Consider the following 144,179-nt stretch of genomic DNA (forward strand, 5'->3'; position numbering starts at 1 on the left):
AGCACCGTCTCCATGCCGGGTCATGGTCCTTTATACTAATCGGACAAATTTATTGTTCAGACCAAACGCTTGCAGGGTGATAGAACATCGACTGTACCCTCAGTAAGTCTGTCCGCTCGGTGATGCACACACATTCACTTTAATTTAGCTTCAGATACTGAGAGATAGAGGAATTTCTAGTCACATTTAACCACCCGGTCTCCATATTCCTTTATCGCCTCTTTCTCTAGCCACGGACTCAATCTCCTTTGAATTCTGACAGTTTCTGCCTCAACCTCTATCCATGTAACTGAACTCCACCGCACTCCAATCCCTGCATAAAAAAGCATCTCCCGCTCTCTCTTCTCTCTGTTCCATTGTCTTCTATTTCATCTAGTTTCTACAGCACCTCGTTCTGCAACACACATCTACTGGAATCAGTCTGCTTCTATCTACCTTCTTCCATCCTGTCAATAATTTTAAACACACCTGTCATATCGCCCTGTAATCTGTGTCTGTATTACAATCCTCTATCTCACATTTACAGGTTATGTGGCAGAGCCCAGGGTATCGAACCAGTGTGTTTTATCACCCATTGTACCACTGACTAACTTTCCCCACTTCAGTTGGGAAACTGAAATCTCACATTCTGTCTCCTGAGTTCCCACCACCCTGTACTAATAAATTGCCTTGCATGTTTGTGTTTGAAGAAATATCGTCAGCATTAAAGTCCAATATTACAGCTGTTGTTTTTAACACTCTACAGAGTCTGTTTGAAGAGGTTACTCAATGAGAACAGATTGAAGTGAGTTGTCTCACTATCCCGCTGAGTCTTACAAATCTCAGGATCAATGCAGCCTAACGCTCCAACTGCAAGTTTCGCCCTTGTATTACTAAGAGTATCTCTGACTATATTAGCTCACATGGTCCTTTGAAACATGTGCCTTACCAAGAGTCCCCATCATTTCTCAGAGATCAATAGAGTTTGAGTTATTGTATTACCATTTGCCGTGTTCCAGTTCTCGGCGTGGTAATTGGTGTTCCCGGTAACGTGCTTCGTTTGTGAAGGTAAAGCGCCAAATTGTTATTTCCATTCAATATTGTGTCAGCTGCGGTAATTTTAACAATAAACATGATCAGTACTCGGTGCATTGGAATGTCTGTTCCCATCGTCTCAAATTGTATTACAGTGTCAGTTAAGTCCCTGCTTTGATAATGTTTTTCAGTTATTATTCGTAAACATGGGAACCCACGTAATTAGCGGTAATCTTACGACTTGGATCGATAATTGGTTGCACGGAAGGAACCACAGAATAGGGTTAAATGTTGAACGAATTTTGGCTTTTATCACAAGGGGGAAGATATTTACAACTGAGGAAGTGCTGTTCTCGCTGTACAGAGATTTGGTCAGATCTCATTTGGAATATATACGTTCAGTTTTGGGCAGCTCATCGCAGGATAGATGGATTGGCCTTCGAGGGGTTTCAGTGCAAGTTAACCAGACTGATACCACGGTTTAAAGTATTCAAATATGAGAAAAGGCTGCATAACCTTGCCTTGCATTCCATTGTGGTTAGAAGGGTGAAGCGTGATATAACCGAGCCATTTAAGTAGATAAAGGTGTTCGATAGAGTTGGCACAGAACTGTTTCCGATGGCGGTTTAATCTAAACCAGAAGGCATTAACTTAAAATGGGATCTCGGCCATTTAGGAGTGAAATCAGTAAACACTTTCTCACACAAAGTTTAATCGAAATTTACACTCGTTCTCCCAAATTCCTGTCAATTAATGGTCAATTGTAAATTTACAGACTCTGATCGATAGATTTGTTAAGGTCAGGGTATCAAGGTGTATGGAACCAAGACGGTAATTGGAGTTAGGGTGCCGATCACCCATGGTCTACTGGAATGGTGGAAAAGGCTTGTGGGTCAGAATGATCAAATCCTGCGTTCCTTTTCGTCAAGCACCAGAGTCATCATTTCTGCAATGAGATTTCCGGTAATCGCAGGTCCAATTTCAGTGTATCTGAATGTTCTACACGAAAAAATGTCCGATGATATTATTGCAGACCATAGACGTTCCAGCACTCATTTTAACAGGTTACCGATTGCATAAATCCGTGTCTCCCTGTATTACCTGGAGGGCCTGTTCATTGCTCTGTCGGTCCTGAGGTGATTATTTGTCAGATTTGTGTCACTATCGGAAATTCTGAAAATATCTTTCCTCCATTTCCTCCAAACTTTGCGAGATGTTTATTGATATTACAATGTTTTTGAATCTCCAACTCAAAATCTAACATTGTTTTACGTGGAATGTCTCGGAGCAATGCGGTTCTAAGTGAGAATGAGCGCAGTATTCACACAGTGGGATGTCGCTAGATTGTGAAATTGTTTCAGTTAATCGTTAGCAGCGTCAGGAACCCCTCGCTAATGTTCTCCTCTTTGCATGCTCTGGTTAACTTATCTACCTCGCCTTTAAATGTAAAAGCTGGGGCTCCCATCTGAATCAGAAGTTTATGGGTATGATACTCTGTCGAAAATCTAGGCTCACATTCGTATTCACTGACTTTCCCATGGCAGTGTTTCCGAATAACGCAAACCTGAGCCAACTTTACCAACCAGATGTTGTATTTGTGGATCTTGCTGTAGTATATATATACATTTAGTTACATTACAAGGTATGATACGAAGTTGTAGAAACCATCTTCTGACAAACAGTGAAAGCCCATATTAACTTTGCTGGAGTGTAAAATACACGTGTTTTATTTCACGCCATTTCTGACAAATACGGTTGTGTTTTCAAGCAAATCCTGAAACCACAGTGGTGATGTATTTGTTCAGAGCTGTATTCGTGCACCAAGCACAGTTATGATCCGTGGCCGCAAATTTCATTTTTAAATATTTGCTGTCAGTTATACACACATGTAATGATTATATTTGGGACATTGCACAGGAAGTGGAACCGGAGAATGAAGGGATGGAGAGCTTGGAAAATTGAAACATTACGACACAGTAATAATGATATATTTATTGTAACTGGCAACAGTGGTGGTTGCATTCAGTGAGAGAAGGACATTGTTTCCCTTTTTGTCCTGTCATTATATAGCAGCTGCAATTAGAAACAAGAATAATTGTCAAATCGTTTTGTTACGAGAATATTTATTAATCAGGTATCACCAATATTTAAACTGTGACTGTTTAAACCGAGGAGATAATGAATTAATTGACAATGACATTTCGGCAGCCACCAATCTCCCCAAATATCCCCTCACCATCACCTTTGATGCCCTATTTCCTATTAAAACAATTAATCTCTTTCACTCTGGTCTTTCCGCTGGTACGGCCCTCATTCTCGCTCACTCAAGTACAAGGGCCGCAGACTTGTACGGATGTGTCGGACAACTGATTTAACCAATCTACGCCAGATTTGGCTAGACCACATAAAGTATTATCGGGCCCGACTCGTGTCTGCTAAAACTGCTCACTATTCCAACATCATTCTAGAATGGAAATATAACCCCTGACTACTATTCTCGGCTGTTAACCTTCTTGTTAAACTCCTCTCCCCAGTCTCCACCATACTCACCTTCAACAACAAGTGTGAGTAGCTCATGGAATTATTTGTCTCAAAGATTGAGACCATCCAATCAGCTGCCTCTGCCATTTCTCTTCCTTCCTCTGGCCCAACGGGTCAAACGTCCCCTAAGTTTCCACCCTGCCGAGCCATGAAGTCGCATCTCTCTCTAGTCTCTCCCTGATCGGCCCCTCTTGACCTCTCCATGCTCATCTTATCCATGAGACCCACTTCCTGCTCACTTGACCCTATTCCCACCAAGCTGCTGACCACCCAACTTCCTTTTCTGGCTCCCGTGTTAGCTGACATTGTTAATGGTCCTCTCAGCTCAGGTCCTCTCCTCTCCTTCAAATCTATCGTTATCACCCCTCTCTTCAAAAAACAACCCTTCACCACACTGGGCTTGCAAGCTACCGCCCCCTCTCCGACCTTAATTTGCACACCAAAGTCCTTGAACATGTTGTCGCCTCCCGTAACTCCATGTTTGAATCCCTTCAGTCTGGTATCCACCATGCCACACTACTGAAACTGCTCGTATCAAACTCACAAATGGCATCCTTTGTGACATTGACAAAGATAAACTTTCCCTCCTCATCATTCTCGACCAGTCCGCAGCCTTTGATATGGTTGAGTGCTCCATTTTCCACCAATGCCTCTCCAACTGGGTGGGAGTGCACACGCCTGGTTCCATCCGTATCTTCTTAATCGTAGCCAGAAAATCACTTGCATTCGCTTCTATTCTCACGATAAATCGTTGCATATCGTGTTCCCCAGGAATTTATCATTGGCCCCCTCCTGTTCTCCACTATATGATGCCACTTGCCGGCATCATCCGAAAACACAGCTTCAGTTTCCACATGTAGGCTGCTGATACCTAGCTCTACCTCACCCCCACTTCTCTCGAGGCCTCCAAGGTCTCTAAATTGGCAGACTGCTTGTCTTACATTCAGTACTTGTTGAGCAGAAATGTTGTCCAATTAAATATTGGGAATACCGATGACATTTTCTGTGGGTCCCGCCACAAACTGTGTTCACTAACCAACGACTCGATCCCTCTCCTGTGCTTCTGTCTGTGACTGAACCAGACAGTTCACAATCTAGCTATCCTATTAGAACGGGAAATACACTTCTGGCCATATACCTGCAGCATAACTAAATCCACCTGTTTCCACCTCCATAACATTGCCCGTCTCCGCCCCTGCCTCAGTTCCTCTGCTGCTGAAACCTTCATCCATGCCTTAATTACCTCTAGTTTGTACAGCTCCAACACACTCCTGGCTGACCTCCTACATTCTACCCGATGTAAACTTGAGGTCATTCAAAACTCGCCAGTTCATTTCCAATCTCGCACGAAATCCCACCTGTGCTCGCTGAGCGACATTGATCCCGGTTCAACAATACCTCGATTCCAAAATTCTCCTTCTGTGTACAAATTCCTCCATGACCTCGTACCTCGCTATCTCTATAATCTTCTTTAGCATCGCAACCCCCCAATATGAGTGCGCTCCTCAAATTCAACCCTCTTGTGCATCCCTGATTATAACTGCTGAACCATTGGTGGCAGTGCCTTCAGTTGCCCGAGCACTGAGCTCTGGAACAGCCTCCATAAATCCTTACCGGCTCTATACCTCCCTTTCTTCTTTGAAGACAGTGCTTATAACCTACCTCTGACCAAGCTTTTAGTCATCGGTCGTAATTTATTCTTATGTGGCTCGGTGCCTAATTTATTTGTTATGTCTTGTAACACTCATGTGAAGCGTCTCGGGAAGTTTTATAAAGGCGCTATATAAGTAGCAATTATTGTTGTTGTTGTAATAATGTTACAATTGTTGAATGAATGAAGTTGTTTGACAAATAATGAAAAGGGGACATAATTTTAGCAACTTTTATGAGGTTGTATAGTTCAGATACATAAATTACTGACAGATTTGGCCGTTTGCAAAGCCCAGTCCGAAATATTAGCTCCTCATATCTTCGCCATTATTTCATGTAACTCACCAGCTAACAACTCTGTGCAGCACCGTCACCACACGGACTGCAGCGGTTCAAGAAGGAGGCCCACCTCCGTCTTGTAAACAGCACAGGACGGCTCATTTCTTGTGTTTGATTTAGAGTTACTTTGTCCATTTTTCTCTGTCGATTTCTATTATACTTCTGTATCCATGGTAACCACACGCCGCCCCCACCCCACATAATCACACACTCATACTTAACTATATTAATCTTATATACCAATGTGATTTAATTTCCAGCTACGACTGTATTGTCTAAACACAATTGAACGGGAATGCAGTTAATTATTTCTGCACCGGCCGCCTTATCTTGTTCAGGATATCTTTTCAGTGCCGATGTTTCTTTTGTATATGTAGTGTCTCTCTCGCTCTCTGTCTGTCTCTATTTCTTTACAAATGAACACATGGAGCTCTTTACGTATATCAAGTTGGAACATTTGCTATATGTCACACTATCCTGCACACCAACGGAATCCGAATCAAACACTTCTGAGCATATTTTACATTGTTGATAGATTGCGCTGGAAGCTCAGGTATATATAATGTCCCACATCCGCTGGAATGTGCTTTCCGCCAGTATTTCTCACCAGAGAGACAGATTCTCCATATTGCTATGTGCCGGATTAATATTAAAGATGGATTCTGCCAATTCAGAGCTAAGACCTTACCACGGAGCCTTTCTGAAGCTGAATCTCGGCAGGTATCTCCTGGGCTGGACTGCAGGCTCTATTGTCACTTGTACTGTATCTTTGCTTCGGTCTGGAGATCGCCACCCAGAACTCCCTCTGAAGTTTGCTGCATTATTAGAGGCGTCAAAAGCGAGGAGAAGATTATGCCTCTTGTGCCATTGTGAACTTTGGAATGTATATTTTACCTAGGATTACAGAAGAAGGTGCAAGATAAGGTTGTTTGTTCATGATCAAATCTGAACTTCTCCCCCTTGTGGTTATTGTTGGAGTTTGTCCAGATGGGTGTTGCACTGTCCAAGGCACCAATGTCAAGATCTGCGACTTCTGGCCACTAAGTCAGTTGTGCAGATTAAATGTTCATCTGGTAGATTATAAACGTAACTGTTGCAACTTGGTTGAATTCAAAGATACCAACTCCCCTATTATCGTGGTGTTTGACAGTCGTCTGTCCAAAGGTCTTTACTCATAGCCTCCAGTCTGCGAATATAACATGAGAACTCTGAGCCATTCCGTACCCACACCTTGTATCCGCTCCCCTTTCCTGCCCACGGACCCAAATCCCGCACTTTGTCTCACCCTCGGTTGTTCCCCTTTAGCATTCACTGCATTTCGGTCAGGCTTCATTCTCACCGCTCTCCAAACATCCCCCAATTTAGAATTGACCATTCATGACTTATTTTCAATTTGTTTCCTGTTCATTTCCTCCTCTGTCACTGAACTGCTACTTTTCGCAATTATCCATAACTCATTCTCACACTGTCCGTTTATTCTTACATTTAAATGGCCAGTAGTTTACTCGGATCTCCGGTGGATTTCTACCCCACTTTCTACGAAGTTTCAGTGGCAGAAGGTGACCAGCTACGAGGAAATTTCCAGAGTCAATTTGTATTTTCGATACACTTTGTGAAGTCGTTTACTTTCGCGTTTTTACCCCACAGTCACAGATATTGAACATTGCAATTGTATGTTAAAATCCTGTTCTGCTAGACAATTCTAGCAGCGGTAAAGAGTTCAGTTCCAGTCCCCAGATCCTGCAGTAAAGTACATTTCACACAAAGTCCTGTGTAACTGGCTCCCTTGCTGTAACCTGACGGCTGATTCCCTGTTCCTGAGTGTTTCCCTTTTATAGCTAATGTGGTGACGATTGTGATCCTGTCCCGGGGAAAGTGCGGTCTCTCCAGATGTATCACTCGTTACCTGGTGGCCATGGCAGCGGCGGATCTACTGGTCATTATCACTGATGTGATACTGGTTCGGATTAATGATTATTATTTCCCGACTACCTTCCTGCTCATCACACCTGTGTGTTCTTTCCTCATAGCGCTGAATCATGCAGTCACCGATATTTCTGTCTGGTTAACCATCGCTTTCACTTTCGATCGTTTTGTTACCATTTGTTGCCAGAAGCTGAGGACTAAATATTGCACCGAGAAAACGGCATCCCTGGTTATAGGAACCGTGTGCCTGCTGTTCTGTATAAAGAACATCCCCTGGTTCTTTATATATGAACCCTACTATACAATCGACAATGTACCCTGGGGCTGTCATAAAAAACTCGAGTATTACACTGTAACTGCTTGGGTAACATTTGGCTGGATTAACCGCTGTTTAACCCCACTACTCCCAATATTCCTAATATTGCTGCTCAATGCTCTGACTGTAGGATACATTTTGGCGGCCAGCAGAGTCCGCAGGAGGCTGAGGGGCAGCAAGAATGATGTGAATCACAATGATCCGGAGATGGAGAACAGAAGGAAATCCATCATCTTACTCTTCGCTATATCCGGTAACTTCATACTGCTCTGGACAACCTATGTGATATTTTTCTTATTAATGCGAATTACAAACCAGTATTATTTTCCAAGTTACAATGACCCAATGTATATTGCAGACTATACCAGCTATATGCTGCTGCTTTTGAGCTGCTGTACAAACACGTGTATTTATGCAGTAACCCAGACTAAATTCAGAGTTGAGCTGAAAAATGGATTGAAGTATCCTCTGAGAATAATATTTAATTTAGTTCAGGAAAGAAAAGTTCAGAGCAAGTCCCAACATTAGATCTGCATTACATCACAAATCGTATCCTGAGTTATATTTTACCTGAACCTCAGCAGGCTACAACTCAGGCCCAGGCTTCTTCAGACATAACACTGGGCAATATCTAACAATTGGTTGCACGGAAGGAACCACAGAATAGGGTTAAATGTTGAACGAATTTTGGCTTTTATCACAAGGGGGAAGATATTTACAACTGAGGAAGTGCTGTTCTAGCTGTACAGAGATTTGGTCAGATCTCATTTGGAATATATACGTTTAGTTTTGGGCAACATGTCGCAGGATGGATGGATTGGCCTTCGAGTGGTTTCAGCGCAAGTTAACCAGACTGATACCATGGTTTAAAGTATTCAAATATGAGGAAAGATTACATAACCTTGCCTTGTATTCCATTGTGTTTAAAAGGGTGAAACGTGATATAACCGAGCTATTTAAATAGATAAAGGTGTTCGATAGTGTTGGCACAGAAACTGTTTCCGATGGCGGTTTAATCTAAACCAGAAGGCATTATCCTAAAATTGGAGCTCGGCCATTTAGGAGTGAAATCAGTAAACACTTTCACACACAAAGTTTAGTCGAAATTTACACTCGTTCTCCCAAAATCCTGTCAATTAATGGTCAATTGTAAATTTACAGACTCTGATCGATAGATTTGTTAAGGTCAGGGTATCAAGGGGTATGGAACCAAGACGGTTTTTGGACTTAGGGTGCCGATCACGCATGGTCTACTGGAATGGTGGAAAAGGCTTGTGGGTCAGAATGATCAAATCCTGCGTTCCTATATGTCAAGCACCAGAGTCATCATTTCTGCAATGAGATTTCCGGTAATCGCAGTTCCAATTTCAGTGTATCTGAATGTTCTACACGAAAAAATGTCCGATGATATTATTGCAGCCCATAGAGGTTCCAGCACTCATTTTAACAGGTGGATCTTGCTGTAGTATATATATACATTTAGTTACATTACAAGGTATGATACGAAGTTGTAGAAACTATCTTCTGACAAACAGTGAAAGCCCATATTAACTTTGCTGGAGTGTAAAATACACGTGTTTTATTTCACGCCATTTCTGACAAATATGGTTGTGTTTTCAAGCAAATTCTGAAACCACAGTGGTGATGTATTTATTCAGAGCTGTATTCGTGCACCAAGCACAGTTATGGTCCGTGGCCGCAAATTTCATTTTTAAATATTTGCTGTCAGTTATACACACATGTAATGATTATATTTGGGACATTGCACAGGCAGTGGAACCGGAGACTGAAGGGATGGAGAGCTTGGAAAATAGAAATATTAAGACACAGTAATAATGATATATTGATTTGTAACTGGCAACAGTGGTGGTTGGATTCAGTGAGAGAAGGACATTGTTTCCCTTTTTGTCCTGTCATTATATAGCAGCTGCAATTAGAAACAAGAATAATTGTCAAATCCTTTTGTTACGAGAATATTTGTTAATCAGGTATCACCAATATTTAAACTGTGACCCTGTTTAAGCAGAGGAGATAATGAATTAATTGGCAATGACATTTCGGCAGCCACCAATCTCCCCAAATATCCCCTCACCATCACCTTTGATGCCCTATTTCCTATTAACACTATTAATCTCTCTCACCCTGGCCTTTCCGCTGGTACAGCCCTTATTCTCGCTCACTCAAGTACAAAGGCCGCAGACTTGTACGGATGTTTCGGACAACTGATTTAACCTTTCAACGCCAGATTTGGCTAGACTGCATAAAGTATTATCGGGCCCTACTCCTGTCTGCTAAAACTGCTCACTATTCCAACATCATTCTAGAATGGAAATATAACCCCCGGCTGCTATTCTCGACTGTTAACCATCTTGTTAAGCTCCTCTCCCTGGTCTCCAACACACTCACCTCCAACACAAAGTGTGAGTAGCTCATGGAATTATTTGTCTCAAAGATTGAGACCATCCAATCAGCTGCCTCTGCCACTTCTCTTCCTTCCTCTAGCCCAACGGGTCAAACATCCTCTAACTTTCCACCCTACCCTAGCCATGAAGTCGCATCTCTCTCTAGTCTCTCCCTGATCTGCCCCTCTTGACCTCTCCATGCTCATCTTATCCATGAGACCCGCTTCCAGCTCACTTGATCTTGACCCTATTCCCACCAAGCTCCTCTCCTTCAAATCTACCGTCATCACCCCTTTCTTCAAAAAACAACCCTTCACCACACTGGGCTAGCAAGCTACCACCCTCTCTCCAACCTTAATTTCCACTCCAAAGTCCTTGAATATGTTGTCGCCTCCCGGAACTCCAAGTTTGAAACCCTTCAGTCTGGTATCCACCATGCCACACTACCGAAACAGCTCTTATCAAACTCACAAGTGGCATCCCTTGTGACATTGACAAAGATAAACTTTCCCTCCTCACCAGTCTCGACCAGTCCGCAGCCTTTGATATGGTTGAGTACTCCATTTTCCACCAATGGCTCTCCAACTGGGTGGGAGTGCACATGCCTGGTTCCATCCGTATCTCCCGAATCGTAGCCAGAAAATCACTTGCATTCGCTTCTAGTCTCACGATAAATCGTTGCACATCGTGTTCCCCAGGAATTTATCATTGGCCCCCTCCTGTTCTCCATTATATGATGCCCCTTGCCGACATCATCCGAAAACACAGCTTCAGTTTCCACATGTAGGCTGCTGTTACCTAGCTCTACCTCACCCCCACTTCTCTCGAGGCCTCCAAGGTCTCTAAATTGGCAGACTGCTTATCTGACATTCAGTACTTGTTGAGCAGAAATGTTGTCCAATTAAATATTGGGAATACCGATGGCATTTTCTTTGGGTCCCGCCACAAACTGTGTTCAATAACCAACGACTCAATCCCTCTCCCGTGTTCTGCCTGTGACTGAACCAGACAGTTCGCAAACTATTTATCCTATTAGAACGGGAAATAATTTTCTGGCCATATATCTGCAGCATAACTAAATCCACCTGTTTCCACCTCCATAACATTGCCAGTCAACGCCCCTGCCTAAGTTCCTCTGCTGCTGAAACCTCCATCCATGCCTTAATTACCTCTAGTTTGTACAGCTCCAACACACTCCTGGCTGACCTCCTGCATTCTAACCTATGTAAACTTGAGTTCATTCAAAACTCGCCAGTTCATTTCCAATCTCGCACGAAATCCCACCTGTGCTCGCTGAGCTACATTGATCCCGGTTCAACAATACCTCTATTCCAAAATTCTCCTTCTGTGTACAAATCCCTCCATGGCCTCGTCCCTCGTTATCTCTATAATCTGCTTTAGCATCGCAACCTCCCAAGATGTCTGCGCTCCTCAAATTCTACCCTCTTGTGCATCTCTGATTATAACTGCTCAACCATTGGTGACCGTGCCCTCAGCTGTCCGAGCCCTGAGCTCTCGAACAGCCTCCCTAAATCCTCACCGCCTCTATACCTCCCTTTCTTTCTTGAAGACAGTGCTTATAATCTACCTCTGACCAAACGTTTGGTCATCGGTCGTAATTTATTCTTATGTGGCTCGGTGCCAAATTTATTTGTTTTGTCTTGTAACACTCCTGTGAAGCGCCTCGGGAAATTTTATAAAGGCGCTATATCAGTAGAAATTATTGTTGTTGTTGTAATAATGTTACAATTGTTGAATTAATTAAGTGATTTGACAAATACTGAACAGGGGACATGATTTTACCAACTTTTATGAGGCTCTATAGTTAAGATACATAAATTACTGACAGATTTGGCCGTTTGCAAAGCCCAGTCGGAAATATTATCTCCTCATATCTTCGCCATTATTTCATGCAGCTCACCAGCTAACAACTCTGTTGAGCACCGCCACCACACGGACTGCAGCGGTTCAGGAAGGAGGCCCACCTCCATCTTTTAAAGAGCACAGGACGGCCCATTTCTTGTGTTTGATTCAGAGTTACTTTGTCCATTTTTCTCTGTAGATTTCCATTACACTTCTGTATCCATGGTAACCATACCACCCCCCCCCCCCACATAATCACTCACTCAAACTTAACTATATTAATCTTATATACACATGTGATTTAATTTTCAGCTAAGAGTGTATTGTCTAAACACAGTTGAACGGGAATGCAGTTAATTATTTCTACACCAGCCGCCTTATCTTGTTCAGGATATCTTTTCAGTGCTGATGTTTCTTTTGTATGTGTGGTCTCTCTCTCGCTCTCTGTCTGTCTCTACTTCTTTACAAATGAACACATGGAGCTCTTTAGGGATATCAAGTTTAATAACTGCTATATGTCACACTATCCTACACACCAAGGAATCCGAATCAAACACTCCTGAGCATATCTTACATTGTTGATAGATTGCGCTGGAAGCTCAGGTACAAAAAATGTCCCACATCCGCTGGGGTGTACTTTCCGCATGTCTTTCTCACCAGAGAGACAGATTCTCCATATTGCTATGTGCCAGATTAATATTAAAGATGTATTCTGCCAATTCAGAGCTTAGACCTTACCACGGAGCCTTTCTGAAGCTCAATCTCGTCAGCTATCTCCTGGGCTGGACTGCAGGCTCTATTGTCACTTGTACTGTATCTTTACTTCGGTCTAGAGATCGCCACCCACAACTCCCTCTGAAGTTTGCTGCATTATTAGCGGCGTCAAATGCGAGGAGAATATTATGGCCCTTGTGCCATTGTGTACTTTGGAATGTATATTTTTCCTAGGATCACAGAAGAAGGTGCAAGATACATTTGTTTGTTCATGATCACATCTGAACTTCTCCCCCTTGTGGTTATTGTTAGAGTTTGTCCAGATGAGGGTTGCACTGTCCAAGGCACCAATGTAACGATCTGCGACTTCTGGCCAATAAGTCAGTTGTTCAGATTAAATGTTCATCTGGTGGATTATAAACGAAACTGTTGCAACTTGGTTGAATTCAAACATAACAACTCCCCTATTATCGTGGTGTTTGACAGTAGTTTGTCCAAAGGTCTTTACTCATCGCCTCCAGTCTGCGAATACAACATGAGAACTCTGAGCCATTCCGTACCCACACCTTGTATCCGCTCCCCTTTCCTGCCCACGGACCCAAATCCCGTACTTTGTCTCACCCTCGTTTGTTCCCCTTTAGCATTCAATGCATTTCGGTCAGGCGTCATTTTCACCGCAACCCAAACATCTCCCAATTTAGAATTGACCATTCATGACTTATTTTCAATTTATTTCCTGTTCATTTCCTCCTCTGTCACTGAACTGCTACTTTTTGCAATTATCCATAACTCATTCTCACACTGTCCATTTATTCATACATTTAAATGGCCAGTAGTTTACTCGGATCTCCGGTGAATTTCTACCCCACTTTCGACGAAGTTGCAGTGGCAGAAGGGTAACAGCTACAAGGAAATTTCCAGAGTCTATTTGTATTTTCGATACACTTTGTGAAGTCGTTTACTTTCGCGTTTTTACCCCACACTCACAGATATTTAACATTGCAATTGTATGCTAAAATCCTGTTCTGCTAGACAATTCTAGCAGCGGTAAAGAGTTCAGTTCCAGTCCCCAGATCCTGCAGCAAAGTAGATTTCACACCAAATCCTGTGTTACTGGCTCCCTTGCTGTAACCTGACGGCTGATTCCCTGTTTCTGTGTGTTTCCCTTTTACAGCTAATATGGTGACGATTGTGATCCTGTCCAGGGGAAAGTGCGGTCTCTTCAGATGTATCACTCGCTACCTGGTGGCCATGGCAGCGGCGGATCAACTGGTCAGTATCACTGATGTGATACTGTTTCGGATTAATAATTATTATTTCCCGACTACCTTCCTGTACATCACATCTGTGTGTTCTTTCCTCATAGCGCTAGTTCGTGCAGTCACCGATATTTCTGTCTGGTTAACCATCGCTTTCACTTTCGATCGTTTTGTTACCATTTGTTGACAGAAACTGTGGACTAAATATTGCACCGAGAAAACTGCATCCCTGGTTATAGGAACCGTGTGCCTGCTGTTCTGTATAAAAAACATCCACTGGTTCTTTATATATGAACCCTATTATACAATCGACAATGTACCCTGGTTGTGTAAAGCAAAACTCGAGTATTATACTGTAACTGCTTGGGTAGCATTTGGCTGGATTAACCGCTGTTTTACCCCACTGCTCCCAATATTCCTGATATTGCTGCTCAATGCTCTGACTGTAGGATTCATTTTGGCGGCCAGCAGAGTCCGCTGGAGGCTGAGGGGCAGCAAGAATGATGTGAATCACAATGATCCGGAGATGGAGAACCGAAGGAAATCCATCATCTTACTCTTCACTATATCCGGTAACTTCATACTGCTCTGGGCAACTTATGTGATATTTTTCTTTTTAATGCGAATTACAAACCAGTTTTATTCTACAGGTTACAATGACCCGATGTATATTGCAGACTTTACCAGCTACATGCTGCTGCTTTTGAGCTGCTGTACAAACACGTGTATTTATGCAGTAACCCAGACTAAATTCAGAGATGAGCTGAAAAATGGGTTGAAGTATGCTCTGAGAATAATATTTAACTTAGTTCATGAAAGAAAAGTTCAGAGTTATTCCCAACATTAGTTCTGCATTACATCACATATCGTATCCTGAGTTATATTTTACCTGAACCTCAGAAGGCTGCAACTCAAGCCCAGGCTTCTTCAGACATGACACTGAAGAATATCTGACAAGGCCTGCGGTTTCCTATGTAAGTGTCTGTGAACAAGATAGAAGAGCATTATGTAGACAGTAGGTTGTAACAGCGGTAGCAGTTTAATTGGATTAAATCATGCTCCTGGACACAAAGAGATACAAGTCCCAGCACTGAGGTTTAGGATGTTGTGACCATGGAATGTTTATTGCCGGATGAACATCAGAACACGTGGGTTATCCCCAGCGGAGTGTAAAAGGAGAATACGCCTTTCGATTTAATAGCTGAAGAATATCAGGAAGTGAATGATAACTGTGTTGGTTTTTGTGTGTGGAAATGCCTGTAGAATAATAAACAGATCATTATATCAATCAGCTTGTATTGTCTTTGAAATTTTACATTCTCCAGTTCACGAGCAGCTTCTCCATCACCTGTGGCTCTGTGAAATTTATTAGAACTGAAGTGATGTTGATTGTGGACGTGAGTCCATTGTCCTGGTGTCTGTGAACGGTGGTGTTTCCAGCAGCGAGTCCCCTTTCCCTGTGTCTATGTACAATGGTGTTTGCATATTAAAAACACCACTGGCAATGAGAACCAGTAGCATGGTGTGTGGGCAGCTGCAGACATTTCTCAGGAAGAAATGACCCAGGTGGCCATTGCCTGCAGTCAGATATCTGTGACCACAGGTTAGATTGGGCACCATGACAGCAATGTGATTCTAACCTTGTGACCAGTAAAATAGTGTCGCTTTCATCGAGCTCTCCTTCACCGAAAACATACTGAGGTTCACTTTCTGCAGGAAAACCCCGCCATTGTCCTAACTCATTCGCTGCTTATCCGGTATCAGGGTCCAGTGATCCAAACCCAGCTGAAGTGTGTGTGAATGTGAGGCTCAGTGTATAAGGGACCAGCCTCAGTGTCCAGTGAACCAGACCCAGCTGAAGTGTGTGTGAATGTAAGACTCAGTGTGTGAGAGACTAGCCTCAGGATCCAGTGATCCAGACCCAGCTGAAGTTTGTGTGAATGTAAGGGTTCAGTGTGTGAGGAACCAGCCTCAGGGTCCAGTGATCCAGACCCAGTTGAAGTGTGTGTGAATGTGAGGCTCAGTGTGTGAGGGACCAGTCTCAGGGTCCAGTGATCCAGAGCCAGCTAAAGTGTGTGTGAATGTGTGGCTCAGTGTGTGAGGGACCAGCCTCAGTGTCCAGTGATCCAGACCCAGATGAACAGTGTGTGAATGTGATGGCTCAGTGTGTGAGGAACCTGCAGAATGAGGGTCCATTGATCCAGACCCAGCTGAAGTGTGTGTGAATGTGAGGCTCAGTGTGTGAGGAACCTGCAGAATGAGGGTCCAGTGACCCAGACCCAGCTGAAGTGTGTGTGAATGTGAGGTTCAGTGTGTGAGGGACCAGCCTCAGGGTCCAGTGATCCAGACCCAGCTGAAGTTTGTGTGAATGTGAGGCTCAGTGTGTGAGGGACCAGTCTCAGGGTCCAGTGATCCAGACCCAGCTGAAGTGTGTGTGAATGTGAGGCTCAGTGTGTGAGGGACAAGCCTCAGGGTCCAGTGATATAGACCCAGCTGAAGTGTGTGTGAATGTAAGGCTCAGTGTGTGAGAGACCAGTCTCAGGGTCCAGTGATCCAGACCCAGCTGAAGTGTGTGTGAATGTGAGGCTCAGTGTGTGAGGGACCAGTCTCAGGGTCCAGTGATCCAGACCCAGCTGAAGTGTGTGTGAATGTGAGGCTCTGTGTGTGAGGGACCAGCCTCAGGGTCCCGTGATCCAGACCCAGCTGTGGGCAACGCAGTTTAGGAAGAATATGAAGGCATTAGAGAGGGTGCAGGAAAGATTTACGAGAATGATTCCAGGGATGAGGGACTTCCGTTATCTGGATAGATTGGAGAAGCTGGGATTGCAAAGCGGATAGAGTATAAAAGCAGAGAAGTCCTGCTACAACTGTACAGGTTATTGATGAGGCCACACCTGGAGTACTGCATGCAGTTTTGGTCTCTTATTTAAGGAATGATATACTTGCATTGGAGGCAGTTCAGAAAAGGTTCACGAGGTTGATTCCTGAGGTGAGAGGGTTGATTTATGAAGAAAGGTTTGAGTAGATTGGGCCTCTACACATTGGAGTTAAGAAGAATGAGAGGTGATCATATTGAAACATAAAAGATACTGAGGGGGCTTGAGAAGGTGGATGCAGAGAGGATGTACCCACTCATAGGGGAAACTAAAACCAGGGGGCATAGTTTCAGAGTAAGGGGTCGCCCATTTAAAACTGAGATGAGGAGGAATTTCTTCTCAGAGGGTTATAAATCTGTGGAATTCTCTGTCCCAGAGAGCTGTGGAAGCCGGGACATTGAATATATTGAAGGTGGAGATAGACAGATTTTTGAGCGATTATGGGAGTAAAGGGTTATGGGGAGCGGGCAGCGAAGTGGAGCTGAGTCCATGATCAGATCAGCCATGATCTTATTGAATGGTGGAGCAGGCTCGAGGGGCCGTATGGCCTACTCCTGCTCCAATTTCTTATGTTCTAATGTTCTTCTTTCACTTTACTTTACAGAAGTTCACTTTACAGGCTATTAAACGGGGAGGGTTTGTCGACCAAAGGCTCGAGTCAAACATCACATTCAGATCTGATAGAGTCACTCGATTCATCGGGACCTGAATATCTTCCGCCTTTGACCATGGAAGCAAAAAACACTGTTCACAGAGGGTAGAAACTCTACACGTGTTGTGTGTGTGGGCAAGGATTCAGCCGATCATCCAATCTGGAGAGACACAAGCGCAGTCGCACTGGAGAAAAACTGTCTAAATGTGGCGACTGTGGGAAACGTTTCCACAACCCGTCCCAGCCGGAAACACATCGGCGAGTTCACACTGGGGAAAGGCCGTTCACCTCTCTGAGTGTGTGAAGGGATTCACTCAGTTATCCCACCTGCTGATACACCAGCGAGTTCACACTGGGAAGAGGCTGTTCACCTCTCTGAGTGTGGGAAGGGATTTACTCAGTTATCTCACCTGCTGATACACCAGCGAGTTCACACTCGGGAGAGACCGTTCACCTCTCTGAATGTGGGAAGGGATTCACTCAGTTATCCCACCTGTTGATACACCAGCGAGTTCACACTGGGGAGAGGCTGTTCACCTCTCTGAGTGTGGGAAGGGATTCACTCAGTTATCCCACCTGCTGATACACCAGTGACTTCACACTGGGGAGAGACCATTCACCTCTCTGAGTGTGGGAAGGGATTCACTCAGTTATCCCACCTGCTGATACACCAGTGACTTCACACTGGGGAGAGACCATTCACCTCTCTGAGTGTGGGAAGGGATTCACTCAGTTATCCCACCTGCTCATACACCAGTGACTTCACACTGGGGAGAGACCATTCACCTCTCTGAGTGTGGGAAGGGATTCACTCAGTCATTGGAGTCAGCAGAGAATTCCGCAGGTTCACAATTCTCTGAGTGAGTTATGTACTCAGAAAGGTGAGGGGATTTATTCGCAGCTTTCCAGGCCCCTGTTTATTTCACCTTCTCTCTGATCCAATTATCTCTCAGTTCTGAAGAAAGGCCTTGCTGAATTGTGGAATGAAGCGAATGTTTCTCCAATGTTGGTATGACTGCAGTACTGATGTACACCAGCAGCTGGTGATATTGTACTGTAAAACTTTACTGAACTTTGCCCAGCTCACCATCCCCATCTCCTGGCTGTCAGTGGTCTACAATGGGCTGCAAGGGAAGGTTAAACACTCTGGGGTGAATTCTCACTTTTACCTCCCACAACTCGGGTGTTAGGGGATCGGCTCCAGTTTTACAGCCCGCACGGAGGAAATGTGAACATTAGCCCTTTAAAGCGAAGGTTTACAAACTCCGGGTCTCTGTGAAGAGAGATAGTTTGTGTATTTCCCATCACCAATGGTGCGTGGTGCTGATACCTGAGCAATGTGTTCACTTTCAGAGCACAACTTATTGCTGCTTTTTAATACAAAGGAGCGGGGCAGTGATGAGAAAGGGCGGGGATGGAGCTGCTGTCGGCGTTTAGTTTTTATTAAAGTCTGCTCACATTTTATATTTGTATCGGTTTATTACAGTCTCACTGGGATTTACAATGTGTCATTTGGGATTACATTTTCTAACTCCCGAACTCTGGCCTCTGCTCCTGACCCTATCCACGCGGGGTCAAGTTGTTGTAAGGTCACAGATGATAAAGGCAGAGAGAGAGAGACAGAAAGAGAGACAGAGAAAGAGAGGGAGAGAGAGAGAGAGGGAAAGACAGAGAGAGAGAGAGAGAGACAGAGAGAGAGAGACAGAGACAGACAGAAAGATGGAAAGAGAGAGAGAGGGAGAAGGAAAGGCAGAGAGAGAGAGAGAGAGGGGGGGGAAAGACAGAGAAAGAAAGAGAGAGTTGAAAAACAGAGAGATAGACAGAGAGGGAGAGGAAGAGAGAGAGAGAGACAGATATAGAGAGAGAGACAGAGAGAGAGAGAGAGAGAGAGAGAGAGAGAGAGAGAGAGAGAGAGAGAGAGAGAGAGAGATAGAGAGAGAGATAGAGGGAGAGAGAGACAGAGACAGAGAGGGAAAGAGAGATAGAGAGTGAGAAAAACAGAGACGCAGATAGACATAGCACGAGAGAGACAGACAGAGAGAGAGAGTGAGCGAGAGAGAGAGAGAGACAGCGAGGGAGATAGACATACAAAAGGACAGAGACAGAGAGAGAGAGAGAGAGAGAGAGAGAGAGAGACACAGAGAGAGAGAAATAGAGAAAGAGAAAGACAGAGACAGAGAGAGGGAGACAGAGAGAGAGAATGAAAGACAGACAGATAGAGGGAAAAACAGAGAGACAGATAGACAAAGCGAGAGAGAGAGAATGAGCGAGAGAGAGAGAGAGAGACAGCGAGGGAGACAGACGTACAGAGGGACAGTGAGATAGTGAGAGAGAGAGAGACAGAGAGAGAGAAACAGAGTGAGAGAGAGAGAAAGAGAGAGGTGAGTGTGCGTGTCTCTCTATCTGTCTCCCTGTATAGATTCTGGGATTGACACAGGACTATGGGGTGAGGGCGGGGCAGTGGGATTAGTTTGGAGATTGATACAGGGCTATGAGGAGAGAGCGGGGCAGTGTGATTAGTTTTGGGATTGATACAAGGCTATGAGGAGAGAGCGGGGCAGTGGGATTAGTTTGGGGATTGATACAGGGCTATGGGGAGAGAGCAGGGAAGTGGGATTAGTTTGTGGATTGATACAAGGCTATGAGGAGAGAGCGGGGCAGTGGGATTAGTTTTGGGGATTGATACAGGGCTATGGGGCGAGAGCGGGGCAGTGGGATTCGTTTGGGGATTGATACACGGCTATGGGGAGAGAGCGGGGCAGTGGGATTAGTTTGGGGATTGATACAGGGCTATGGGGAGAGAGCGGGGCAGTGGGATTAGTTTGGGGATTGTAACAGGACTATGGAGAGAGAGCGGGGCAGTTAGATTAGTTTGGGCTTGATACAGGACTATGGGGAGAGAGCGGGGCAGTGGGATTAGTTTGTGGATTGATACAGGACTATGGGGAGAGAGCGGGACAGTGGGATTAGTTTGGCGATTGATACAGGACTATGAGGAGAGAGCAGGGCTGTGGAATTAGTTTGGGGATTGAAAAGGGCTATGGGGAGAGAGCGGGGCAGTGGGATTAGATTGCAGATTGATAAAGAGCTATGGGGAGAGAGCGGGGCTGTAGGATTAGTTTGTGTGAGATTAAGCAGCCATTTTACATGAAATACGTCATGACCATTATACACCAGGACTCTTGTTACAGAGTCTGAGAGACTGGGGGAGAGCTAGAGAGACAGAGAGAGAGAGAGAGAGAGAGAGAGAGAGAGAGAGAGAGGAGAGAGAGAGAGGAGGGAGAGAGAGACAGAGATATATAGGGAGAGAGAGACAGGGACAGAGCGAGAAAGAGAGAGAGACAGGTAGTGAGTGAGAGAGAGATAGAGGGAGAGAGAGACAGAGACAGAGAGGGAAAGAGAGATAGAGAGTGAGAAAAACAGAGACACAGATAGACATAGCACGAGAGAGACAGACAGAGAGAGAGAGTGAGCGAGAGAGAGAGAGGAGGGAGAGAGAGACAGAGATATATAGGGAGAGAGAGACAGGGACAGAGCGAGAAAGAGAGAGAGACAGGTAGTGAGTGAGAGAGAGATAGAGAGAGATACAGATAGAGAGAGAGTGAGAGACAAAGAGAGAGAAAGACAGAGAGAGATAGAGAGAGAGACAAAACGTGAGAGCGCGAGAGAGAGAGAAAGAGATACAGAGACAGAGAGATAGAGAGAGAGAGAGAGAGCGGGAGAGTAGAGAGAGAGAGACAGAGAGAGATAGAATGAGAGAGTGAGAGAGACAGGGAGAGAGTGCGAGAGCGAGACAGAATTTGAGAGAGAGAGGGAGGAACAGAGAGAGAGAGGGAGAAAGAGGGAGATAAAGCGTATGAGAGAGAGAGCGAGACAGGGAGAGACGGAGAGAGACAGAGAGAACAATAGAGAGAGAGAGGGAGAGAGAGAGGTAGAGGCGAGGCAGAGAAAGAGAGAGAGATAGAGTGAGAGGGAGTGAGAGTGAGCGATGAAGCGATACAGAGTTGGTGAGAGGGAGAGAGACAGAGACAGAGGGAGAGAGAGGAAACGAGACAGAATGGGAGAGACAGAGAGAGAGGGGGAGAGAGAGGTAGGGAGATAGAGGGAGTGAGACAGAGAGACAAACAGAGAGGTGCTCTCTCCAAATGTAAATAATTATAAGACCGCAGGTAATTAACTGACGAAACGTATCAGATTATGAGGGGGCTCGACAAGGTGGATGCAGAGAGGATGTTTCCACTGATGGGGGAGACTAGAACTGGGGGGCATGGTCTTAGAATAAGGGGCCGCCCATTTAAAACTGAGATGAGGAGAAATTTCTTCTCTCAGAGGGTTGTAAATCTGTGGAATTTGCTGCCTCAGAGAGCTGTGGAAGCAGGGATATTGAATATATTTAAGAGAGAGATAGCAAGTTCCTTAACTGATAAGGGATAAGGGTTTATGGTGAGCGGGCAGGGAAGTGGACCTGAGTCCATGATCGGATCAGCCATGATCGTATTAAATGGTGGTGAAGGCTGGAGGGGCCAAATGACCAATTCCTGTTTCTATTTCTTATGTTCGTATCTCCGTATCTAACCGAGTGCTGTACCTGCACTGGGAGTGTTTGATGGGACAGTGTAGAGGGAGCTTTACTCTGTAGTTAACCCCGTGCTGTAAATGCCCTAGGAGTGTTTGATGGGACAGTGTTGAGGGAGCTTTAATCTGTATCTAACCCCGTGCTGTACCTGCCCTGGGATTGTTTGATGCGACAGTGTAGAGGGAGCTTTACTCTGTATCGAACCACGTGCTGTACCTTACCCTGGAGTATTTGATGGGACAGTGTAGAGGGAGCTTTACTCTGTATCTAACTCTCTGTACCTGCCCTGGGAGTTTTTGATGGAAGTGTTAAGAGAGCTTTACTCTGTATCTAACCCCCTGCCTGTACCTGCCCTGGGAGTGTTTGATGGGACAGTGTAGAGGGAGCTTAATTCGGTATTAATCCCCCTGTACCTGCACTGGGATTGTATGATGCGACAGTGTGGAGGGAGCTTTACTCTGTATCTAAACATTTGCTGTACCTGCCCTGGGAGTGTTTGATGGGACATTGTAGTGGGAGCTTTAATCTGTATCTAACTTCCTGTACCTGTCCTGGGAATGTGTGATGGGACAGAGCTTTACTCTCTATCTAACCCCATGCTGTACCTGCCATGAGAGTGTTTGATGGGACATTGTAGAGAGAGCTTTACTCTGCATCTAACACCATGCTGTACCTGCCCTGGGAGTGTTTGATGGGACAGTGTAGAGGGAGCTTTACTCTGTATCTAACCCCGTGCTGTACCTGCCCTGGGAGTGTTTGATGGGACAGTGTAGAGGGAACTTTATTCTGTATCTAACCCCTTGTACCTGCCGTGGGAGTGTTTGATGGGACAGTGTAGAGGTAGCTTTACTCTGTAACTAACCCCGTGCTGTACCTGCCCTAGGAGTGTTTGATGGGACAGTGTAGAGGAAGCTTTACTCTGTATCTAACCCCATGCTGTACCTGCCCTGGGAGTGTATGTTGGGACAGTGTAGAGGGAGCTTTACTCTGTATCTAACCCCCTGTACCAGACCTGGTAGTGTTTGATGGAGCAGTGTTAAGAGAGCTTTACTCTGTATCTAACCCCCTGCCTGTACCTGACCTGGGAGTGTTTGATGGGACAGTGTGGAGGGAGCTTTACTCTGTATCTAAACATTTGCTGTACCTGCCCTGGGAGTGTTTGATGGGACAGTGTAGTGGGAGCTTTATTCGGTATCTCACCCCCTGTACCTGCCCTGGGAGTGTTTGATGGGACAGTGTAGAGGAAGCTTTACTCTGAATCTAACCCGGTGCTGTACCTACCCTGGGAGTATTTGATGGGACAGTGTAGAGGGGACGTTACTCTGTATCTAACCCGTGCTGTACCTGCCCTGGGAGTGTTTGATGGGACAGTGTAGAGGGAGCTTTACTATGAATCTAACTCCCTGTATCTGCCCTGGGAGTGTGTGATGGGACAGAGCTTTACTCTGTATCTAACCCTATGCTGTACCTGCCGTGAGAGTGTTTGATGGGACAGTGTAGAGAGAGCTTTACTCTGTATCTAACCCCATGCTGTACCTGCCCTGGGAGTGTTTGATGTGACAGTGTAGAGGGAGCTTTACTCTGTATCTAACCCCGTGCTGTACCTGCCCTGGGAATGTTTGATTTGACAGTGTAGAGGGAGCTTTACTCTGTATCTAACCCATGCATTACCTGCCTTGGGAGTGTTTGTTGGGACAGTGTCCAGGAAGTTTTACTCTGTATCTAAACATTTGCTGTACCAGCCCTGGGACTGTTTGTTGGGACAGTGCAGTGGGAGCTTTAATCGGTATCTAACCCCCTGTACCTGCCCTGGGAGTTTTTGATTGGACAGTGTAGAGGGAGCTTTAGTCTGAATCTAACCCCGTGCTGTACCTACTCTGGGAGTATTTGATGGGACAGTGTAGAGGGAGCTTTACTCTGTATCGAACCACGTGCTGTATCTTACCTGGGAGTGTTTGATGGGACAGTGTAGAGGGAGCTTTACTCTGTATCTAACCCTCTGTACTTGCACTGGGAGTTTTTAATGGAAGTGTTAAGAGAGCTTTACTCTGTATCTAACCCCCTGCCTGTACCTGCCCTGGGAGTGTTTGATGGGACAGTGTAGAGGGAGCTGAATTCGGTATTAATCCCCCTGTACCTGCCCTGGGATTGTATGATGGGACAGTGTGGAGGGAGCTTTACTCTGTATCTAAACATTTGCTGTACCTGCCCTGGGAGTGTTTGATGGGACATTGTAGTGGGAGCTTTATTCGGTATCTAACACCCTGCACCTGCCCTGGGAGTGTTTGATGGGACAGTGTAGAGGTAGCTTTACTCTGTAACTAACCCCGTGCTGTACCTGCCCTAGGAGTGTTTGATGGGACAGTGTAGAGGAAGCTTTACTCTGTATCTAAACCCATGCTGTACCTGCCCTGGGAGTGTATGTTGGGACAGTGTAGAGGGAGCTTTACTCTGTATCTAACCCCCTGTACCAGACCTGGTAGTGTTTGATGGAGCAGTGTTAACAGAGCTTTACTCTGTATCTAACCCCCTGCCTGTACCTGCCCTGGGAGTGTTTGATGGGACAGTGTGGAGGGAGCTTTACTCTGTATCTAAACATTTGCTGTACCTGCCCTGGGAGTGTTTGATGGGACAGTGTAGTGGGAGCTTTATTCGGTATCTAACCCCCTGTACCTGCCCTGGGAGTGTTTGATGGGACAGTGTAGAGGAAGCTTTACTCTGAATCTAACCCCGTGCTGTACCTACCCTGGGAGTATTTGATGGGACAGTGTAGAGGGGACTTTACTCTGTATCTAACACGTGCTGTACCTGCCCTGGGAGTGTTTGATGGGACAGTGTAGAGGGAGCTTTACTATGAATCTAACTCCCTGTACCTGCCCTGGGAGTGTGTGATGGGAGAGAGCTTTACTCTGTATCTAACCCCATGCTGTACCTGCCGTGAGAGTGTTTGATGGGACAGTGTAGAGAGAGCTTTACTCTGTATCTAACCCCATGCTGTACCTGCCCTGGGAGTGTTTGATGTGACAGTGTAGAGTGAGCTTTACTCTGTATCTAACCCCGTGCTGTACCTGCCCTGGGAATGTTTGACGGGACAGTGTAGAGGGAGCTTTACTCTGTATCTAACCCCTTGTACCTGCCCTGGGAGTGTTTGATGGGACAGTGTAGAGGGAGCTTTACTCTGTATCTAACCCCGTGCTGTACCTGCCCTAGGAGTGTTTGATGGGACAGTGTAGAGGAAGCTTTACTCTGTATCTAACCCCAAGCTGTACCGGCTCTGAGAGTGTTTGATGGTACAGTATAGAGGGAGCTTTACTCTGTATCTAACCCATGCTGTACCTGCCTTGGGAGTGTTTGTTGGGACAGTGTCCAGGAAGTTTTACTCTGTATCTAAACATTTGCTGTACCAGCCCTGGGAGTGTGTGTTGGGACAGTGCAGTGGTAGCTTTAATCGGTATCTAACCCCCTGTACCTGCCCTGGGAGTTTTTGATTGGACAGTGTAGAGGGAGCTTTACTCTGTATCGAACCACTTCCTGTATCTTACCTGGGAGTGTTTGATGGGACAGTGTAGAGGGAGCTTGACTCTGTATCTAACCCTCTGTACCTGCCCTGGGAGTTTTTGATGGAAGTGTTAAGAGAGCTTTACTCTGTATCTAACCCCCTGCCTGTACCTGCCCTGTGAGTGTTTGATGGGACAGTGTAGAGGGAGCTTAATTCGGTATTAATCCCCCTGTACCTGCCCTGGGATTGTATGATGGGACAGTGTGGAGAGAGCTTTACTCTGAATCTTACTCCGTGCTGTACCTACCCTGCGAGTATTTGATGGGACAGTGTAGAGGGGGCTTTACTCTGTATCTAACCCGTACTGTACCTGCCCTGGGAGTGTTTGATGGGACAGTGTAGAGGGAGCTTTACTCTGAATCTAACTCCCTGTACCTGCCCTGGGAGTGATTGATGGAACATTGCAAAGAGCGCTTTACTCTATAGCTACCCGTGCTGTAATTGCCCTGGGAGTGTTTGATGGGAAAGTACAGAGGGAGCTTTACTCTGTATCTAAACGCCTGTACCTGCCCTGCGTGTGTTTGATGGGACAGTGCAGAGGGAGCTTTACTCTGTATCTAACTTCCTGTACCTGTCCTGGGAATGTGTGATGGGACAGAGCGTTACTCTGTATCTAACCCCATGCTGTACCTGCCATGAGAGTGTTTGATGGGACAGTGTAGAGAGAGCTTTACTCTGTATCTAACCCCATGCTGTACCTGCCCTAGGAGTGTTTGATGGGACAGTGTAGAGGGAGCTTAATTCGGTATTAATCCCCCTGTACCTGCCCTGGGATTGTATGATGGGACAGTGTGGAGGTAGCTTTACTCTGTATCTAAACATTTGCTGTACCTGCCCTGGGAGTGTTTGATGGGACATTGTCGAGGGAGCTTTACTCTGTATCTAACCCTCTGTACCTGCCCTGGGAGTTTTTGATGGGACAGTGTAGAGGGAGCTTTACTCTGTATCGAACCACGTGCTGTACCTTACCTGGGAGTGTTTGATGGGACAGTGTAGAGGGAGCTTTACTCTGTATCTAACCCTCTGTACCTGCCCTGGGAGTGTTTGATGGAAGTGTTAAGAGAGCTTTACTCTGTATCTAACCCACTGCCTGTACCTGCCCTGGGAGTGTTTGATGGGACAGTGTAGAGGGAGCTTTATTCGATATCTATACCATTGTACCTGCCCTGGGAATGTATGATGGGACAGTGTAAAGGGAGCTTTACTCTGTATCTAAACACGTGCTGTACCTGCCCTGGGAGTGTATGATGGGACAGTGTAGAGGGAGCTTTACTCTGTATCTTACCCCCTGTACCTGCCCTGGTAGTGTTTGATGGAACAGTGTTAACAGAGCTTTATTCTGTATCTAACCCCCTGCCTGTACCTGCCCTGGGAGTGTTTCATGGGCCAGTGTGGAGGGAGCTTTACTCTGTATCTAAACATTTGCTGTACCTGCCCTGGGAATGTTTGATTGGACAGTGTAGTGGGAGCTTTATTCGGAATCTAACCCCCTGTACCTGCCCTGGGAGTGTTTGATGGGACAGTGTAGAGGGAGCTTTACTCTGAATCTAACCCCGTGCTGTACCTGCCCTGGGAGTGTTTGATGGGACAGGGTAGAGGGAGCTTTACTCTGAATCTAACTCCCTGTACCTGCCCTGGGAGTGATTGATGGAACATTGCAAAGAGAGCTTTACTCTATATCTATCCATGCTGTAATTGCCCTGGGAGTGTTTGATGGGACAGTGCAGAGGGAGCTTTACTCTGTATCTAAGCCCATGCTGTACCTGCCATGAGAGTGTTTGATGGGACAGTGTAGAGAGAGCTTTACTCTGTATCTAACCCCATGCTGTACCTGCCCTGGGAGTGTTTGATGGGACAGTGTAGAGCGAGCTTTACTCTGTATCTAACCCCGTGCTGTACCTGCCCTGGGAGTGTTTGATGGGACAGTGTAGAGGGAGCTTTACACTGTATCTAACCCCGTGCTGTACCTGCCCTGGAAGTGTTTGATGAGACAGGGTAGGGGGACCTTTAATCAGTATCTAACCCCCTGTACCTGCCCTGGGAGTGTTTGATGGGACAGTGTAGAGGGAGCTTTACTCTATATCTAACCCCGTGCTGTACCTGCCCTGGGATTGTTTGATGGGACAGTGTAGAGGGAGCTTTACTCTGTATCGAACCACGTGCTGTAACTTACCTGGGAGTGTTTGTTGGGACAGTGTAGAGTGAGCTTTACTCTCTATCTAACCCCCTGTACCTGCCCTGGGAGTGTTTCATGGAACAGTGTTAAGGGCGCTTTACTCTGTATCTAACCCCCTGCCTGTACCTGCCCTGGGAGTGTTTGATGGGACAGTGTGGAGGGAGCTTTACTCTGTATGTAACCCTCTGTACCTGCCCTGGGAGTGTTTGATGGAAGTGTTAAGAGATCTTTACTCTGTTTCTAAACCCCTGTTCCTGCCCTGGGAGTGTTTGATGGGACTGTGTAGAGGGAGCTTTACTCGGTATCTATCCCCCTGTACCTGACCTGGGATTGTATGATGGGACAGTGTAGGGGGAGCTTTACTCTATATCTAAACACGTGCTTTACATGCCCTGGGAGTGTTTGATGGGTCAGTGTAGAGGGAGCTTTACTCTGTATCTAACCCCCTGTACCTGCCCTGGGAGTGTTTGATGGAACAGTGTTAAGATAGCTTTACTCTGTATCTAACCCCCTGCCTGTACCTGCCCTGGGAGTGTATGATGGGACAGTGTGGAGGGAGCTTTACTCTGTATCTAAACATTTGCAGTACCTGCCCTGGGAGTGTTTGATGGGACAGTGTAGTGGGAGCTTTATTCGGTATCTAACCCCTGTACGTGCCCTGGGAGTGTTTCATAAGACAGTGTAGAGGGAGCTTTACTCTGAATCTAACCCCGTGCTGTACCTGCCCTGGGAGATTTTGATGGGACAGTGTAGAGGGGGCTTTACTCTGTATCTAACCCCCCAAGAGACAGGAGAGAGAGAGACCGCGAGAGAAACTCAGAGACACAGAGAGAGAGAAAGGCAGAGAGAGAGAGAAAGAGACAGGGAGACAGGCAGACAGACAGAGAGATGGTGAGAGAGAGACAGAGAGAGAGACAGAGAGCGAGACACAGAGAGAGAGAGAGAGACAGAGAGACAGAGAATGAGAGACAGAGAATGGGAGACAGAGAGAGAAAGACAGAGAGATAGTGAGACAGAAATGCAGAGAGAGAGAGAGAAACACAGAAATAAAGACAGAGAGAGAGAAACAAAGATTGACAGAGATAGTCAGAGAGAGACAGAGATTGATAGAGAGAGGAAAAGACATAGATAAAGATAGGGAGAGATACAGAGACCGATTAGCAGAGCAAGACGGAGAGGGAGACAGAGAGAGAGGGAAAGATAGAACGAGAGAGAAACATAGATGGGGAGAGAGAGCGATAGGGAGAAAGACAGAGAACGACAGAGAGAGACAGAAAGACAGAGAGAGAGACACAGAGAGGGAGGGAGCGAGAGACAGGCACACAGAGAGATAGAGTGAGGGAGAGCTAGAAACAGATCGAAAGAGATGGAGATATATCGAGAGGGAAAGAGATACAGACAAAGAGAGCCAGAGAACGAACGAGGGAGCGAGAGAGACAGAGAACAAGAGAGAGTGAGAGAGAGAGAGAAAGGGAGAAAGAAAGAGAGAGTGACAGAGATAATCAGACAGACAAAGCGAGAGAGAGATAGAGAGAGATAGAGAGAGCCAGAGAGTGACAGAGCGCGAGAGAGAGAGAGAGAGAGAGAGAGAGAGAGAGAGATCGGCAGACAGAGAGAGAGTGAGAGACAATCAGACAGACAAAGCGAGAGACGGAGAGAGAGAGAGCGAGAGACAGAGACAGAGAGACAGAGAGAGACAGAGACAGAGAAAGCGAGAGTGAGAGAGTGAGACTGAGAGAGAGAGAGAGAGAGAGAGAGAGAGAGAGAGAGATAGAGATAGAGAGATAGAGAGATAGAGAGAGAGACAGAGAGAGACAGAGAGAGCGCAAAAAACAGATGGAGAAAAGTAGAGGTATATAGAGAGGGAAAGAGATACAGAGAGAGAGAGAGCGAGAGACAGATAGAGAGAGAGAGACAGAGAGGGAAAGATAGAGAGAGAGAGAAAAACAGACAGAGAGAGTGAGAGAGAGAGAGCGAGACAGAGGAGAAGACAAAGACAGAGAGATAGGGAGAAAGACAGAGAGAGCGAGAGGAAGAGAGAAAGACAGAGCGAGCGAGAGAGAGAAGAGAGAGAGCTAGAAACCGATAGTAAAATAGAGATATATAGAGAGGGAAAGAGATACAGAGAGAGAGAGACCAAGAGAGACAGAGAGAGAGCTAGTTTGGGATTGATACAGGACTATGGGGAGAGAGCGGGGCGGTGGGATTAGTTTGTGGATTGAGACAGGATTATGGGGAGAGAGCGGGACAGTGGGATTAGTTTGGGGATTGATACAGGACTATGAGGAGAGAGCAGGGCTGTGGGATTAGTTTGGGGATTGAAAAGGGCTATGGGGAGAGAGCGGGGCAGTGGGATTAGTTTGCGGATTGATACAGAGCTATGGGGAGAGAGCGGGGCTGTAGAATTAGTTTGTGTGAGATTGAACAGCCATTTTACATGAAATGCGTCGTGACCATTTTACACCAGGACTCTTGTTACAGAGTCTGAGAGACTGGGGGAGACCTAGAGAGACAGAGAGAGAGAGAGAGAGAGAGAGAGAGAGAGAGAGAGAGAGAGAGAGAGAGAGAGAGAGAGAGAGAGAGAGAGAGTGAGTGAGAGAGAGAAGAGAGAGAGGGACAGAGATAGATAGGGAGAGAGAGACAGGGACAGAGCGAGAAAGAGAGAGAGACAGGTAGTGAGTGAGAGAGATACAGATAGAGAGAAAGTGAGAGACAAAGAGAGAGAAAGACAGAGAGAGATAGAGTGAGAGACAGAACGTGAGAGCGCGAGAGAGAGAGACAGAGATCCAGAGACAGAGAGATAGAGAGAGAGGGAGAGAGAGAGCGGGAGAGTAGAGAGAGAGAGACAGAGAGAGATAGAGTGAGAGAGTGAGAGAGACAGAGAGAGAGTGCGAAATCGAGACAGAAATTGAGAGAGAGAGGGAGAAACAGAGAGAGAGAGGGTGAAAGAGGGAGATAAAGAGTATGAGAGAGAGAGCGAGACAGAGAGAGACGGAGAGAGAGAGAGAACAATAGAGAGAGAGGGAGAGAGAGAGGTAGAGAGCGTGGCAGAGAAAGAGAGAGAGATAGAGTGAGAGGGAGTAAGAGTGAGCGATGAAGCGATACAGAGTGGGTGAGAGGGAGAGAGACAGAGACAGAGGGAGAGAGAGAAAGCGACACAGAATGGGAGAGACAGAGAGAGAGAGGGAGAGAGAGGTAGGGAGATAGAGGGAGTGAGACAGAGAGACAAACAGAGCTGTGCTCTCTCCAAATGTAATTAACTATAAGACCGCAGGTAACTAACTGACGAAACGTATCAGATGATGAGGGGGCTCGACAAGGTGGATGCAGAGAGGATGTTTCCACTGATGGGGGAGACTAGAACTGGGGGGCATGGTCTTAGAATAAGGGGACGCCCATTTAAAACTGAGATGAGGAGACATTTCTTCTCTCAGAGGGTTGTAAATCTGTGAAATTTGCTGCCTCAGAGAGCTGTGGAAGCAGGGACATTGAATATATTTCAGAGAGAGATAGAAAGTTCCTTAACTGATAAGCGATAAGGGTTTATGGTGAGCGGGCAGGGAAGTGGACCGGAGTCCATAATCGGATCAGCCATGATCGTATTAAATGGTGGTGCAGGCTGGAGGGGGCAGATGGCCAATTCCTGTTTCTATTTCTTATGTTCTTATCTCCGTATCTAACAGAGTGCTGTACCTGCACTGGGAGTGTTTGATGGGACAGTGTAGAGGGAGCTTTACTCTGTATCTAACCCGGTGCTGTATTTGCTCTAGGAGTGTTTGATGGGACAGTGTAGAGGGAGCTTTATTCTGTATTTAATTCTACCCCTGAACCACCAATGCTCACATTATGAACACATTCGAGTTTAAAGATAGTGTAATTAGTGTTTAATTTTTGTTAATAAAAGGCGAAGAACAACAAAGCACCTCATATTCTGAAGATAGAAACATAGAAACTTAGAAAGTAGGTGCAGGAGTAGGCCATTCGTCACTTCCAGCCAGCACCACCATTCAATATGATCATGGCTGAGCATGCAACTTCACTTCCCCTTCCTGATTTCTCTCCATACCCCTAGATCACTTTAGCCGTAAGGGCCATATCTCACTCTCTTTAGAGTATATCTATCCAACTGGCTTCCACATCTTTCTGTGGTACAGAATTCCACAGGTTCACAATGATCTGATTGAAAAGGTTTCTAAATGGTTTACAATTTATCCTTCGACAGTGACCGCTGGTACTGGGCTTCCTGCATTCGGACTGCGGGAACCTTTTTACGCCATCAAACCTGTCCATTCCCGACCAAATTTTAAATGTTTCTATGAGCTCCCCTCTCATTCTTCTAAATTCCAGCGAGCATAAGCCTAGTCGATCCAGTCTTTCTTCATGTCAGTCCTGTCATCCCTGTAATCAGTCTGGTGATTATTCGCGACACTCCCTCAAAAGCATGAATGTCCTTCCTCAGATTAGATGATCAGAACTGCACACAATACTCAAGGTCTAGTCTCACCAAGGTCCTGTACAAGTCTCCATGCTCCGATACCCTAATCTCCTCGCTATGAAGGCCAGCATGACATTTGCTTCCTTTACTGCATGCTGTACCTGTATGTATGAATGACTTCAACGACTGATGTACCAAAATACGCAGGTCTCAATACCGCTCCGCTTTTACAAATCGGTCAACATTCAGATAACATTCTACCTTCAAGGTTTTGCCACCAATGTGGATAAACTCACACTTATCTTCATTATATGGCATCTGCCATCGACCTAATCTGTCCAATTCCTCTGCAGCCTCCTAGCAGCTCGCACTGCAACCCAGCTTGGTGTGATTTGCAAAGTTGGAGATGTTACATTGATGGAATTATTGAAAATCGCCACAGCTCGAGGAAACGGTACCACCCCTTCACTTCCCCTTCCTGATTTCTCTCCATACCCCTTGATCACTTTAGCCGTAAGGGCCATATCTCACTCTCTTCAGAGTATATCTATCCAACTGGCTTCCACATCTTTCTGTGGTACAGTATTCCATAGGTTCACAATGATCTGAGTGAAGAAGTTTCTCCTCGTGTCGGTCCTAAATGCTTTACACTTTATCCTTAGACAGTGACCGCTGGTACTGGTCTTCCTGTATTCGGACTGCGGGAACCTTTTTACGCCATCAAACCTGTCCATTCCCGACCAAATTTTAAATGTTTCTATGAGCTCCCCACTCATTATTCTAAATTCCAGCGAGTATAAGCCTAGTCGATCCAGTCTTTCTTCATGTCAGTCCTGCCATCCCTGGAATTAATCTGGTGAATATTCGCCACACTCCCTCAAAAGCAAGAATGTCCTTCCTCAGATTAGATGATCATAACTGCACACAATACTCAAGGTCTGGTCTCACCAAGGTGCTGTACAAGTCTCCATGCTCCGATACCCTAATCTCCTCGCTATGAAGGCCAGCATGACATTTGCTTCCTTTACTGCATGCTGTACCTGTATGTATGAATGAATTGATACAGCCCCCTCTCTCACCACCGACCCCCGGGGGGACAGGCCCCTCTCTCACCACCGACCCCCGGGGGACAGCCACCTCTCACCACCGACCCCCGGGGGGATAGCCCCCTCTCTCACCACCGACCCCCGGGGGACAGCCCCCTCTCTCACCACCGACCCCCGGGGGACAGCCCCCCTCTCACCACTGACCCCCGGGGGACAGCCCCCCTCTCACCACCGACCCCCGGGGGACAGCCCCCCTCTCACCACCGACCCCCGGGGGACAGCCCCCTCTCTCACCACTGACCACTGACCCCCGGGGGACAGCCCCCTCTTCCACCACCGACCTCCGGGGGACAGCCCCCTCTTCCACCACCGACCCCCGGGGGACAGCCCCCCTCTCACCACTGACCCCCGGGGGACAGCCCCCTCTCTCACCACTGAACACTGACCCCCGGGGGACAGCCCCCTCTCTCACCACTGACCACTGACCCCCGGGGGACAGCCCCCTCTCTCACCACCGACCCCCGGGGGAAAGCCCCCTCTCTCACCACCGACCCCCGGGGGACAGCCCCCTCTCTCACCACTGACCCCCGGGGGACAGCCCCCTCTCTCACCACCGACCCCCGGGGGACAGCCCCCCTCTCACCACCGACCCCCGGGGGACAGCCCCCCTCTCACCACCGACTCCCGGGGGACAGCCCCCTCTCTCACCACCGACCCACGTGGGACAGCCCCCTCTCTCACCACCGACCCACGGGGACAGCCCCCTCTCTCACCACCGACCCCCGGGGGAAAGCCCCCTCTCTCACCACCGACCCCCGGGGGACTGACCCCTCTCTCACCACCGACCCCCGGGGGACAGCCCCCTCTCACCACCAACGCCCGGGGGACAGCCTCACTCTCACCACCGACCCCCGGGGGACAGCCCCCCCTTCCACCACTGACCCCCGGGGGACAGCCCCCTCTCTCACCACTGACCACTGACCGCCGGGGGACAGCCCCCTCTCTCACCACCGACCCCCGGGGGACAGCCCCCTCTCTCACCATCGACCCCCGGGGGACAGCCCCCTCTCTCACCACCGACCCCCGGGGGACAGACCCCCTCTCTCACCACCGACCCCCGGGGCACAGCCCCCCTCTCACCACCGACCCCCGGGGGACAGCCCCCTCTCTCACCACCGACCCCCGGGGGGACAGCCCCCCCCTCTCACCACTGACCCCCGGGGGGACAGCCCCCCCTCTCACCACCGACCACCGGGGGACAGCCCCCTCTCTCACCACCGACCACCGGGGGACAGACCCCCCTCTCACCACTGACCCCCGGGGGACAGCCCCCCTCTCACCACCGACCCCCGGGGGACAGCCCCCCTCTCACCACCGACCCCCGGGGGACAGCCCCCCTCTCACCACCGACCCCCGGGGGACAGCCCCCTCTCTCACCACCGACCCCCGGGGGACAGCCCCCCTCTCACCACTGACCCCCGGGGGACAGCCACCTCTCTCACCACTGACCACTGACCCCCGGGGACAGCACCCTCTCTCACCACTGACCACTGACCCCCGGGGGACAGCCCCCTCTCTCACCACTGACCACTGACTCCCGGGGGACAGCCCACTCTCTCACCACCGACCCCCGGGGACAGCCCCCTCTCTCACTACCGACCCCCGGGGGACAGCCCCCTCTCTCACCACCGACCCCCGGGGGACAGCTCCCTCTCTCACCACCGACCCCCGGGGGACAGCCCCCTCTCTCACCACCGACCCCCGGGGGACAGCCCCCTCTCTCACCACCGACCCCCGGGGGACAGCCCCCCTCTCACCACTGACCCCCGGGGGGCAGCCCCCTCTCTCACCACCGACCCCCGGAGGACAGCCCGCCCTCTCACCACTGACCCCCGGGGGACAGCCCCCTCTCTCACCACCGACCCCCGGGGGACAGCCCCCTCTCACCACCAACCCCCGGGGGACAGCCCCCCCTCTCACCACTGACACCCGGGGGACAGCCCCCTCTCTCACCACTGACCACTGACCCCCGGGGGACAGCCCTCTCTCTCACCACCGACCCCCGGGGGACAGCCCCCTCTCTCACCACTGACCCCCGGGGGACAGCCCCCTCTCTCACCACTGACCTCCGGGGGACAGCCCCCTCTCTCACCAGCGACCCCCGGGGGACAGCCCCCTCTCTCACCACTGACCCCCGGGGGACAGCCCCCTCTCTCACCACTGACCCCCGGGGGACAGCCCCCTCTCTCACCACTGACCACTGACCCCCGGGGGACAGCCCTCTCTCTCACCAGCGACCCCCGGGGGACAGCCCCCTCTCTCACCAGCGACCCCCGGGGGACAGCCCCCTCTCTCACCACTGACCCCCGGGGGACAGCCCCCTCTCTCACCACTGACCCCCGGGGGACAGCCCCCTCTCTCACCACTGACCCCCGGGGGACAGCCCCCTCCCTCACCACTGACCTCCGGGGGACAGCCCCCCCCCCTCCCCTCTCACTCACCCTCAGAAGCTTCCATCTCCCGCCGCTGACTTTCCGCCATTTGCTTTTCTTTCAACAACGGTCAACATCCGGGGATTTATGACATGCGCAGTGGGGTCTCAGAGCGCGCTCGGGGATCGATGTACTCAGTCGCTGCTATTGGGTGAAGGCAGCGGATTGACAGCAGGCTGACCAATCGCGGCCGGGCACAGCTCCAGAACCGCCCCGCCCACTCCCACAGCGGGAGGCGGGACCGGTGCCAGTCACGTGGTTCCGGTAAATGCCCCAGAGCGTGTGGCGTGTGACTCCGTAACCTAGCAACCCGAGCTGTGTGACGTTTAAACCTGGCAACGCAGTGTGTGTGACGTCTTGTTAGCTGGCATCAGGAGCGGGCTGTGTGTGTGATACATGTTTGTGTACAGGCTGTGTGTGTGTGTGATACATGTCTGTGTACAGGCTGTGTGTGTGTTATATGTCTGTGTACAGGCTGTGTGTGTGTGTGATACATGTCTGTGTACAGGCTGTGTGTGTGTGTGATACATGTCTGTGTACGGGCTGTGTGTGTGATACATGTCTCTGTACAGGCTGTCTGTGATATATGTCTGTGTACGGGCTGTGTGTGTGATACATGTCTGTGTACAGGCTGTGTGTGTGATGCATGTCTGTGTACAGGCTGTGTGTGTGTGTGTGATATATGTCTGTGTACAGACTGTGTGTGTGATATATGTCTGTGTACGGGCTGTGTGTGTGATATATGTCTGTCTACGGTCTGTGTGTGTGATACATGTCTGTCTACGGTCTGTGTGTGTGATACATGTCTGTGTACGGTCTGTGTGTGTGATACATGTCTGTGTACGGTCTGTGTGTGTGATACATGTCTGTGTACGGGCTGTGTGTGATATATGTCTGTGTACGGGCTGTGTGTGTGATATATGTCTGTGTAGGGGCTGTGTGTGTGTGATACATGTCTGTGTACGTGCTGTGTGTGTGTGATATATGTCTGTGTACGGGCTGTGTGTGTGATACATGTCTCTGTACAGGCTGTGTGTGTGATATATGTCTGTGTACGGGCTGTGTGTGTGATACATGTCTGTGTACGGGCTGTGTGTGTGTGATACATGTCTGTGTACGGGCTGTGTGTGATATATGTCTGTGTACGGGCTGTGTGTGTGATATATGTCTGTGTACGGGCTGTGTGTGATACATGTCTGTGTACGGGCTGCGTGTGTGATACATGTCTGTCTACGGTCTGTGTGTGTGATATATGTCTGTCTACGGGCTGTGTGTGTGATATATGTCTGTGTACGGGCTGTGTGTGTGTGATATATGTCTGTGTACGGGCTGTGTGTGTGATATATGTCTGTGTATGGGCTGTGTCTGTGATATATGTCTGTCTATGGGCTGTGTGTGTGATATATGTCTGTCTACGGTCTGTGTGTGATACATGTCTGTACGGGCTGTGTGTGTGATACATGTCTGTCTACGGTCTGTGTGAGTGATACATGTATGTACGGGCTGTGTGTGTGATATATGTCTGTCTACGGTCTGTGTGTGTGATACATGTCTGTGTACGGGCTGTGTGTGTGATATATGTCTGTCTAAGGTCTGTGTGTGTGATATATGTCTGTCTACGGGCTGTGTGTGTGATATATGTCTGTCTACGATCTGTGTGTGTGATACATGTCTGTGTATGGGCTGTGTGTGTGTGATACATGTCTGTGTACGGGCTGTGTGTGTGCGATATATGTCTGTGTACGGGCTGTGTGTGTGTGATATATGTCTGTGTACGGGCTGTGTGTGTGATATATGTCTGTGTACGGGCTGTGTGTGTGATATATGTCTGTCTACGGTCTGTGTGTGTGATACATGTCCGTACGGGCTGTGTGTGTGATACATGTCTGTCTACGGTCTGTGTGTGTGATACATGTCTGTACGGGCTGTGTGTGTGATACATGTCTGTTTACGGGCTGTGTGTGTGATACATGTCTGTGTACGGGCTGTGTGTGTGATACATGTCTGTGTACAGGCTGTGTGTGTGATATATGTCTGTGTACGGGCTGTGTGTGTGATACATGTCTGTGTACAGGCTGTGTGTGAGATATATGTCTGTGTACGGGCTGTGTGTGTGATACATGTCTGTGTACAGGCTGTGTGTGTGATACATGTCTGTGTACAGGCTGTGTGTGTGTGTGATATATGTCTGTGTGCAGACTGTGTGTGTGATATATGTCTGTGTACGGGATGTGTGTGTGATATATGTCTGTCTACGGTCTGTGTGTGTGATACATGTCTGTCTACGGTCTGTGTGTGTGATACATGTCTGTGTACGGGCTGTGTGTGTGATACATGTCTGTGTAAGGGCTGTGTGTGTGATATATGTCTGTGTACTTGCTGTGTGTGTGATACATGTCTGTGTACGGGCTGTGTGTGTGATACATGTCTGTGTACGGGCTGTGTGTGTGATATATGTCTGTACGGGCTGTGTGTGATATATGTCTGTGAACGGGCTGTGTATGTGATATATATCTGTGTACGGTCTGTGTGTGTGATATATGTCTGTGTACGGGCTGTGTGTGTGTGATATATGTCTGTGTACGGGCTGTGTGTGCGATACATGTCTGTGTACGGGCTGTGTGTGTGATATATGTCTGTGTACGGGCTGTGTGTGTGATATATGTCTGTGTACGGGCTGTGTGATATATGTCTGTCTACAATCTGTGTGTGTGATACATGTCTGTGTATGGGCTGTGTGTGTGATACATGTATGTGTACGGGCTGTGTGTGTGTGATATATGTCTGTGTACGGGCTGTGTGTGTGATACATGTCTGTCTACGGTCTGTGTGTGTGATACATGTCTGTACGGGCTGTGTGTGTGATACATGTCTGTTTACGGGCTGTGTGTGTGATACATGTCTGTGTACGGGCTGTGTGTGTGATACATGTTTGTGTACGGGCTGTGTGTGTGATATATGTCTGTGTACGGGCTGTGTGTGTGATACATGTCTGTGTACAGGCTGTGTGTGTGATATATGTTTGTGTACGGGCTGTGTGTGTGATACATGTCTGTGTACAGGCTGTGTGTGTGATACATGTCTGTGTACAGGCTGTGTGTGTGTGTGTGTGATATATGTCTGTGTACGGGCTGTATGTGTGATATATGTCTGTCTACGGGCTGTGTGTGTGATATATGTCTGTGTACGGGCTGTGTGTGTGATACATGTCTGTGTACGGGCTGTGTGTGTGATACATGTCTGTGTACAGGCGGTGTGTGTGTGTGTGATATATGTCTGTGTACAGACTGTGTGTGTGATATATGTCTGTGTACGGGCTGTGTGTGTGATATATGTCTGTGTATGGGCTGTGTGTGTGATACATGTCTGTGTACAGGCTGTGTGTGTGATATATGTCTGTGTACGGGCTGTGTGTGTGAACATGGCTGTGTACGGGCTGTGTGTGTGATATATGTCTGTCTACGATCTGTGTGTGTGATACATGTCTGTATACGGGCTGTGTGTGTGAGACATGTCTGTGTACGGGCTGTGTGTGTGATATATGTCTGTACGGGCTGTGTATGTGATATATGTCTGTGTACGGGCTGTGTATGTGATATATGTCTGTGTACGGTCTGTGTGTGTGATATATGTCTGTGTACGGGCTGTGTGTGTGTGATATATGTCTGTGTACGGGCTGTGTGTGCGATACATGTCTGTGTACAGGCTGTGTGTGTGATATATGTCTGTGTACGGGCTGTGTGTGTGATATATGTCTGTGTACAGGCTGTGTGTGTGATATATGTCTGTGTACGGGCTGTGTGTGTGATACATGTCTGAGTACAGGCTGTGTGTGTGATACATGTCTGAGTACAGGCTGTGTGTGTGATATATGTCTATGTACGGGCTGTGTGTGTGATACATGTCTGTGTACAGGCTGTGTGTGTGATACATGTCTGTGTACAGGCTGTGTGTGTGATACATGTCTGTGTACAGGCTGTGTGTGTGTGTGATATATGCCTGTGTACAGGCTGTGTGTGTGTGATACATGTCTGTGTACGGGCTGTGTGTGTGTGATACAAGTCTGTGTACGGGCTGTGGGTGTGATATATGTCTGTGTACGGGCTGTGTGTGTGATATATGTCTGTGTACGGGCTGTGTGTGTGTGATACATGTTTGTGTACAGGCTGTGTGTGTGATACATGTCTGTGTACAGGCTGTGTATGTGTGTGTGATATATGTCTGTGTACGGGCTGTGTGTGTGTGATACATGTCTGTGTACGGGCTGTGTGTGTGTGATCCGTGTCTGTGTACGGGCTGTGTGTGTGATATATGTCTGTGTACGGGCTGTGTGTGTGATACATGTCTGTGTACGGGCTGTGTGTGTGATATATGTCTGTCTACGATCTGTGTGTGTGATACATGTCTGTGTACGGGCTGTGTGTGTGTGATACATGTCTGTGTACGGGCTGTGTGTGTGTGATATATGTCTGTGTACGGGCTGTGTGTGTGATACATGTCTGTGTACGGGCTGTGTGTGTGATATATGTCTGTCTACGGTCTGTGTGTGTGATATATGTCTGTCTACGGTCTGTGTGTGATACAGGTCTGTGTACGGGCTGTGTGTGTGATACATGTCTGTGTACGGGCTGTGTGTGTGATACATGTCTGTGTACAGGCTGTGTGTGATATATGTCTGTGTACTGGCTGTGTGTGTGATACATGTCTCTGTACAGGCTGTGTGTGTGATATATGTCTGTGTACGGGCTGTGTGTGTGATACATGTCTGTGTACAGGCTGTGTGTGTGATACATGTCTGTGTACAGGCTGTGTGTGTGTGTGTGATATATGTCTGTGTACAGACTGTGTGTGTGATATATGTCTGTGTACGGGCTGTGTGTGTGATATATGTCTGTGTACGGGCTGTGTGTGTGATATATGTCTGTCTACGGTCTGTGTGTGTGATACATGTCTGTGTACGGTCTGTGTGTGTGATACATGTCTGTGTACGGGCTGTGTGTGATATATGTCTGTGTACTTGCTGTGTGTGTGATACATGTCTGTGTACGGGCTGTGTGTGTGATACATGTCTGTGTACGGGCTGTGTGTGTAATACATGTCTGTGTACGGGCTGTGTGTGTGATACATGTCTGTGTACAGGCTGTGTGTGTGATACATGTCTGTGTACAGACTGTGTGTGTGATATATGTCTGTGTACGGGCTGTGTGTGATATATGTCTGTGTACGGGCTGTGTGTGTGATACATGTCTGTGTACGGTCTGTGTGTGTGATACATGTCTGTGTACGGGCTGTGTGTGTGATACATGTCTGTGTACGGGCTGTGTGTGTGATACATGTCTGTGTACGGGCTGTGTGTGTGATACATGTCTGTGTACGGGCTGTGTGTGTAATACATGTCTGTGTACGGGCTGTGTGTGTGAGATATATGCCTGTATACGGGCTGTGTGTGTGTGATACATGTCTGTGTACGGGCTGTGTGTGTGTGATACATGTCTGTGTACGGGCTGTGTGTGTGATATATGTCTGTGTACGGGCTGTGTGTGTGATATATGTCTGTGTACGGGCTGTGTGTGTGATATATGTCTGTCTATGGGCTGTGTGTGTGATATATGTCTGTCTACGGTCTGTGTGTGTGATAAATGTCTGCACGGGCTGTGTGTGTGATACATGTCTGTCTACGGTCTGTGTGTGTGATACATGTCGGTACGGGCTGTGTGTGTGATATTTGTCTGTCTACGGTCTGTGTGTGTGATACATGTCTGTGTACGGGCTGTGTGTGTGATATATGTCTGAGTACGGGCTGTCTGTGTGATATATGTCTGTCTACGGTCTGTGTGTGTGATATATGTCTATCTACGGGCTGTGTGTGATACATGTCTGTGTACGGGCTGTGTGTGTGATATATGTCTGTGTACGGGCTGTGTGTGTGATACATGTCTGTGTACGGGCTGTGTGTGTGATATATGTCTGGCTACGATCTGTGTGTGTGATACATGGCTGTGTACGGGCTGTGTGTGTGATACATGTCTGTGTACGGGCTGTGTGTGTGATATATGTCTGTACGGGCTGTGTATGTGATATATGTCTGTGTACGGTCTGTGTGTGTGATATATGTCTGTGTACGGCTGTGTGTGTGTTATATATGTCTGTGTACGGGCTGTGTGTGCGATACATGTCTGTGTACAGTCTGTGTGTGTGATATATGTCTGTGTACGGGCTGTGTGTGAGATATATGTCTGTGTACGTGCTGTGTGTGTGTGATATATGTCTGTGTACGGGCTGCGTGTGTGATACATGTCTGTGTACGGGCTGTGTGTGTGATACATGTCTGTGTACGGGCTGTGTGTGTGATACATGTCTGTGTACAAGCTGTGTGTGATATATGTCTGTGTACGGGCTGTGTGTGTGATACATGTCTGTGTACGGGCTGTGTGTGTGATATATGTCTGTCTACGATCTGTGTGTGTGATACATGTCTGTATACGGGCTGTGTGTGTGATACATGTCTGTGTACGGGCTTTGTGTGTGATATATGTCTGTACGGGCTGTGTATGTGATATATGTCTGTGTACGGGCTGTGTATGTGATATATGTCTGTGTACGGTCTGTGCGTGTGATATATGTCTGTGTACGGACTGTGTGTGTGTGATATATGTCTGTGTACGGTCTGTGTGTGTGATATATGTCTGTGTACATGCTGTGTGTGTGATACATGTCTGTGTACGGGCTGTGTGTGTGATACATGTCTGTGTACGGGCTGTGTGTGTGATATATGTCTGTGCGGGCTGTGTATATGATATATGTCTGTGTACGGGCTGTGTATGTGATATATGTATGTGTACGGTCTGTGTGTGTGATATATGTCTGTGTACGGGCTGTGTGTGTGTGATATATGTCTGTGTACGGGCTGTGTGTGCGATACATGTCTGTGTACAGGCTGTGTGTGTGATATATGTCTGTGTACGGGCTGTGTGTGTGATATATGTCTGTGTACGGGCTGTGTGTGTGATACATGTCTGTGTACGGGCTGTGTGTGTGATACATGTCTCTGTACAGGCTGTGTGTGTGATATATGTCTGTGTACGGGCTGTGTGTGTGATACATGTCTGTGTACAGGCTGTGTGTGTGATACATGTCTGTGTACAGGCTGTGTGTGTGTGTGTGATATATGTCTGTGTACAGACTGTGTGTGTGATATATGTCTGTGTACGGGCTGTGTGTGTGATATATGTCTGTCTACGGTCTGTGTGTGTGATACATGTCTGTCTACGGTCTGTGTGTGTGATACATGTCTGTGTACGGTCTGTGTGTGTGATACATGTCTGTGTACGGGCTGTGTGTGATACATGTCTGTGTACGGGCTGTGTGTGTAATACATGTCTGTGTACGGGCTGTGTGTGTGTGATATATGCCTGTATACGGGCTGTGTGTGTGTGATACATGTCTGTGTACGGGCTGTGTGTGTGTGATACATGTCTGTGTACGGGCTGTGTGTGTGATATATGTCTGTGTACGGGCTGTGTGTGTGATATATGTCTGTGTACGGGCTGTGTGTGTGATATATGTCTGTCTATGGGCTGTGTGTGTGATATATGTCTGTCTACGGGCTGTCTGTGTGATATATGTCTGTCTACGGTCTGTGTGTGTGATATATGTCTGTCTACGGGCTGTGTGTGATACATGTCTGTGTACGGGCTGTGTGTGTGATATATGTCTGTGTACGGGCTGTGTGTGTGATACATGTCTGTGTACGGGCTGTGTGTGTGATATATGTCTGTGTACGGGCTGTGTGTGCGATACATGTCTGTGTACAGGCTGTGTGTGTGATATATGTCTGTGTACGGGCTGTGTGTGTGATATATGTCTGTGTACGGGATGTGTGTGTGATACATGTCTGTGTACAGGCTGTGTGTGTGATACATGTCTGTGTACAGGCTGTGTGTGTGTGATATATGTCTGTGTACAGACTGTGTGTGTGATATATGTCTGTGTACGGGCTGTGTGTGTGATATATGTCTGTCTACGGTCTGTGTGTGTGATACATGTCTGTCTACGGTCTGCGTGTGTGATACATGTCTGTGTACGGGCTGTGTGTGTGATACATGTCTGCGTACGGGCTGTGTGTGTGATATATGTCTGTGTACTTGCTGTGTGTGTGATACATGTCTGTGTACGGGCTGTGTGTGTGATACATGTCTGTGTACGTGCTGTGTGATATATATGTCTGTGTACGGGCTGTGTGTGCGTGATACATGTCTGTGTACGGGCTGTGTGTGTGTGATATATGTCTGTGTACGGGCTGTGTGTGTGATATATGTCTGTGTATGGGCTGTGTCTGTGATATATGTCTGTCTATGGGCTGTGTGTGTGATATATGTCTGTCTACGGTCTGTGTGTGTGATACATGTCTGTACGGGCTGTGTGTGTGATACATGTCTGTCTACGGTCTGTGTGTGTGATACATGTCTGTGTATGGGCTGTGTGTGTGTGATACATGTCTGTGTACGGGCTGTGTGTGTGTGATATATGTCTGTGTATGGGCTGTGTGTGTGTGATATATGTCTGTGTACGGGCTTTGTGTGTGATATATGTCTGTGTACGGGCTGTGTGTGAGATATATGTCTGTCTACGGTCTGTGTGTGTGATGCATGTCCGTACGGGCTGTGTGTGTGATACATGTCTGTCTACGGTCTGTGTGTGTGATACATGTCTGTACGGGCTGTGTGTGTGATACATGTCTGTTTACGGGCTGTGTGTGTGATACATGTCTGTGTACGGGCTGTGTGTGTGATACATGTCTGTGTACAGGCTGTGTGTGTGATATATGTCTGTGTACGGGCTGTGTGTGTGATACATGTCTGTGTACAGGCTGTGTGTGTGATATATATCTGTGTACGGGCTGTGTGTGTGATACATGTCTGTGTACAGGCTGTGTGTGTGATACATGTCTGTGTACAGGCTGTGTGTGTGTGTGATATATGTCTGTGTGCAGACTGTGTGTGTGATATATGTCTGTGTACGGGATGTGTGTGTGATATATGTCTGTCTACGGTCTGTGTGTGTGATACATGTCTGTCTACGGTCTGTGTGTGTGATACATGTCTGTGTACGGGCTGTGTGTGTGATACATGTCTGTGTAAGGGCTGTGTGTGTGATATATGTCTGTGTACTTGCTGTGTGTGTGATACATGTCTGTGTACGGGCTGTGTGTGTGATACATGTCTGTGTACGGGCTGTGTGTGTGATATATGTCTGTACGGGCTGTGTATGTGATATATGTCTGTGAACGGGCTGTGTATGTGATATATGTCTGTGTACGGTCTGTGTGTGTGATATATGTCTGTGTACGGGCTGTGTGTGTGTGATATATGTCTGTGTACGGGCTGTGTGTGCGATACATGTCTGTGTACAGGCTGTGTGTGTGATATATGTCTGTGTACGGGCTGTGTGTGTGATATATGTCTGTGTACGGGCTGTGTGTGTGATATATGTCTGTCTACGATCTGTGTGTGTGATACATGTCTGTGTACGGGCTGTGTGTGTGTGATACATGTCTGTGTACGGGCTGTGTGTGTGTGATATATGTCTGTGTACGGGCTGTGTGTGTGATATATGTCTGTGTACGGGCTGTGTGTGTGATATATGTCTGTCTACGGTCTGTGTGTGTGATACATGTCTGTACGGGCTGTGTGTGTGATACATGTCTGTCTACGGTCTGTGTGTGTGATACATGTCTGTACGGGCTGTGTGTGTGATACATGTCTGTTTACGGGCTGTGTGTGTGATACATGTCTGTGTACGGGCTGTGTGTGTGATACATGTCTGTGTACAGGCTGTGTGTGTGATATATGTCTGTGTACGGGCTGTGTGTGTGATACATGTCTGTGTACAGGCTGTGTGTGTGATATATGTTTGTGTACGGGCTGTGTGTGTGATACATGTCTGTGTACAGGCTGTGTGTGTGATACATGTCTGTGTACAGGCTGTGTGTGTGTGTGTGATATATGTCTGTGTACGGGCTGTGTTTGTGATATATGTCTGTCTACGGGCTGTGTGTGTGATATATGTCTGTGTACGGGCTGTGTGTGTGATATATGTCTGTGTAGGGGCTGTGTGTGTGTGATACATGTCTGTGTACAGGCTGTGTGTGTGATATATGTCTGTCTACGGGCTGTGTGTGTGATACATGTCTGTCTACGGTCTGTGTGTGTGATACATGTCTGTCTACGGTCTGTGTGTGTGATACATGTCTGTGTACGGTCTGTGTGTGTGATACATGTCTGTGTACGGGCTGTGTGTGTGATATATGTCTGTGTACTTGCTGTGTGTGTGATACATGTCTGTGTACGGGCTGTGTGTGTGATACATGTCTGTGTACGGGCTGTGTGTGTGATACATGTCTGTGTACGGGCTGTGTGTGTAATACATGTCTGTGTACGGGCTGTGTGTGTGTGTGATATATGCCTGTATACGGGCTGTGTGTGTGTGATACATGTCTGTGTACGGGCTGTGTGTGTGTGATACATGTCTGTGTACGGGCTGTGTGTGTGATATATGTCTGTGTACGGGCTGTGTGTGTAATATATGTCTGTGTACGGGCTGTGTGTGTGATATATGTCTGTGTACGGGCTGTGCGTGTGCGATATATGTCTGTGTACGGGCTGCGTGTGTGATATATGTCTGTCTACGGTCTGTGTGTGTGATATATGTCTGTCTACGGGCTGTGTGTGTGATATATGTCTGTGTACGGGCTGTGTGTGTGATATATGTCTGTGTACGGGCTGTGTGTGTGATATATGTCTGTGTACGGGCTGTGTGTGTGATATATGTCTGTCTATGGGCTGTGTGTGTGATATATGTCTGTCTACGGTCTGTGTGTGATAAATGTCTGTACGGGCTGTGTGTGTGATACATGTCTGTCTACGGTCTGTGTGTGTGATACATGTCGGTACGGGCTGTGTGTGTGATACATGTCTGTCTACGGTCTGTGTATGTGATACATGTCTGTGTACGGGCTGTGTGTGTGATATATGTCTGAGTACGGGCTGTGTGTGTGATATATGTCTGTCTACGGTTGTGTGTGTGATATATGTCTATCTACGGGCTGTGTGTGATACATGTCTGTGTACGGGCTGTGTGTGTGATATATGTCTGTGTACGGGCTGTGTGTGTGATATATGTCTGGCTACGATCTGTGTGTGTGATACATGGCTGTGTACGGGCTGTGTGTGTGATACATGTCTGTGTACGGGCTGTGTGTGTGATATATGTCTGTACGGGCTGTGTATGTGATATATGTCTGTGTACGGTCTGTGTGTGTGATATATGTCTGTTTACGGCTGTGTGTGTGTTATATATGTCTGTGTACGGGCTGTGTGTGCGATACATGTCTGTGTACAGTCTGTGTGTGTGATATATGTCTGTCTACGGTCTGTGTGTGTGATACATGTCTGTCTACGGTCTGTGTGTGTGATACATGTCTGTGTACGGGCTGTGTGTGTGATACATGTCTGCGTACGGGCTGTGTGTGTGATATATGTCTGTGTACTTGCTGTGTGTGTGATACATGTCTTTGTACGGGCTGTGTGTGTGATACATGTCTGTGTACGGGCTGTGTGTGTGATACATGTCTGTGTACGGGCTGTGTGTGTGATACATGTCTGTGTACGGGCTGTGTGTGTGATAAATGTCTGTGTACGGGCTGTGTGTGTAATACATGTCTGTGTACGGGCTGTGTGTGTGTGATATATGCCTGTGTACGGGCTGTGTGTGTGTGATACATGTCTGTGTACGGGCTGTGTGTGTGTGATACATGTCTGTGTACGGGCTGTGTGTGTGATATATGTTTGTGTACGGGCTGTGTGTGTGATATATGTCTGTGTACGGGCTGTGTGTGTGTGATACATGTCTGTGTACGGGCTGCGTGTGTGATATATGTCTGTCTACGGTCTGTGTGTGTGATATATGTCTGTCTACGGGCTGTGTGTGTGATATATGTCTGTGTACGGGCTGTGTGTGTGATACATGTCTGTGTATGGGCTGTGTGTGTGATACATGTCTGTGTACAGGCTGTGTGTGTGATATATGTCTGTGTACGGGCTGTGTGTGTGATACATGTTTGTGTACAGGCTGTGTGTGTGATATATGTCTGTGTACGGGATGTGTGTGTGTGATACATGTCTGTGTACAGGCTGTGTGTGTGATACATGTCTGTGTACAGGCTGTGTGTGTGTGTGTGATATATGTCTGTGTACAGACTGTGTGTGTGATATATGTCTGTGTACGGGCTGTGTGTGTGATATATGTCTGTCTACGGTCTGTGTGTGTGATACATGTCTGTCTACGGTCTGTGTGTGTGATACATGTCTGTGTAGGGGCTGTGTGTGTGATACATGTCTGCGTACGGGCTGTGTGTGAGATATATGTCTGTGTACTTGCTGTGTGTGTGATACATGTCTTTGTACGGGCTGTGTGTGTGATACATGTCTGTGTACGGGCTGTGTGTGTGATACATGTCTGTGTACGGGCTGTGTGTGTGATAAATGTCTGTGTACGGGCTGTGTGTGTAATACATGTCTGTGTACGGGCTGTGTGTGTGTGATATATGCCTGTGTACGGGCTGTGTGTGTGTGATATATGCCTGTGTACGGGCTGTGTGTGTGTGATACATGTCTGTCTACGGGCTGTGTGTGTGTGATACATGTCTGTGTACGGGCTGTGTGTGTGATATATGTTTGTGTACGGGCTGTGTGTGTGTGATACATGTCTGTGTACGGGCTGCGTGTGTGATATATGTCTGCCTACGGTCTGTGTGTGTGATATATGTCTGTCTACGGGCTGTGTGTGTGATATATGTCTGTGTACGGGCTGTGTGTGTGATATATGTCTGTGTAGGGGCTGTGTGTGTGTGATACATGTCTGTGTACGTGCTGTGTGTGTGTGATATATGTCTGTGTACGGGCTGTGTGTGTGTGATACATGTCTGTGTACGGGCTGTGTGTATGTGATACATGTTTGTGTACGGGCTGTGTGTGTGAAACATGTCTGTGTACGGGCTGTGTGTGTGATATATGTCTGTTTACGGGCTGTGTCTGTGATATATGTCTGTCTATGGGCTGTGTGTGTGATATATGTCTGTCTACGGTCTGTGTGTGTGATACATGTCTGTACGGGCTGTGTGTGTGATACATGTCTGTCTACGGTCTGTGTGAGTGATACATGTATGTACGGGCTGTGTGTGTGATATATGTCTGTCTACGGTCTGTGTGTGTGATACATGTCTGTGTACGGGCTGTGTGTGTGATATATGTCTGTCTACGGTCTGTGTGTGTGATATATGTCTGTCTACGGTCTGTGTGTGTGATATATGTCTGTCTACGGGCTGTGTGTGTGATATATGTCTGTCTACGATCTGTGTGTGTGATACATGTCTGTGTACGGGCTGTGTGTGTGTGATACATGTCTGTGTACGGGCTGTGTGTGTGTGATATATGTCTGTGTACGGGCTGTGTGTGTGTGATATATGTCTGTGTACGGGCTTTGTGTGTGATATATGTCTGTGTACGGGCTGTGTGTGTGATATATGTCTGTCTACGGTCTGTGTGTGTGATACATGTCCGTACGGGCTGTGTGTGTGATACATGTCTGTCTACGGTCTGTGTGTGTGATACATGTCTGTACGGGCTGTGTGTGTGATACATGTCTGTTTACGGGCTGTGTGTGTGATACATGTCTGTGTACGGGCTGTGTGTGTGATACATGTCTGTGTACAGGCTGTGTGTGTGATATATGTCTGTGTACGGGCTCTGTGTGTGATACATATCTGTGTACAGGCTGTGTGTGTGATATATGTCTGTGTACGGGCTGTGTGTGTGATACATGTCTGTGTACAGGCTGTGTGTGTGTGTGTGATATGTCTGTGTGCAGACTGTGTGTGTGATATATGTCTGTGTACGGGATGTGTGTGTGATATATGTCTGTCTACGGTCTGTGTGTGTGATACATGTCTGTCTACGGTCTGTGTGTGTGATACATGTCTGTGTACGGGCTGTGTGTGTGATACATGTCTGTGTAAGGGCTGTGTGTGTGATATATGTCTGTGTACTTGCTGTGTGTGTGATACATGTCTGTGTACGGGCTGTGTTTGTGATACATGTCTGTGTACGGGCTGTGTGTGAGATATATGTCTGTACGGACTGTGTATGTGATATATGTCTGTGAACGGGCTGTGTATGTGATATATGTCTGTGTACGGTCTGTGTGTGTGATATATGTCTGTGTACCGGCTGTGTGTGTGTGATATATGTCTGTGTACGGGCTGTGTGTGTGATATATGTCTGTGTACGGGCTGTGTGTGTGATATATGTCTGTCTACGGTCTGTGTGTGTGATACATGTCTGTACGGGCTGTGTGTGTGATACATGTCTGTCTACGGTCTGTGTGTGTGATACATGTCTGTACGGGCTGTGTGTGTGATACATGTCTGTTTACGGGCTGTGTGTGTGTTACATGTCTGTGTACGGGCTGTGTGTGTGATACATGTCTGTGTACAGGCTGTGTGTGTGATATATGTCTGTGTACGGGCTGTGTGTGTGATACATGTCTGTGTACAGGCTGTGTGTGTGATATGTTTGTGTACGGGCTGTGTGTGTGATACATGTCTGTGTACAGGTTGTGTGTGTGATACATGTCTGTGTACAGGCTGTGTGTGTGTGTGATATATGTCTGTGTACGGGCTGTGTTTGTGATATATGTCTGTCTGCGGGCTGTGTGTGTGATATATGTCTGTGTACGGGCTGTGTGTGTGATATATGTCTGTACACGGGCTGTGTGTGTGATACATGTCTGTGTACAGGCTGTGTGTGTGATACATGTCTGTGTACAGGCTGAGTGTGTGTGTGTGATATATGTCTGTGTACGGTCTGTGCGTGTGATATATGTCTGTGTACGGACTGTGTGTGTGTGATATATGTCTGTGTACGGGCTGTGTGTGCGATACATGTCTGTGTACAGGCTGTGTGTGTGATATATGTCTGTGTACGGGCTGTGTGTGTGATATATGTCTGTGTACGGGCTGTGTGTGTGATACATGTCTGTGTATGGGCTGTGTGTGTGATACATGTCTGTGTACGGGCTGTGTGTGTGATACATGTTTGTGTACAGGCTGTGTGTGTGATATATGTCTGTGTACGGGATGTGTGTGTGGTACATGTCTGTGTACAGGCTGTGTGTGTGATACATGTCTGTGTACAGGCTGTGTGTGTGTGTGTGATATATGTCTGTGTACAGACTGTGTGTGTGATATATGTCTGTGTACGGGCTGTGTGTGTGATATATGTCTGTCTACGGTCTGTGTGTGTGATACATGTCTGTCTACGGTCTGTGTGTGTGATACATGTCTGTGTACGGGCTGTGTGTGTGATACATGTCTGCGTATGGGCTGTGTGTGTGATATATGTCTGTGTACTTGCTGTGTGTGTGATACATGTCTTTGTACGGGCTGTGTGTGTGATACATGTCTGTGTACGGGCTGTGTGTGTGATACATGTCTGTGTACGGGCTGTGTGTGTGATAAATGTCTGTGTACGGGCTGTGTGTGTAATACATGTCTGTGTACGGGCTGTGTGTGTGTGATATATGCCTGTGTACGGGCTGTGTGTGTGTGATACATGTCTGTGTACGGGCTGTGTGTGTGTGATACATGTCTGTGTACGGGCTGTGTGTGTGATATATGTCTGTGTACGGGCTGTGTGTGTGATATATGTCTGTACACGGGCTGTGTGTGTGATACATGTCTGTGTACAGGCTGTGTGTGTGATACATGTCTGTGTACAGGCTGAGTGTGTGTGTGATATATGTCTGTGTACGGTCTGTGCGTGTGATATATGTCTGTGTACGGACTGTGTGTGTGTGATATATGTCTGTGTACGGGCTGTGTGTGCGATACATGTCTGTGTACAGGCTGTGTGTGTGATATATGTCTGTGTACGGGCTGTGTGTGTGATATATGTCTGTGTACGGGCTGTGTGTGTGATACATGTCTGTGTATGGGCTGTGTGTGTGATACATGTCTGTGTACGGGCTGTGTGTGTGATACATGTTTGTGTACAGGCTGTGTGTGTGATATATGTCTGTGTACGGGATGTGTGTGTGGTACATGTCTGTGTACAGGCTGTGTGTGTGATACATGTCTGTGTACAGGCTGTGTGTGTGTGTGTGATATATGTCTGTGTACAGACTGTGTGTGTGATATATGTCTGTGTACGGGCTGTGTGTGTGATATATGTCTGTCTACGGTCTGTGTGTGTGATACATGTCTGTCTACGGTCTGTGTGTGTGATACATGTCTGTGTACGGGCTGTGTGTGTGATACATGTCTGCGTATGGGCTGTGTGTGTGATATATGTCTGTGTACTTGCTGTGTGTGTGATACATGTCTTTGTACGGGCTGTGTGTGTGATACATGTCTGTGTACGGGCTGTGTGTGTGATACATGTCTGTGTACGGGCTGTGTGTGTGATAAATGTCTGTGTACGGGCTGTGTGTGTAATACATGTCTGTGTACGGGCTGTGTGTGTGTGATATATGCCTGTGTACGGGCTGTGTGTGTGTGATACATGTCTGTGTACGGGCTGTGTGTGTGTGATACATGTCTGTGTACGGGCTGTGTGTGTGATATATGTTTGTGTACGGGCTGTGTGTGTGATATATGTCTGTGTACGGGCTGTGTGTGTGTGATACATGTCTGCGTACGGGCTGCGTGTGTGATATATGTCTGTCTACGGTCTGTGTGTGTGATATATGTCTGTCTACGGGCTGTGTGTGTGATATATGTCTGTGTACGGGCTGTGTGTGTGATATATGTCTGTGTAGGGGCTGTGTGTGTGTGATACATGTCTGTGTACGTGCTGTGTGTGTGTGATACATGTCTGTGTACGGGATGTGTGTGTGTGATACATGTCTGTGTACGGGCTGTGTGTATGTGATACATGTCTGTGTATGGGCTGTGTCTGTGATATATGTCTGTCTATGGGCTGTGTGTGTGTGATATATGTCTGTCTACGGTCTGTGTGTGTGTGATACATGTCTGTACGGGCTGTGTGTGTGATACATGTCTGTCTACGGTCTGTGTGAGTGATACATGTATGTACGGGCTGTGTGTGTGATATATGTCTGTCTACGGTCTGTGTGTGTGATACATGTCTGTGTAAGGGCTGTGTGTGTGATATATGTCTGTCTACGGTCTGTGTGTGTGATATATGTCTGTCTACGGGCTGTGTGTGTGATACATGTCTGTGTACGGGCTGTGTGTGTGATACATGTCTGTGTACAGGCTGTGTGTGTGATATATGTCTGTGTACGGGTTGTGTGTGTGATACATGTCTGTGTACAGGCTGTGTGTGTGATATATGTCTATGTACGGGCTGTGTGTGTGATACATGTCTGTGTACAGGCTGTGTGTGTGATACATGTCTGTGTACAGGCTGTGTATGTATGTGTGCTATATGTCTGTGTGCAGACTGTGTGTGTGATATATGTCTGTGTACGGGCTGTGTGTGTGATATATGTCTGTCTATGGTCTGTGTGTGTGATACATGTCTGTCTACGGTCTGTGTGTGTGATACATGTCTGTGTACGGGCTGTGTGATATATGTCTGTGTACTTGCTGTGTGTGTGATACATGTCTGTGTACGGGCTGTGTGTGTGATACATGTCTGTGTACGGGCTGTGTGTGTGATATATGTCTGTACGGGCTGTGTATGTGATATATGTCTGTGAACGGGCTGTGTATGTGATATATGTCTGTGTACGGGCTGTGTATGTGATATATGTCTGTGTACGGTCTGTGCGTGTGATATATGTCTGTGTACGGACTGTGTGTGTGTGATATATTTCTGTGTACGGGCTGTGTGTGCGATACATGTCTGTGTACGGGCTGTGTGTGCGATATATTTCTGTGTACGGGCTGTGTGTGCGATACATGTCTGTGTACGGGCTGTGTGTGTGATATATGTCTGTGTACGGGCTGTGTGTGTGATATATGTCTGTGTACGGGCTGTGTGTGTGATACATGTCTGTGTACGGGCTGTGTGTGTGATACATGTCTGTGTACAGGCTGTGTGTGTGATATATGTCTGTGTACGGGCTGTGTGTGTGATACATGTTTGTGTACAGGCTGTGTGTGTGATATATGTCTGTGTACGGGATGTGTGTGTGTGATACATGTCTGTGTACAGGCTGTGTGTGTGATACATGTCTGTGTACAGGCTGTGTGTGTGTGTGATATATGTCTGTGTACAGACTGTGTGTGTGATATATGTCTGTGTACGGGCTGTGTGTGTGATATATGTCTGTCTACGGTCTGTGTGTGTGATACATGTCTGTCTACGGTCTGTGTGTGTGATACATGTCTGTGTACGGGCTGTGTGTGTGATACATGTCTGCGTACGGGCTGTGTGTGTGATATATGTCTGTGTACTTGCTGTGTGTGTGATACATGTCTTTGTACGGGCTGTGTGTGTGATACATGTCTGTGTACGGGCTGTGTGTGTGATACATGTCTGTGTACGGGCTGTGTGTGTGATAAATGTCTGTGTACGGGCTGTGTGTGTAATACATGTCTGTGTACGGGCTGTGTGTGTGTGATATATGCCTGTGTACGGGCTGTGTGTGTGTGATACATGTCTGTCTACGGGCTGTGTGTGTGTGATACATGTCTGTGTACGGGCTGTGTGTGAGATATATGTTTGTGTACGGGCTGTGTGTGTGATATATGTCTGTGTAGGGGCTGTGTGTGTGTGTGATACATATCTGTGTACGTGCTGTGTGTGTGTGATATATGTCTGTGTACGGGCTGTGTGTGTGTGATACATTTCTGTGTACGGGCTGTGTGTATGTGATACATGTCTGTGTACGGGCTGTGTGTGTGTGATATATGTCTGTGTACGGGCTGTGTGTGTGTGATTTATGTCTGTGTACGGGCTGTGTGTGTGATATATGTCTGTGTATGGGCTGTGTCTGTGATATATGTCTGTCTATGGGCTGTGTGTGTGATATATGTCTGTCTACGGTCTGTGTGTGTGATACATGTCTGTACGGGCTGTGTGTGTGATACATGTCTGTCTACGGTCTGTGTGAGTGATACATGTATGTACGGGCTGTGTGTGTGATATATGTCTGTCTACGGTCTGTGTGTGTGATATATGTCTGTGTACGGGCTGTGTGTGTGATATATGTCTGTCTACGGTCTGTGTGTGTGATATATGTCTGTCTACGGGCTGTGTGTGTGTTATATGTCTGTGTACGGGCTGTGTGTGTGATACATGTCTGTGTACAGGCTGTGTGTGTGATATATGTCTGTGTACGGGTTGTGTGTGTGATACATGTCTGTGTACAGGCTGTGTGTGTGATATATGTCTGTGTACGGGCTGTGTGTGTGATACATGTCTGTGTACAGGCTGTGTGTGTGATACATGTCTGTGTACAGGCTGTGTGTGTGTGTGTGATATATGTCTGTGTGCGGACTGTGTGTGTGATATATGTCTGTGTACGGGCTGTGTGTGTGATATATGTCTGTCTACGGTCTGTGTGTGTGATACATGTCTGTCTACGGTCTGTGTGTGTGATACATGTCTGTGTACGGGCTGTGTGTGTGATACATGTCTGTGTACGGGCTGTGTGTGTGATACGTGTCTGTGTACTTGCTGTGTGTGTGATACGTGTCTTTGTACGGGCTGTGTGTGTGATACATGTCTGTGTACGGGCTGTGTGTGTGATATATGTCTGTACGGGCTGTGTATGTGATATATGTCTGTGAACGGGCTGTGTATGTGATATATGTCTGTGTACGGGCTGTGTGTGTGTGATATATGTCTGTGTACGGGCTGTGTGTGCGATACATGTCTGTGTACAGGCTGTGTGTGTGATATATGTCTGTCTACGGTCTGTGTGTGTGATATATGTCTGTGTACGGGCTGTGTGTGTGATATATGTCTGTCTACGGTCTGTGTGTGTGATATATGTCTGTCTACGGGCTGTGTGTGTGTTACATGTCTGTGTACGGGCTGTGTGTGTGATATATGTCTGTCTACGATCTGTGTGTGTGATACATGTCTGTGTATGGGCTGTGTGTGTGTGATACATGTCTGTGTACGGGCTGTGTGTGTGTGATATATGTCTGTGTACGGGCTGTGTGTGTGTGATATATGTCTGTGTACGGGCTGTGTGTGTGATATATGTCTGTGTACGGGCTGTGTGTGTGATATATGTCTGTCTACGGGCTGTGTGTGTGATATATGTCTGTCTACGGTCTGTGTGTGTGATACATGTCTGTACGGGCTGTGTGTGTGATACATGTCTGTCTACGGTCTGTGTGTGTGATACATGTCTGTACGGGCTGTGTGTGTGATACATGTCTGTTTACGGGCTGTGTGTGTGATACATGTCTGTGTACGGGCTGTGTGTGTGATACATGTCTGTGTACAGGCTGTGTGTGTGATATATGTCTGTGTACGGGCTGTGTGTGAGATACATGTCTGTGTACAGGCGGTGTGTGTGATATATGTCTGTGTACGGGCTGTGTGTGTGATACATGTCTGTGTACGGGCTGTGTGTGTGACACATGTCTGTGTACAGGCTGTGTGTGTGTGTGATATATGTCTGTGTACAGACTGTGTGTGTGATATATGTCTGTGTACGGGCTGTGTGTGTGATATATGTCTGTCTACGGTCTGTGTGTGTGATACATGTCTGTGTACGGGCTGTATGTGTGATAAATGTCTGTGTACGGGCTGTCTGTGTGATATATGTCTATGTACTTGCTGTGTGTGTGTTACATGTCTGTGTACGGGCTGTGTGTGTGATATATGTCTATGTACTGGCTGTGTGTGTGATATATGTCTGTCTACGGTCTGTGTGTGTGATACATGTCTGTCTACGGTCTGTGTGTGTGATACATGTCTGTGTACGGGCTGTGTGTGTGATACATGTCTGTGTACGGGCTGTGTGTGTGATACATGTCTGTGTAAGGGCTGTGTGTGTGATATATGCCTGTGTACTTGCTGTGTGTGTGATACATGTCTGTGTACGGGCTGTGTGTGTGATACATGTCTGTGTACGGGCTGTGTGTGTGATACATGTCTGTACGGGCTGTGTATGTGATATATGTCTGTGAACGGGCTGTGTATGTGATATATTTCTGTGTACGGTCTGTGTGTGTGATATATGTCTGTGTACGGGCTGTGTGTGTGCGATATATGTCTGTGTACGGGCTGTGTGTGCGATACATGTCTGTGTACAGGCTGTGTGTGTGATATATGTCTGTGTACGGGCTGTGTGTGTGATATATGTCTGTGTACGGTCTGTGTGTGTGATATATGTCTGTCTACGATCTGTGTGTGTGATACATGTCTGTGTATGGGCTGTGTGTGTGTGATACATGTCTGTGTACGGGCTGTGTGTGTGTGATATATGTCTGTGTACGGGCTGTGTGTGTGTGATATATGTCTGTGTACGGGCTGTGTGTGTGTGATATATGTCTGTGTACGGGCTGTGTGTGTGATATATGTCTGTGTACGGGCTGTGTGTGTGATATATGTCTGCCTACGGTCTGTGTGTGTGATACATGTCTGTACGGGCTGTGTGTGTGATACATGTCTGTCTATGGTCTGTGTGTGTGATGCATGTCTGTACGGGCTGTGTGTTAGATACCTGTCTGTTTACGGGCTGTGTGTGTGATACATGTCTGTGTACGGGCTGTGTGTGTGATACATGTCTGTGTACAGGCTGTGTGTGTGATATATGTCTGTGTACGGGCTGTGTGTGTGATACATGTCTGTGTACAGGCTGTGTGTGTGATATATGTCTGTGTACGGGCTGTGTGTGTGATACATGTCTGTGTACAGGCTGTGTGTGTGATACATGTCTGTGTACAGGCTGTGTGTGTGTGTGTGATATATGTCTGTGTACGGGCTGTGTGTGTGATATATGTCTGTCTACGGGCTGTGTGTGTGATATATGTCTGTGTACAGACTGTGTGTGTGATATATGTCTGTGTACGGGCTGTGTGTGTGATATATGTCTGTCTACGGTCTGTGTGTGTGATACATGTCTGTCTACGGTCTGTGTGTGTGATACATGTCTGTGTACGGTCTGTGTGTGTGATACATGTCTGTGTACGGGCTGTGTGTGTGATATATGTCTGTGTACTTGCTGTGTGTGTGATACATGTCTGTGTACGGGCTGTGTGTGTGATACATGTCTGTGTACGGGCTGTGTGTGTGATACATGTCTGTGTACGGGCTGTGTGTGTAATACATGTCTGTGTACGGGCTGTGTGTGTGTGATATATACCTGTATACGGGCTGTGTGTGTGTGATACATGTCTGTGTACGGGCTGTGTGTGTGTGATACGTGTCTGTGTACGGGCTGTGTGTGTGATATATGTCTGTGTACGGGCTGTGTGTGTGATATATGTCTGTGTACGGGCTGTGTGTGTGATATATGTCTGTCTACTGTCTGTGTGTGTGATATATGTCTGTCTACGGGCTGTGTGTGTGATATATGTCTGTGTACGGGCTGTGTGTGTGATATATGTCTGTGTACGGGCTGTGTGTGCGATATATGTCTGTGTACGGGCTGTGTGTGTGATATATGTCTGTCTATGGGCTGTGTGTGTGATATATGTCTGTCTACGGTCTGTGTGTGTGATAAATGTCTGTACGGGCTGTGTGTGTGATACATGTCTGTCTACGGTCTGTGGGTGTGATACATGTCGGTACGGGCTGTGTGTGTGATATATGTCTGTCTACGGTCTGTGTGTGTGATACATGTCTGTGTACGGGCTGTGTGTGTGATATTTGTCTGAGTACGGGCTGTGTGTGTGATATATGTCTGTCTACGGTCTGTGTGTGTGATATATGTCTATCTACGGGCTGTGTGTGATACATGTCTGTGTACGGGCTGTGTGTGTGATATATGTCTGTGTACGGGCTGTGTGGGTGATACATGCCTGTGTACGGGCTGTGTGTGTGATATATGTCTGGCTACGATCTGTGTGTGTGATACATGGCTGTGTACGGGCTGTGTGTGTGATACATGTCTGTGTACGGGCTGTGTGTGTGATATATGTCTGTACGGGCTGTGTATGTGATATATGTCTGTGTACGGTCTGTGTGTGTGATATATGTCTGTTTACGGCTGTGTGTGTGTTATATATGTCTGTGTACGGGCTGTGTGTGCGATACATGTCTGTGTACAGTCTGTGTGTGTGATATATGTCTGTGTACGGGCTGTGTGTGTGATATATGTCTGTGTACGGGCTGTGTGTGTGTGATATATGTCTGTGTACGGGCTGCGTGTGTGATACATGTCTGTGTACGGGCTGTGTGTGTGATACATGTCTGTGTACAGGCTGTGTGTGTGATATATATCTGTGTACGGGCTGTGTGTGTGATACATGTCTGTGTACAGGCTGTGTGTGTGATATATGTCTGTGTACGGGAAGTGTGTGTGATACATGTCTGTGTACAGGCTGTGTGTGTGATACATGTCTGTGTACAGGCTGTGTGTGTGTGTGTGATATATGTCTGTGTACGGGCTGTGTGTGTGATATATGTCTGTCTACGGTCTGTGTGTGAGATACATGTCTGTCTACGGTCTGTGTGTGTGATACATGTCTGTCTACGGTCTGTGTGTGTGATACATGTCTGTGTACGGGCTGTGTGTGTGATACATGTCTGCGTACGGGCTGTGTGTGTGATATATGTCTGCGTACGGGCTGTGTGTGTGATATATGTCTGTGTACTTGCTGTGTGTGTGATACATGTCTTTGTACGGGCTGTGTGTGTGATACATGTCTGTGTACGGGCTGTGTGTGTGATACATGTCTGTGTACGGGCTGTGTGTGTGATAAATGTCTGTGTACGGGCTGTGTGTGTAATACATGTCTGTGTACGGGCTGTGTGTGTGTGATATATGCCTGTGTACGGGCTGTGTGTGTGTGATACATGTCTGTGTACGGGCTGTGTGTGTGATCTATGTCTGTGTACGGGCTGTGTGTGTGTGATACATGTCTGTGTACGGGCTGTGTGTGTGATACATGTCGGTACGGGCTGTGTGTGTGATATATGTCTGTCTACGGTCTGTGTGTGTGATACATGTCTGTGTACGGGCTGTGTGTGTGAAATATGTCTGAGTACGGGCTGTGTGTGTGATATATGTCTGTCTACGGTCTGTGTGTGTGATATATGTCTATCTACGGGCTGTGTGTGATACATGTCTGTGTACGGGCTGTGTGTGTGATATATGTCTGTGTACGGGCTGTGTGTGTGATACATGTCTGTGTACGGGCTGTGTGTGTGATATATGTCTGGCTACGATCTGTGTGTGTGATACATGGCTGTGTACGGGCTGTGTGTGTGATACATGTCTGTGTACGGGCTGTGTGTGTGATACATGTCTGTGTACAGGCTGTGTGTGTGATATATGTCTGTGTACGGGCTGTGTGTGTGATACATATCTGTGTACGGGCTGTGTGTGTGATACATGTCTGTGTACGGGCTGTGTGTGTGTGATATATGTCTGTGTACGGGCTGTGTGTGTGATACATGTCTGTGTATGGGCTGTGTGTGTGATACATGTCTGTGTACGGGCTGTGTGTGTGATATATGTCTGTGTACGGGCTGTGTGTGTGATACATATCTGTGTACAGGCTGTGTGTGTGATATATGTCTGTGTACGGGATGTGTGTGTGATACATGTCTGTGTACAGGCTGTGTGTGTGATACATGTCTGTGTACAGGCTGTGTGTGTGTGTTTGATATATGTCTGTGTACAGACTGTGTGTGTGATATATGTCTGTGTACGGGCTGTGTGTGTGATATATGTCTGTCTACGGTCTGTGTGTGTGATACATGTCTGTCTACGGTCTGTGTGTGTGATACATGTCTGTGTACGGGCTGTGTGATACATGTCTGCGTACGGGCTGTGTGTGTGATATATGTCTGTGTACTTGCTGTGTGTGTGATACATGTCTTTGTACGGGCTGTGTGTGTGATACATGTCTGTGTACGGGCTGTGTGTGTGATACATGTCTGTGTACGGGCTGTGTGTGTGATAAATGTCTGTGTACGGGCTGTGTGTGTGATAAATGTCTGTGTACGGGCTGTGTGTGTGTGATATATGCCTGTGTACGGGCTGTGTGTGTGTGATGCATGTCTGTGTACGGGCTGTGTGTGTGTGATACATGTCTGTGTACGGGCTGTGTGTGTGATATATGTCTGTGTACGGGCTGTGTGTGTGATATATGTCTGTGTACGGGCTGTGTGTGTGTGATATATGTCTGTGTACGGGCTGTGTGTGTGTGATATATGTCTGTGTACGGGCTGTGTGTGTGATATATGTCTGTGTATGGGCTGTGTCTGTGATATATGTCTGTCTATGGGCTGTGTGTGTGATATATTTCTGTCTACGGTCTGTGTGTGTGATACATGTCTGTACGGGCTGTGTGTGTGATACATGTCTGTCTACGGTCTGTGTGAGTGATACATGTATGTACGGGCTGTGTGTGTGATATATGTCTGTCTACGGTCTGTGTGTGTGATACATGTCTGTGTACGGGCTGTGTGTGTGATATATGTCTGTCTACGGACTGTGTGTGTGATATATGTCTGTCTACGGGCTGTGTGTGTGATATATGTCTGTCTACGATCTGTGTGTGTGATACATGTCTGTGTATGGGCTGTGTGTGTGTGATACATGTCTGTGTACGGGCTGTGTGTGTGTGATATATGTCTGTGTACGGGCTGTGTGTGTTTGATATATGTCTGTGTACGGGCTGTGTGTGTGATATATGTCTGTCTACAGTCTGTGTGTGTGATAAATGTCCGTACGGGCTGTGTGTGTGATACATGTCTGTCTACGGTCTGTGTGTGTGATACATGTCTGTACGGGCTGTGTGTGTGATACATGTCTGTTTACGGGCTGTGTGTGTGATACATGTCTGTGTACGGGCTGTGTGTGTGATACATGTCTGTGTACAGGCTGTGTGTGTGATATATGTCTGTGTACGGGTTGTGTGTGTGTTACATGTCTGTGTACAGGCTGTGTGTGTGATATATGTCTGTGTACGGGCTGTGTGTGTGATACATGTCTGTGTACAGGCTGTGTGTGTGATACATGTCTGTGTACAGGCTGTGTGTGTGTGTGTGATATATGTCTGTGTGCAGACTGTGTGTGTGATATATGTCTGTGTACGGGCTGTGTGTGTGATATATGTCTGTCTACGGTCTGTGTGTGTGATACATGTCTGTCTACGGTCTGTGTGTGTGATACATGTCTGTGTACGGGCTGTGTGTGTGATACATGTCTGTGTACGGGCTGTGTGTGTGATATATGTCTGTGTACTTGCTGTGTGTGTGATACATGTCTGTGTACGGGCTGTGTGTGTGATACATGTCTGTGTACGGGCTGTGTGTGTGATATATGTCTGTACGGGCTGTGTATGTGATATATGTCTGTGTACGGGCTGTGTGTGTGTGATATATGTCTGTGTACGGGCTGTGTGTGTGATATATGTCTGTGTACGGGCTGTGTGTGTGATATATGTCTGTCTACGGTCTGTGTGTGTGATACATGTCTGTACGGGCTGTGTGTGTGATACATGTCTGTCTACGGTCTGTGTGTGTGATACATGTCTGTACGGGCTGTGTGTGTGATACATGTCTGTTTACGGGCTGTGTGTGTGATACATGTCTGTGTACGGGCTGTGTGTGTGATACATGTCTGTGTACAGGCTGTGTGTGTGATATATGTCTGTGTACGGGCTGTGTGTGTGATACATGTCTGTGTACAGGCTGTGTGTGTGATATATGTCTGTGTACGGGCTGTGTGTGTGATACATGTCTGTGTACAGGCTGTGTGTGTGATACATTTCTGTGTACAGGCTGTGTGTGTGTGTGTGATATATGTCTGTGTACAGACTGTGTGTGTGATATATGTCTGTCTACGGTCTGTGTGTGTGATACATGTCTGTGTACGGGCTGTGTGTGTGATAAATGTCTGTGTACGGGCTGTGTGTGTGATATATGTCTATGTACTTGCTGTGTGTGTGTTACATGTCTGTGTACGGGCTGTGTGTGTGATATATGTCTGTACGGGCTGTGTTTGTGATATATGTCTGTGAATTATCCATAACTCATTCTCACACTGTCCGTTTATTCTTACATTTAAATGGCCAGTAGTTTACTCGGATCTCCGGTGGATTTCTACCCCACTTTCTACGAAGTTTCAGTGGCAGAAGGTGACCAGCTACGAGGAAATTTCCAGAGTCAATTTGTATTTTCGATACACTTTGTGAAGTCGTTTACTTTCGCGTTTTTACCCCACACTCACAGATATTTAACATTGCAATTGTATGCTAAAATCCTGTTCTGCTAGACAATTCTAGCAGCGGTAAAGAGTTCAGTTCCAGTCCCCAGATCCTGCAGCAAAGTAGATTTCACACCAAATCCTGTGTTACTGGCTCCCTTGCTGTAACCTGACGGCTGATTCCCTGTTTCTGTGTGTTTCCCTTTTACAGCTAATATGGTGACGATTGTGATCCTGTCCAGGGGAAAGTGCGGTCTCTTCAGATGTATCACTCGCTACCTGGTGGCCATGGCAGCGGCGGATCAACTGGTCAGTATCACTGATGTGATACTGTTTCGGATTAATAATTATTATTTCCCGACTACCTTCCTGTACATCACATCTGTGTGTTCTTTCCTCATAGCGCTAGTTCGTGCAGTCACCGATATTTCTGTCTGGTTAACCATCGCTTTCACTTTCGATCGTTTTGTTACCATTTGTTGACAGAAACTGTGGACTAAATATTGCACCGAGAAAACTGCATCCCTGGTTATAGGAACCGTGTGCCTGCTGTTCTGTATAAAAAACATCCACTGGTTCTTTATATATGAACCCTATTATACAATCGACAATGTACCCTGGTTGTGTAAAGCAAAACTCGAGTATTATACTGTAACTGCTTGGGTAGCATTTGGCTGGATTAACCGCTGTTTTACCCCACTGCTCCCAATATTCCTGATATTGCTGCTCAATGCTCTGACTGTAGGATTCATTTTGGCGGCCAGCAGAGTCCGCTGGAGGCTGAGGGGCAGCAAGAATGATGTGAATCACAATGATCCGGAGATGGAGAACCGAAGGAAATCCATCATCTTACTCTTCACTATATCCGGTAACTTCATACTGCTCTGGGCAACTTATGTGATATTTTTCTTTTTAATGCGAATTACAAACCAGTTTTATTCTACAGGTTACAATGACCCGATGTATATTGCAGACTTTACCAGCTACATGCTGCTGCTTTTGAGCTGCTGTACAAACACGTGTATTTATGCAGTAACCCAGACTAAATTCAGAGATGAGCTGAAAAATGGGTTGAAGTATGCTCTGAGAATAATATTTAACTTAGTTCATGAAAGAAAAGTTCAGAGTTATTCCCAACATTAGTTCTGCATTACATCACATATCGTATCCTGAGTTATATTTTACCTGAACCTCAGAAGGCTGCAACTCAAGCCCAGGCTTCTTCAGACATGACACTGAAGAATATCTGACAAGGCCTGCGGTTTCCTATGTAAGTGTCTGTGAACAAGATAGAAGAGCATTATGTAGACAGTAGGTTGTAACAGCGGTAGCAGTTTAATTGGATTAAATCATGCTCCTGGACACAAAGAGATACAAGTCCCAGCACTGAGGTTTAGGATGTTGTGACCATGGAATGTTTATTGCCGGATGAACATCAGAACACGTGGGTTATCCCCAGCGGAGTGTAAAAGGAGAATACGCCTTTCGATTTAATAGCTGAAGAATATCAGGAAGTGAATGATAACTGTGTTGGTTTTTGTGTGTGGAAATGCCTGTAGAATAATAAACAGATCATTATATCAATCAGCTTGTATTGTCTTTGAAATTTTACATTCTCCAGTTCACGAGCAGCTTCTCCATCACCTGTGGCTCTGTGAAATTTATTAGAACTGAAGTGATGTTGATTGTGGACGTGAGTCCATTGTCCTGGTGTCTGTGAACGGTGGTGTTTCCAGCAGCGAGTCCCCTTTCCCTGTGTCTATGTACAATGGTGTTTGCATATTAAAAACACCACTGGCAATGAGAACCAGTAGCATGGTGTGTGGGCAGCTGCAGACATTTCTCAGGAAGAAATGACCCAGGTGGCCATTGCCTGCAGTCAGATATCTGTGACCACAGGTTAGATTGGGCACCATGACAGCAATGTGATTCTAACCTTGTGACCAGTAAAATAGTGTCGCTTTCATCGAGCTCTCCTTCACCGAAAACATACTGAGGTTCACTTTCTGCAGGAAAACCCCGCCATTGTCCTAACTCATTCGCTGCTTATCCGGTATCAGGGTCCAGTGATCCAAACCCAGCTGAAGTGTGTGTGAATGTGAGGCTCAGTGTATAAGGGACCAGCCTCAGTGTCCAGTGAACCAGACCCAGCTGAAGTGTGTGTGAATGTAAGACTCAGTGTGTGAGAGACTAGCCTCAGGATCCAGTGATCCAGACCCAGCTGAAGTTTGTGTGAATGTAAGGGTTCAGTGTGTGAGGAACCAGCCTCAGGGTCCAGTGATCCAGACCCAGTTGAAGTGTGTGTGAATGTGAGGCTCAGTGTGTGAGGGACCAGTCTCAGGGTCCAGTGATCCAGAGCCAGCTAAAGTGTGTGTGAATGTGTGGCTCAGTGTGTGAGGGACCAGCCTCAGTGTCCAGTGATCCAGACCCAGATGAACAGTGTGTGAATGTGATGGCTCAGTGTGTGAGGAACCTGCAGAATGAGGGTCCATTGATCCAGACCCAGCTGAAGTGTGTGTGAATGTGAGGCTCAGTGTGTGAGGAACCTGCAGAATGAGGGTCCAGTGACCCAGACCCAGCTGAAGTGTGTGTGAATGTGAGGTTCAGTGTGTGAGGGACCAGCCTCAGGGTCCAGTGATCCAGACCCAGCTGAAGTTTGTGTGAATGTGAGGCTCAGTGTGTGAGGGACCAGTCTCAGGGTCCAGTGATCCAGACCCAGCTGAAGTGTGTGTGAATGTGAGGCTCAGTGTGTGAGGGACAAGCCTCAGGGTCCAGTGATATAGACCCAGCTGAAGTGTGTGTGAATGTAAGGCTCAGTGTGTGAGAGACCAGTCTCAGGGTCCAGTGATCCAGACCCAGCTGAAGTGTGTGTGAATGTGAGGCTCAGTGTGTGAGGGACCAGTCTCAGGGTCCAGTGATCCAGACCCAGCTGAAGTGTGTGTGAATGTGAGGCTCTGTGTGTGAGGGACCAGCCTCAGGGTCCCGTGATCCAGACCCAGCTGTGGGCAACGCAGTTTAGGAAGAATATGAAGGCATTAGAGAGGGTGCAGGAAAGATTTACGAGAATGATTCCAGGGATGAGGGACTTCCGTTATCTGGATAGATTGGAGAAGCTGGGATTGCAAAGCGGATAGAGTATAAAAGCAGAGAAGTCCTGCTACAACTGTACAGGTTATTGATGAGGCCACACCTGGAGTACTGCATGCAGTTTTGGTCTCTTATTTAAGGAATGATATACTTGCATTGGAGGCAGTTCAGAAAAGGTTCACGAGGTTGATTCCTGAGGTGAGAGGGTTGATTTATGAAGAAAGGTTTGAGTAGATTGGGCCTCTACACATTGGAGTTAAGAAGAATGAGAGGTGATCATATTGAAACATAAAAGATACTGAGGGGGCTTGAGAAGGTGGATGCAGAGAGGATGTACCCACTCATAGGGGAAACTAAAACCAGGGGGCATAGTTTCAGAGTAAGGGGTCGCCCATTTAAAACTGAGATGAGGAGGAATTTCTTCTCAGAGGGTTATAAATCTGTGGAATTCTCTGTCCCAGAGAGCTGTGGAAGCCGGGACATTGAATATATTGAAGGTGGAGATAGACAGATTTTTGAGCGATTATGGGAGTAAAGGGTTATGGGGAGCGGGCAGCGAAGTGGAGCTGAGTCCATGATCAGATCAGCCATGATCTTATTGAATGGTGGAGCAGGCTCGAGGGGCCGTATGGCCTACTCCTGCTCCAATTTCTTATGTTCTAATGTTCTTCTTTCACTTTACTTTACAGAAGTTCACTTTACAGGCTATTAAACGGGGAGGGTTTGTCGACCAAAGGCTCGAGTCAAACATCACATTCAGATCTGATAGAGTCACTCGATTCATCGGGACCTGAATATCTTCCGCCTTTGACCATGGAAGCAAAAAACACTGTTCACAGAGGGTAGAAACTCTACACGTGTTGTGTGTGTGGGCAAGGATTCAGCCGATCATCCAATCTGGAGAGACACAAGCGCAGTCGCACTGGAGAAAAACTGTCTAAATGTGGCGACTGTGGGAAACGTTTCCACAACCCGTCCCAGCCGGAAACACATCGGCGAGTTCACACTGGGGAAAGGCCGTTCACCTCTCTGAGTGTGTGAAGGGATTCACTCAGTTATCCCACCTGCTGATACACCAGCGAGTTCACACTGGGAAGAGGCTGTTCACCTCTCTGAGTGTGGGAAGGGATTTACTCAGTTATCTCACCTGCTGATACACCAGCGAGTTCACACTCGGGAGAGACCGTTCACCTCTCTGAATGTGGGAAGGGATTCACTCAGTTATCCCACCTGTTGATACACCAGCGAGTTCACACTGGGGAGAGGCTGTTCACCTCTCTGAGTGTGGGAAGGGATTCACTCAGTTATCCCACCTGCTGATACACCAGTGACTTCACACTGGGGAGAGACCATTCACCTCTCTGAGTGTGGGAAGGGATTCACTCAGTTATCCCACCTGCTGATACACCAGTGACTTCACACTGGGGAGAGACCATTCACCTCTCTGAGTGTGGGAAGGGATTCACTCAGTTATCCCACCTGCTCATACACCAGTGACTTCACACTGGGGAGAGACCATTCACCTCTCTGAGTGTGGGAAGGGATTCACTCAGTCATTGGAGTCAGCAGAGAATTCCGCAGGTTCACAATTCTCTGAGTGAGTTATGTACTCAGAAAGGTGAGGGGATTTATTCGCAGCTTTCCAGGCCCCTGTTTATTTCACCTTCTCTCTGATCCAATTATCTCTCAGTTCTGAAGAAAGGCCTTGCTGAATTGTGGAATGAAGCGAATGTTTCTCCAATGTTGGTATGACTGCAGTACTGATGTACACCAGCAGCTGGTGATATTGTACTGTAAAACTTTACTGAACTTTGCCCAGCTCACCATCCCCATCTCCTGGCTGTCAGTGGTCTACAATGGGCTGCAAGGGAAGGTTAAACACTCTGGGGTGAATTCTCACTTTTACCTCCCACAACTCGGGTGTTAGGGGATCGGCTCCAGTTTTACAGCCCGCACGGAGGAAATGTGAACATTAGCCCTTTAAAGCGAAGGTTTACAAACTCCGGGTCTCTGTGAAGAGAGATAGTTTGTGTATTTCCCATCACCAATGGTGCGTGGTGCTGATACCTGAGCAATGTGTTCACTTTCAGAGCACAACTTATTGCTGCTTTTTAATACAAAGGAGCGGGGCAGTGATGAGAAAGGGCGGGGATGGAGCTGCTGTCGGCGTTTAGTTTTTATTAAAGTCTGCTCACATTTTATATTTGTATCGGTTTATTACAGTCTCACTGGGATTTACAATGTGTCATTTGGGATTACATTTTCTAACTCCCGAACTCTGGCCTCTGCTCCTGACCCTATCCACGCGGGGTCAAGTTGTTGTAAGGTCACAGATGATAAAGGCAGAGAGAGAGAGACAGAAAGAGAGACAGAGAAAGAGAGGGAGAGAGAGAGAGAGGGAAAGACAGAGAGAGAGAGAGAGAGACAGAGAGAGAGAGACAGAGACAGACAGAAAGATGGAAAGAGAGAGAGAGGGAGAAGGAAAGGCAGAGAGAGAGAGAGAGAGGGGGGGGAAAGACAGAGAAAGAAAGAGAGAGTTGAAAAACAGAGAGATAGACAGAGAGGGAGAGGAAGAGAGAGAGAGAGACAGATATAGAGAGAGAGACAGAGAGAGAGAGAGAGAGAGAGAGAGAGAGAGAGAGAGAGAGAGAGAGAGAGAGAGAGAGAGAGAGAGAGATAGAGAGAGAGATAGAGGGAGAGAGAGACAGAGACAGAGAGGGAAAGAGAGATAGAGAGTGAGAAAAACAGAGACGCAGATAGACATAGCACGAGAGAGACAGACAGAGAGAGAGAGTGAGCGAGAGAGAGAGAGAGACAGCGAGGGAGATAGACATACAAAAGGACAGAGACAGAGAGAGAGAGAGAGAGAGAGAGAGAGAGAGAGAGAGACACAGAGAGAGAGAAATAGAGAAAGAGAAAGACAGAGACAGAGAGAGGGAGACAGAGAGAGAGAATGAAAGACAGACAGATAGAGGGAAAAACAGAGAGACAGATAGACAAAGCGAGAGAGAGAGAATGAGCGAGAGAGAGAGAGAGAGACAGCGAGGGAGACAGACGTACAGAGGGACAGTGAGATAGTGAGAGAGAGAGAGACAGAGAGAGAGAAACAGAGTGAGAGAGAGAGAAAGAGAGAGGTGAGTGTGCGTGTCTCTCTATCTGTCTCCCTGTATAGATTCTGGGATTGACACAGGACTATGGGGTGAGGGCGGGGCAGTGGGATTAGTTTGGAGATTGATACAGGGCTATGAGGAGAGAGCGGGGCAGTGTGATTAGTTTTGGGATTGATACAAGGCTATGAGGAGAGAGCGGGGCAGTGGGATTAGTTTGGGGATTGATACAGGGCTATGGGGAGAGAGCAGGGAAGTGGGATTAGTTTGTGGATTGATACAAGGCTATGAGGAGAGAGCGGGGCAGTGGGATTAGTTTTGGGGATTGATACAGGGCTATGGGGCGAGAGCGGGGCAGTGGGATTCGTTTGGGGATTGATACACGGCTATGGGGAGAGAGCGGGGCAGTGGGATTAGTTTGGGGATTGATACAGGGCTATGGGGAGAGAGCGGGGCAGTGGGATTAGTTTGGGGATTGTAACAGGACTATGGAGAGAGAGCGGGGCAGTTAGATTAGTTTGGGCTTGATACAGGACTATGGGGAGAGAGCGGGGCAGTGGGATTAGTTTGTGGATTGATACAGGACTATGGGGAGAGAGCGGGACAGTGGGATTAGTTTGGCGATTGATACAGGACTATGAGGAGAGAGCAGGGCTGTGGAATTAGTTTGGGGATTGAAAAGGGCTATGGGGAGAGAGCGGGGCAGTGGGATTAGATTGCAGATTGATAAAGAGCTATGGGGAGAGAGCGGGGCTGTAGGATTAGTTTGTGTGAGATTAAGCAGCCATTTTACATGAAATACGTCATGACCATTATACACCAGGACTCTTGTTACAGAGTCTGAGAGACTGGGGGAGAGCTAGAGAGACAGAGAGAGAGAGAGAGAGAGAGAGAGAGAGAGAGAGAGAGGAGAGAGAGAGAGGAGGGAGAGAGAGACAGAGATATATAGGGAGAGAGAGACAGGGACAGAGCGAGAAAGAGAGAGAGACAGGTAGTGAGTGAGAGAGAGATAGAGGGAGAGAGAGACAGAGACAGAGAGGGAAAGAGAGATAGAGAGTGAGAAAAACAGAGACACAGATAGACATAGCACGAGAGAGACAGACAGAGAGAGAGAGTGAGCGAGAGAGAGAGAGGAGGGAGAGAGAGACAGAGATATATAGGGAGAGAGAGACAGGGACAGAGCGAGAAAGAGAGAGAGACAGGTAGTGAGTGAGAGAGAGATAGAGAGAGATACAGATAGAGAGAGAGTGAGAGACAAAGAGAGAGAAAGACAGAGAGAGATAGAGAGAGAGACAAAACGTGAGAGCGCGAGAGAGAGAGAAAGAGATACAGAGACAGAGAGATAGAGAGAGAGAGAGAGAGCGGGAGAGTAGAGAGAGAGAGACAGAGAGAGATAGAATGAGAGAGTGAGAGAGACAGGGAGAGAGTGCGAGAGCGAGACAGAATTTGAGAGAGAGAGGGAGGAACAGAGAGAGAGAGGGAGAAAGAGGGAGATAAAGCGTATGAGAGAGAGAGCGAGACAGGGAGAGACGGAGAGAGACAGAGAGAACAATAGAGAGAGAGAGGGAGAGAGAGAGGTAGAGGCGAGGCAGAGAAAGAGAGAGAGATAGAGTGAGAGGGAGTGAGAGTGAGCGATGAAGCGATACAGAGTTGGTGAGAGGGAGAGAGACAGAGACAGAGGGAGAGAGAGGAAACGAGACAGAATGGGAGAGACAGAGAGAGAGGGGGAGAGAGAGAGGTAGGGAGATAGAGGGAGTGAGACAGAGAGACAAACAGAGAGGTGCTCTCTCCAAATGTAAATAATTATAAGACCGCAGGTAATTAACTGACGAAACGTATCAGATTATGAGGGGGCTCGACAAGGTGGATGCAGAGAGGATGTTTCCACTGATGGGGGAGACTAGAACTGGGGGGCATGGTCTTAGAATAAGGGGCCGCCCATTTAAAACTGAGATGAGGAGAAATTTCTTCTCTCAGAGGGTTGTAAATCTGTGGAATTTGCTGCCTCAGAGAGCTGTGGAAGCAGGGATATTGAATATATTTAAGAGAGAGATAGCAAGTTCCTTAACTGATAAGGGATAAGGGTTTATGGTGAGCGGGCAGGGAAGTGGACCTGAGTCCATGATCGGATCAGCCATGATCGTATTAAATGGTGGTGAAGGCTGGAGGGGCCAAATGACCAATTCCTGTTTCTATTTCTTATGTTCGTATCTCCGTATCTAACCGAGTGCTGTACCTGCACTGGGAGTGTTTGATGGGACAGTGTAGAGGGAGCTTTACTCTGTAGTTAACCCCGTGCTGTAAATGCCCTAGGAGTGTTTGATGGGACAGTGTTGAGGGAGCTTTAATCTGTATCTAACCCCGTGCTGTACCTGCCCTGGGATTGTTTGATGCGACAGTGTAGCGGGAGCTTTACTCTGTATCGAACCACGTGCTGTACCTTACCCTGGAGTATTTGATGGGACAGTGTAGAGGGAGCTTTACTCTGTATCTAACTCTCTGTACCTGCCCTGGGAGTTTTTGATGGAAGTGTTAAGAGAGCTTTACTCTGTATCTAACCCCCTGCCTGTACCTGCCCTGGGAGTGTTTGATGGGACAGTGTAGAGGGAGCTTAATTCGGTATTAATCCCCCTGTACCTGCACTGGGATTGTATGATGCGACAGTGTGGAGGGAGCTTTACTCTGTATCTAAACATTTGCTGTACCTGCCCTGGGAGTGTTTGATGGGACATTGTAGTGGGAGCTTTAATCTGTATCTAACTTCCTGTACCTGTCCTGGGAATGTGTGATGGGACAGAGCTTTACTCTCTATCTAACCCCATGCTGTACCTGCCATGAGAGTGTTTGATGGGACATTGTAGAGAGAGCTTTACTCTGCATCTAACACCATGCTGTACCTGCCCTGGGAGTGTTTGATGGGACAGTGTAGAGGGAGCTTTACTCTGTATCTAACCCCGTGCTGTACCTGCCCTGGGAGTGTTTGATGGGACAGTGTAGAGGGAACTTTATTCTGTATCTAACCCCTTGTACCTGCCGTGGGAGTGTTTGATGGGACAGTGTAGAGGTAGCTTTACTCTGTAACTAACCCCGTGCTGTACCTGCCCTAGGAGTGTTTGATGGGACAGTGTAGAGGAAGCTTTACTCTGTATCTAACCCCATGCTGTACCTGCCCTGGGAGTGTATGTTGGGACAGTGTAGAGGGAGCTTTACTCTGTATCTAACCCCCTGTACCAGACCTGGTAGTGTTTGATGGAGCAGTGTTAAGAGAGCTTTACTCTGTATCTAACCCCCTGCCTGTACCTGACCTGGGAGTGTTTGATGGGACAGTGTGGAGGGAGCTTTACTCTGTATCTAAACATTTGCTGTACCTGCCCTGGGAGTGTTTGATGGGACAGTGTAGTGGGAGCTTTATTCGGTATCTCACCCCCTGTACCTGCCCTGGGAGTGTTTGATGGGACAGTGTAGAGGAAGCTTTACTCTGAATCTAACCCGGTGCTGTACCTACCCTGGGAGTATTTGATGGGACAGTGTAGAGGGGACGTTACTCTGTATCTAACCCGTGCTGTACCTGCCCTGGGAGTGTTTGATGGGACAGTGTAGAGGGAGCTTTACTATGAATCTAACTCCCTGTATCTGCCCTGGGAGTGTGTGATGGGACAGAGCTTTACTCTGTATCTAACCCTATGCTGTACCTGCCGTGAGAGTGTTTGATGGGACAGTGTAGAGAGAGCTTTACTCTGTATCTAACCCCATGCTGTACCTGCCCTGGGAGTGTTTGATGTGACAGTGTAGAGGGAGCTTTACTCTGTATCTAACCCCGTGCTGTACCTGCCCTGGGAATGTTTGATTTGACAGTGTAGAGGGAGCTTTACTCTGTATCTAACCCATGCATTACCTGCCTTGGGAGTGTTTGTTGGGACAGTGTCCAGGAAGTTTTACTCTGTATCTAAACATTTGCTGTACCAGCCCTGGGACTGTTTGTTGGGACAGTGCAGTGGGAGCTTTAATCGGTATCTAACCCCCTGTACCTGCCCTGGGAGTTTTTGATTGGACAGTGTAGAGGGAGCTTTAGTCTGAATCTAACCCCGTGCTGTACCTACTCTGGGAGTATTTGATGGGACAGTGTAGAGGGAGCTTTACTCTGTATCGAACCACGTGCTGTATCTTACCTGGGAGTGTTTGATGGGACAGTGTAGAGGGAGCTTTACTCTGTATCTAACCCTCTGTACTTGCACTGGGAGTTTTTAATGGAAGTGTTAAGAGAGCTTTACTCTGTATCTAACCCCCTGCCTGTACCTGCCCTGGGAGTGTTTGATGGGACAGTGTAGAGGGAGCTGAATTCGGTATTAATCCCCCTGTACCTGCCCTGGGATTGTATGATGGGACAGTGTGGAGGGAGCTTTACTCTGTATCTAAACATTTGCTGTACCTGCCCTGGGAGTGTTTGATGGGACATTGTAGTGGGAGCTTTATTCGGTATCTAACACCCTGCACCTGCCCTGGGAGTGTTTGATGGGACAGTGTAGAGGTAGCTTTACTCTGTAACTAACCCCGTGCTGTACCTGCCCTAGGAGTGTTTGATGGGACAGTGTAGAGGAAGCTTTACTCTGAATCTAACCCCGTGCTGTACCTACCCTGGGAGTATTTGATGGGACAGTGTAGAGGGGACTTTACTCTGTATCTAACACGTGCTGTACCTGCCCTGGGAATGTTTGATTTGACAGTGTAGAGGGAGCTTTACTCTGTATCTAACCCATGCATTACCTGCCTTGGGAGTGTTTGTTGGGACAGTGTCCAGGAAGTTTTACTCTGTATCTAAACATTTGCTGTACCAGCCCTGGGACTGTTTGTTGGGACAGTGCAGTGGGAGCTTTAATCGGGATCTAACCCCCTGTACCTGCCCTGGGAGTTTTTGATTGGACAGTGTAGAGGGAGCTTTAGTCTGAATCTAACCCCGTGCTGTACCTACTCTGGGAGTATTTGATGGGACAGTGTAGAGGGAGCTTTACTCTGTATCGAACCACGTGCTGTATCTTACCTGGGAGTGTTTGATGGGACAGTGTAGAGGGAGCTTTACTCTGTATCTAACCCTCTGTACTTGCACTGGGAGTTTTTAATGGAAGTGTTAAGAGAGCTTTACTCTGTATCTAACCCCCTGCCTGTACCTGCCCTGGGAGTGTTTGATGGGACAGTGTAGAGGGAGCTGAATTCGGTATTAATCCCCCTGTACCTGCCCTGGGATTGTATGATGGGACAGTGTGGAGGGAGCTTTACTCTGTATCTAAACATTTGCTGTACCTGCCCTGGGAGTGTTTGATGGGACATTGTAGTGGGAGCTTTATTCGGTATCTAACACCCTGCACCTGCCCTGGGAGTGTTTGATGGGACAGTGTAGAGGTAGCTTTACTCTGTAACTAACCCCGTGCTGTACCTGCCCTAGGAGTGTTTGATGGGACAGTGTAGAGGAAGCTTTACTCTGTATCTAAACCCATGCTGTACCTGCCCTGGGAGTGTATGTTGGGACAGTGTAGAGGGAGCTTTACTCTGTATCTAACCCCCTGTACCAGACCTGGTAGTGTTTGATGGAGCAGTGTTAACAGAGCTTTACTCTGTATCTAACCCCCTGCCTGTACCTGCCCTGGGAGTGTTTGATGGGACAGTGTGGAGGGAGCTTTACTCTGTATCTAAACATTTGCTGTACCTGCCCTGGGAGTGTTTGATGGGACAGTGTAGTGGGAGCTTTATTCGGTATCTAACCCCCTGTACCTGCCCTGGGAGTGTTTGATGGGACAGTGTAGAGGAAGCTTTACTCTGAATCTAACCCCGTGCTGTACCTACCCTGGGAGTATTTGATGGGACAGTGTAGAGGGGACTTTACTCTGTATCTAACACGTGCTGTACCTGCCCTGGGAGTGTTTGATGGGACAGTGTAGAGGGAGCTTTACTATGAATCTAACTCCCTGTACCTGCCCTGGGAGTGTGTGATGGGAGAGAGCTTTACTCTGTATCTAACCCCATGCTGTACCTGCCGTGAGAGTGTTTGATGGGACAGTGTAGAGAGAGCTTTACTCTGTATCTAACCCCATGCTGTACCTGCCCTGGGAGTGTTTGATGTGACAGTGTAGAGTGAGCTTTACTCTGTATCTAACCCCGTGCTGTACCTGCCCTGGGAATGTTTGACGGGACAGTGTAGAGGGAGCTTTACTCTGTATCTAACCCCTTGTACCTGCCCTGGGAGTGTTTGATGGGACAGTGTAGAGGGAGCTTTACTCTGTATCTAACCCCGTGCTGTACCTGCCCTAGGAGTGTTTGATGGGACAGTGTAGAGGAAGCTTTACTCTGTATCTAACCCCAAGCTGTACCGGCTCTGAGAGTGTTTGATGGTACAGTATAGAGGGAGCTTTACTCTGTATCTAACCCATGCTGTACCTGCCTTGGGAGTGTTTGTTGGGACAGTGTCCAGGAAGTTTTACTCTGTATCTAAACATTTGCTGTACCAGCCCTGGGAGTGTGTGTTGGGACAGTGCAGTGGTAGCTTTAATCGGTATCTAACCCCCTGTACCTGCCCTGGGAGTTTTTGATTGGACAGTGTAGAGGGAGCTTTACTCTGTATCGAACCACTTCCTGTATCTTACCTGGGAGTGTTTGATGGGACAGTGTAGAGGGAGCTTGACTCTGTATCTAACCCTCTGTACCTGCCCTGGGAGTTTTTGATGGAAGTGTTAAGAGAGCTTTACTCTGTATCTAACCCCCTGCCTGTACCTGCCCTGTGAGTGTTTGATGGGACAGTGTAGAGGGAGCTTAATTCGGTATTAATCCCCCTGTACCTGCCCTGGGATTGTATGATGGGACAGTGTGGAGAGAGCTTTACTCTGAATCTTACTCCGTGCTGTACCTACCCTGCGAGTATTTGATGGGACAGTGTAGAGGGGGCTTTACTCTGTATCTAACCCGTACTGTACCTGCCCTGGGAGTGTTTGATGGGACAGTGTAGAGGGAGCTTTACTCTGAATCTAACTCCCTGTACCTGCCCTGGGAGTGATTGATGGAACATTGCAAAGAGCGCTTTACTCTATAGCTACCCGTGCTGTAATTGCCCTGGGAGTGTTTGATGGGAAAGTACAGAGGGAGCTTTACTCTGTATCTAAACGCCTGTACCTGCCCTGCGTGTGTTTGATGGGACAGTGCAGAGGGAGCTTTACTCTGTATCTAACTTCCTGTACCTGTCCTGGGAATGTGTGATGGGACAGAGCGTTACTCTGTATCTAACCCCATGCTGTACCTGCCATGAGAGTGTTTGATGGGACAGTGTAGAGAGAGCTTTACTCTGTATCGAACCACGTGCTGTACCTTACCTGGGAGTGTTTGATGGGACAGTGTAGAGGGAGCTTTACTCTGTATCTAACCCTCTGTACCTGCCCTGGGAGTGTTTGATGGAAGTGTTAAGAGAGCTTTACTCTGTATCTAACCCACTGCCTGTACCTGCCCTGGGAGTGTTTGATGGGACAGTGTAGAGGGAGCTTTATTCGATATCTATACCATTGTACCTGCCCTGGGAATGTATGATGGGACAGTGTAAAGGGAGCTTTACTCTGTATCTAAACACGTGCTGTACCTGCCCTGGGAGTGTATGATGGGACAGTGTAGAGGGAGCTTTACTCTGTATCTTACCCCCTGTACCTGCCCTGGTAGTGTTTGATGGAACAGTGTTAACAGAGCTTTATTCTGTATCTAACCCCCTGCCTGTACCTGCCCTGGGAGTGTTTCATGGGCCAGTGTGGAGGGAGCTTTACTCTGTATCTAAACATTTGCTGTACCTGCCCTGGGAATGTTTGATTGGACAGTGTAGTGGGAGCTTTATTCGGAATCTAACCCCCTGTACCTGCCCTGGGAGTGTTTGATGGGACAGTGTAGAGGGAGCTTTACTCTGAATCTAACCCCGTGCTGTACCTGCCCTGGGAGTGTTTGATGGGACAGGGTAGAGGGAGCTTTACTCTGAATCTAACTCCCTGTACCTGCCCTGGGAGTGATTGATGGAACATTGCAAAGAGAGCTTTACTCTATATCTATCCATGCTGTAATTGCCCTGGGAGTGTTTGATGGGACAGTGCAGAGGGAGCTTTACTCTGTATCTAAGCCCATGCTGTACCTGCCATGAGAGTGTTTGATGGGACAGTGTAGAGAGAGCTTTACTCTGTATCTAACCCCATGCTGTACCTGCCCTGGGAGTGTTTGATGGGACAGTGTAGAGCGAGCTTTACTCTGTATCTAACCCCGTGCTGTACCTGCCCTGGGAGTGTTTGATGGGACAGTGTAGAGGGAGCTTTACACTGTATCTAACCCCATGCTGTACCTGCCCTGGAAGTGTTTGATGAGACAGGGTAGGGGGACCTTTAATCAGTATCTAACCCCCTGTACCTGCCCTGGGAGTGTTTGATGGGACAGTGTAGAGGGAGCTTTACTCTATATCTAACCCCGTGCTGTACCTGCCCTGGGATTGTTTGATGGGACAGTGTAGAGGGAGCTTTACTCTGTATCGAACCACGTGCTGTAACTTACCTGGGAGTGTTTGTTGGGACAGTGTAGAGTGAGCTTTACTCTCTATCTAACCCCCTGTACCTGCCCTGGGAGTGTTTCATGGAACAGTGTTAAGGGCGCTTTACTCTGTATCTAACCCCCTGCCTGTACCTGCCCTGGGAGTGTTTGATGGGACAGTGTGGAGGGAGCTTTACTCTGTATGTAACCCTCTGTACCTGCCCTGGGAGTGTTTGATGGAAGTGTTAAGAGATCTTTACTCTGTTTCTAAACCCCTGTTCCTGCCCTGGGAGTGTTTGATGGGACTGTGTAGAGGGAGCTTTACTCGGTATCTATCCCCCTGTACCTGACCTGGGATTGTATGATGGGACAGTGTAGGGGGAGCTTTACTCTATATCTAAACACGTGCTTTACATGCCCTGGGAGTGTTTGATGGGTCAGTGTAGAGGGAGCTTTACTCTGTATCTAACCCCCTGTACCTGCCCTGGGAGTGTTTGATGGAACAGTGTTAAGATAGCTTTACTCTGTATCTAACCCCCTGCCTGTACCTGCCCTGGGAGTGTATGATGGGACAGTGTGGAGGGAGCTTTACTCTGTATCTAAACATTTGCAGTACCTGCCCTGGGAGTGTTTGATGGGACAGTGTAGTGGGAGCTTTATTCGGTATCTAACCCCTGTACGTGCCCTGGGAGTGTTTCATAAGACAGTGTAGAGGGAGCTTTACTCTGAATCTAACCCCGTGCTGTACCTGCCCTGGGAGATTTTGATGGGACAGTGTAGAGGGGGCTTTACTCTGTATCTAACCCCCCAAGAGACAGGAGAGAGAGAGACAGAGAGACCGCGAGAGAAACTCAGAGACACAGAGAGAGAGAAAGGCAGAGAGAGAGAGAAAGAGACAGGGAGACAGGCAGACAGACAGAGAGATGGTGAGAGAGAGACAGAGAGAGAGACAGAGAGCGAGACACAGAGAGAGAGAGAGAGACAGAGAGACAGAGAATGAGAGACAGAGAATGAGAGACAGAGAGAGAAAGACAGAGAGATAGTGAGACAGAAATGCAGAGAGAGAGAGAGAAACACAGAAATAAAGACAGAGAGAGAGAAACAAAGATTGACAGAGATAGTCAGAGAGAGACAGAGATTGATAGAGAGAGGAAAAGACATAGATAAAGATAGGGAGAGATACAGAGACCGATTAGCAGAGCAAGACGGAGAGGGAGACAGAGAGAGAGGGAAAGATAGAACGAGAGAGAAACATAGATGGGGAGAGAGAGCGATAGGGAGAAAGACAGAGAACGACAGAGAGAGACAGAAAGACAGAGAGAGAGACACAGAGAGGGAGGGAGCGAGAGACAGGCACACAGAGAGATAGAGTGAGGGAGAGCTAGAAACAGATCGAAAGAGATGGAGATATATCGAGAGGGAAAGAGATACAGACAAAGAGAGCCAGAGAACGAACGAGGGAGCGAGAGAGACAGAGAACAAGAGAGAGTGAGAGAGAGAGAGAAAGGGAGAAAGAAAGAGAGAGTGACAGAGATAATCAGACAGACAAAGCGAGAGAGAGATAGAGAGAGATAGAGAGAGCCAGAGAGTGACAGAGCGCGAGAGAGAGAGAGAGAGAGAGAGAGAGAGAGAGAGAGAGAGAGAGAGAGATCGGCAGACAGAGAGAGAGTGAGAGACAATCAGACAGACAAAGCGAGAGACGGAGAGAGAGAGAGCGAGAGACAGAGACAGAGAGACAGAGAGAGACAGAGACAGAGAAAGCGAGAGTGAGAGAGTGAGAGACTGAGAGAGAGAGAGAGAGAGAGAGAGAGAGAGAGATAGAGAGATAGAGAGATAGAGAGAGAGACAGAGAGAGACAGAGAGAGCGCAAAAAACAGATGGAGAAAAGTAGAGGTATATAGAGAGGGAAAGAGATACAGAGAGAGAGAGAGCGAGAGACAGATAGAGAGAGAGAGACAGAGAGGGAAAGATAGAGAGAGAGAGAAAAACAGACAGAGAGAGTGAGAGAGAGAGAGCGAGACAGAGGAGAAGACAAAGACAGAGAGATAGGGAGAAAGACAGAGAGAGCGAGAGGAAGAGAGAAAGACAGAGCGAGCGAGAGAGAGAAGAGAGAGAGCTAGAAACCGATAGTAAAATAGAGATATATAGAGAGGGAAAGAGATACAGAGAGAGAGAGACCAAGAGAGACAGAGAGAGAGCTAGTTTGGGATTGATACAGGACTATGGGGAGAGAGCGGGGCGGTGGGATTAGTTTGTGGATTGAGACAGGATTATGGGGAGAGAGCGGGACAGTGGGATTAGTTTGGGGATTGATACAGGACTATGAGGAGAGAGCAGGGCTGTGGGATTAGTTTGGGGATTGAAAAGGGCTATGGGGAGAGAGCGGGGCAGTGGGATTAGTTTGCGGATTGATACAGAGCTATGGGGAGAGAGCGGGGCTGTAGAATTAGTTTGTGTGAGATTGAACAGCCATTTTACATGAAATGCGTCGTGACCATTTTACACCAGGACTCTTGTTACAGAGTCTGAGAGACTGGGGGAGACCTAGAGAGACAGAGAGAGAGAGAGAGAGAGAGAGAGAGAGAGAGAGAGAGAGAGAGAGAGAGAGAGAGAGAGAGAGAGAGAGTGAGAGAGAGAAGAGAGAGAGGGACAGAGATAGATAGGGAGAGAGAGACAGGGACAGAGCGAGAAAGAGAGAGAGACAGGTAGTGAGTGAGAGAGATACAGATAGAGAGAAAGTGAGAGACAAAGAGAGAGAAAGACAGAGAGAGATAGAGTGAGAGACAGAACGTGAGAGCGCGAGAGAGAGAGACAGAGATCCAGAGACAGAGAGATAGAGAGAGAGGGAGAGAGAGAGCGGGAGAGTAGAGAGAGAGAGACAGAGAGAGATAGAGTGAGAGAGTGAGAGAGACAGAGAGAGAGTGCGAAATCGAGACAGAAATTGAGAGAGAGAGGGAGAAACAGAGAGAGAGAGGGTGAAAGAGGGAGATAAAGAGTATGAGAGAGAGAGCGAGACAGAGAGAGACGGAGAGAGAGAGAGAACAATAGAGAGAGAGGGAGAGAGAGAGGTAGAGAGCGTGGCAGAGAAAGAGAGAGAGATAGAGTGAGAGGGAGTAAGAGTGAGCGATGAAGCGATACAGAGTGGGTGAGAGGGAGAGAGACAGAGACAGAGGGAGAGAGAGAAAGCGACACAGAATGGGAGAGACAGAGAGAGAGAGGGAGAGAGAGGTAGGGAGATAGAGGGAGTGAGACAGAGAGACAAACAGAGCTGTGCTCTCTCCAAATGTAATTAACTATAAGACCGCAGGTAACTAACTGACGAAACGTATCAGATGATGAGGGGGCTCGACAAGGTGGATGCAGAGAGGATGTTTCCACTGATGGGGGAGACTAGAACTGGGGGGCATGGTCTTAGAATAAGGGGACGCCCATTTAAAACTGAGATGAGGAGACATTTCTTCTCTCAGAGGGTTGTAAATCTGTGAAATTTGCTGCCTCAGAGAGCTGTGGAAGCAGGGACATTGAATATATTTCAGAGAGAGATAGAAAGTTCCTTAACTGATAAGCGATAAGGGTTTATGGTGAGCGGGCAGGGAAGTGGACCGGAGTCCATAATCGGATCAGCCATGATCGTATTAAATGGTGGTGCAGGCTGGAGGGGGCAGATGGCCAATTCCTGTTTCTATTTCTTATGTTCTTATCTCCGTATCTAACAGAGTGCTGTACCTGCACTGGGAGTGTTTGATGGGACAGTGTAGAGGGAGCTTTACTCTGTATCTAACCCGGTGCTGTATTTGCTCTAGGAGTGTTTGATGGGACAGTGTAGAGGGAGCTTTATTCTGTATTTAATTCTACCCCTGAACCACCAATGCTCACATTATGAACACATTCGAGTTTAAAGATAGTGTAATTAGTGTTTAATTTTTGTTAATAAAAGGCGAAGAACAACAAAGCACCTCATATTCTGAAGATAGAAACATAGAAACTTAGAAAGTAGGTGCAGGAGTAGGCCATTCGTCACTTCCAGCCAGCACCACCATTCAATATGATCATGGCTGAGCATGCAACTTCACTTCCCCTTCCTGATTTCTCTCCATACCCCTAGATCACTTTAGCCGTAAGGGCCATATCTCACTCTCTTTAGAGTATATCTATCCAACTGGCTTCCACATCTTTCTGTGGTACAGAATTCCACAGGTTCACAATGATCTGATTGAAAAGGTTTCTAAATGGTTTACAATTTATCCTTCGACAGTGACCGCTGGTACTGGGCTTCCTGCATTCGGACTGCGGGAACCTTTTTACGCCATCAAACCTGTCCATTCCCGACCAAATTTTAAATGTTTCTATGAGCTCCCCTCTCATTCTTCTAAATTCCAGCGAGCATAAGCCTAGTCGATCCAGTCTTTCTTCATGTCAGTCCTGTCATCCCTGTAATCAGTCTGGTGATTATTCGCGACACTCCCTCAAAAGCATGAATGTCCTTCCTCAGATTAGATGATCAGAACTGCACACAATACTCAAGGTCTAGTCTCACCAAGGTCCTGTACAAGTCTCCATGCTCCGATACCCTAATCTCCTCGCTATGAAGGCCAGCATGACATTTGCTTCCTTTACTGCATGCTGTACCTGTATGTATGAATGACTTCAACGACTGATGTACCAAAATACGCAGGTCTCAATACCGCTCCGCTTTTACAAATCGGTCAACATTCAGATAACATTCTACCTTCAAGGTTTTGCCACCAATGTGGATAAACTCACACTTATCTTCATTATATGGCATCTGCCATCGACCTAATCTGTCCAATTCCTCTGCAGCCTCCTAGCAGCTCGCACTGCAACCCAGCTTGGTGTGATTTGCAAAGTTGGAGATGTTACATTGATGGAATTATTGAAAATCGCCACAGCTCGAGGAAACGGTACCACCCCTTCACTTCCCCTTCCTGATTTCTCTCCATACCCCTTGATCACTTTAGCCGTAAGGGCCATATCTCACTCTCTTCAGAGTATATCTATCCAACTGGCTTCCACATCTTTCTGTGGTACAGTATTCCATAGGTTCACAATGATCTGAGTGAAGAAGTTTCTCCTCGTGTCGGTCCTAAATGCTTTACACTTTATCCTTAGACAGTGACCGCTGGTACTGGTCTTCCTGTATTCGGACTGCGGGAACCTTTTTACGCCATCAAACCTGTCCATTCCCGACCAAATTTTAAATGTTTCTATGAGCTCCCCACTCATTATTCTAAATTCCAGCGAGTATAAGCCTAGTCGATCCAGTCTTTCTTCATGTCAGTCCTGCCATCCCTGGAATTAATCTGGTGAATATTCGCCACACTCCCTCAAAAGCAAGAATGTCCTTCCTCAGATTAGATGATCATAACTGCACACAATACTCAAGGTCTGGTCTCACCAAGGTGCTGTACAAGTCTCCATGCTCCGATACCCTAATCTCCTCGCTATGAAGGCCAGCATGACATTTGCTTCCTTTACTGCATGCTGTACCTGTATGTATGAATGAATTGATACAGCCCCCTCTCTCACCACCGACCCCCGGGGGGACAGGCCCCTCTCTCACCACCGACCCCCGGGGGACAGCCACCTCTCACCACCGACCCCCGGGGGGATAGCCCCCTCTCTCACCACCGACCCCCGGGGGACAGCCCCCTCTCTCACCACCGACCCCCGGGGGACAGCCCCCCTCTCACCACTGACCCCCGGGGGACAGCCCCCCTCTCACCACCGACCCCCGGGGGACAGCCCCCCTCTCACCACCGACCCCCGGGGGACAGCCCCCTCTCTCACCACTGACCACTGACCCCCGGGGGACAGCCCCCTCTTCCACCACCGACCCCCGGGGGACAGCCCCCCTCTCACCACTGACCCCCGGGGGACAGCCCCCTCTCTCACCACTGAACACTGACCCCCGGGGGACAGCCCCCTCTCTCACCACTGACCACCGGGGGACAGCCCCCTCTCTCACCACCGACCCCTGGGGGAAAGCCCCCTCTCTCACCACCGACCCCTGGGGGAAAGCCCCCTCTCTCACCACCGACCCCCGGGGGACAGCCCCCTCTCTCACCACTGACCCCCGGGGGACAGCCCCCTCTCTCACCACCGACCCCCGGGGGACAGCCCCCCTCTCACCACCGACCCCCGGGGGACAGCCCCCCTCTCACCACCGACTCCCGGGGGACAGCCCCCTCTCTCACCACCGACCCACGTGGGACAGCCCCCTCTCTCACCACCGACCCACGGGGACAGCCCCCTCTCTCACCACCGACCCCCGGGGGAAAGCCCCCTCTCTCACCACCGACCCCCGGGGGACTGACCCCTCTCTCACCACCGACCCCCGGGGGACAGCCCCCTCTCACCACCAACGCCCGGGGGACAGCCTCACTCTCACCACCGACCCCCGGGGGACAGCCCCCCCTTCCACCACTGACCCCCGGGGGACAGCCCCCTCTCTCACCACTGACCACTGACCGCCGGGGGACAGCCCCCTCTCTCACCACCGACCCCCGGGGGACAGCCCCCTCTCTCACCACCGACCCCCGGGGGACAGACCCCCTCTCTCACCACCGACCCCCGGGGCACAGCCCCCCTCTCACCACCGACCCCCGGGGGACAGCCCCCTCTCTCACCACCGACCCCCGGGGGGACAGCCCCCCCCTCTCACCACTGACCCCCGGGGGGACAGCCCCCCCTCTCACCACCGACCACCGGGGGACAGCCCCCTCTCTCACCACCGACCACCGGGGGACAGACCCCCCTCTCACCACTGACCCCCGGGGGACAGCCCCCCTCTCACCACCGACCCCCGGGGGACAGCCCCCCTCTCACCACCGACCCCCGGGGGACAGCCCCCCTCTCACCACCGACCCCCGGGGGACAGCCCCCTCTCTCACCACCGACCCCCGGGGGACAGCCCCCCTCTCACCACTGACCCCCGGGGGACAGCCACCTCTCTCACCACTGACCACTGACCCCCGGGGACAGCACCCTCTCTCACCACTGACCACTGACCCCCGGGGGACAGCCCCCTCTCTCACCACTGACCACTGACCCCCGGGGGACAGCCCACTCTCTCACCACCGACCCCCGGGGACAGCCCCCTCTCTCACTACCGACCCCCGGGGGACAGCCCCCTCTCTCACCACCGACCCCCGGGGGACAGCTCCCTCTCTCACCACCGACCCCCGGGGGACAGCCCCCTCTCTCACCACCGACCCCCGGGGGACAGCCCCCTCTCTCACCACCGACCCCCGGGGGACAGCCCCCCTCTCACCACTGACCCCCGGGGGGCAGCCCCCTCTCTCACCACCGACCCCCGGAGGACAGCCCGCCCTCTCACCACTGACCCCCGGGGGACAGCCCCCTCTCTCACCACCGACCCCCGGGGGACAGCCCCCTCTCACCACCAACCCCCGGGGGACAGCCCCCCCTCTCACCACTGACACCCGGGGGACAGCCCCCTCTCTCACCACTGACCACTGACCCCCGGGGGACAGCCCTCTCTCTCACCACCGACCCCCGGGGGACAGCCCCCTCTCTCACCACTGACCCCCGGGGGACAGCCCCCTCTCTCACCACTGACCTCCGGGGGACAGCCCCCTCTCTCACCAGCGACCCCCGGGGGACAGCCCCCTCTCTCACCACTGACCCCCGGGGGACAGCCCCCTCTCTCACCACTGACCCCCGGGGGACAGCCCCCTCTCTCACCACTGACCACTGACCCCCGGGGGACAGACCTCTCTCTCACCAGCGACCCCCGGGGGACAGCCCCCTCTCTCACCAGCGACCCCCGGGGGACAGCCCCCTCTCTCACCACTGACCCCCGGGGGACAGCCCCCTCTCTCACCACTGACCCCCGGGGGACAGCCCCCTCTCTCACCACTGACCCCCGGGGGACAGCCCCCTCTCTCACCACTGACCCCCGGGGGACAGCCCCCTCTCTCACCACTGACCCCCGGGGGACAGCCCCCTCTCTCACCAGCGACCCCCGGGGGACAGCCCCCTCTCTCACCACCGACCCCCGGGGGACAGCCCCCTCTCTCACCACTGACCTCCGGGGGACAGCCCCCTCTCTCACCACCGACCCCCGGGGGACAGCCCCCTCTCTCACCACCGACCCCCGGGGGACAGCCCCCTCTCTCACCACTGACCCCCGGGGGACAGCCCCCTCTCTCACCACTGACCTCCGGGGGACAGCCCCCTCTCTCACCACTGACCTCCGGGGGACAGCCCCCTCTCTCACCAGCGACCCCCGGGGGACAGCCCCCTCTCTCACCACCGACCCCCGGGGGACAGCCCCCTCTCTCACCACCGACCCCCGGGGGACAGCCCCCTCTCTCACCACTGACCTCCGGGGGACAGCCCCCTCCCTCACCACTGACCTCCGGGGGACAGCCCCCTCCCTCACCACTGACCTCCGGGGGACAGCCCCCCCCCTCCCCTCTCACTCACCCTCAGAAGCTTCCATCTCCCGCCGCTGACTTTCCGCCATTTGCTTTTCTTTCAACAACGGTCAACATCCGGGGATTTATGACATGCGCAGTGGGGTCTCAGAGCGCGCTCGGGGATCGATGTACTCAGTCGCTGCTATTGGGTGAAGGCAGCGGATTGACAGCAGGCTGACCAATCGCGGCCGGGCACAGCTCCAGAACCGCCCCGCCCACTCCCACAGCGGGAGGCGGGACCGGTGCCAGTCACGTGGTTCCGGTAAATGCCCCAGAGCGTGTGGCGTGTGACTCCGTAACCTAGCAACCCGAGCTGTGTGACGTTTAAACCTGGCAACGCAGTGTGTGTGACGTCTTGTTAGCTGGCATCAGGAGCGGGCTGTGTGTGTGATACATGTTTGTGTACAGGCTGTGTGTGTGTGTGATACATGTCTGTGTACAGGCTGTGTGTGTGTTATATGTCTGTGTACAGGCTGTGTGTGTGTGTGATACATGTCTGTGTACAGGCTGTGTGTGTGTGTGATACATGTCTGTGTACAGGCTGTGTGTGTGTGATACATGTCTGTGTACAGGCTGTGTGTGTGTGATACATGTCTGTGTACAGGCTGTGTGTGTGTTATATGTCTGTGTACAGGCTGTGTATGTGATATATGACTGTGTACGGGCTGTGTGTGTGTGTGATACATGTCTGTGTACAGGCTGTGTGTGTGTGATACATGTCTGTGTACAGGCTGTGTATGTGATATATGACTGTGTACCGGCTGTGTGTGTGTGATACATGTCTGTGTACAGGCTGTGTGTGTGTTATATGTCTGTGTACAGGCTGTGTATGTGATATATGACTTTGTACGGGCTGTGTGTGTGTGTGATACATGTCTGTGTACAGGCTGTGTGTGTGTGATACATGTCTGTGTACAGGCTGTGTATGTGATATATGACTGTGTACGGGCTGTGTGTGTGTGATACATGTCTGTGTACAGGCTGTGTGTGTGTTATATGTCTGTGTACAGGCTGTGTATGTGATATATGTCTGTGTACGGGCTGTGTGTGTGATACATGTCTGTGTACGGGCTGTGTGTGTGATATATGTCTGTGTACGGGCTGTGTATGTGATATATGTCTGTGTACGGGCTGTGTGTGTGATATATTTCAGTGTACGGGCTGTGTGTGCGATACATGTCTGTGTACAGGCTGTGTGTGTGATATATGTCTGTGTACGGGCTGTGTGTGTGATATATGTCTGTGTACGGGCTGTGTGTGTGTGATATATGTCTGTGTACGGGCTGTGTGTGTGATACATGTCTGTGTACGGGCTGTGTGTGTGATATATTTCAGTGTACGGGCTGTGTGTGCGATACATGTCTGTGTACAGGCTGTGTGTGTGATATATGTCTGTGTACGGGCTGTGTGTGTCATATATGTCTGTGTACGGGCTGTGTGTGTGTGATATATGTCTGTGTACGGGCTGTGTGTGTGATACATGTCTGTGTACGGGCTGTGTGTGTGATACATGTCTGTGTACAGGCTGTGTGTGTGATATATGTCTGTGTACAGGCTGTGTGTGTGATATATGTCTGTGTACGGGCTGTGTGTGTGATACATGTCTGTGTACGGGCTGTGTGTGTGATATATGTCTGTGTACGGGCTGTGTGTGTGATATATGTCTGTCTATGGGCTGTGTGTGTGATATATGTCTGTCTACGGTCTGTGTGTGTGATACATGTCTGTACGGGCTGTGTGTGTGATATATGTCTGTCTACGGTCTGTGTGTGTGATACATGTCTGTGTACGGACTGTGTGTGTGATATATGTCTGTCTACGGTCTGTGTGTGTGATATATGTCTGTCTACGGGCTGTGTGTGATACATGTCTGTGTACGGGCTGTGTGTGTGATATATGCCTGTGTACGGGCTGTGTGTGTGATACATGTCTGTGTACGGGCTGTGTGTGTGATATATGTCTGTCTACGATCTGTGTGTGTGATACATGTCTGTGTACGGGCTGTGTGTGTGTGATACATGTCTGTGTACGGGCTGTGTGTGTGTGATATATGTCTGTGTACGGGCTGTGTGTGTGTGATATATGTCTGTGTACGGGCTGTGTGTGTGATATATGTCTGTGTACGGTCTGTGTGTGTGATATATGTCTGTCTATGGGCTGTGTGTGTGATATATGTCTGTCTACGGTCTGTGTGTGTGATACATGTCTGTACGGGCTGTGTGTGTGATACATGTTTGTCTACGGTCTGTGTGTGTGATACATGTCTGTACGGGCTGTGTGTGTGATATATGTCTGTCTACGGTCTGTGTGTGTGTGATACATGTCTGTGTACGGGCTGTGTGTGTGATATATGTCTGTGTACGGGCTGTGTGTGTGATATATGTCTGTCTACGGTCTGTGTGTGTGATATATGTCTGTCTACGGGCTGTGTGTGATACATGTCTGTGTACGGGATGTGTGTGTGATATATGTCTGTGTACGGGCTGTGTGTATGATACATGTCTGTGTACGGGCTGTGTGTGTGATATATGTCTGTCTACGATCTGTGTGTGTGATACATGTCTGTGTACGGGCTGTGTGTGTGATATATGTCTGTGTACAGGCTGTATGTGTGATATATGTCTGTGTACGGCCTGTGTGTGTGATATATGTCTGTGTACGGGCTGTGTGTGTGTGATATATGTCTGTGTACGGTCTGTGTGTGTGATATATGTCTGTGTACGGGCTGTGTGTGTGTGATATATGTCTGTGTACGGGCTGTGTATGTGATATATGTTTGTGAAGAGGCTGTGTGTGTGATATATGTATGGGCTGTGTGTGTGATATATGTATGTGTACGGGCTGTGCATGTGATATATGTCTGTGTACGGTCTGTGTGTGTGATATATGTCTGTGTACGGGCTGTGTGTGTGTGATATATGTCTGTGTACGGGCTGTGTGTGCGATACATGTCTGTGTACAGGCTGTGTGTGTGATATATGTCTGTGTACGGGCTGTGTGTGTGATATATGTCTGTGTACGGGCTGTGTGTGTGTGATATGTGTCTGTGTACGGGCTGTGTGTGTGATACATGTCTGTGTACGGGCTGTGTGTGTGATACATGTCTGTGTACGGGCTGTGTGTGTGATATATGTCTGTGTACGGGCTGTGTGTGTGATACATGTCTGTGTACAGGCTGTGTGTGTGATATATGTCTGTGTACGGGCTCTGTGTGTGATACATGTCTGTGTACAGGCTGTGTGTGTGATACATGTCTGTGTACAGGCTGCGTGTGTGTGTGTGATATATTTCTGTGTACAGACTGTGTGTGTGATATATGTCTGTGTACGGGCTGTGTGTCTGATATATGTCTGTCTACGGTCTGTGTGTGTGATACATGTCTGTCTATGGTCTGTGTGTGTGATACATGTCTATGTACAGGCTGTGTGTGTGATACATGTCTGTGTACGGGCTGTGTGTGTGATATATGTCTGTGTACTTGCTGTGTGTGTGATACATGTCTGTGTACGGGCTGTGTGTGTGATACATGTCTGTGCACGGGCTGTGTGTGTGATACATGTCTGTGTACGGGATGTGTGTGTAATACATCTCTGTGTACGGGCTGTGTGTGTGTGATATATGCCTGTGTACGGGCTGTGTGATTGTGATACATGTCTGTGTACGGGCTATGTGTGTGTGATACATGTCTGTGTACGGGCTGTGTGTGTGATATATGTCTGTGTACGGGCTGTGTGTGTGATATATGTCTGTGTACGGGCTATGTGTGTGTGATACATGTCTGTGTACGGGCTGTGTGTGTGATATATGTCTGTCTACGGTCTGTGTGTGTGATATATGTCTGTCTACGGGCTGTGTGTGTGATATATGTCTGTGTACGGGCTGTGTGTGTGATATATGTCTGTCTACGGGCTGTGTGTGATACATGTCTGTGTACGGGCTGTGTGTGTGATATATGTCTGTGTACGGGCTGTGTGTGTGATACATGTCTGTGTACGGGCTGTGTGTGTGATATATGTCTGTCTACGATCTGTGTGTGTGATACATGTCTGTGTACGGGCTGTGTGTGTGTGTGATACATGTCTGTGTACGGGCTGTGTGTGTGTGATATATGTCTGTGTACGGGCTGTGTGTGTGTGATGTATGTCTGTGTACGGGCTGTGTGTGTGATATATGTCTGTGTACGGGCTGTGTGTGTGATATATGTCTGTACGGGCTGTGTGTGTGATACATGTCTGTCTACGGTCTGTGTGTGTGATACATGTCGGTACGGGCTGTGTGTGTGATATATGTCTGTCTACGGTCTGTGTGTGTGATACATGTCTGTGTACGGGCTGTGTGTGTGATATATGTCTGTGTACCCGCTGTGTGTGTGATATATGTCTGTCTACGGTCTGTGTGTGTGATATATGTCTGTCTACGGGCTGTGTGTGATACATGTCTGTGTACGGGCTGTCTGTGTGATATATGTCTGTGTACGGGCTGTGTGTGTGATACATGTCCTTGTACGGGCTGTGTGTGTGATATATGTCTGGCTACGATCTGTGTGTGTGATACATGGCTGTGTACGGGCTGTGTGTGTGATACATGTCTGTGTACTGGCTGTGTGTGTGATATATGTCTGTACGGGCTGTGTATGTGATATATGTCTGTGTACGGTCTGTGTGTGTGATATATGTCTGTGTACGGGCTGTGTGTGCGATACATGTCTGTGTACGGGCTGTGTGTGTGATATATGTCTGTGTACGGGCTGTGTGTGTGATATATGTCTGTGTACGGGCTGTGTGTGTGTGATATATGCCTGTGTACGGGCTGCGTGTGTGATACATGTCTGTGTACGGGCTGTGTGTGTGATACATGTCTGTGTACGGGCTGTGTGTGTGATACATGTCTGTGTACAGGCTGTGTGTGTGATATATGTCTGTGTATGGGCTGTGTGTGTGATACATGTCTGTGTACAGGCTGTGTGTGTGATATATGTCTGTGTACGGGCTGTGTGTGTGATACATGGCTGTGTACGGGCTGTGTGTGTGATACATGTCTGTCTACGATCTGTGTGTGTGATACATGTCTGTATACGGGCTGTGTGTGTGAGACATGTCTGTGTACGGGCTGTGTGTGTGATATATGTCTGTACGGGCTGTGTATGTGATATATGTCTGTGCACGGGCTGTGTATGTGATATATGTCTGTGTACGGTCTGTGTGTGTGATATATGTCTGTGTACGGGCTGTGTGTGTGTGATATATGTCTGTGTACGGGCTGTGTGTGCGATACATGTCTGTGTACAGGCTGTGTGTGTGTGATATATGTCTGTGTACGGGCTGTGTGTGTGATATATGTCTGTGTACGGGCTGTGTGTGTGATACATGTCTGTGTACGGGCTGTGTGTGTGTGATACATGTCTGTGTACAGGCTGTGTGTGTGATATATGTCTGTGTACGGGCTGTGTGTGTGATACATGTCTGAGTACAGGCTGTGTGTGTGATATATGTCTGTGTACGGGCTGTGTGTGTGATACATGTCTGTGTACAGGCTGTGTGTGTGTGATACATGTCTGTGTACAGGCTGTGTGTGTGTGTGATATATGTCTGTGTACAGACTGTGTGTGTGATATATGTCTGTGTACGGGCTGTGTGTGTGATATATGTCTGTCTACGGTCTGTGTGTGTGATACATGTCTGTCTACGGTCTGTGTGTGTGATACATGTCTGTGTACGGGCTGTGTGTGTGATACATGTCTGTGTACGGGCTGTGTGTGTGATATATGTCTGTGTACTTGCTGTGTGTGTGATACATGTCTGTGTACGGGCTGTGTGTGTGATACATGTCTGTGTACGGGCTGTGTGTGTGATGCATGTCTGTGTACGGGCTGTGTGTGTAATACATGTCTGTGTACGGGCTGTGTGTGTGTGATATATGCCTGTGTACGGGCTGTGTGTGTGTGATACATGTCTGTGTACGGGCTGTGTGTGTGTGATACATGTCTGTGTACGGGCTGTGTGTGTGATATATGTCTGTGTACGGGCTGTGTGTGTGATATATGTCTGTGTACGGGCTGTGTGTGTGTGATACATGTCTGTGTACAGGCTGTGTGTGTGATACATGTCTGTGTACAGGCTGTGTATGTGTGTGTGATATATGTCTGTGTACAGACTGTGTGTGTGATATATGTCTGTGTACGGGCTGTGTGTGTGATACATGTCTGTGCACGGGCTGTGTGTGTGATACATGTCTGTGTACGGGCTGTGTGTGTAATACATCTCTGTGTACGGGCTGTGTGTGTGTGATATATGCCTGTGTACGGGCTGTGTGTGTGTGATACATGTCTGTGTACGGGCTGTGTGTGTGTGATCCATGTCTGTGTACGGGCTGTGTGTGTGATATATGTCTGTGTACGGGCTGTGTGTGTGATACATGTCTGTGTACGGGCTGTGTGTGTGATATATGTCTGTCTACGATCTGTGTGTGTGATACATGTCTGTGTACGGGCTGTGTGTGTGTGATACATGTCTGTGTACGGGCTGTGTGTGTGTGATATATGTCTGTGTACGGGCTGTGTGTGTGATACATGTCTGTGTACGGGCTGTGTGTGTGATATATGTCTGTCTACGGTCTGTGTGTGTGATATATGTCTGTCTACGGTCTGTGTGTGATACATGTCTGTGTACGGGCTGTGTGCGTGATATATGTCTGTGTACGGGCTGTGTGTGTGATACATGTCTGTGTACGGGCTGTGTGTGTGATACATGTCTGTGTATGGGCTGTGTGTGTGATACATGTCTGTCTACGGTCTGTGTGTGTGATACATGTCTGTACGGGCTGTGTGTGTGATACATGTCTGTGTACGGGCTGTCTGTGTGATATATGTCTGTGTACGGGCTGTGTGTGTGATACATGTCCTTGTACGGGCTGTGTGTGTGATATATGTCTGGCTACGATCTGTGTGTGTGATACATGGCTGTGTACGGGCTGTGTGTGTGATACATGTCTGTATACTGGCTGTGTGTGTGATATATGTCTGTACGGGCTGTGTATGTGATATATGTCTGTGTACGGTCTGTGTGTGTGATATATGTCTGTGTACGGGCTGTGTGTGTGATACATGTCTGTGTACGGGCTGTGTGTGTGATATATGTGTGTGTACCCGCTGTGTGTGTGATATATGTCTGTCTACGGTCTGTGTGTGTGATATATGTCTGTCTACGGGCTGTGTGTGATACATGTCTGTGTACGGGCTGTCTGTGTGATATATGTCTGTGTACGGGCTGTGTGTGTGATACATGTCCTTGTACGGTCTGTGTGTGTGATATATGTCTGGCTACGATCTGTGTGTGTGATACATGGCTGTGTACGGGCTGTGTGTGTGATACATGTCTGTGTACTGGCTGTGTGTGTGATATATATCTGTACGGGCTGTGTATGTGATATATGTCTGTGTACGGTCTGTGTGTGTGATATATGTCTGTGTACGGGCTGTGTGTGCGATACATGTCTGTGTACGGGCTGTGTGTGTGATATATGTCTGTGTACGGGCTGTGTGTGTGATATATGTCTGTGTACGGGCTGTGTGTGTGTGATATATGCCTGTGTACGGGCTGCGTGTGTGATACATGTCTGTGTACGGGCTGTGTGTGTGATACATGTCTGTGTACGGGCTGTGTGTGATACATGTCTGTGTACAGGCTGTGTGTGTGATATATGTCTGTGTATGGGCTGTGTGTGTGATACATGTCTGTGTACAGGCTGTGTGTGTGATATATGTCTGTGTACGGGCTGTGTGTGTGATACATGGCTGTGTACGGGCTGTGTGTGTGATATATGTCTGTCTACGATCTGTGTGTGTGATACATGTCTGTATACGGGCTGTGTGTGTGAGACATGTCTGTGTACGGGCTGTGTGTTTGATATATGTCTGTACGGGCTGTGTATGTGATATATGTCTGTGTACGGGCTGTGTATGTGATATATGTCTGTGTACGGTCTGTGTGTGTGATATATGACTGTGTACGGGCTGTGTGTGTGTGATATATGTCTGTGTACGGGCTGTGCGTGCGATACATGTCTGTGTACAGGCTGTGTGTGTGATATATGTCTGTGTACGGGCTGTGTGTGTGATATATGTCTGTGTACGGGCTGTGTGTGTGATACATGTCTGTGTACGGGCTGTGTGTGTGTGATACATGTCTGTGTACAGGCTGTTTGTGTGATATATGTCTGTATACGGGCTGTGTGTGTGATACATGTCTGAGTACAGGCTGTGTGTGTGATATATGTCTGTGTACGGGCTGTGTGTGTGATACATGTCTGTGTACAGGCTGTGTGTGTGATACATGTCTGTGTACAGGCTGTGTGTGTGTGTGATATATGTCTGTGTACAGACTGTGTGTGTGATATATGTCTGTGTACGGGCTGTGTGTGTGATATATGTCTGTCTACGGTCTGTGTGTGTGATACATGTCTGTCTACGATCTGTGTGCGTGATACATGTCTGTGTACGGGCTGTGTGTGTGATACATGTCTGTGTACGGGCTGTGTGTGTGATATATGTCTGTGTACTTGCTGTGTGTGTGATACATGTCTGTGTACGGGCTGTGTGTGTGATACATGTCTGTGTACGTGGTTTTTTGTGTGTGTGATACATGTCTGTGTACGGGCTGTGTGTGTGATACATGTCTGTGTATGGGCTGTGTGTGTAATACATGTCTGTGTACGGGCTGTGTGTGTGTGATATATGCCTGTGTACGGGCTGTGTGTGTGTGATACATGTCTGTGTACGGGCTGTGTGTGAGTGATACATGTCTGTGTACGGGCTGTGTGTGTGATATATGTCTGTGTACGGGCTGTGTGTGTGATATATGTCTGTGTACGGGCTGTGTGTGTGTGATACATGTCTGTGTACAGGCTGTGTGTGTGATACATGTCTGTGTACAGGCTGTGTATGTGTGTGTAATATATGTCTGTGTACAGACTGTGTGTGTGATATATGTCTGTGTACGGGCTGTGTGTGTGATACATGTCTGTGCACGGGCTGTGTGTGTGATACATGTCTGTGTACGGGTTGTGTGTGTAACACATCTCTGTGTACGGGCTGTGTGTGTGTGATATATGCCTGTGTACGGGCTGTGTGTGTGTGATACATGTCTGTGTACGGGCTGTGTGTGTGTGATCCATGTCTGTGTACGGGCTGTGTGTGTGATATATGTCTGTGTACGGGCTGTGTGTGTGATACATGTCTGTGTACGGGCTGTGTGTGTGATATATGTCTGTCTACGATCTGTGTGTGTGATACATGTCTGTGTACGGGCTGGTGTGTGTGATACATGTCTGTGTACGGGCTGTGTGTGTGTGATATATGTCTGTGTACGGGCTGTGTGTGTGATACATGTCTGTGTACGGGCTGTGTGTGTGATATATGTCTGTCTACGGTCTGTGTGTGTGATATATGTCTGTCTACGGTCTGTGTGTGATACATGTCTGTGTACGGGCTGTGTGCGTGATATATGTCTGTGTACGGGCTGTGTGTGTGATACATGTCTGTGTACGGGCTGTGTGTGTGATATATGTCTGTCTACTGATCTGTGTGTGTGATACATGTCTGTGTATGGGCTGTGTGTGTGATACATGTCTGTCTACGGTCTGTGTGTGTGATACATGTCTGTACAGGCTGTGTGTGTGATACATGTCTGTGTACGGGCTGTGTGTGTGATACATGTCTGTGTACGGGCTGTGTGTGTGATACATGTCTGTGTGCAGGCTGTGTGATTGATATATGTTTGTGTACGGGCTGTGTGTGTGATACATGTCTGTGTACAGGCTGTGTGTGTGATATATGTCTGTGTACGGGCTGTGTGTGTGATACATGTCTGTGTACAGGCTGTGTGTGTGATACATGTCTGTGTACAGGCTGTGTGTGTGTGTGTGATATATGTCTGTGTACAGACTGTGTGTGTGATATATGTCTGTGTACGGGCTGTGTGTGTGATATATGTCTGTCTACGGTCTGTGTGTGTGATACATGTCTGTCTACGGTCTGTGTGTGTGATACATGTCTGTGTACGGTCTGTGTGTGTGATACATGTCTGTGTACGGGCTGTGTGTGTGATACATGTCTGTGTACGGGCTGTGTGTGTGATATATGTCTGTGTACATGCTGTGTGTGTGATACATGTCTGTGTACGGGCTGTGTGTGTGATACATGTCTGTGTACAGGCTGTGTGTGTGATACATGTCTGTGTACAGGCTGTGTGTGTGTGTGTGATATATGTCTGTGTACAGACTGTGTGTGTGATATATGTCTGTGTACGGGCTGTGTGTGTGATATATGTCTGTCTACGGTCTGTGTGTGTGATACATGTCTGTCTACGGTCTGTGTGTGTGATACATGTCTGTCTACGGTCTGTGTGTGTGATATATGTCTGTGTACATGCTGTGTGTGTGATACATGTCTGTGTACGGGCTGTGTGTGTGATACATGTCTGTATACGGGCTGTGTGTGTGATATATGTCTGTACGGGCTGTGTATATGATATATGTCTGTGTACGGGCTGTGTATGTGATATATGTATGTGTACGGTCTGTGTGTGTGATATATGTCTGTGTACGGGCTGTGTGTGTGTGATATATGTCTGTGTACGGGCTGTGTGTGCGATACATGTCTGTGTACAGGCTGTGTGTGTGATATATGTCTGTGTACGGGCTGTGTGTGTGATATATGTCTGTGTACGGGCTGTGTGTGTGATACATGTCTGTGTACGGGCTGTGTGTGTGATACATGTCTGTGTACAGGCTGTGTGTGATATATGTCTGTGTACGGGCTGTGTGTGTGATACATGTCTCTGTACAGGCTGTGTGTGTGATATATGTCTGTGTACGGGCTGTGTGTGTGATACATGTCTGTGTACAGGCTGTGTGTGTGATACATGTCTGTGTACAGGCTGTGTGTGTGTGTGTGATATATGTCTGTGTACAGACTGTGTGTGTGATATATGTCTGTGTACGGGCTGTGTGTGTGATATATGTCTGTCTACGGTCTGTGTGTGTGATACATGTCTGTCTACGGTCTGTGTGTGTGATACATGTCTGTGTACGGTCTGTGTGTGTGATACATGTCTGTGTACGGGCTGTGTGTGTGATATATGTCTGTGTACTTGCTGTGTGTGTGATACATGTCTGTGTACGGGCTGCGTGTGTGATACATGTCTGTGTACGGGCTGTGTGTGTGATACATGTCTGTGTACGGGCTGTGTGTGTAATACATGTCTGTGTACGGGCTGTGTGTGTGTGATATATGCCTGTATACGGGCTGTTTGTGTGTGATACATGTCTGTGTACGGGCTGTGTATGTGTGATACATGTCTGTGTACGGGCTGTGTGTGTGATATATGTCTGTGTACGGGCTGTGTGTGTGATATATGTCTGTGTACGGGCTGTGTGTGTGTGATACATGTCTGTGTACGGGCTGCGTGTGTGATATATGCCTGTCTACGGTCTGTGTGTGTGATATATGTCTGTCTACGGGCTGTGTGTGTGATATATGTCTGTGTACGGGCTGTGTGTGTGATATATGTCTGTGTACGGGCTGTGTGTGTGATATATGTCTGTGTACGTGCTGTGTGTGTGATATATGTCTGTCTATGGGCTGTGTGTGTGATATATGTCTGTCTACGGTCTGTGTGTGTGACAAATGTCTGTACGGGCTGTGTGTGTGATACATGTCTGTCTACGGTCTGTGTGTGTGATACATGTCGGTACGGGCTGTGTGTGTGATATTTGTCTGTCTACGGTCTGTGTGTGTGATACATGTCTGTGTACGGGCTGTGTGTGTGATATATGTCTGAGTACGGGCTGTGTGTGTGATATATGTCTGTCTACGGTCTGTGTGTGTGATATATGTCTATCTACGGGCTGTGTGTGATACATGTCTGTGTACGGGCTGTGTGTGTGATATATGTCTGTGTACGGGCTGTGTGTGTGATACATGTCTGTGTACGGGCTGTGTGTGTGATATATGTCTGGCTACGATCTGTGTGTGTGATACATGGCTGTGTACGGGCTGTGTGTGTGATACATGTCTGTGTACGGGCTGTGTGTGTGATATATGTCTGTACGGGCTGTGTATGTGATATATGTCTGTGTACGGTCTGTGTGTGTGATATATGTCTGTGTACGGCTGTGTGTGTGTTATATATGTCTGTGTACGGGCTGTGTGTGCGATACATGTCTGTGTACAGTCTGTGTGTGTGATATATGTCTGTGTATGGGCTGTGTGTGTGATATATGTCTGTGTACGTGCTGTGTGTGTGTGATATATGTCTGTGTACGGGCTGCGTGTGTGATACATGTCTGTGTACGGGCTGTGTGTGTGATACATGTCTGTGTACAGGCTGTGTGTGTGATATATATCTGTGTACGGGCTGTGTGTGTGATACATGTCTGTGTACAAGCTGTGTGTGTGATATATGTCTGTGTACGGGCTGTGTGTGTGATACATGTCTGCGTACGGGCTGTGTGTGTGATATATGTCTGTCTACGATCTGTGTGTGTGATACATGTCTGTATACGGGCTGTGTGTGTGATACATGTCTGTGTACGGGCTTTGTGTGTGATATATGCCTGTACGGGCTGTGTATGTGATATATGTCTGTGTACGGGCTGTGTATGTGATATATGTCTGTGTACGGTCTGTGCGTGTGATATATGTCTGTGTACGGACTGTGTGTGTGTGATATATGTCTGTGTACGGGCTGTGTGTGCGATACATGTCTGTGTACAGGCTGTGTGTGTGATATATGTCTGTGTAAGGGCTGTGTGTGTGATATATGTCTGTGTACGGGCTGTGTGTGTGATACCTGTCTGTGTATGGGCTGTGTGTGTGATACATGTCTGTGTACAGGATGTGTGTGTGATATATGTCTGTGTACGGGCTGTGTGTGTGATACATGTCTGTGTACAGGCTGTGTGTGTGATATATGTCTGTGTACGGGATGTGTGTGTGATACATGTCTGTGTACAGGCTGTGTGTGTGATACATGTCTGTGTACAGGCTGTGTGTGTGTGATATATGTCTGTGTACAGACTGTGTGTGTGATATATGTCTGTGTACGGGCTGTGTGTGTGATATATGTCTGTCTACGGTCTGTGTGTGTGATACATGTCTGTCTACGGTCTGTGTGTGTGATACATGTCTGTGTACGGGCTGTGTGTGTGATACATGTCTGCGTACGGGCTGTGTGTGTGATATATGTCTGTGTACTTGCTGTGTGTGTGATACATGTCTGTGTACGGGCTGTGTGTGTGATACATGTCTGTGTACGGGCTGTGTGTGTGATAAATGTCTGTGTACGGGCTGTGTGTGTGATACATGTCTGTGTACGGGCTGTGTGTGTGTGATATATGCCTGTGTACGGGCTGTGTGTGTGTGATACATGTCTGTGTACGGGCTGTGTGTGTGTGATACATGTCTGTGTACGGGCTGTGTGTGTGATATATTTCTGTGTACGGGCTGTGTGTGTGATATATGTCTGTGTACGGGCTGTGTGTGTGTGATACATGACTGTGTACGGGCTGCGTGTGTGATATATGTCTGTCTACGGTCTGTGTGTGTGATATATGTCTGTCTACGGGCTGTGTGTGTGATATATGTCTGTGTACGGGCTGTGTGTGTGATATATGTCTGTGTAGGTGCTGTGTGTGTGTGATACATGTCTGTGTACGTGCTGTGTGTGTGTGATATATGTCTGTGTACGGGCTGTGTGTGTGTGATACATGTCTGTGTACGGGCTGTGTGTATGTGATACATGTCTGTGTACGGGCTGTGTGTGTGTGATATATGTCTGTCTACGGGCTGTATGTGTGTGATATATGTCTGTGTACGGGCTGTGTGTGTGATATATGTCTGTGTATGGGCTGTGTCTGTGATATATGTCTGTCTATGGGCTGTGTGTGTGATATATGTCTGTCTACGGTCTGTGTGTGTGATACATGTCTGTACGGGCTGTGTGTGTGATACATGTCTGTCTACGGTCTGTGTGAGTGATACATGTATGTACGGGCTGTGTGTGTGATATATGTCTGTCTACAGTCTGTGTGTGTGATACATGTCTGTGTACGGGCTGTGTGTGTGATATATGTCTGTCTACGGTCTGTGTGTGTGATATATGTCTGTCTACGGGCTGTGTGTGTGATATATGTCTGTCTACGATCTGTGTGTGTGATACATGTCTGTGTATGGGCTGTGTGTGTGTGATACATGTCTGTATACGGGCTGTGTGTATGTGATACATGTCTGTGTACGGGCTGTGTGTGTGTGATATATGTCTGTCTACGGGCTGTGTGTGTGTGATATATGTCTGTGTACGGGCTGTGTGTGTGATATATGTCTGTGTATGGGCTGTGTCTGTGATATATGTCTGTGTACGGGCTGTGTGTGTGATATATGTCTGTCTACGGTCTGTGTGTGTGATACATGTCTGTCTACGGTCTGTGTGTGTGATACATGTCTGTGTACGGGCTGTGTGTGTGATACATGTCTGCGTACGGGCTGTGTGTGATATATGTCTGTGTACTTGCTGTGTGTGTGATACATGTCTGTGTACGGGCTGTGTGTGTGATACATGTCTGTGTACGGGCTGTGTGTGTGATAAATGTCTGTGTACGGGCTGTGTGTGTGATACATGTCTGTGTACGGGCTGTGTGTGTGTGATATATGCCTGTGTACGGGCTGTGTGTGTGTGATACATGTCTGTGTACGGGCTGTGTGTGTGTGATACATGTCTGTGTACGGGCTGTGTGTGTGATATATTTCTGTGTACGGGCTGTGTGTGTGATATATGTCTGTGTACGGGATGTGTGTGTGTGATACATGTCTGTGTACGGGCTGTGTGTGTGATATATGTCTGTGTAGGTGCTGTGTGTGTGTGATACATGTCTGTGTACGTGCTGTGTGTGTGTGATATATGTCTGTGTACGGGCTGTGTGTGTGTGATACATGTCTGTGTACGGGCTGTGTGTATGTGATACATGTCTGTGTACGGGCTGTGTGTGTGTGATATATGTCTGTCTACGGGCTGTGTGTGTGTGATATATGTCTGTGTACGGGCTGTGTGTGTGATATATGTCTGTGTATGGGCTGTGTCAGTGATATATGTCTGTCTATGGGCTGTGTGTGTGATATATGTCTGTCTACGGTCTGTGTGTGTGATACATGTCTGTACGGGCTGTGTGTGTGATACATGTCTGTCTACGGTCTGTGTGAGTGATACATGTATGTACGGGCTGTGTGTGTGATATATGTCTGTCTACAGTCTGTGTGTGTGATACATGTCTGTGTACGGGCTGTGTGTGTGATATATGTCTGTCTACGGTCTGTGTGTGTGATATATGTCTGTCTACGGGCTGTGTGTGTGATATATGTCTGTCTACGATCTGTGTGTGTGATACATGTCTGTGTATGGGCTGTGTGTGTGTGATACATGTCTGTGTACGGGCTGTGTGTGTGTGATATATGTCTGTGTACGGGCTGTGTGTGTGTGATATATGTCTGTGTACGGGCTGTGTGTGTGATATATGTCTGTGTACGGGCTGTGTGTGTGATATATGTCTGTCTACGGTCTGTGTGTGTGATACATGTCCGTACGGGCTGTGTGTGTGATACATGTCTGTCTACGGTCTGTGTGTGTGATACATGTCTGTACGGGCTGTGTGTGTGATACATGTCTGTTTACGGGCTGTGTGTGTGATACATGTCTGTGTACGGGCTGTGTGTGTGATACATGTCTGTGTACAGGCTGTGTGTGTGATATATGTCTGTGTACGGGCTGTGTGTGTGATACATGTCTGTGTACAGGCTGTGTGTGTGATATATGTCTGTGTACGGGCTGTGTGTGTGATACATGTCTGTGTACAGGCTGTGTGTGTGATACATGTCTGTGTACAGGCTGTGTGTGTGTGTGATATATGTCTGTGTGCAGACTGTGTGTGTGATATATGTCTGTGTACGGGATGTGTGTGTGATATATGTCTGTCTACGGTCTGTGTGTGTCATACATGTCTGTCTACGGTCTGTGTGTGTGATACATGTCTGTGTACGGGCTGTGTGTGTGATACATGTCTGTGTAAGGGCTGTGTGTGTGATATATGTCTGTGTACTTGCTGTGTGTGTGATACATGTCTGTACGGGCTGTGTGTGTGATACATGTCTGTGTACGGGCTGTGTGTGTGATATATGTCTGTGTACGGGCTGTTTGTGTGTGATACATGTCTGTGTACGGGCTGTGTATGTGTGATACATGTCTGTGTACGGGCTGTGTGTGTGATATATGTCTGTGTACGGGCTGTGTGTGTGATATATGTCTGTGTACGGGCTGTGTGTGTGTGATACATGTCTGTGTACGGGCTGCGTGTGTGATATATGCCTGTCTACGGTCTGTGTGTGTGATATATGTCTGTCTACGGGCTGTGTGTGTGATATATGTCTGTGTACGGGCTGTGTGTGTGATATATGTCTGTGTACGGGCTGTGTGTGTGATATATGTCTGTGTACGTGCTGTGTGTGTGATATATGTCTGTCTATGGGCTGTGTGTGTGATATATGTCTGTCTACGGTCTGTGTGTGTGACAAATGTCTGTACGGGCTGTGTGTGTGATACATGTCTGTCTACGGTCTGTGTGTGTGATACATGTCGGTACGGGCTGTGTGTGTGATATTTGTCTGTCTACGGTCTGTGTGTGTGATACATGTCTGTGTACGGGCTGTGTGTGTGATATATGTCTGAGTACGGGCTGTGTGTGTGATATATGTCTGTCTACGGTCTGTGTGTGTGATATATGTCTATCTACGGGCTGTGTGTGATACATGTCTGTGTACGGGCTGTGTGTGTGATATATGTCTGTGTACGGGCTGTGTGTGTGATACATGTCTGTGTACGGGCTGTGTGTGTGATATATGTCTGGCTACGATCTGTGTGTGTGATACATGGCTGTGTACGGGCTGTGTGTGTGATACATGTCTGTGTACGGGCTGTGTGTGTGATATATGTCTGTACGGGCTGTGTATGTGATATATGTCTGTGTACGGTCTGTGTGTGTGATATATGTCTGTGTACGGCTGTGTGTGTGTTATATATGTCTGTGTACGGGCTGTGTGTGCGATACATGTCTGTGTACAGTCTGTGTGTGTGATATATGTCTGTGTATGGGCTGTGTGTGTGATATATGTCTGTGTACGTGCTGTGTGTGTGTGATATATGTCTGTGTACGGGCTGCGTGTGTGATACATGTCTGTGTACGGGCTGTGTGTGTGATACATGTCTGTGTACAGGCTGTGTGTGTGATATATATCTGTGTACGGGCTGTGTGTGTGATACATGTCTGTGTACAAGCTGTGTGTGTGATATATGTCTGTGTACGGGCTGTGTGTGTGATACATGTCTGCGTACGGGCTGTGTGTGTGATATATGTCTGTCTACGATCTGTGTGTGTGATACATGTCTGTATACGGGCTGTGTGTGTGATACATGTCTGTGTACGGGCTTTGTGTGTGATATATGCCTGTACGGGCTGTGTATGTGATATATGTCTGTGTACGGGCTGTGTATGTGATATATGTCTGTGTACGGTCTGTGCGTGTGATATATGTCTGTGTACGGACTGTGTGTGTGTGATATATGTCTGTGTACGGGCTGTGTGTGCGATACATGTCTGTGTACAGGCTGTGTGTGTGATATATGTCTGTGTAAGGGCTGTGTGTGTGATATATGTCTGTGTACGGGCTGTGTGTGTGATACCTGTCTGTGTATGGGCTGTGTGTGTGATACATGTCTGTGTACAGGATGTGTGTGTGATATATGTCTGTGTACGGGCTGTGTGTGTGATACATGTCTGTGTACAGGCTGTGTGTGTGATATATGTCTGTGTACGGGATGTGTGTGTGATACATGTCTGTGTACAGGCTGTGTGTGTGATACATGTCTGTGTACAGGCTGTGTGTGTGTGATATATGTCTGTGTACAGACTGTGTGTGTGATATATGTCTGTGTACGGGCTGTGTGTGTGATATATGTCTGTCTACGGTCTGTGTGTGTGATACATGTCTGTCTACGGTCTGTGTGTGTGATACATGTCTGTGTACGGGCTGTGTGTGTGATACATGTCTGCGTACGGGCTGTGTGTGTGATATATGTCTGTGTACTTGCTGTGTGTGTGATACATGTCTGTGTACGGGCTGTGTGTGTGATACATGTCTGTGTACGGGCTGTGTGTGTGATAAATGTCTGTGTACGGGCTGTGTGTGTGATACATGTCTGTGTACGGGCTGTGTGTGTGTGATATATGCCTGTGTACGGGCTGTGTGTGTGTGATACATGTCTGTGTACGGGCTGTGTGTGTGTGATACATGTCTGTGTACGGGCTGTGTGTGTGATATATTTCTGTGTACGGGCTGTGTGTGTGATATATGTCTGTGTACGGGCTGTGTGTGTGTGATACATGACTGTGTACGGGCTGCGTGTGTGATATATGTCTGTCTACGGTCTGTGTGTGTGATATATGTCTGTCTACGGGCTGTGTGTGTGATATATGTCTGTGTACGGGCTGTGTGTGTGATATATGTCTGTGTAGGTGCTGTGTGTGTGTGATACATGTCTGTGTACGTGCTGTGTGTGTGTGATATATGTCTGTGTACGGGCTGTGTGTGTGTGATACATGTCTGTGTACGGGCTGTGTGTATGTGATACATGTCTGTGTACGGGCTGTGTGTGTGTGATATATGTCTGTCTACGGGCTGTATGTGTGTGATATATGTCTGTGTACGGGCTGTGTGTGTGATATATGTCTGTGTATGGGCTGTGTCTGTGATATATGTCTGTCTATGGGCTGTGTGTGTGATATATGTCTGTCTACGGTCTGTGTGTGTGATACATGTCTGTACGGGCTGTGTGTGTGATACATGTCTGTCTACGGTCTGTGTGAGTGATACATGTATGTACGGGCTGTGTGTGTGATATATGTCTGTCTACAGTCTGTGTGTGTGATACATGTCTGTGTACGGGCTGTGTGTGTGATATATGTCTGTCTACGGTCTGTGTGTGTGATATATGTCTGTCTACGGGCTGTGTGTGTGATATATGTCTGTCTACGATCTGTGTGTGTGATACATGTCTGTGTATGGGCTGTGTGTGTGTGATACATGTCTGTATACGGGCTGTGTGTATGTGATACATGTCTGTGTACGGGCTGTGTGTGTGTGATATATGTCTGTCTACGGGCTGTGTGTGTGTGATATATGTCTGTGTACGGGCTGTGTGTGTGATATATGTCTGTGTATGGGCTGTGTCTGTGATATATGTCTGTGTACGGGCTGTGTGTGTGATATATGTCTGTCTACGGTCTGTGTGTGTGATACATGTCTGTCTACGGTCTGTGTGTGTGATACATGTCTGTGTACGGGCTGTGTGTGTGATACATGTCTGCGTACGGGCTGTGTGTGATATATGTCTGTGTACTTGCTGTGTGTGTGATACATGTCTGTGTACGGGCTGTGTGTGTGATACATGTCTGTGTACGGGCTGTGTGTGTGATAAATGTCTGTGTACGGGCTGTGTGTGTGATACATGTCTGTGTACGGGCTGTGTGTGTGTGATATATGCCTGTGTACGGGCTGTGTGTGTGTGATACATGTCTGTGTACGGGCTGTGTGTGTGTGATACATGTCTGTGTACGGGCTGTGTGTGTGATATATTTCTGTGTACGGGCTGTGTGTGTGATATATGTCTGTGTACGGGATGTGTGTGTGTGATACATGTCTGTGTACGGGCTGTGTGTGTGATATATGTCTGTGTAGGTGCTGTGTGTGTGTGATACATGTCTGTGTACGTGCTGTGTGTGTGTGATATATGTCTGTGTACGGGCTGTGTGTGTGTGATACATGTCTGTGTACGGGCTGTGTGTATGTGATACATGTCTGTGTACGGGCTGTGTGTGTGTGATATATGTCTGTCTACGGGCTGTGTGTGTGTGATATATGTCTGTGTACGGGCTGTGTGTGTGATATATGTCTGTGTATGGGCTGTGTCAGTGATATATGTCTGTCTATGGGCTGTGTGTGTGATATATGTCTGTCTACGGTCTGTGTGTGTGATACATGTCTGTACGGGCTGTGTGTGTGATACATGTCTGTCTACGGTCTGTGTGAGTGATACATGTATGTACGGGCTGTGTGTGTGATATATGTCTGTCTACAGTCTGTGTGTGTGATACATGTCTGTGTACGGGCTGTGTGTGTGATATATGTCTGTCTACGGTCTGTGTGTGTGATATATGTCTGTCTACGGGCTGTGTGTGTGATATATGTCTGTCTACGATCTGTGTGTGTGATACATGTCTGTGTATGGGCTGTGTGTGTGTGATACATGTCTGTGTACGGGCTGTGTGTGTGTGATATATGTCTGTGTACGGGCTGTGTGTGTGTGATATATGTCTGTGTACGGGCTGTGTGTGTGATATATGTCTGTGTACGGGCTGTGTGTGTGATATATGTCTGTCTACGGTCTGTGTGTGTGATACATGTCCGTACGGGCTGTGTGTGTGATACATGTCTGTCTACGGTCTGTGTGTGTGATACATGTCTGTACGGGCTGTGTGTGTGATACATGTCTGTTTACGGGCTGTGTGTGTGATACATGTCTGTGTACGGGCTGTGTGTGTGATACATGTCTGTGTACAGGCTGTGTGTGTGATATATGTCTGTGTACGGGCTGTGTGTGTGATACATGTCTGTGTACAGGCTGTGTGTGTGATATATGTCTGTGTACGGGCTGTGTGTGTGATACATGTCTGTGTACAGGCTGTGTGTGTGATACATGTCTGTGTACAGGCTGTGTGTGTGTGTGATATATGTCTGTGTGCAGACTGTGTGTGTGATATATGTCTGTGTACGGGATGTGTGTGTGATATATGTCTGTCTACGGTCTGTGTGTGTCATACATGTCTGTCTACGGTCTGTGTGTGTGATACATGTCTGTGTACGGGCTGTGTGTGTGATACATGTCTGTGTAAGGGCTGTGTGTGTGATATATGTCTGTGTACTTGCTGTGTGTGTGATACATGTCTGTACGGGCTGTGTGTGTGATACATGTCTGTGTACGGGCTGTGTGTGTGATATATGTCTGTACGGGCTGTGTATGTGATATATGTCTGTGAACGGGCTGTGTATGTGATATATGTCTGTGTACGGTCTGTGTGTGTGATATATGTCTGTGTACGGGCTGTGTGTGTGTGATATATGTCTGTGTACGGGCTGTGTGTGCGATACATGTCTGTGTACAGGCTGTGTGTGTGATATATGTCTGTGTACGGGCTGTGTGTGTGATATATGTCTGTGTACGGGCTGTGTGTGTGATATATGTCTGTCTACGATCTGAGTGTGTGATACATGTCTGTGTATGGGCTGTGTGTGTGTGATATATGTCTGTGTACGGGCTGTGTGTGTGTGATATATGTCTGTGTACGGGCTGTGTGTGTGATATATGTCTGTGTACGGGCTGTGTGTGTGATATATGTCTGTCTACGGTCTGTGTGTGTGATACATGTCTGTACGGGCTGTGTGTGTGATACATGTCTGTCTACGGTCTGTGTGTGTGATACATGTCTGTACGGGCTGTGTGTGTGATACATGTCTGTTTACGGGCTGTGTGTGTGATACATGTCTGTGTACGGGCTGTGTGTGTGATACATGTCTGTGTACAGGCTGTGTGTGTGATATATGTCTGTGTACGGGCTGTGTGTGTGATACATGTCTGTGTACAGGCTGTGTGTGTGATATATGTTTGTGTACGGGCTGTGTGTGTGATACAGGTCTGTGTACAGGCTGTGTGTGTGATACATGTCTGTGTACAGGCTGTGTGTGTGTGTGTGTGATATATGTCTGTGTACGGGCTGTGTGTGTGATATATGTCTGTCTACGGGCTGTGTGTGTGATATATGTCTGTGTACGGGCTGTGTGTGTGATATATGTCTGTGTAGGGGCTGTGTGTGTGTGATACATGTCTGTGTACAGGCTGTGTGTGTGATATATGTCTGTGTACGGGCTGTGTGTGTGATACATGTCTGTGTACAGACTGTGTGTGTGATACATGTCTGTGTACAGGCTGTGTGTGTGTGTGTGATATATGTCTGTGTACAGACTGTGTGTGTGATATATGTCTGTGTACGGGCTGTGTGTGTGATATATGTCTGTGTATGGGCTGTGTGTGTGATACATGTCTGTGTACAGGCTGTGTGTGTGATATATGTCTGTGTACGGGCTGTGTGTGTGATACATGGCTGTGTACGGGCTGTGTGTGTGATATATGTCTGTCTACGATCTGTGTGTGTGATACATGTCTGTGTACGGGCTGTGTGTGTGATATATGTCTGTGTACGGGCTGTGTGTGTGATACATGTCTGTGTACGGGCTGTGTGTGTGTGATACATGTCTGTGTACAGGCTGTGTGTGTGATATATGTCTGTGTACGGGCTGTGTGTGTGATACATGTCTGAGTACAGGCTGTGTGTGTGATATATGTCTGTGTACGGGCTGTGTGTGTGATACATGTCCGTGTACAGGCTGTGTGTGTGATACATGTCCGTGTACAGGCTGTGTGTGTCTGTGATATATGTCTGTGTACAGACTGTGTGTGTGATATATGTCTGTGTGCGGGCTGTGTGTGTGATATATGTCTGTCTACGGTCTGTGTGTGTGATACATGTCTGTCTACGGTCTGTGTGTGTGATACATGTCTGTGTACGGGCTGTGTGTGTGATACATGTCTGTGTACGGGCTGTGTGTGTGATATATGTCTGTGTACTTGCTGTGTGTGTGATTCATGTCTGTGTACGGGCTGTGTGTGTGATACATGTCTGTGTACGGGCTGTGTGTGTGATACATGTCTGTGTACGGGCTGTGTGTGTGATACATGTCTGTGTACGGGCTGTGTGTGTAATACATGTCTGTGTACGGGCTGTGTGTGTGTGATATATGCCTGTGTACGGGCTGTGTGTGTGTGATACATGTCTGTGTACGGGCTGTGTGTGTGTGATACATGTCTGTGTACGGGCTGTGTGTGTGATATATGTCTGTGTACGGGCTGTGTGTGTGATATATGTCTGTGTACGGGCTGTATGTGTGTGATACATGTCTGTGTACAGGCTGTGTGTGTGACACATGTCTGTGTACAGGCTGTGTATGTGTGTGTGATATATGTCTGTGTACAGACTGTGTGTGTGATATATGTCTGTGTACGGGCTGTGTGTGTGATACATGTCTGTGCACGGGCTGTGTGTGTGATACATGTCTGTGTACGGGCTGTGTGTGTAATACATCTCTGTGTACGGGCTGTGTGTGTGTGATATATGCCTGTGTACGGGCTGTGTGTGTGTGATACATGTCTGTGTACGGGCTGTGTGTGTGTGATCCATGTCTGTGTACGGGCTGTGTGTGTGATATATGTCTGTGTACGGGCTGTGTGTGTGATACATGTCTGTGTACGGGCTGTGTGTGTGATATATGTCTGTCTACGATCTGTGTGTGTGATACATGTCTGTGTACGGGCTGTGTGTGTGTGATACATGTCTGTGTACGGGCTGTGTGTGTGTGATATATGTCTGTGTACGGGCTGTGTGTGTGATACATGTCTGTGTACGGGCTGTGTGTGTGATATATGTCTGTCTACGGTCTGTGTGTGTGATATATGTCTCTCTACGGTCTGTGTGTGATACATGTCTGTGTACGGGCTGTGTGCGTGATATATGTCTGTGTACGGGCTGTGTGTGTGATACATGTCTGTGTACTGGCTGTGTGTGTGATATATGTCTGTCTACCGATCTGTGTGTGTGATACATGTCTGTGTATGGGCTGTGTGTGTGATACATGTCTGTCTACGGTCTGTGTGTGTGATACATGTCTGTACGGGCTGTGTGTGTGATACATGTCTGTGTACGGGCTGTCTGTGTGATATATGTCTGTGTACGGGCTGTGTGTGTGATACATGTCCTTGTACGGGCTGTGTGTGTGATATATGTCTGGCTACGATCTGTGTGTGTGATACATGGCTGTGTACGGGCTGTGTGTGTGATACATGTCTGTGTACTGGCTGTGTGTGTGATATATGTCTGTACGGGCTGTGTATGTGATATATGTCTGTGTACGGTCTGTGTGTGTGCTATATGTCTGTGTACGGGCTGTGTGTGTGATACATGTCTGTGTACGGGCTGTGTGTGTGATATATGTCTGTGTACCCGATGTGTGTGTGATATATGTCTGTCTACGGTCTGTGTGTGTGATATATGTCTGTCTACGGGCTGTGTGTGATACATGTCTGTGTACGGGCTGTCTGTGTGATATATGTCTGTGTACGGGCTGTGTGTGTGATACATGTCCTTGTACGGGCTGTGTGTGTGATATATGTCTGGCTACGATCTGTGTGTGTGATACATGGCTGTGTACGGGCTGTGTGTGTGATACATGTCTGTGTACTGGCTGTGTGTGTGATATATGTCTGTACGGGCTGTGTATGTGATATATGTCTGTGTACGGTCTGTGTGTGTGATATATGTCTGTGTACGGGCTGTGTGTGCGATACATGTCTGTGTACGGGCTGTGTGTGTGATATATGTCTGTGTACGGGCTGTGTGTGTGATATATGTCTGTGTACGGGCTGTGTGTGTGTGATATATGCCTGTGTACGGGCTGCGTGTGTGATACATGTCTGTGTACGGGCTGTGTGTGTGATACATGTCTGTGTACGGGCTGTGTGTGTGATACATGTCTGTGTACAGGCTGTGTGTGTGATATATGTCTGTGTACGGGCTGTGTGTGTGTGATATATGTCTGTGTACGGGCTGTGTGTGCGATACATGTCTGTGTACAGGCTGTGTGTGTGATATATGTCTGTGTACGGGCTGTGTGTGTGATATATGTCTGTGTACGGGCTGTGTGTGTGATACATGTCTGTGTACGGGCTGTGTGTGTGTGATACATGTCTGTGTACATGCTGTGTGTGTGATATATGTCTGTGTACGGGCTGTGTGTGTGATACTTGTCTGAGTACAGGCTGTGTGTGTGATTAATGTCTGTGTACGGGCTGTGTGTGTGATACATGTCTGTGTACAGGCTGTGTGTGTGATACATGTCTGTGTACAGGCTGTGTGTGTGTGTGATATATGTCTGTGTACAGACTGTGTGTGTGATATATGTCTGTGTACGGGCTGTGTGTGTGATATATGTCTGTCTACGGTCTGTGTGTGTGATACATGTCTGTCTACGGTCTGTGTGTGTGATACATGTCTGTGTACGGGCTGTGTGTGTGATACATTTCTGTGTACGGGCTGTGTGTGTGATATATGTCTGTGTACTTGCTGTGTGTGTGATACATGTCTGAGTACAGGCTGTGTGTGTGATACATGTCTGTGTACAGACTGTGTGTGTGATACATGTCTGTGTACAGGCTGTGTGTGTGTGTGTGATATATGTCTGTGTACAGACTGTGTGTGTGATATATGTCTGTGTACGGGCTGTGTGTGTGATATATGTCTGTGTATGGGCTGTGTGTGTGATACATGTCTGTGTACAGGCTGTGTGTGTGATATATGTCTGTGTACGGGCTGTGTGTGTGATACATGGCTGTGTACGGGCTGTGTGTGTGATATATGTCTGTCTACGATCTGTGTGTGTGATACATGTCTGTGTACGGGCTGTGTGTGTGATATATGTCTGTGTACGGGCTGTGTGTGTGATACATGTCTGTGTACGGGCTGTGTGTGTGTGATACATGTCTGTGTACAGGCTGTGTGTGTGATATATGTCTGTGTACGGGCTGTGTGTGTGATACATGTCTGAGTACAGGCTGTGTGTGTGATATATGTCTGTGTACGGGCTGTGTGTGTGATACATGTCTGTGTACAGGCTGTGTGTGTGATACATGTCCGTGTACAGGCTGTGTGTGTCTGTGATATATGTCTGTGTACAGACTGTGTGTGTGATATATGTCTGTGTGCGGGCTGTGTGTGTGATATATGTCTGTCTACGGTCTGTGTGTGTGATACATGTCTGTCTACGGTCTGTGTGTGTGATACATGTCTGTGTACGGGCTGTGTGTGTGATACATGTCTGTGTACGGGCTGTGTGTGTGATACATGTCTGTGTACGGGCTGTGTGTGTAATACATGTCTGTGTACGGGCTGTGTGTGTGTGATATATGCCTGTGTACGGGCTGTGTGTGTGTGATACATGTGTGTGTACGGGCTGTGTGTGTGTGATACATGTCTGTGTACGGGCTGTGTGTGTAATACATGTCTGTGTACGGGCTGTGTGTGTGTGATATATGCCTGTGTACGGGCTGTGTGTGTGTGATACATGTCTGTGTACGGGCTGTGTGTGTGTGATACATGTCTGTGTACGGGCTGTGTGTGTGATATATGTCTGTGTACGGGCTGTGTGTGTGATATATGTCTGTGTACGGGCTGTATGTGTGTGATACATGTCTGTGTACAGGCTGTGTGTGTGACACATGTCTGTGTACAGGCTGTGTATGTGTGTGTGATATATGTCTGTGTACAGACTGTGTGTGTGATATATGTCTGTGTACGGGCTGTGTGTGTGATACATGTCTGTGCACGGGCTGTGTGTGTGATACATGTCTGTGTACGGGCTGTGTGTGTAATACATCTCTGTGTACGGGCTGTGTGTGTGTGATATATGCCTGTGTACGGGCTGTGTGTGTGTGATACATGTCTGTGTACGGGCTGTGTGTGTGTGATCCATGTCTGTGTACGGGCTGTGTGTGTGATATATGTCTGTGTACGGGCTGTGTGTGTGATACATGTCTGTGTACGGGCTGTGTGTGTGATATATGTCTGTCTACGATCTGTGTGTGTGATACATGTCTGTGTACGGGCTGTGTGTGTGTGATACATGTCTGTGTACGGGCTGTGTGTGTGTGATATATGTCTGTGTACGGGCTGTGTGTGTGATACATGTCTGTGTACGGGCTGTGTGTGTGATATATGTCTGTCTACGGTCTGTGTGTGTGATATATGTCTCTCTACGGTCTGTGTGTGATACATGTCTGTGTACGGGCTGTGTGCGTGATATATGTCTGTGTACGGGCTGTGTGTGTGATACATGTCTGTGTACTGGCTGTGTGTGTGATATATGTCTGTCTACCGATCTGTGTGTGTGATACATGTCTGTGTATGGGCTGTGTGTGTGATACATGTCTGTCTACGGTCTGTGTGTGTGATACATGTCTGTACGGGCTGTGTGTGTGATACATGTCTGTGTACGGGCTGTCTGTGTGATATATGTCTGTGTACGGGCTGTGTGTGTGATACATGTCCTTGTACGGGCTGTGTGTGTGATATATGTCTGGCTACGATCTGTGTGTGTGATACATGGCTGTGTACGGGCTGTGTGTGTGATACATGTCTGTGTACTGGCTGTGTGTGTGATATATGTCTGTACGGGCTGTGTATGTGATATATGTCTGTGTACGGTCTGTGTGTGTGCTATATGTCTGTGTACGGGCTGTGTGTGTGATACATGTCTGTGTACGGGCTGTGTGTGTGATATATGTCTGTGTACCCGCTGTGTGTGTGATATATGTCTGTCTACGGTCTGTGTGTGTGATATATGTCTGTCTACGGGCTGTGTGTGATACATGTCTGTGTACGGGCTGTCTGTGTGATATATGTCTGTGTACGGGCTGTGTGTGTGATACATGTCCTTGTACGGGCTGTGTGTGTGATATATGTCTGGCTACGATCTGTGTGTGTGATACATGGCTGTGTACGGGCTGTGTGTGTGATACATGTCTGTGTACTGGCTGTGTGTGTGATATATGTCTGTACGGGCTGTGTATGTGATATATGTCTGTGTACGGTCTGTGTGTGTGATATATGTCTGTGTACGGGCTGTGTGTGCGATACATGTCTGTGTACGGGCTGTGTGTGTGATATATGTCTGTGTACGGGCTGTGTGTGTGATATATGTCTGTGTACGGGCTGTGTGTGTGTGATATATGCCTGTGTACGGGCTGCGTGTGTGATACATGTCTGTGTACGGGCTGTGTGTGTGATACATGTCTGTGTACGGGCTGTGTGTGTGATACATGTCTGTGTACAGGCTGTGTGTGTGATATATGTCTGTGTACGGGCTGTGTGTGTGTGATATATGTCTGTGTACGGGCTGTGTGTGCGATACATGTCTGTGTACAGGCTGTGTGTGTGATATATGTCTGTGTACGGGCTGTGTGTGTGATATATGTCTGTGTACGGGCTGTGTGTGTGATACATGTCTGTGTACGGGCTGTGTGTGTGTGATACATGTCTGTGTACATGCTGTGTGTGTGATATATGTCTGTGTACGGGCTGTGTGTGTGATATTTGTCTGAGTACAGGCTGTGTGTGTGATTAATGTCTGTGTACGGGCTGTGTGTGTGATACATGTCTGTGTACAGGCTGTGTGTGTGATACATGTCTGTGTACAGGCTGTGTGTGTGTGTGATATATGTCTGTGTACAGACTGTGTGTGTGATATATGTCTGTGTACGGGCTGTGTGTGTGATATATGTCTGTCTACGGTCTGTGTGTGTGATACATGTCTGTCTACGGTCTGTGTGTGTGATACATGTCTGTGTACGGGCTGTGTGTGTGATACATTTCTGTGTACGGGCTGTGTGTGTGATATATGTCTGTGTACTTGCTGTGTGTGTGATACATGTCTGAGTACGGGCTGTGTGTGTGATTACATGTCTGTGTACGGGCTGTGTGTGTGATACATGTCTGTGTACGGGCTGTGTGTGTGATACATGTCTGTGTACGGGCTGTGTGTGTAATACATGTCTGTGTACGGGCTGTGTGTGTGTGATATATGCCTGTGTACGGGCTGTGTGTGTGTGATACATGTCTGTGTACGGGCTGTGTGTGTGTGATACATGTCTGTGTACGGGCTGTGTGTGTTATATATGTCTTTGTACGGGCTGTGTGTGTGATATATGTCTGTGTACGGGCTGTGTGTGTGTGATACATGTCTGTGTACAGGCTGTGTGTGTGATACATGTCTGTGTACAGGCTGTGTATGTGTGTGTGATATATGTCTGTGTACAGACTGTGTGTGTGATATATGTCTGTGTACGGGCTGTGTGTGTGATACATGTCTGTGCACGGGCTGTGTGTGTGATACATGTCTGTGTACGGGCTGTGTGTGTAATACATCTCTGTGTACGGGATGTGTGTGTGTGATATATGCCTGTGTACGGGCTGTGTGTGTGTGATACATGTCTGTGTACGGGCTGTGTGTGTGTGATCCATGTCTGTGTACGGGCTGTGTGTGTGATATATGTCTGTGTACGGGCTGTGTGTGTGATACATGTCTGTGTACGGGCTGTGTGTGTGATATATGTCTGTCTACGATCTGTGTGTGTGATACATGTCTGTGTACGGGCTGTGTGTGTGTGATACATGTCTGTGTACGGGCTGTGTGTGTGTGATATATGTCTGTGTACGGGCTGTGTGTGTGATACATGTCTGTGTACGGGCTGTGTGTGTGATATATGTCTGTCTACGGTCTGTGTGTGTGATATATGTCTGTCTACGGTCTGTGTGTGATACATGTCTGTGTACGGGCTGTGTGCGTGATATATGTCTGTGTACGGGCTGTGTGTGTGATACATGCCTGTGTACGGGCTGTGTGTGTGATATATGTCTGTCTACCGATCTGTGTGTGTGATACATGTCTGTGTATGGGCTGTGTGTGTGATACATGTCTGTCTACGGTCTGTGTGTGTGATACATGTCTGTACGGGCTGTGTGTGTGATACATGTCTGTGTACGGGCTGTGTGTGTGATACATGTCTGTGTACGGGCTGTGTGTGTGATACATGTCTGTGTGCAGGCTGTGTGTGTGATATATGTTTGTGTACGGGCTGTGTGTGTGATACATGTCTGTGTACAGGCTGTGTGTGTGATATATGTCTGTGTACGGGCTGTGTGTGTGATACATGTCTGTGTACAGGCTGTGTGTGTGATACATGTCTGTGTACAGGCTGTGTGTGTGTGTGTGATATATGTCTGTGTACAGACTGTGTGTGTGATATATGTCTGTGTACGGGCTGTGTGTGTGATATATGTCTGTCTACGGTCTGTGTGTGTGATACATGTCTGTCTACGGTCTGTGTGTGTGATACATGTCTGTGTACGGTCTGTGTGTGTGATACGTGTCTGTGTACGGGCTGTGTGTGTGATACATGTCTGTGTACGGGCTGTGTGTGTGATATATGTCTGTGTACATGCTGTGTGTGTGATACATGTCTGTGTACGGGCTGTGTGTGTGATACATGTCTGTGTACAGGCTGTGTGTGTGATACATGTCTGTGTACAGGCTGTGTGTGTGTGTGTGATATATGTCTGTGTACAGACTGTGTGTGTGATATATGTCTGTGTACGGGCTGTGTGTGTGATATATGTCTGTCTACGGTCTGTGTGTGTGATATATGTCTGTGTACATGCTGTGTGTGTGATACATGTCTGTGTACGGGCTGTGTGTGTGATACATGTCTGTGTACGGGCTGTGTGTGTGATATATGTCTGTACGGGCTGTGTATATGATATATGTCTGTGTACGGGCTGTGTATGTGATATATGTATGTGTACGGTCTGTGTGTGTGATATATGTCTGTGTACGGGCTGTGTGTGTGTGATATATGTCTGTGTACGGGCTGTGTTTGCGATACATGTCTGTGTACAGGCTGTGTGTGTGATATATGTCTGTGTACGGGCTGTGTGTGTGATATATGTCTGTGTACGGGCTGTGTGTGTGATACATGTCTGTGTACGGGCTGTGTGTGTGATACATGTCTGTGTACAGGCTGTGTGTGATATATGTCTGTGTACGGGCTGTGTGTGTGATACATGTCTCTGTACAGGCTGTCTGTGTGATATATGTCTGTGTACGGGCTGTGTGTGTGATACATGTCTGTGTACAGGCTGTGTGTGTGATACATGTCTGTGTACAGGCTGTGTGTGTGTGTGTGATATATGTCTGTGTACAGACTGTGTGTGTGATATATGTCTGTGTACGGGCTGTGTGTGTGATATATGTCTGTCTACGGTCTGTGTGTGTGATACATGTCTGTCTACGGTCTGTGTGTGTGATACATGTCTGTGTACGGTCTGTGTGTGTGATACATGTCTGTGTACGGGCTGTGTGTGATATATGTCTGTGTACGGGCTGTGTGTGTGATATATGTCTGTGTAGGGGCTGTGTGTGTGTGATACATGTCTGTGTACGTGCTGTGTGTGTGTGATATATGTCTGTGTACGGGCTGTGTGTGTGATACATGTCTCTGTACAGGCTGTGTGTGTGATATATGTCTGTGTACGGGCTGTGTGTGTGATACATGTCTGTGTACGGGCTGTGTGTGTGTGATGCATGTCTGTGTACGGGCTGTGTGTGTGATATATGTCTGTGTACGGGCTGTGTGTGTGATATATGTCTGTGTACGGGCTGTGTGTGTGTGATACATGTCTGTGTACGGGCTGCGTGTGTGATATATGTCTGTCTACGGTCTGTGTGTGTGATATATGTCTGTCTACGGGCTGTGTGTGTGATATATGTCTGTGTACGGGCTGTGTGTGTGATATATGTCTGTGTAGGGGCTGTGTGTGTGTGATACATGTCTGTGTACGGGCTGTGTGTATATGATACATGTCTGTGTACGGGCTGTGTGTGTGTGATATATGTCTGTGTACGGGCTGTGTGTGTGTGATATATGTCTGTGTACGGGCTGTGTGTGTGATATATGTCTGTGTATGGGCTGTGTCTGTGATATATGTCTGTCTATGGGCTGTGTGTGTGATATATGTCTGTCTACGGTCTGTGTGTGTGATACATGTCTGTACGGGCTGTGTGTGTGATACATGTCTGTCTACGGTCTGTGTGAGTGATACATGTATGTACGGGCTGTGTGTGTGATATATGTCTGTCTACGGTCTGTGTGTGTGATACATGTCTGTGTACGGGCTGTGTGTGTGATATATGTCTGTCTAAGGTCTGTGTGTGTGATATATGTCTGTCTACGGGCTGTGTGTGTGATATATGTCTGTCTACGATCTGTGTGTGTGATACATGTCTGTGTATGGGCTGTGTGTGTGTGATACATGTCTGTGTACGGGCTGTGTGTGTGCGATATATGTCTGTGTACGGGCTGTGTGTGTGTGATATATGTCTGTGTACGGGCTGTGTGTGTGATATATGTCTGTGTACGGGCTGTGTGTGTGATATATGTCTGTCTACGGTCTGTGTGTGTGATACATGTCCGTACGGGCTGTGTGTGTGATACATGTCTGTCTACGGTCTGTGTGTGTGATACATGTCTGTACGGGCTGTGTGTGTGATACATGTCTGTTTACGGGCTGTGTGTGTGATACATGTCTGTGTACGGGCTGTGTGTGTGATACATGTCTGTGTACAGGCTGTGTGTGTGATATATGTCTGTGTACGGGCTGTGTGTGTGATACATGTCTGTGTACAGGCTGTGTGTGTGATATATGTCTGTGTACGGGCTGTGTGTGTGATACATGTCTGTGTACAGGCTGTGTGTGTGATACATGTCTGTGTACAGGCTGTGTGTGTGTGTGATATATGTCTGTGTGCAGACTGTGTGTGTGATATATGTCTGTGTACGGGATGTGTGTGTGATATATGTCTGTCTACGGTCTGTGTGTGTGATACATGTCTGTCTACGGTCTGTGTGTGTGATACATGTCTGTGTACGGGCTGTGTGTGTGATACATGTCTGTGTAAGGGCTGTGTGTGTGATATATGTCTGTGTACTTGCTGTGTGTGTGATACATGTCTGTGTACGGGCTGTGTGTGTGATATATGTCTGTGTACGGGCTGTGTGTGTGATATATGTCTGTCTACGATCTGTGTGTGTGATACATGTCTGTGTATGGGCTGTGTGTGTGTGATACATGTATGTGTACGGGCTGTGTGTGTGTGATATATGTCTGTGTACGGGCTGTGTGTGTGATACATGTCTGTCTACGGTCTGTGTGTGTGATACATGTCTGTACGGGCTGTGTGTGTGATACATGTCTGTTTACGGGCTGTGTGTGTGATACATGTCTGTGTACGGGCTGTGTGTGTGATACATGTTTGTGTACGGGCTGTGTGTGTGATATATGTCTGTGTACGGGCTGTGTGTGTGATACATGTCTGTGTACAGGCTGTGTGTGTGATATATGTTTGTGTACGGGCTGTGTGTGTGATACATGTCTGTGTACAGGCTGTGTGTGTGATACATGTCTGTGTACAGGCTGTGTGTGTGTGTGTGTGATATATGTCTGTGTACGGGCTGTATGTGTGATATATGTCTGTCTACGGGCTGTGTGTGTGATATATGTCTGTGTACGGGCTGTGTGTGTGATATATGTCTGTGTACGGGCTGTGTGTGTGTGATACATGTCTGTGTACAGGCTGTGTGTGTGATATATGTCTGTGTACGGGCTGTGTGTGTGATACATGTCTGTGTACAGGCTGTGTGTGTGATACATGTCTGTGTACAGGCGGTGTGTGTGTGTGTGATATATGTCTGTGTACAGACTGTGTGTGTGATATATGTCTGTGTACGGGCTGTGTGTGTGATATATGTCTGTGTATGGGCTGTGTGTGTGATACATGTCTGTGTACAGGCTGTGTGTGTGATATATGTCTGTGTACGGGCTGTGTGTGTGAACATGGCTGTGTACGGGCTGTGTGTGTGATATATGTCTGTCTACGATCTGTGTGTGTGATACATGTCTGTATACGGGCTGTGTGTGTGAGACATGTCTGTGTACGGGCTGTGTGTGTGATATATGTCTGTACGGGCTGTGTATGTGATATATGTCTGTGTACGGGCTGTGTATGTGATATATGTCTGTGTACGGTCTGTGTGTGTGATATATGTCTGTGTACGGGCTGTGTGTGTGTGATATATGTCTGTGTACGGGCTGTGTGTGCGATACATGTCTGTGTACAGGCTGTGTGTGTGATATATGTCTGTGTACGGGCTGTGTGTGTGATATATGTCTGTGTACGGGCTGTGTGTGTGATACATGTCTGTGTACGGGCTGTGTGTGTGTGATATATGTCTGTGTACAGGCTGTGTGTGTGATATATGTCTGTGTACGGGCTGTGTGTGTGATACATGTCTGAGTACAGGCTGTGTGTGTGATATATGTCTGTGTACGGGCTGTGTGTGTGATACATGTCTGTGTACAGGCTGTGTGTGTGATACATGTCTGTGTACAGGCTGTGTGTGTGTGTGATATATGTCTGTGTACAGACTGTGTGTGTGATATATGTCTGTGTACGGGCTGTGTGTGTGATATATGTCTGTCTACGGTCTGTGTGTGTGATACATGTCTGTCTACGGTCTGTGTGTGTGATACATGTCTGTGTACGGGCTGTGTGTGTGATACATGTCTGTGTACGGGCTGTGTGTGTGATATATGTCCGTGTACTTGCTGTGTGTGTGATTCATGTCTGTGTACGGGCTGTGTGTGTGATACATGTCTGTGTACGGGCTGTGTGTGTGATACATGTCTGTGTACGGGCTGTGTGTGTGATACATGTCTGTGTACGGGCTGTGTGTGTAATACATGTCTGTGTACGGGCTGTGTGTGTGTGATATATGCCTGTGTACGGGCTGTGTGTGTGTGATACATGTCTGTGTACGGGCTGTGTGTGTGTGATACATGTCTGTGTACGGGCTGTGTGTGTGATATATGTCTGTGTACGGGCTGTGTGTGTGATATATGTCTGTGTACGGGCTGTGTGTGTGTGATACATGTCTGTGTACAGGCTGTGTGTGTGATACATGTCTGTGTACAGGCTGTGTATGTGTGTGTGATATATGTCTGTGTACAGACTGTGTGTGTGATATATGTCTGTGTACGGGCTGTGTGTGTGATACATGTCTGTGCACGGGCTGTGTGTGTGATACATGTCTGTGTACGGGCTGTGTGTGTAATACATCTCTGTGTACGGGCTGTGTGTGTGTGATATATGCCTGTGTACGGGCTGTGTGTGTGTGATACATGTCTGTGTACGGGCTGTGTGTGTGTGATCCATGTCTGTGTACGGGCTGTGTGTGTGATATATGTCTGTGTACGGGCTGTGTGTGTGATACATGTCTGTGTACGGGCTGTGTGTGTGATATATGTCTGTCTACGGTCTGTGTGTGTGATATATGTCTGTCTACGGTCTGTGTGTGATACATGTCTGTGTATGGGCTGTGTGCGTGATATATGTCTGTGTACGGGCTGTGTGTGTGATACATGTCTGTGTACGGGCTGTGTGTGTGATATATGTCTGTCTACCGATCTGTGTGTGTGATACATGTCTGTGTATGGGCTGTGTGTGTGATACATGTCTGTCTACGGTCTGTGTGTGTGATACATGTCTGTACGGGCTGTGTGTGTGATACATGTCTGTGTACGGGCTGTCTGTGTGATATATGTCTGTGTACGGGCTGTGTGTGTGATACATGTCCTTGTACGGGCTGTGTGTGTGATATATGTCTGGCTACGATCTGTGTGTGTGATACATGGCTGTGTACGGGCTGTGTGTGTGATACATGTCTGTGTACTGGCTGTGTGTGTGATATATGTCTGTACGGGCTGTGTATGTGATATATGTCTGTGTACGGTCTGTGTGTGTGATATATGTCTGCGTACGGGCTGTGTGTGTGATATATGTCTGTGTACGGGCTGTGTGTGTGATATATGTCTGTGTACCCGCTGTGTGTGTGATATATGTCTGTCTACGGTCTGTGTGTGTGATATATGTCTGTCTACGGGCTGTGTGTGATACATGTCTGTGTACGGGCTGTCTGTGTGATATATGTCTGTGTACGGGCTGTGTGTGTGATACATGTCCTTGTACGGGCTGTGTGTGTGATATATGTCTGGCTACGATCTGTGTGTGTGATACATGGCTGTGTACGGGCTGTGTGTGTGATACATGTCTGTGTACTGGCTGTGAGTGTGATATATGTCTGTACGGGCTGTGTATGTGATATATGTCTGTGTACGGTCTGTGTGTGTGATACATGTCTGTGTACGGGCTGTGTGTGTGATATATGTCTGTGTATGGGCTGTGTGTGTGATACATGTCTGTGTACAGGCTGTGTGTGTGATATATGTCTGTGTACGGGCTGTGTGTGTGTGATATATGCCTGTGTACGGGCTGCGTGTGTGATACATGTCTGTGTACGGGCTGTGTGTGTGATACATGTCTGTGTACGGGCTGTGTGTGTGATACATGTCTGTGTACAGGCTGTGTGTGTGATATATGTCTGTGTATGTGCTGTGTGTGTGATACATGTCTGTGTACAGGCTGTGTGTGTGATATATGTTTGTGTACGGGCTGTGTGTGTGATACATGGCTGTGTACGGGCTGTGTGTGTGATATATGTCTGTCTACGATCTGTGTGTGCGATACATGTCTGTGTACAGGCTGTGTGTGTGATATATGTCTGTGTACGGGCTGTGTGTGTGATATATGTCTGTACGGGCTGTGTATGTGATATATGTCTGTGTACGGGCTGTGTATGTGATATATGTCTGTGTACGGTCTGTGTGTGTGATATATGTCTGTGTACGGGCTGTGTGTGTGTGATATATGTCTGTGTACGGGCTGTGTGTGCGATACATGTCTGTGTACAGGCTGTGTGTGTGATATATGTCTGTGTACGGGCTGTGTGTGTGATATATGTCTGTGTACGGGCTGTGTGTGTGATACATGTCTGTGTACGGGCTTTGTGTGTGTGATACATGTCTGTGTACAGGCTGTGTGTGTGATATATGTCTGTGTACGGGCTGTGTGTGTGATACATGTCTGAGTACAGGCTGTGTGTGTGATATATGTCTGTGTACGGGCTGTGTGTGTGATACATGTCTGTGTACGGGCTGTGTGTGTGATATATGTCTGTGTACTTGCTGTGTGTGTGATACATGTCTGTGTACGGGCTGTGTGTGTGATACATGTCTGTGTACGGGCTGTGTGTGTGATACATGTCTGTTGTACGGGCTGTGTGTGTAATACATGTCTGTGTACGGGCTGTGTGTGTGTGATATATGCCTGTGTACGGGCTGTGTGTGTGTGATACATGTCTGTGTACGGGCTGTGTGTGTGTGATACATGTCTGTGTACGGGCTGTGTGTGTGATATATGTCTGTGTACGGGCTGTGTGTGTGATATATGTCTGTGTACGGGCTGTGTGTGTGTGATACATGTTTGTGTACAGGCTGTGTGTGTGATACATGTCTGTGTACAGGCTGTGTATGTGTGTGTGATATATGTCTGTGTACAGACTGTGTGTGTGATATATGTCTGTGTACGGGCTGTGTGTGTGATACATGTCTGTGCACGGGCTGTGTGTGTGATACATCTCTGTGTACGGGATGTGTGTGTGTGATATATGCCTGTGTACGGGCTGTGTGTGTGTGATACATGTCTGTGTACGGGCTGTGTGTGTGTGATCCATGTCTGTGTACGGGCTGTGTGTGTGATATATGTCTGTGTACGGGCTGTGTGTGTGATACATGTCTGTGTACGGGCTGTGTGTGTGATATATGTCTGTCTACGATCTGTGTGTGTGATACATGTCTGTGTACGGGCTGTGTGTGTGTGATACATGTCTGTGTACGGGCTGTGTGTGTGTGATATATGTCTGTGTACGGGCTGTGTGTGTGATACATGTCTGTGTACGGGCTGTGTGTGTGATATATGTCTGTCTACGGTCTGTGTGTGTGATATATGTCTGTCTACGGTCTGTGTGTGATACAGGTCTGTGTACGGGCTGTGTGCGTGATATATGTCTGTGTACGGGCTGTGTGTGTGATACATGTCTGTGTACGGGCTGTGTGTGTGATATATGTCTGTCTACCGATCTGTGTGTGTGATACATGTCTGTGTATGGGCTGTGTGTGTGATACATGTCTGTCTACGGTCTGTGTGTGTGATACATGTCTGTACGGGCTGTGTGTGTGATACATGTCTGTGTACGGGCTGTGTGTGTGATACATGTCTGTGTACGGGCTGTGTGTGTGATACATGTCTGTGTGCAGGCTGTGTGTGTGATATATGTTTGTGTACGGGCTGTGTGTGTGATACATGTCTGTGTACAGGCTGTGTGTGTGATATATGTCTGTGTACGGGCTGTGTGTGTGATACATGTCTGTGTACAGGCTGTGTGTGTGATACATGTCTGTGTACAGGCTGTGTGTGTGTGTGTGATATATGTCTGTGTACAGACTGTGTGTGTGATATATGTCTGTGTACGGGCTGTGTGTGTGATATATGTCTGTCTACGGTCTGTGTGTGTGATACATGTCTGTCTACGGTCTGTGTGTGTGATACATGTCTGTCTACGGTCTGTGTGTGTGATATATGTCTGTGTACATGCTGTGTGTGTGATACATGTCTGTGTACGGGCTGTGTGTGTGATACATGTCTGTGTACGGGCTGTGTGTGTGATATATGTCTGTACGGGCTGTGTATATGATATATGTCTGTGTACGGGCTGTGTATGTGATATATGTATGTGTACGGTCTGTGTGTGTGATATATGTCTGTGTACGGGCTGTGTGTGTGTGATATATGTCTGTGTACGGGCTGTGTGTGCGATACATGTCTGTGTACAGGCTGTGTGTGTGATATATGTCTGTGTACGGGCTGTGTGTGTGATATATGTCTGTGTACGGGCTGTGTGTGTGATACATGTCTGTGTACGGGCTGTGTGTGTGATACATGTCTGTGTACAGGCTGTGTGTGATATATGTCTGTGTACTGGCTGTGTGTGTGATACATGTCTCTGTACAGGCTGTGTGTGTGATATATGTCTGTGTACGGGCTGTGTGTGTGATACATGTCTGTGTACAGGCTGTGTGTGTGATACATGTCTGTGTACAGGCTGTGTGTGTGTGTGTGATATATGTCTGTGTACAGACTGTGTGTGTGATATATGTCTGTGTACGGGCTGTGTGTGTGATATATGTCTGTCTACGGTCTGTGTGTGTGATACATGTCTGTCTACGGTCTGTGTGTGTGATACATGTCTGTGTACGGTCTGTGTGTGTGATACATGTCTGTGTACGGGCTGTGTGTGATATATGTCTGTGTACTTGCTGTGTGTGTGATACATGTCTGTGTACGGGCTGTGTGTGTGATACATGTCTGTGTACGGGCTGTGTGTGTGATACATGTCTGTGTACGGGCTGTGTGTGTAATACATGTCTGTGTACGGGCTGTGTGTGTGTGATATATGCCTGTATACGGGCTGTGTGTGTGTGATACATATCTGTGTACGGGCTGTGTGTGTGTGATACATGTCTGTGTACGGGCTGTGTGTGTGATATATGTCTGTGTACGGGCTGTGTGTGTGATATATGTCTGTGTACGGGCTGTGTGTGTGATATATGTCTGTCTATGGGCTGTGTGTGTGATATATGTCTGTCTACGGTCTGTGTGTGTGATAAATGTCTGCACGGGCTGTGTGTGTGATACATGTCTGTCTACGGTCTGTGTGTGTGATACATGTCGGTACGGGCTGTGTGTGTGATATTTGTCTGTCTACGGTCTGTGTGTGTGATACATGTCTGTGTACGGGCTGTGTGTGTGATATATGTCTGAGTACGGGCTGTCTGTGTGATATATGTCTGTCTACGGTCTGTGTGTGTGATATATGTCTATCTACGGGCTGTGTGTGATACATGTCTGTGTACGGGCTGTGTGTGTGATATATGTCTGTGTACGGGCTGTGTGTGTGATACATGTCTGTGTACGGGCTGTGTGTGTGATATATGTCTGGCTACGATCTGTGTGTGTGATACATGGCTGTGTACGGGCTGTGTGTGTGATACATGTCTGTGTACGGGCTGTGTGTGTGATATATGTCTGTACGGGCTGTGTATGTGATATATGTCTGTGTACGGTCTGTGTGTGTGATATATGTCTGTGTACGGCTGTGTGTGTGTTATATATGTCTGTGTACGGGCTGTGTGTGCGATACATGTCTGTGTACAGTCTGTGTGTGTGATATATGTCTGTGTACGGGCTGTGTGTGTGATATATGTCTGTGTACGTGCTGTGTGTGTGTGATATATGTCTGTGTACGGGCTGCGTGTGTGATACATGTCTGTGTACGGGCTGTGTGTGTGATACATGTCTGTGTACAGGCTGTGTGTGTGATATATATCTGTGTACGGGCTGTGTGTGTGATACATGTCTGTGTACAAGCTGTGTGTGTGATATATGTCTGTGTACGGGCTGTGTGTGTGATACATGTCTGTGTACGGGCTGTGTGTGTGATATATGTCTGTCTACGATCTGTGTGTGTGATACATGTCTGTATACGGGCTGTGTGTGTGATACATGTCTGTGTACGGGCTTTGTGTGTGATATATGTCTGTACGGGCTGTGTATGTGATATATGTCTGTGTACGGGCTGTGTATGTGATATATGTCTGTGTACGGTCTGTGCGTGTGATATATGTCTGTGTACGGACTGTGTGTGTGTGATATATGTCTGTGTACGGGCTGTGTGTGCGATACATGTCTGTGTACAGGCTGTGTGTGTGATATATGTCTGTGTACGGGCTGTGTGTGTGATATATGTCTGTGTACGGGCTGTGTGTGTGATACATGTCTGTGTATGGGCTGTGTGTGTGATACATGTCTGTGTACAGGATGTGTGTGTGATATATGTCTGTGTACGGGCTGTGTGTGTGATACATGTCTGTGTACAGGCTGTGTGTGTGATATATGTCTGTGTACGGGATGTGTGTGTGATACATGTCTGTGTACAGGCTGTGTGTGTGATACATGTCTGTGTACAGGCTGTGTGTGTGTGATATATGTCTGTGTACAGACTGTGTGTGTGATATATGTCTGTGTACGGGCTGTGTGTGTGATATATGTCTGTCTACGGTCTGTGTGTGTGATACATGTCTGTCTACGGTCTGCGTGTGTGATACATGTCTGTGTACGGGCTGTGTGTGTGATACATGTCTGCGTACGGGCTGTGTGTGTGATATATGTCTGTGTACTTGCTGTGTGTGTGATACATGTCTGTGTACGGGCTGTGTGTGTGATACATGTCTGTGTACGGGCTGTGTGTGTGATACATGTCTGTGTACGGGCTGTGTGTGTGATAAATGTCTGTGTACGGGCTGTGTGTGTAATACATGTCTGTGTACGGGCTGTGTGTGTGTGATATATGCCTGTGTACGGGCTGTGTGTGTGTGATACATGTCTGTGTACGGGCTGTGTGTGTGATATATGTCTGTGTACGGGCTGTGTGTGTGATATATGTCTGTGTACGGGCTGTGTGTGTGTGATACATGTCTGTGTACGGGCTGCGTGTGTGATATATGTCTGTCTACGGTCTGTGTGTGTGATATATGTCTGTCTACGGGCTGTGTGTGTGATATATGTCTGTGTACGGGCTGTGTGTGTGATATATGTCTGTGTAGGGGCTGTGTGTGTGTGATACATGTCTGTGTACGTGCTGTGTGTGTGATATATATGTCTGTGTACGGGCTGTGTGTGCGTGATACATGTCTGTGTACGGGCTGTGTGTATGTGATACATGTCTGTGTACGGGCTGTGTGTGTGTGATATATGTCTGTGTACGGGCTGTGTGTGTGATATATGTCTGTGTATGGGCTGTGTCTGTGATATATGTCTGTCTATGGGCTGTGTGTGTGATATATGTCTGTCTACGGTCTGTGTGTGTGATACATGTCTGTACGGGCTGTGTGTGTGATACATGTCTGTCTACGGTCTGTGTGAGTGATACATGTATGTACGGGCTGTGTGTGTTATATATGTCTGTCTACGGTCTGTGTGTGTGATACATGTCTGTGTACGGGCTGTGTGTGTGATATATGTCTGTCTACGGTCTGTGTGTGTGATACATGTCTGTGTACGGGCTGTGTGTGTGATATATGTCTGTCTACGGTCTGTGTGTGTGATATATGTCTGTCTACGGGCTGTGTGTGTGATATATGTCTGTCTACGATCTGTGTGTGTGATACATGTCTGTGTATGGGCTGTGTGTGTGTGATACATGTCTGTGTACGGGCTGTGTGTGTGTGATATATGTCTGTGTACGGGCTTTGTGTGTGATATATGTCTGTGTACGGGCTGTGTGTGTGATATATGTCTGTCTACGGTCTGTGTGTGTGATGCATGTCCGTACGGGCTGTGTGTGTGATACATGTCTGTCTACGGTCTGTGTGTGTGATACATGTCTGTACGGGCTGTGTGTGTGATACATGTCTGTTTACGGGCTGTGTGTGTGATACATGTCTGTGTACGGGCTGTGTGTGTGATACATGTCTGTGTACAGGCTGTGTGTGTGATATATGTCTGTGTACGGGCTGTGTGTGTGATACATGTCTGTGTACAGGCTGTGTGTGTGATATATATCTGTGTACGGGCTGTGTGTGTGATACATGTCTGTGTACAGGCTGTGTGTGTGATACATGTCTGTGTACAGGCTGTGTGTGTGTGTGATATATGTCTGTGTGCAGACTGTGTGTGTGATATATGTCTGTGTACGGGATGTGTGTGTGATATATGTCTGTCTACGGTCTGTGTGTGTGATACATGTCTGTCTACGGTCTGTGTGTGTGATACATGTCTGTGTACGGGCTGTGTGTGTGATACATGTCTGTGTAAGGGCTGTGTGTGTGATATATGTCTGTGTACTTGCTGTGTGTGTGATACATGTCTGTGTACGGGCTGTGTGTGTGATACATGTCTGTGTACGGGCTGTGTGTGTGATATATGTCTGTACGGGCTGTGTATGTGATATATGTCTGTGAACGGGCTGTGTATGTGATATATGTCTGTGTACGGTCTGTGTGTGTGATATATGTATGTGTACCGGCTGTGTGTGTGTGATATATGTCTGTGTACGGGCTGTGTGTGCGATACATGTCTGTGTACAGGCTGTGTGTGTGATATATGTCTGTGTACGGGCTGTGTGTGTGATATATGTCTGTGTACGGGCTGTGTGTGTGATATATGTCTGTCTACGATCTGTGTGTGTGATACATGTCTGTGTATGGGCTGTGTGTGTGTGATACATGTCTGTGTACGGGCTGTGTGTGTGTGATATATGTCTGTGTACGGGCTGTGTGTGTGTGATATATGTCTGTGTACGGGCTGTGTGTGTGATATATGTCTGTGTACGGACTGTGTGTGTGATATATGTCTGTCTACGGTCTGTGTGTGTGATACATGTCTGTACGGGCTGTGTGTGTGATACATGTCTGTCTACGGTCTGTGTGTGTGATACATGTCTGTACGGGCTGTGTGTGTGATACATGTCTGTTTACGGGCTGTGTGTGTGATACATGTCTGTGTACGGGCTGTGTGTGTGATACATGTCTGTGTACAGGCTGTGTGTGTGATATATGTCTGTGTACGGGCTGTGTGTGTGATACATGTCTGTGTACAGGCTGTGTGTGTGATATATGTTTGTGTACGGGCTGTGTGTGTGATACATGTCTGTGTACAGGCTGTGTGTGTGATACATGTCTGTGTACAGGCTGTATGTGTGTGTGTGATATATGTCTGTGTACGGGCTGTGTTTGTGATATATGTCTGTCTACGGGCTGTGTGTGTGATATATGTCTGTGTACGGGCTGTGTGTGTGATATATGTCTGTGTAGGGGCTGTGTGTGTGTGATACATGTCTGTGTACAGGCTGTGTGTGTGATATATGTCTGTGTACGGGCTGTGTGTGTGATACATGTCTGTGTACAGGCTGTGTGTGTGATACATGTCTGTGTACAGGCTGTGTGTGTGTGTGTGTGTGATATATGTCTGTGTACAGACTGTGTGTGTGATATATGTCTGTGTACGGGCTGTGTGTGTGATATATGTCTGTCTACGGTCTGTGTGTGTGATACATGTCTGTCTACGGTGTGTGTGTGTGATACATGTCTGTGTACGGTCTGTGTGTGTGATACATGTCTGTGTACGGGCTGTGTGTGTGATATATGTCTGTGTACTTGCTGTGTGTGTGATACATGTCTGTGTACGGGCTGTGTGTGTGATACATGTCTGTGTACGGGCTGTGTGTGTGATACATGTCTGTGTACGGGCTGTGTGTGTAATACATGTCTGTGTACGGGCTGTGTGTGTGTGTGATATATGCCTGTATACGGGCTGTGTGTGTGTGATACATGTCTGTGTACGGGCTGTGTGTGTGTGATACATGTCTGTGTACGGGCTGTGTGTGTGATATATGTCTGTGTACGGGCTGTGTGTGTAATATATGTCTGTGTACGGGCTGTGTGTGTGATATATGTCTGTGTACGGGCTGTGTGTGTGCGATATATGTCTGTGTACGGGCTGCGTGTGTGATATATGTCTGTCTACGGTCTGTGTGTGTGATATATGTCTGTCTACGGGCTGTGTGTGTGATATATGTCTGTGTACGGGCTGTGTGTGTGATATATGTCTGTGTACGGGCTGTGTGTGTGATATATGTCTGTGTACGGGCTGTGTGTGTGATATATGTCTGTCTATGGGCTGTGTGTGTGATATATGTCTGTCTACGGTCTGTGTGTGTGATAAATGTCTGTACGGGCTGTGTGTGTGATACATGTCTGTCTACGGTCTGTGTGTGTGATACATGTCGGTACGGGCTGTGTGTGTGATATATGTCTGTCTACGGTCTGTGTATGTGATACATGTCTGTGTACGGGCTGTGTGTGTGATATATGTCTGAGTACGGGCTGTGTGTGTGATATATGTCTGTCTACGGTTGTGTGTGTGATATATGTCTATCTACGGGCTGTGTGTGATACATGTCTGTGTACGGGCTGTGTGTGTGATATATGTCTGTGTACGGGCTGTGTGTGTGATACATGTCTGTGTACGGGCTGTGTGTGTGATATATGTCTGGCTACGATCTGTGTGTGTGATACATGGCTGTGTACGGGCTGTGTGTGTGATACATGTCTGTGTACGGGCTGTGTGTGTGATATATGTCTGTACGGGCTGTGTATGTGATATATGTCTGTGTACGGTCTGTGTGTGTGATATATGTCTGTTTACGGCTGTGTGTGTGTTATATATGTCTGTGTACGGGCTGTGTGTGCGATACATGTCTGTGTACAGTCTGTGTGTGTGATATATGTCTGTGTACGGGCTGTGTGTGTGATATATGTCTGTGTACGGGCTGTGTGTGTGTGATATATGACTGTGTGCGGGCTGCGTGTGTGATACATGTCTGTGTACGGGCTGTGTGTGTGATACATGTCTGTGTACGGGCTGTGTATGTGATACATGTCTGTGTACAGGCTGTGTGTGTGATATATATCTGTGTACGGGCTGTGTGTGTGATACATGTCTGTGTACAGGCTGTGTGTGTGATATATGTCTGTGTACGGTCTGTGCGTGTGATATATGTCTGTGTACGGACTGTGTGTGTGTGATATATGTCTGTGTACGGGCTGTGTGTGCGATACATGTCTGTGTACAGGCTGTGTGTGTGATATATGTCTGTGTACGGGCTGTGTGTGTGATATATGTCTGTGTACGGGCTGTGTGTGTGATACATGTCTGTGTATGGGCTGTGTGTGTGATACATGTCTGTGTACAGGCTGTGTGTGTGATACATGTCTGTGTACGGGCTGTGTGTGTGATACATGTTTGTGTACAGGCTGTGTGTGTGATATATGTCTGTGTACGGGATGTGTGTGTGATACATGTCTGTGTACAGGCTGTGTGTGTGATACATGTCTGTGTACAGGCTGTGTGTGTGTGTGTGATATATGTCTGTGTACAGACTGTGTGTGTGATATATGTCTGTGTACGGGCTGTGTGTGTGATATATGTCTGTCTACGGTCTGTGTGTGTGATACATGTCTGTCTACGGTCTGTGTGTGTGATACATGTCTGTGTACGGGCTGTGTGTGTGATACATGTCTGCGTACGGGCTGTGTGTGTGATATATGTCTGTGTACTTGCTGTGTGTGTGATACATGTCTTTGTACGGGCTGTGTGTGTGATACATGTCTGTGTACGGGCTGTGTGTGTGATACATGTCTGTGTACGGGCTGTGTGTGTGATAAATGTCTGTGTACGGGCTGTGTGTGTAATACATGTCTGTGTACGGGCTGTGTGTGTGTGATATATGCCTGTGTACGGGCTGTGTGTGTGTGATACATGTCTGTGCACGGGCTGTGTGTGTGTGATACATGTCTGTGTACGGGCTGTGTGTGTGATATATGTTTGTGTACGGGCTGTGTGTGTGATATATGTCTGTGTACGGGCTGTGTGTGTGTGATACATGTCTGTGTACGGGCTGCGTGTGTGATATATGTCTGTCTACGGTCTGTGTGTGTGATATATGTCTGTCTACGGGCTGTGTGTGTGATATATGTCTGTGTACGGGCTGTGTGTGTGATATATGTCTGTGTAGGGGCTGTGTGTGTGTGATACATGTCTGTGTACGTGCTGTGTGTGTGTGATATATGTCTGTGTACGGGATGTGTGTGTGTGATACATGTCTGTGTACGGGCTGTGTGTATGTGATACATGTCTGTGTACGGGCTGTGTGTGTGTGATATATGTCTGTGTACGGGCTGTGTGTGTGTGATATATGTCTGTGTACGGGCTGTGTGTGTGATATATGTCTGTGTATGGGCTGTGTCTGTGATATATGTCTGTCTATGGGCTGTGTGTGTGATATATGTCTGTCTACGGTCTGTGTGTGTGATACATGTCTGTACGGGCTGTGTGTGTGATACATGTCTGTCTACGGTCTGTGTGAGTGATACATGTATGTACGGGCTGTGTGTGTGATATATGTCTGTCTACGGTCTGTGTGTGTGATATATGTCTGTGTACGGGTTGTGTGTGTGATACATGTCTGTGTACAGGCTGTGTGTGTGATATATGTCTGTGTACGGGCTGCGTGTGTGATACATGTCTGTGTACAGGCTGTGTGTGTGATACATGTCTGTGTACAGGCTGTGTATGTATGTGTGCTATATGTCTGTGTGCAGACTGTGTGTGTGATATATGTCTGTGTGCGGGCTGTGTGTGTGATATATGTCTGTCTATGGTCTGTGTGTGTGATACATGTCTGTCTACGGTCTGTGTGTGTGATACATGTCTGTGTACGGGCTGTGTGTGTGATACATGTCTGTGTACGGGCTGTGTGTGTGATATATGTCTGTGTACTTGCTGTGTGTGTGATACATGTCTGTGTACGGGCTGTGTGTGTGATACATGTCTGTGTACGGGCTGTGTGTGTGATATATGTCTGTACGGGCTGTGTATGTGATATATGTCTGTGAACGGGCTGTGTATGTGATATATGTCTGTGTACGGGCTGTGTATGTGATATATGTCTGTGTACGGTCTGTGCGTGTGATATATGTCTGTGTACGGACTGTGTGTGTGTGATATATGTCTGTGTACGGGCTGTGTGTGCGATACATGTCTGTGTACAGGCTGTGTGTGTGATATATGTCTGTGTACGGGCTGTGTGTGTGATATATGTCTGTGTACGGGCTGTGTGTGTGATACATGTCTGTGTATGGGCTGTGTGTGTGATACATGTCTGTGTACAGGCTGTGTGTGTGATATATGTCTGTGTACGGGCTGTGTGTGTGATACATGTTTGTGTACAGGCTGTGTGTGTGATATATGTCTGTGTACGGGATGTGTGTGTGTGATACATGTCTGTGTACAGGCTGTGTGTGTGATACATGTCTGTGTACAGGCTGTGTGTGTGTGTGTGATATATGTCTGTGTACAGACTGTGTGTGTGATATATGTCTGTGTACGGGCTGTGTGTGTGATATATGTCTGTCTACGGTCTGTGTGTGTGATACATGTCTGTCTACGGTCTGTGTGTGTGATACATGTCTGTGTAGGGGCTGTGTGTGTGATACATGTCTGCGTACGGGCTGTGTGTGTGATATATGTCTGTGTACTTGCTGTGTGTGTGATACATGTCTTTGTACGGGCTGTGTGTGTGATACATGTCTGTGTACGGGCTGTGTGTGTGATACATGTCTGTGTACGGGCTGTGTGTGTGATAAATGTCTGTGTACGGGCTGTGTGTGTAATACATGTCTGTGTACGGGCTGTGTGTGTGTGATATATGCCTGTGTACGGGCTGTGTGTGTGTGATACATGTCTGTCTACGGGCTGTGTGTGTGTGATACATGTCTGTGTACGGGCTGTGTGTGTGATATATGTTTGTGTACGGGCTGTGTGTGTGTGATACATGTCTGTGTACGGGCTGCGTGTGTGATATATGTCTGCCTACGGTCTGTGTGTGTGATATATGTCTGTCTACGTGCTGTGTGTGTGTGATATATGTCTGTGTACGGGCTGTGTGTGTGTGATACATGTCTGTGTACGGGCTGTGTGTATGTGATACATGTCTGTGTACGGGCTATGTGTGTGATATATGTCTGTGTACGGGCTGTGTGTGTGATATATGTCTGTTTATGGGCTGTGTCTGTGATATATGTCTGTCTATGGGCTGTGTGTGTGATATATGTCTGTCTACGGTCTGTGTGTGTGATACATGTCTGTACGGGCTGTGTGTGTGATACATGTCTGTCTACGGTCTGTGTGAGTGATACATGTATGTACGGGCTGTGTGTGTGATATATGTCTGTCTACGGTCTGTGTGTGTGATACATGTCTGTGTACGGGCTGTGTGTGTGATATATGTCTGTCTACGGTCTGTGTGTGTGATATATGTCTGTCTACGGGCTGTGTGTGTGATATATGTCTGTCTACGATCTGTGTGTGTGATACATGTCTGTGTATGGGCTGTGTGTGTGTGATACATGTCTGTGTACGGGCTGTGTGTGTGTGATATATGTCTGTGTACGGGCTGTGTGTGTGTGATATATGTCTGTGTACGGGCTTTGTGTGTGATATATGTCTGTGTACGGGCTGTGTGTGTGATATATGTCTGTCTACGGTCTGTGTGTGTGATACATGTCCGTACGGGCTGTGTGTGTGATACATGTCTGTCTACGGTCTGTGTGTGTGATACATGTCTGTACGGGCTGTGTGTGTGATACATGTCTGTTTACGGGCTGTGTGTGTGATACATGTCTGTGTACGGGCTGTGTGTGTGATACATGTCTGTGTACAGGCTGTGTGTGTGATATATGTCTGTGTACGGGCTGTGTGTGTGATACATATCTGTGTACAGGCTGTGTGTGTGATATATGTCTGTGTACGGGCTGTGTGTGTGATACATGTCTGTGTACAGGCTGTGTGTGTGATACATGTCTGTGTACAGGCTGTGTGTGTGTGTGTGATATGTCTGTGTGCAGACTGTTTGTGTGATATATGTCTGTGTACGGGATGTGTGTGTGATATATGTCTGTCTACGGTCTGTGTGTGTGATACATGTCTGTCTACGGTCTGTGTGTGTGATACATGTCTGTGTACGGGCTGTGTGTGTGATACATGTCTGTGTAAGGGCTGTGTGTGTGATATATGTCTGTGTACTTGCTGTGTGTGTGATACATGTCTGTGTACGGGCTGTGTTTGTGATACATGTCTGTGTACGGGCTGTGTGTGTGATATATGTCTGTACGGACTGTGTATGTGATATATGTCTGTGAACGGGCTGTGTATGTGATATATGTCTGTGTACGGTCTGTGTGTGTGATATATGTCTGTGTACCGGCTGTGTGTGTGTGATATATGTCTGTGTACGGGCTGTGTGTGCGATACATGTCTGTGTACAGGCTGTGTGTGTGATATATGTCTGTGTACGGGCTGTGTGTGTGATATATGTCTGTGTACGGGCTGTGTGTGTGATATATGTCTGTCTACGATCTGTGTGTGTGATACATGTCTGTGTATGGGCTGTGTGTGTGTGATACATGTCTGTGTACGGGCTGTGTGTGTGTGATATATGTCTGTGTACGGGCTGTGTGTGTGTGATATATGTCTGTGTACGGGCTGTGTGTGTGATATATGTCTGTGTACGGGCTGTGTGTGTGATATATGTCTGTCTACGGTCTGTGTGTGTGATACATGTCTGTACGGGCTGTGTGTGTGATACATGTCTGTCTACGGTCTGTGTGTGTGATACATGTCTGTACGGGCTGTGTGTGTGATACATGTCTGTTTACGGGCTGTGTGTGTGTTACATGTCTGTGTACGGGCTGTGTGTGTGATACATGTCTGTGTACAGGCTGTGTGTGTGATATATGTCTGTGTACGGGCTGTGTGTGTGATACATGTCTGTGTACAGGCTGTGTGTGTGATATATGTTTGTGTACGTGCTGTGTGTGTGATACATGTCTGTGTACAGGTTGTGTGTGTGATACATGTCTGTGTACAGGCTGTGTGTGTGTGTGATATATGTCTGTGTACGGGCTGTGTTTGTGATATATGTCTGTCTGCGGGCTGTGTGTGTGATATATGTCTGTGTACGGGCTGTGTGTGTGATATATGTCTGTGTAGGGGCTGTGTGTGTGTGATACATGTCTGTGTACAGGCTGTGTGTGTGATATATGTCTGTACACGGGCTGTGTGTGTGATACATGTCTGTGTACAGGCTGTGTGTGTGATACATGTCTGTGTACAGGCTGTGTGTGTGTGTGTGATATATGTCTGTGTACAGACTGTGTGTGTGATATATGTCTGTGTACGGGCTGTGTGTGTGATATATGTCTGTCTACGGTCTGTGTGTGTGATACATGTCTGTCTACGGTCTGTGTGTGTGATACATGTCTGTGTACGGTCTGTGTGTGTGATACATGTCTGTGTACGGGCTGTGTGTGTGATATATGTCTGTGTACTTGCTGTGTGTGTGATACATGTCTGTGTACGGGCTGTGTGTGTGATACATGTCTGTGTACGGGCTGTGTGTGTGATACATGTCTGTGTACGGGCTGTGTGTGTAATACATGTCTGTGTACGGGCTGTGTGTGTGTGTGATATATGCCTGTATACGGGCTGTGTGTGTGTGATACATGTCTGTGTACGGGCTGTGTGTGTGTGATACATGTCTGTGTACGGGCTGTGTGTGTGATATATGTCTGTGTACGGGCTGTGTGTGTGATACATATCTGTGTACAGGCTGTGTGTGTGATATATGTCTGTGTACGGGCTGTGTGTGTGATACATGTCTGTGTACAGGCTGTGTGTGTGATACATGTCTGTGTACAGGCTGTGTGTGTGTGTGTGATATGTCTGTGTGCAGACTGTTTGTGTGATATATGTCTGTGTACGGGATGTGTGTGTGATATATGTCTGTCTACGGTCTGTGTGTGTGATACATGTCTGTCTACGGTCTGTGTGTGTGATACATGTCTGTGTACGGGCTGTGTGTGTGATACATGTCTGTGTAAGGGCTGTGTGTGTGATATATGTCTGTGTACTTGCTGTGTGTGTGATATATGTCTGTGTACGGGCTGTGTGTGTGATATATGTCTGTGTACGGGCTGTGTGTGTGATATATGTCTGTGTACGGGCTGTGTGTGTGCGATATATGTCTGTGTACGGGCTGCGTGTGTGATATATGTCTGTCTACGGTCTGTGTGTGTGATATATGTCTGTCTACGGGCTGTGTGTGTGATATATGTCTGTGTACGGGCTGTGCGTGTGATATATGTCTGTGTACGGGCTGTGTGTGTGATATATGTCTGTGTACGGGCTGTGTGTGTGATATATGTCTGTCTATGGGCTGTGTGTGTGATATATGTCTGTCTACGGTCTGTGTGTGTGATAAATGTCTGTACGGGCTGTGTGTGTGATACATGTCTGTCTACGGTCTGTGTGTGTGATACATGTCGGTACGGGCTGTGTGTGTGATATATGTCTGTCTACGGTCTGTGTGTGTGATACATGTCTGTGTACGGGCTGTGTGTGTGATATATGTCTGAGTACGGGCTGTGTGTGTGATATATGTCTGTCTACGGTCTGTGTGTGTGATATATGTCTATCTACGGGCTGTGTGTGATACATGTCTGTGTACGGGCTGTGTGTGTGATATATGTCTGTGTACGGGCTGTGTGTGTGATACGTGTCTGTGTACGGGCTGTGTGTGTGATATATGTCTGGCTACGATCTGTGTGTGTGATACATGGCTGTGTACGGGCTGTGTGTGTGATACATGTCTGTGTACGGGCTGTGTGTGTGTGATATATGTCTGTACGGGCTGTGTATGTGATATATGTCTGTGTACGGTCTGTGTGTGTGATATATGTCTGTTTACGGCTGTGTGTGTGTTATATATGTCTGTGTACGGGCTGTGTGTGCGATACATGTCTGTGTACAGTCTGTGTGTGTGATATATGTCTGTGTACGGGCTGTGTGTGTGATATATGTCTGTGTACGGGCTGTGTGTGTGTGATATATGACTGTGTACGGGCTGCGTGTGTGATACATGTCTGTGTACGGGCTGTGTGTGTGATACATGTCTGTGTACGGGCTGTGTATGTGATACATGTCTGTGTACAGGCTGTGTGTGTGATATATATCTGTGTACGGGCTGTGTGTGTGATACATGTCTGTGTACAGGCTGTGTGTGTGATATATGTCTGTGTACGGTCTGTGCGTGTGATATATGTCTGTGTACGGACGGTGTGTGTGTGATATATGTCTGTGTACGGGCTGTGTGTGCGATACATGTCTGTGTACAGGCTGTGTGTGTGATATATGTCTGTGTACGGGCTGTGTGTGTGATATATGTCTGTGTACGGGCTGTGTGTGTGATACATGTCTGTGTATGGGCTGTGTGTGTGATACATGTCTGTGTACGGGCTGTGTGTGTGATACATGTCTGTGTACGGGCTGTGTGTGTGATACATGTTTGTGTACAGGCTGTGTGTGTGATATATGTCTGTGTACGGGATGTGTGTGTGGTACATGTCTGTGTACAGGCTGTGTGTGTGATACATGTCAATGTACAGGCTGTGTGTGTGTGTGTGATATATGTCTGTGTACAGACTGTGTGTGTGATATATGTCTGTGTACGGGCTGTGTGTGTGATATATGTCTGTCTACGGTCTGTGTGTGTGATACATGTCTGTCTACGGTCTGTGTGTGTGATACATGTCTGTGTACGGGCTGTGTGTGTGATACATGTCTGCGTATGGGCTGTGTGTGTGATATATGTCTGTGTACTTGCTGTGTGTGTGATACATGTCTTTGTACGGGCTGTGTGTGTGATACATGTCTGTGTACGGGCTGTGTGTGTGATACATGTCTGTGTACGGGCTGTGTGTGTGATAAATGTCTGTGTACGGGCTGTGTGTGTAATACATGTCTGTGTACGGGCTGTGTGTGTGTGATATATGCCTGTGTACGGGCTGTGTGTGTGTGATACATGTCTGTGTACGGGCTGTGTGTGTGTGATACATGTCTGTGTACGGGCTGTGTTTGTGATATATGTTTGTGTACGGGCTGTGTGTGTGATATATGTCTGTGTACGGGCTGTGTGTGTGTGATACATGTCTGCGTACGGGCTGCGTGTGTGATATATGTCTGTCTACGGTCTGTGTGTGTGATATATGTCTGTCTACGGGCTGTGTGTGTGATATATGTCTGTGTACGGGCTGTGTGTGTGATATATGTCTGTGTAGGGGCTGTGTGTGTGTGATACATGTCTGTGTACGTGCTGTGTGTGTGTGATATATGTCTGTGTACGGGATGTGTGTGTGTGATACATGTCTCTGTACGGGCTGTGTGTATGTGATACATGTCTGTGTACGGGCTGTGCGTGTGTGATATATGTCTGTGTACGGGCTGTGTGTGTGTGATATATGTCTGTGTACGGGCTGTGTGTGTGATATATGTCTGTGTATGGGCTGTGTCTGTGATATATGTCTGTCTATGGGCTGTGTGTGTGATATATGTCTGTCTACGGTCTGTGTGTGTGTGATACATGTCTGTACGGGCTGTGTGTGTGATACATGTCTGTCTACGGTCTGTGTGAGTGATACATGTATGTACGGGCTGTGTGTGTGATATATGTCTGTCTACGGTCTGTGTGTGTGATACATGTCTGTGTAAGGGCTGTGTGTGTGATATATGTCTGTCTACGGTCTGTGTGTGTGATATATGTCTGTCTACGGGCTGTGTGTGTGATACATGTCTGTGTACGGGCTGTGTGTGTGATACATGTCTGTGTACAGGCTGTGTGTGTGATATATGTCTGTGTACGGGTTGTGTGTGTGATACATGTCTGTGTACAGGCTGTGTGTGTGATATATGTCTATGTACGGGCTGTGTGTGTGATACATGTCTGTGTACAGGCTGTGTGTGTGATACATGTCTGTGTACAGGCTGTGTATGTATGTGTGCTATATGTCTGTGTGCAGACTGTGTGTGTGATATATGTCTGTGTACGGGCTGTGTGTGTGATATATGTCTGTCTATGGTCTGTGTGTGTGATACATGTCTGTCTACGGTCTGTGTGTGTGATACATGTCTGTGTACGGGCTGTGTGTGTGATACATGTCTGTGTACGGGCTGTGTGTGTGATATATGTCTGTGTACTTGCTGTGTGTGTGATACATGTCTGTGTACGGGCTGTGTGTGTGATACATGTCTGTGTACGGGCTGTGTGTGTGATATATGTCTGTACGGGCTGTGTATGTGATATATGTCTGTGAACGGGCTGTGTATGTGATATATGTCTGTGTACGGGCTGTGTATGTGATATATGTCTGTGTACGGTCTGTGGGTGTCATATATGTCTGTGTACGGACTGTGTGTGTGTGATATATTTCTGTGTACGGGCTGTGTGTGCGATACATGTCTGTGTACAGGCTGTGTGTGTGATATATGTCTGTGTACGGGCTGTGTGTGTGATATATGTCTGTGTACGGGCTGTGTGTGTGATACATGTCTGTGTATGGGCTGTGTGTGTGATACATGTCTGTGTACAGGCTGTGTGTGTGATATATGTCTGTGTACGGGCTGTGTGTGTGATACATGTTTGTGTACAGGCTGTGTGTGTGATATATGTCTGTGTACGGGATGTGTGTGTGTGATACATGTCTGTGTACAGGCTGTGTGTGTGATACATGTCTGTGTACAGGCTGTGTGTGTGTGTGATATATGTCTGTGTACAGACTGTGTGTGTGATATATGTCTGTGTACGGGCTGTGTGTGTGATATATGTCTGTCTACGGTCTGTGTGTGTGATACATGTCTGTCTACGGTCTGTGTGTGTGATACATGTCTGTGTACGGGCTGTGTGTGTGATACATGTCTTCGTACGGGCTGTGTGTGTGATATATGTCTGTGTACTTGCTGTGTGTGTGATACATGTCTTTGTACGGGCTGTGTGTGTGATACATGTCTGTGTACGGGCTGTGTGTGTGATACATGTCTGTGTACGGGCTGTGTGTGTGATAAATGTCTGTGTACGGGCTGTGTGTGTAATACATGTCTGTGTACGGGCTGTGTGTGTGTGATATATGCCTGTGTACGGGCTGTGTGTGTGTGATACATGTCTGTCTACGGGCTGTGTGTGTGTGATACATGTCTGTGTACGGGCTGTGTGTGTGATATATGTTTGTGTACGGGCTGTGTGTGTGATATATGTCTGTGTAGGGGCTGTGTGTGTGTGATACATATCTGTGTACGTGCTGTGTGTGTGTGATATATGTCTGTGTACGGGCTGTGTGTGTGTGATACATTTCTGTGTACGGGCTGTGTGTATGTGATACATGTCTGTGTACGGGCTGTGTGTGTGTGATATATGTCTGTGTACGGGCTGTGTGTGTGTGATTTATGTCTGTGTACGGGCTGTGTGTGTGATATATGTCTGTGTATGGGCTGTGTCTGTGATATATGTCTGTCTATGGGCTGTGTGTGTGATATATGTCTGTCTACGGTCTGTGTGTGTGATACATGTCTGTACGGGCTGTGTGTGTGATACATGTCTGTCTACGGTCTGTGTGAGTGATACATGTATGTACGGGCTGTGTGTGTGATATATGTCTGTCTACGGTCTGTGTGTGTGATATATGTCTGTGTACGGGCTGTGTGTGTGATATATGTCTGTCTACGGTCTGTGTGTGTGATATATGTCTGTCTACGGGCTGTGTGTGTGTTACATGTCTGTGTACGGGCTGTGTGTGTGATACATGTCTGTGTACAGGCTGTGTGTGTGATATATGTCTGTGTACGGGTTGTGTGTGTGATACATGTCTGTGTACAGGCTGTGTGTGTGATATATGTCTGTGTACGGGCTGTGTGTGTGATACATGTCTGTGTACAGGCTGTGTGTGTGATACATGTCTGTGTACAGGCTGTGTGTGTGTGTGTGATATATGTCTGTGTGCAGACTGTGTGTGTGATATATGTCTGTGTACGGGCTGTGTGTGTGATATATGTCTGTCTACGGTCTGTGTGTGTGATACATGTCTGTCTACGGTCTGTGTGTGTGATACATGTCTGTGTACGGGCTGTGTGTGTGATACATGTCTGTGTACGGGCTGTGTGTGTGATATATGTCTGTGTACTTGCTGTGTGTGTGATACGTGTCTTTGTACGGGCTGTGTGTGTGATACATGTCTGTGTACGGGCTGTGTGTGTGATATATGTCTGTACGGGCTGTGTATGTGATATATGTCTGTGAACGGGCTGTGTATGTGATATATGTCTGTGTACGGTCTGTGTGTGTGATATATGTCTGTGTACGGGCTGTGTGTGTGTGATATATGTCTGTGTACGGGCTGTGTGTGCGATACATGTCTGTGTACAGGCTGTGTGTGTGATATATGTCTGTGTACGGGCTGTGTGTGTGATATATGTCTGTGTACGGGCTGTGTGTGTGATATATGTCTGTCTACGATCTGTGTGTGTGATACATGTCTGTGTATGGGCTGTGTGTGTGTGATACATGTCTGTGTACGGGCTGTGTGTGTGTGATATATGTCTGTGTACGGGCTGTGTGTGTGTGATATATGTCTGTGTACGGGCTGTGTGTGTGATATATGTCTGTGTACGGGCTGTGTGTGTGATATATGTCTGTCTACGGTCTGTGTGTGTGATACATGTCTGTACGGGCTGTGTGTGTGATACATGTCTGTCTACGGTCTGTGTGTGTGATACATGTCTGTACGGGCTGTGTGTGTGATACATGTCTGTTTACGGGCTGTGTGTGTGATACATGTCTGTGTACGGGCTGTGTGTGTGATACATGTCTGTGTACAGGCTGTGTGTGTGATATATGTCTGTGTACGGGCTGTGTGTGTGATACATGTCTGTGTACAGGCTGTGTGTGTGATATATGTCTGTGTACGGGCTGTGTGTGTGATACATGTCTGTGTACAGGCTGTGTGTGTGATACATGTCTGTGTACAGGCTGTGTGTGTGTGTGTGATATATGTCTGTGTACAGACTGTGTGTGATATATGTCTGTGTACGGGCTGTGTGTGGGATATATGTCTGTCTACGGTCTGTGTGTGTGATACATGTCTGTCTACGGTCTGTGTGTGTGATACATGTCTGTGTACGGGCTGTATGTGTGATAAATGTCTGTGTACGGGCTGTCTGTGTGATATATGTCTATGTACTTGCTGTGTGTGTGTTACATGTCTGTGTACGGGCTGTGTGTGTGATATATGTCTATGTACTGGCTGTGTGTGTGATATATGTCTGTCTACGGTCTGTGTGTGTGATACATGTCTGTCTACGGTCTGTGTGTGTGATACATGTCTGTGTACTTGCTGTGT

At 47.7% G+C, this 144,179-nt stretch overlaps 1 long non-coding RNA gene across 2 annotated transcripts; it reads right to left on the reverse strand.

Annotated features, from left to right (window-relative positions):
- Positions 1-12,544: 12,544 nt before the first annotated feature.
- On the reverse strand, positions 12,545-86,470 carry LOC139238110 (uncharacterized). 2 transcript variants are annotated; one of them, XR_011588572.1, is made up of 4 exons: positions 86,401-86,470; positions 64,388-64,480; positions 14,914-15,006; positions 12,545-13,287 (listed from the first exon to the last, which is right to left on the reverse strand). It is a non-coding gene; the product is annotated as an uncharacterized lncRNA (long non-coding RNA). The 2 variants fall into 2 exon arrangements; XR_011588571.1 differs by lacking the exons at positions 64,388-64,480; positions 86,401-86,470 and adding an exon at positions 35,846-35,915.
- Positions 86,471-144,179: the final 57,709 nt, after the last annotated feature.

This window comes from Pristiophorus japonicus, chromosome 25, assembly GCF_044704955.1.
Source record: "Pristiophorus japonicus isolate sPriJap1 chromosome 25, sPriJap1.hap1, whole genome shotgun sequence".
In the NCBI taxonomy this organism is placed as follows: domain Eukaryota; kingdom Metazoa; phylum Chordata; class Chondrichthyes; family Pristiophoridae; genus Pristiophorus; species Pristiophorus japonicus.